The sequence below is a fragment of the Homalodisca vitripennis genome, chromosome 3 (assembly GCF_021130785.1).
Source record: "Homalodisca vitripennis isolate AUS2020 chromosome 3, UT_GWSS_2.1, whole genome shotgun sequence".
Taxonomy (NCBI): domain Eukaryota; kingdom Metazoa; phylum Arthropoda; class Insecta; order Hemiptera; family Cicadellidae; genus Homalodisca; species Homalodisca vitripennis.
Window position 1 is genome coordinate 172,318,165 of NC_060209.1, and position 144,179 is coordinate 172,462,343.

General features: G+C 35.8%; 2 protein-coding genes across 3 annotated transcripts; both read right to left on the reverse strand.

The window, feature by feature from the left end:
• Positions 1–20,196: 20,196 nt before the first annotated feature.
• Positions 20,197–48,729, reverse strand: LOC124358472 (proteasome subunit alpha type-1-like). Its single transcript, XM_046810766.1, is given in 6 exon segments — positions 20,197–20,238; positions 20,241–20,414; positions 24,255–24,464; positions 28,256–28,415; positions 31,376–31,626; positions 48,570–48,729. Coding segments are annotated over 6 exon segments (840 nt in total). The 5' UTR covers positions 48,573–48,729.
• Positions 48,730–59,868: 11,139 nt separating this feature from the next.
• Positions 59,869–98,753, reverse strand: LOC124357788 (rab proteins geranylgeranyltransferase component A 1). 2 transcript variants are annotated; one of them, XM_046809843.1, is made up of 11 exons: positions 98,485–98,753; positions 89,582–89,648; positions 84,625–84,810; positions 79,132–79,348; positions 74,454–74,697; positions 71,956–72,178; positions 70,585–70,803; positions 65,438–65,562; positions 64,306–64,448; positions 62,705–62,899; positions 59,869–61,157 (listed from the first exon to the last, which is right to left on the reverse strand). In XM_046809843.1, exons 1-11 carry the CDS (start codon positions 98,528–98,530, stop codon positions 60,987–60,989), a joined length of 1,836 nt encoding a protein of 611 aa, XP_046665799.1. In that variant the 5' UTR covers positions 98,531–98,753; the 3' UTR covers positions 59,869–60,986. The 2 variants fall into 2 exon arrangements, with proteins under 2 accessions (XP_046665799.1, XP_046665798.1); XM_046809842.1 differs by having other exon boundaries at positions 84,613–84,810.
• Positions 98,754–144,179: the final 45,426 nt, after the last annotated feature.

Here is a 144,179-nt window from a genome sequence, read left to right on the forward strand (position 1 = left end):
TACCATCTAATCCTGTTTACTCTGTTTTCAACCAACGTTTGTAGACTGCCATAATTTAAGTTTATTAAAGCTTAATCCAATTTGCCATTACGTTTTATACTACATCAAATATTACTTTTTACTACAATTCTCTAAACAACAAGTGATTCATTAGAAGAAGCCTTTATTTTAAAATTTTAATTTTTGAAGAGAGATACGCAATACAAACTAAGTTTTACAATAAAAAAATAAAACTCCCACCTCCAAATATTTAATGAGATTACCCTCATAAAATATTGTTGGCTATTCTTTTTGTTAGTAACAATATAACACTAATTTTTGAATATGTGTATTATGAATATCAATCATCTTTACAAAATGTTCTTTTTTAATTCGTAACATCAACAGATCAAAGCGTAAAATTGTCTATTAAAAAGATTATAGGTTAAATTATCTAGTAATATAACTAGTGATATTACCAAATTCTAGTTAAAGACATATCCAAACGTAGACACATTCTATACTGAATATCATATGTTTTTAATCATACGAAGTTGCAAAAAAACTAGAACCATATAATTTTCGCCATTAACAAAGATTATCTCATACTCGTTTACGATAAAGCTCAATTTTAAAAATAAGGAAATTAGATTTTGTCAATGACATATAAATAATTATATTCGCACCTGTATTTGAATTTCCCATATAATGGAAGCCTATATTCTGCTCTTCTTCAACGTAACAATCATGAATAAAACATAATAATCATCCAACTTGTTTATGATGAAATTAAGATGTTAGTCATTATTAATTGCGATATCACTTTATTCTGTCTTTATTTAATATTTAACCAAACTATTTAAACCCAAAAAGTTAATCGCATTAAACAGAAACTTAATTTCATTTTAAACATAATTGTTATAAAAAAACATCAATTATTAAAGTAAAACAGTAATCCAAACCAATATAAACCAAAATCATCTTAAAACATTAATTATTTAAAGCAAAAAAAGTAATATATATATATATATATATATATTTTCATTAAATTGTATAAATGTGCGACCTCGTGTCGTCGCGACCGGAAGGGGGGACCTTCCAGAGGAATAATCCGTGGATCCCCCACTAAATTCCCTCTATCCAAAACCTAACCAGCTTTGATGATTAAATAATAACTAATAATTTGGATATAGTACCGAAAGGTTCCCTAACAATTATACGAGGGCTGTTCAGAAAGTAACCTCCGGTCGATTGAAAAAAATACACCAAGTTAAGTAAAAATATTTTAATATATACATCTTACAACTACATCTTTGCACTATTTTTCGACATAGTCTCCATCACGATTGAGGCACTTATCGTATCTCTTCACAAGCTTTGAAATTCCTTCTGCATAAAAATCACCCGCCTGTGCCTTGAGCCAGCCTGTGACCGCATCTTTGAGCTCTTCGTCGTCATCAAACCGCTGGGACCCGAGCCATTTCTTCATATGCATGAAGAGGTGATAGTCGCTTGGCGCCAGATCTGGGCTGTAAGGTGGATGGTTGAAAACGTCCCACTTGAAGGACTTAAGAAGGGCTGTTGTTCTGCAAGCAGAGTGAGGACGGGCGTTATCGTGCAAAAAAACGATACCGGAAGTCAGCATACCACGGCGTTTGTTCTGTATAGCCCGTCGTAATGTTTTTAGTGTTTCACAGTACACGTCTTGATTAATGGTCGTCCCACGTTCCATGAATTCAACCAACAACACCCCTTTGGCATCCCAAAACACCGTTGCCATCAGTTTTCTGGCAGAAAAATCTTGCCGGGCTTTTTTTGGTTTGGTAGGCGAATCTGAATGTGCCCACATCTTTGATTGTTCTTTTGTCTCAGGGTTTACGTACTTAATCCAGGTTTCGTCACCGGTCACGATTCTGTTTAACAATGGTTCTCCTTCGTCCGCATAACGTGACAGAAAGTCTAATGCAGAGGCCTTTCTTTGAGTTTTGTGGTGGTCGGTAAGAATTTTGGGCACCCATCGTGCACATAACTTACGGTAACCCAATCTTGCTGTCACTATCTCGTACAAAAGAGTCTTAGAAATCTGTGGGAAATCAGTAGACAACTCCGCCATTGTGAAACGTCGATTTTCACGAACTTTTGCATCAACTGTCTGAACGAGTTCGTTAGTCACCAAGGATGGTCTACCACTCCTCTCTTCATCATGAACGTTTTCTCGTCCACTTTTAAATAAACGTACCCATTCACGGACAACTCCTTCACTCATAACTTGTGGTCCGTACACGGCACAAAGCTCACGATGAATAGCTGCTGCAGAGTATCCTTTGGCTGTAAAAAAAACCGTATAACAGCACGCACTTCACATTTGGCGGTATTTTCTATTGCAGCACACATTTCAAACTGCCACAAAAAACTAAACTAGCGCAGGTACGATGTTCACTCGACTACAGCTTGATGCCGACTGACCTGCACTCACTCCTACCGTCCACTCCACCCGATAGCTGCACCACGACTGTCCCACAACCTCCGGTCCCTGCCTGCTAACCTAGCAGGAACCATCCTACCAGAACCTGTCCGGAGGAATTCCGGATGGTAGGAGGCTCCTATTGTTTGAGCTAAGGGCTAGAGGTCGGCGCAGCTGGCAATTGCGTTCGCGGCTACAGAAGGATTACGCGCGCCAAATTCAAAACTGTAGCGGCACTCGCCGCATCCTCCCCTCCTTCTCCGAGGAGTTCGAAGGCTTAGCCATTAAGAGTGGTAGAATGGGTGAGGGGAAAATTATCTGGAAGTGAACCAGTTATAGTTAAATTGAGCCAAATATCTTAAACTAGAACGCAGAGCTTACAAAATTTTCAAAAAAAAACACTACCATGCAGAAAGGCGGTGCAGAAACCGCGCCCGTTCTCGCTGAACAGCTCCAGTCCTCAACCACAGACAAATACAACCCATAAGTGGAAAGCAACAAAGATCTATCCATCACCAATATGTCACATACCTGCTATATACTTCTAACTCTTCCAAGGTTAAGGTTGGGCTTCTATAAAAAGTTTAAATAAATTATATAAGGTAATCCAGGTCAAAGGAATCAGGATTCTGGAAACCGTGTTTGACTGAGAATCACGACCTTCATTCAGCCCCATCATCAGACTCAGATTTCCCTCCAAAAATAGGCCAAGTAGGAAAGGAGAAGTTAAGGATATATTATTCTTGTGTAACTCATAGAATATTTCTTCCATCGTAGCTGGCCATAATCCTAGTCCTGTTCCCCTTTCTTCCCTCCCCCCCTCCCGCAGCGGGAGACAAGCCTGCCACCAACAAGCCAATCTACCGGACGCAGAATGAGAGGGAGTGAAAGGTCCCCATGACCTTTCTGGAAGAACATATACAATTAATTGTTTTGTTCATATTCTTTCAATATTTGAAATACAGGAAAGGTGGTGAAAAGATGAAATGGCCATTGGAGAAATAAATCCAAATCTAAATGATGAGGTCTCCTAGTGACTACAGTCATAAGAGGCAAGGAAAGAGGAGAATTGGTCTGCTAACAAGTTCTTTAAACTTATCTACCCTATTAGTTTTTCAAGATTGTTTGGTGACATATGGCGAGTAGTATTCCCTAAATGGAGTGTTCAGATCGAGAAGGAATGGGCCAACAAACAATAACTCAAGAGAAAAAAAAAAACCTGTTTGCTCAGAGTTAGTAGGCCGGGATATGATTGGTAATAACCATTAATTTGTGGATAGGATAACCACTCTATATAACTAACACATACAAATAAATATACATATAACTGACCATTATAAGGTCGTAACACGCATGCTCGAAAATACAAAGTAATATCTATCACAAAAAACCATACACGAACACTAAATTACACAGAGATAAACATTTATAGCAATAAATAAGGTTTGACTAACTGGCGTGAGTGCTTCGCTATAGCTTTAGCCTAGTTGAATAAAGGAGAATACTTTGTTGAACAGTCGACTATAAGGGAAATGCTAAATAATGTCGGTTCTAAAGCTGTTATCGATACAAATTATTCTCTATCCCTAATTGCCTTAAGTTATAACTTAACAAAAAAAAAAAAAATGAATAGGATAGAGATAGTTAAAGATGTGTTAATGAAGTGTGTTTGGGGTTGCGCATAGGAGGCAATGAGACTGTCGCTGCTCCCATTATTGATTACAGAAAAAATATATAAATAAATGCTAAATCATGGAAGCTGTAAATACTTCAAAATCTAAACGGCAGATCTCATAACCACCCATCCCCGTGTAAGTGTATAGTAGACAGTTTGGACCAAACATCAGAATTGCCAAACCCAACACCAGGTAGCAAGAGGAGAGCACACGCAGGTGAACTCCTTAGCCAAATCCACCTCAGTGCCAGGCAGAGCCACCAATGCAGGGTCCCAAAGAAGAGTAGAAAAAGAAAAGGAAATGTTATTTGTAAGGTGTAAAATGAAAGAAGAATGAAAATAAACTCAAATTAAACCTAATATCACAATGGCTTTTTCGGAATAGAGGAAATATCTAGTGGCAGATCATTGTCGTGGAGTTGGGAGAATGCACTTTTAAATATGGGATACATGTGCTGACCTCACAAATTTCTTGGTTTTTGGGTCACGCAAGGCAACTGTTACAGGGGAAGTAAAGGTCTCAATTTCCAAAGGTTTAGACCACATAGGCTGCAACTTGGCTGAGATGTGTTTGGGTGCATTACTCAGGTTAAATAGTCGATACATAACTGTATCACCCACTCTAAAGGGAACCTGTGCTCGACCTTTATTATACTGTTTGGATACTTTATCCTTAGCACGGATCAGATTGTCTAGAGCTTTACTCCATCTCTGTTCCATGTTTCTTGGTTCAGAATTAGGTTCTAGAAGTTGGTCAAGATTCCATTTATTTTCCAAAGGAGTGCGGATAGTGTATCCCAAAAATATTTCAGAGGGTGATGTGCCAGTGCTCTCGTGCTTAGAAGAATTAAAGGCGGTTTGAAAATAATGTAGGTTTTCATCCCACTGAGTATTGTCTTTGTGGTGGAAAATTCGCAAGGCAACTCCGATATTTTTGTTCACACGTTCAGCGTGCGAACTTTTCGGGTAATAAGGAGAAGTCCTAATGTGTTTAATCCCAAGCTCATCGCACATGTTTTTGAACTGATGAGATTTGAAACAACTGCCAGAATCGGAGACAATAGACTGGGGAAACCCAAAGTAGGAAAATAGGCCTCGTTTAAGGGCATTTACTGTAGTTAAAGCTGTTGAATTCTTAGTTGGGATCATGACAGAAAATTTGCTAAACGCGTCTACAATGGTTAGTAGCCACTGGTGACCACGTTTTGTTCTAGGGAGAGGACCAACATAGTCAATCATGATCTTTTCAAAAGGTCTTTGTGCTAGATCAGACGATAGATAACCATATTTTGTGTTTGGGGCTTGCTTACAGCGCTGGCACTGCAAGCATGATTTAACCATGTTAGTTATTGTTGCAGTAAGATCAGAACTGTAAAATATTCTTTTTAACCGATTTAGTGTTTTGGAGATTCCCAAATGTGCTCCAACTGGGGACGTGTGATACATGGCAAATAGCATGTGGTGTAGTTTTTTGGGAACAACAACACGCGGTCTGCTCTGGGAAGGGGTTTTATAGACTAAGACATTATCAATTATTTCATAGTTTGGAGGGTGTTGTCCAGACTTAATTGACTTAAATATATTTTTTAATTCTGGGTCTAGGGCTTGATGTTCTCTTATGTCTTGGAAGGCTTCTGGTAGAGAGAAAAGAACTAAACATTTTGAGGTAGGATTTTTGAATTTGTTTGTTGAAGGTGTTGAACTTGTGTCATCTTGTTGGGGAGTTGTGGAGTCTTCCTCGTACAAACGAGAGAGGCAGTCTGCAACAACGTTCTCTTTGCCCTTAATGTGACTGACTTGAAATTTAAATGTGTTTATTAAGGCAATCCATCGTGCTATTTTTCCAATTTGCCTGGGGTGGTTCAGCAACCAGGAAAGAGCACTATTATCCACAAAAAGAGAAAATTCTCTATGCTCTAAGTAAGTTCTGAACTTTTCCAAAGCAAACACAACAGCGAGAGCCTCCAGTTCAAAGGTTGAGTAGTTCTTTTCATGGAGGTTCAGGGCACGACTGGCGTAAGCAACAGGTGCTAGGCTGCCATCCAAAGTTTCCTGGGACAAGACCGCACCCACAGCCGTGCCAGAGGCATCGGTCTGCAACGTGAAGGGTTTTTCAAAGTCGGATAGCCTCAAAACAGGTGAAGATACTAAAATTGCTTTAAGGGTTTTGAATGCCTCCTCCTGAGAAGGTCCCCATATGTATGGAACGCCCTTTCTTTTTAAAGAATTTAAAGGGTCCCAAATCTGAGTAAAGCCTTTAATGAATCTCGAGTAATATGAGCACATTCCCAGAAACCTAGAAAGTTGTTTTAAATTCTTAGGTGTTGGGTAGGAGTCGATAGGTTTACTTCTGTCAGGATTTAGACTGATTTTACCATTATGAAATATGTGACCCAGGAATTCTATTCTAGGAGATGCCACAACCATTTTTTCAGGACTAACAGTCAGACCAGCATCTCTAAGCCTGTCTAAAACTATTTTAAGATGCTGTACATGCTCGTTGAAACTGTTACTGAAGACAACTAGGTCATCAAAATAAACAAAAAGGAATTTGAATTTTATATCTCCAAAGACTTTGTCAAGTAGATTTGCCAAAACCATGCCACCGGAAGCTAAGCCGAAGGGCAGATAGTTATACTCGTAACAACCTGTGCTTGTGACAAAAGCCGTATATTTTTTGGAATTCTCATCAAGAGGAATTTGATTATAAGCGCTTACAAGATCCAGGTGGGAAAAATGAGAAGCCTTCCCTAAATACTGGAATGCTGACTCCACCGTTGGCATGGGAGTGTTCTCCAGCTCAACCATCTTATTTATGAGACGGTAGTCTACCACCATGCGACTTTTACCATTCTTTTTCGGGACTAAAAACGCCGGACTTGAATATGGAGAGTCACTAGGACGAATAATACCCTTACTCAACAGGTCTTTAATATGGCTGTTTAGCTCTTTCAGTTTGGGAGGAGCATAATGAAAAGGTTTTGAGCGGACAATCTTATTAGTTGTTATACGGATGGTATAAGATATTAAGTTGGTTTTGCCAAGGCATGGTGTTATGGTATCCGGGTACTGCTGCAATAGGTTTTTTAAAATGTGTTTTTGTTTTGTGTTCAAGTTTTCTCCTAATGTTGGTGCTGTATGAGTTGATTCTATATTGGGTTGAGCTGACTGATCCTGGAATTGATTAATAATTAAGGTTGTGTCAAAGGAAAAAGTTATTTTACGCTGAGCCGCATTGATCACCATTTTACTGTGATCTACAAAGTCCAAACCCAAAACAACTGCCACCGGTAGGCTATCTGATACAAGGAAAGGAAAAGTCCAGGAAAGGTGTAAAATTTTAAAATGCAATTTAATCTGTTTTTGGAAATTCATGTAAGTACCATTCGCTGTCATGGCTTGAGTTCTGGTGTTAAGTGAGTTGACGTAAAACCCTTTACCTTTCTGTAGATCCTTAAAGACTGACCCAGATATTATTGAGTATGTGGAGCCTGTATCAATTAGTGCTTCAAGTTTGATTTCTTTTATGGATAGCCAGATAGTAAGGGGATCTACTTTGGGCAAGGAAGGTGCCATAGAGCGGACAGGGCGATTCACCTTCGGTTTAGGGGAGACAATTTCCCTGTCTAAAAATGTCTCCCTGGGAAGTTTAAATGTTTCGGCCTGGAATTGGACTGACCAGAATAATTAGCTTGCCTATTCTGCTGACCGTTTTGGTAGTTACGCTGCTTTGTGTTGTTTTTTGGTGTACTATATTGGCCTGAATGGTTATTTTCCTGATTCCAAGTGTGAATGACCGCCATTATGACTATTTTGAGGTTTATATCGATTAAAGTTACGTGACCGGTAATTTTGGTAGTGGTGTTGACCGTTAGTATGGTTGGAGTGGCCAATACTTCGGTTGTAAAACAATCTGTTGTTCTGTTGAAAACTTTGATTATATGGTACGGAACTATGAAGGGATGTACGTGGGGGTACGTTGGTTTGTGGAGTGTCATAATATGTAAGACGTAGGTCATCTACCGTGGGGGCCAATTTTAAAAGATCATTAATGCAGTGTGGTGTTATAAGTCCTGATAAGCAGGCTCTAGTGGAGGGATTGAGACCTGCCATAATAGTAGTAAAGACAACAGCATTATCTACTGTAGGGTTTAAAAATGTAAACATGGCACTAATGTTGTGTACATAGTCAGCTAAGGACTCTGAGTTAGTTTGCTGGCGGTACAAAAACTGATTCTGAGCTTCCCTCAGTGTTCTATCAGTTAAGAGTGAAGTACGTATTGTCTGGACCAGTGAGAGCCAACTAAGATTAGATGTGATAGCATTTAACCATATACCACGAAGTCTACCCTCAGTCCGCGGAATAGTATTCGTAATAAATAGTTTGTCACTTACAAGGTTCAAGTTGAATATTTCTGTAGCTTTAATTACAAATTGTACGAGGTCTGGGAGGGACGAACCTGAAGTCATAGGCAGGGCTCTAATCATTTCGCGAACAACAGAAGGAAATGTCGCATCACTATCTCTATTATGGCTTGAGAATAACTCGGCAATCTGTGAAGACACTACTTCTGTAGTGCGTTCAACTGTTGTTTGTGTAAGTTGTTGCATAGCCACTATCAAATTTTGTATATTCGGATCTATTATTGTTTGTGAAGGTGTGTATGTTATGTTGGACTGTACCTCAGATTGTTGTGTGACTGTTGGTGTGTAACATCAGTCGAGGCTGCTGTAGTTTCTAATTTGGACTCATTAATATTTTCGTCTGAGTCGATTTCACCTAATTTATATTTTTCTTTAATATAAGCACGAAGCTGAACTCTCATTCCCTCAAGTGTACCTGCTGGTGTGATGCCCAATAGAGAGCATTGATCCCGGGCCTGAGTTGCTTTTAACTCTTTAATCCACGCTACAGTTTTGGGGATATTGTCTGATTTATACATATTTAAAGAGAGCGAAAATAAGAACACAATAAGCTATACAAGGGAAACTGGTACCAATATGTTTACTTTTATAATTATTAGACTAGAGGAGTCTGAAAACAATAACAGTAAAAAACAATTATTTCAAACAACTTGGGCCGACCTAGCTTTGAGAAAAATACAGCAAACCAACACCTACTGGGAGGAAAGAATCAGGTAGTTACTTTAATAAATTATAAATTAGTTTTATATTGATGTTAAAAAGTTTAAGTAGTTTAATTTTTATAAAATGTACTCTGTAAATTAGCTTGTATATCTCTTTTGAATAAACAAAAAGTTATTATATTCAAATTGCATTGTTAGACTTATAATTATTGTAACAACTGTTTAAGTACCTGAAACAAACGCTCGTATCCAACATTAAACATATTTCCAAGCGAAGTGATATTTAGAACACAAAGGTTAAGATTCTACCGAAAGTAAAATATTGGCTATAACAAAAATAACAAAGTCACCAACTACCTTACCTGTATTCGTAACTCAAGGTTAGTTACAAATGATCGTCGCAAGCTGTAATTTACACAAAACAAAAGCACCAGTTATTATTATGTGTTTAACACTAACTAATATAACCAACATCTAAACGTATATAAGGCTAAGTCGTAAAATAATTTAAAGAAATCATACGGTTTACAATTTATTTAAGTGAAAACGAAAACAAATCTGCATTGACTTACAAAGATAACGTACGTATAACCTTAAAACATTGACCGGAAATAATAAAATATTCGTGCTTAACAGTAGTAGTAAAATCTATATTAATCTCTTCAAATCTACAATGTAGAGTAACATAATTATACTTCGTTATCTACGGAGTGATACAAAAACCGGATCTGAGGAACTCTGCTTACGCAATTACGTGCTTGCACGGCAAACTGACTAAACTTGTGTCGAAAAATATTACTGCAGTTCCAAAAATAAGAAGATCAAAATCAGATAAAAATATGAAGTAAAATAATTATAACAGTTGCGAGCTTAGCACTATAAGTATAATTACAAGGAAATATGAAAAATTTAAATATTGAAACTGTCTTGAAACGAAACGAGAAATTCTTGTTTGAAACAGACAGACAGACGGAAATTACGAACTCCGTGATAATAATTTTTAAAAGACTTAATCCTTATGAAAAACTTGAAAAAGGAGTTGTGGCTGTAATAAATAAATGGACAGTTATGTAAATAAAAGTTAACAAAGAAAAATACTGCATAACACCTATAATTAGTGAAAAAAAGTGTTACAGTCTAATACAAAGTGTACTTCAGGTTACTAGTATCAAAGAAAATTATAGAACTTGGTTAAACAAATCGTTACTCTGCTTAGTTAAAGCTTAAAGGAGACCCTACTGTTTGCAGTTATTAAAAAATACTAAGTTATTTAAGAAATACTTTATAAAAAAAGGGCAAAAAATTTAAAATTATTAAGGTTGAGCTAAAATTGATGAAAAATGTTTAAATTAAGAGAAAAAAAAATGTTTAATTCAAGGTATGTAAGAGAAGTTTATAAATTGAGCTTAAATTAACCCTCCAACTGTTGTTCATCAAAATTTTGATGAACACAACCCAATTATGATTGTTCTTCATCAAAATTTTGATGAACAAACATTCCCTTGCATAATCACTCATTACAGTATATTCCGGCAACGTATCGATTCAATTCATGCACCATTGGATTCGGGAAAAAAAAAGCCTAAGGAATACTATAGTTTTATTCCTCTTTGTATTGTAGTTGCAATGTACCAAGTTCGTAGTTTGGAACGTAAAAGATGTGACAGCCATGTTGTCGATGCCGTCTGAGTTGTTGATGTGACGAGTCGTGTTTATTAGTAAGTTTTAGTAGGTTTATTTGTGTTTTTAGTGTTGTGTTTAGTGTGTGGTGAATTGTTAAATATTGCAGTAGTGCAAATAAATATATTTTAGAATAAATACATTTTTCGAAAATTTTTCGCAAAAGTTTTGAGTAATGACAAAATGAAACTTTTTTCGACTCTTCAAAAAAAAAGTTATGGAACTTATTTTACTACTGCTGTATAGTTTACTTCATTCTGAGTAATAAAATATGCAATATAACATGTATTGAAGTAAAAATGTATTAGTAAAACTTTTATTAGCAAACTCTTACATATACACCCTATTTTCACAATTTATGCGCATCGCTGCTTTTTGTTATATAGTGTTATTATAGTTTCATAAATGTGTAAAATGCTTATGTGTTTCTGAAACTAGAATAAATTTGACATAAAATGGATATCTCACTTTTATAGTTTTCTTACTATAACTTGGTTTGCTAGGTATGGTCCCCCCCAAATTAAAAAAAAAAAATTAAATTTTGAATTTCATGGAAAAAATTTTTAGTCAACATTTTTTTAAGGCCAAATTTAAATACTAATATTATTATATGTTTAATTCTGAACACAAAAATATATACTTCTATATATATTACTTTTAATTTATATTTTTAATAAATTTGTTAAAAAACCCTTGCACGAGGCTCGAAAACATGCTGCCACTACAGGAAAAAATGACTGCCAGTTGGAGGGTTAAATTACTAAAACTAAATTAGTTATCTGATCGGTTGGTGAAGGTCGCTGCTTCCCTCGTGGCGTCGGTCGCTGCCCTGTGGTGACTTACGCCATTGTTTGAAAAATTACCACTGTTATTCGAAAACAAAACAAAAATGGGACAGTAAGCGTGAAATTGAAATTAATGCTGGTTAGGAATGGTGTTGAGAATCCGAGGCGAACGGCTCGCGCTACCAATATTTGCGACCTCGTGTCGTCGCGACCGGAAGGGGGGACCTTCCAGAGGAATAATCCGTGGATCCGCCACTAAATTCCCTCTATCCAAAACCTAACCAGCTTTGATGATTAAATAATAACTAATAATTTGGATATAGTACCGAAAGGTTCCCTAACAATTATATCAAGTCCCAGGCCACGTACACTCACTCCTACCGTCCACTCCACCCGATAGCTGCACCACGACTGTCCCACAACCTCCGGTCCCTGCCTGCTAACCTAGCAGGAACCATCCTACCAGAACCTGTCCGGAGGAATTCCAGATGGTAGGAGGCTCCTATTGTTTGAGCTAAGGGCTAGAGGTCGGCGCAGCTGGCAATTGCGTTCGCGGCTACAGAAGGATTACGCGCGCCAAATTCAAAAACTGTAGCGGCACTCGCCGCAAATGGCAATAGCCTTATTTAATTTCAATAAACATTGAGTCACAAAAAGTACTTGCTCCGCCGGGAGGATGTGCTACCATTACACCACAGAGCGCTTACTTTTTTCCGATTCAATTATTTTGTATTTGGCCGTATCTGTCACATATGCGTTTAAATAAGCAAACTAACACATGATCGGAAAACCAAATACCTGTCAAATGACTTTTATTTACATTAAATTGTATAAATGGCAATAGCCTTATTTAATTTCAATATATATAAAACAGCTTAATTCAAACTAACTATTACAACAAAACATATTTAATTCAATGGTAAAAATTATAAATTTTAAATAAAAACAATGTTACATTTTAACAATTTTAGCTAGGAAGAGAAAATTACAAGTTAATAATAATATAAACTATCATATAAAAAGCTTAATTTACTTAACTCCAAATAATTGTACTGCACATATTAAATCAAAACATATTTTCATTTAACCATATTCAGAAGAAAAAAAAATATTTATAGCCTAATCAATACATAGTCATTTGGAAATGAAAAACATATTTAATCCAACCTAATTAAAAACTTAAATATCTTAATTAAAAATGAATATAAATTATAGCTCAGGGCTTGTGGAATGGGGGGGGAAGCAGGCTAGACACAGGGCTACATCACATTTCTCACAGGCAATACTTGTGCGCTTACATTTTTTCCTTCGTATTACATCTTGCACATCTACGAGAAGAAGTGGGAATTGGAAAATGTTCTCCAACATTAATAAGGTCTAAATTCGTTACCTTTCTACCAGTTACTTTGTTTGCGGTTACTGAGGTATTAGCTTTTGGTGTTCTGCTACGGAAATTCCCCAATGAGTTCTGCTGCCAGCTTTTCATGGAAAAGTAGTTGTGTCATTGGTTTTTTCTATACTCAGTTGAAATATACTTATACAAAATAAATGAGTTGACTATGACAGATTCTAAAAGAAAATAAAAGATTTTTAACCACCATTTTCTTGAATTCTAGGCTATTCCATAACATGATTTGTTTATACTTCAAAATTATCTCTAAATATATCATGTAAACTTTCAAGCAAAGTCATTATTTTTTGTTTATAACTTGCATGCCCAAAGATATTCGTCTTATCTGATAATTTTGTCTTCTAGAGGAGAATATCCATATTAAAAGTGTATAACACCAATTCAAAATATATAGGCCTAAAGATAAATTTTTTATAATTATTATAAAATTACCATAATTTAGGACAAAATTCTTTTAGTGTGATATTTAATTTGTTTCAAGAGTCTATATGGCTAATATAATTTAAAAACAAAGCATAATGTAAAGTCTCATATATCACGACCAATGCTAAATAATTTAAATGTATTAAAAACTCTTTACTCAGCTGCAGTTAAAATCGTAATGGCAAACAGGATTTTCTCTGATGGCACTATTCCTAGACGCACGCTGGTCGCAGAATGAGCCACTTTTTGTTGTTTATCTCGATAGAGTGCAGTACAAATTCCGTTCACGTCTATTTCATGTCCCAACATGTCAGGTGGAATTCCAAGAATGGCTAGTGCTGACAAGGACTATATTCGCCCATCCGTATGAGCCAAACTTACCTTAATTGAAAGTGGTTGAAATATCAACCACCGTGCGTAAACAAAACAATGTATTTTTGGGTGTGCACAAGGAAGTTTTCCAAGTGGTCGATATTTCGACCAGTGAGCGTTAAGGGAATTAAACATAATTAAGGCAACCTATAAAGGGTTAAGTTTTAAAAGAAAAGTATCACACGCAATACTTCTTGCTCTGTGGTGGGGGACAAGAACAACGACTTGATTACAGATTGTAGTGTAGTAGATTGTGTTGACTCGCTTAGGCCAAGAGAAATATTGCTACTGGTGTCATGGTACTGACCTATAGTCGAGAAGTCGTTAAACATATTGGCAACCCTGACAGGATCCCTAACTTCATTACCATCAGAATCAAGCAAAGTGGGGAAAATAGTATTTTTTTCTTCTGGAAGCCTTGCTGTCATTGATGAGAGTCCAAATGGTTTTTGACTTATTTGCTGATTCAGAGATCCTACTCAGGAGTTGATCCGACTTAGACTTCCTTATTGCACTTTTATAGGAACGTCTTAATTTTCTGTAAGCCAATTTGGAGGGATGTAAGGATTCCAAGTCCTTCGTAAAGGAGTACCAAAACCGTAGCTGATCCTTGAGTCTTAGAATTTCAGGACCCTTTGTGAAGATCTTGCTAGAAGAATTAAAAGGGCATATTTTTGTCTTTATCAGAGAAAAAGTTACTTCAAAGTAATAAGAAATTAGATTTGTAAATTCATTAAATCTATCATTGAAGTCCCCTGATTTAAACACACTACTCCATGTTTCATTTTTTAGAAAATGCCTGAATGTTTGAATATTGCAGGAGGTTATCCTTTAAACTTAGGCAAAGGTATGGTCTTAGCTGGGAGGACGATCACAGCTTCCTGGCCATGATGATCCGATAACGCAGTTATCACCACATTGCTATTTATCAAGCTAGGATCAATGTTAGTAAAGATATTGTTGATTGCAGTTTTTGAACCCTTAAACTCCCTGGTGTAAGAGGTTATGGTATGTCTTAGACCAAATGTTTTCATGATATGAATAAAATGTCTACTGGACACCTGATTACTCAATAGATGTATGTTGAAGTGTCCAATAACAAGTCTATACATTCACAGAATAATTCATTCACATTTCATTTGTTAGGTTACATTGGTTTCAATGTCTTCATTGATACTACCAAAGGTTACATTCAATTCACTTGCCTACTGAGTGCAGATTTGAAAATTGTTGGCATGTGAGTGAAACCTAGTAAAAGTTATGTCGTTTGTATATAAAGCGTAAATAATGGTCCAATTACAACAGTTTTCCAATCAGATATGACACACTGCCGTCTACCAACAAAATAAGATCTCACCCAAGAAGTAAAAGAGAGTCAGCCTCCCATAAAAAACAATATTTTTTAATTTTTTTAACGGGTTGGGGGCAGCTCTTTTACTCTACGAATCTTTGTCTCAATGACCCCATTTTTATATTTGCAATATTAGTGTTGGGTCTTTTACACTACTAATCGTTGACTCAACGACCCTTTCTGAAAAAAATAACAAATAACAGAGAGTCTTTTACTCTACGAAGCGTGACAACGACCTGATTTACTAAGAAAACTAAAAGTTCGATCAAAAGGTTCTTTGTCACAACAACGACCCATATACAGAATATAAGGATAGAACTACAAATGGGTTCGTTGACACAACGACCCTTTTTCCATATTTTTTATGATTCATTAAATTAGGCCGTTTACACTACGGATCTTTGTATCAACGGCCCAAATATAAATTAAAAGTTGAAAAGTAGAAAAAGGTTCGTAGAATCAACAGCCTAGTTTCAGAATAAGTTGAAATATATGCATTAAGGGGTCATTGACGCAAAGACCCTATAAAGCATCTAACCTCAAATAAGACATTCTAGGGCGTTTACTCAACTGATCGTTGTCTCAACGCCCCCCTCCGTCCCAAACAAGCGCTTTAAAACGAAACAGGGTCAATCAGTCAACTCCTAGCCCGGTACGCATGAAGGCACTGCGTCTGTGCCGAGTGTAGTCCTAACATCTGATATAAGGGTAAATACTTTGTATAAGTATTATATGTAAATATTTTGTTTATTATACGTGTATATTATTGAACTAGATTTAAAGTCTGGTAACAGTTGTATTTATAAAATATAAGAAATATTTTTAAGACATACCGTACATTTCTTGTTATGATTCCCATTTCTTGTTTATGTATTCAAAATATATTTCACTCATGTACATAAACTGAAATAATGTAACTGTCATTCATATTTCTACTTCTGTCGGAAACAGGTTGAGGTTTCTAATTATTATTAAATGGTTAATCAAACATTACCCAACGTTCAAATTAAAGTTAAAATGAAAAACGTTGCAAACAAATGAAAACACTAATACTAGATTTTGACAACTACAACTCCAAACATGCACTATGAGGAATTCGATTGACAGTGCCGAAGCCACTCATCTGAGAAGGACGAAAAATTTAATTTCTGTATGTCTGTATGACCGCAAAAATATATAAAAAAACTAATTGATTTATATATGGTTATTGATTTATAGTGATCACTTTTAAATTGCTATTGCGGTTAACCATACAGTGACGGGAAAATCGCAGAAGAAAATAAATTTGTAAGCAAACTGTGTACAGTTATATGACATTTTTAGATGTGGCATGGTAACACAAGTACCCTATCCATCTGCAAGATATTTCTAAAAATGTCTTTTTTTATGCTTTAAAATTTTATATGAATCTTCATTTATACATAGACAAGAAGGATCTCCATTTTGGCGCATGTCTACTCATGCTTTTCGGCTGAGCGTCATTGTATCCTGTCATTCAGTAGACTAGCACACTGATTTCTGTATGTCAGGGGGATGTAAAAAATTTCTTTCTGTATGATTATCTGGCTGAGGTATAGACTTGATATATATCATGCAACTTCAGCAAAGCCTGTTACGTGACAAGTGGTGCGCCTACTTCCTGCCTTGAAATAATAATAAGTTGTTCGTTACAATTACTGAAATGATATCTAATCAGGGTACATATAAATTAGGCTATTTTAATCTAAACTTGCATACTAAACACGTAGCTCAATGATTTTAGTTTATACAGTATGTATGTATCTACAGATTACATATTAATTAATTAACTATTAATGAACTTTATGCTTGGCATTATTATGAACATTGCCGGTTTGAATATACATACACATTAAAAATATATTATTAATTTCAATAAAAATTGAATCTCAAAAAGTACTTGCTCACCAGGACTCGAACCCGAATCTCTCACTTTCCGGGTGAATGTGCTACTGTTACACCACAGAGCCCTTACTTTTTACGATTCAATTATTTTTTATTTGGCCATATCTGTCACATATGCGTTCGTTTAAAATAACTAAACTAACATATGATCGGAAGACCAAAACACCTGTCAAGTGACTTTTATTTACATTTTATGAAATGTGTATAAATGACAATAGCCGAATTTAATTTCAATAAACATTGAAATCACAAAAAGTATATATATGCATATATGTATACACACACACACACACACATATATATATATATATATATATATAATATATATATATATATATATATATACTGTACATGGTGTCAATTAAAAACCTTCACCACAGGTATTAAAATACTTTTTGGGATTTTTTTGAATAATAAAAAAAGATTCCCCCCATTTTCAAAGGGGGGAATCTAACAATTTTTAAATTGCAACCCATATCTTGTAACACATTATTTTAATGGTCTATTTAATAGAAACACAATGACAAGAATAAACCATCTCTACGACGTTCCTAGCTAAAGTTATGGGCAAATAACACCTTAAATTTTAGGTTTTCACTTCCTCCTTTATCTTTTCAGTTGAGTTTGATCAGTTGGTCGCTTAATTTGTCTAAAGATATTTTAATCAAGCTTAGTTTATCGTCTTTCCTAAACCAACGCCCAGAATATCAATTGTTAACGACATTTATTCAATACCACTTCGACACACAACACAACATTACAAAATATTGCAATCGCAAGCACTGCCAACGTACGCTCAGTTGTCCATCAATGCTCAGCTGTTTATATTTCACATTTCAACACTATGTTTGGGATTTTATCCTTAAAATAACGAACCCACGTCAACTTAGACTTATTTATTGTAGGTGTTGTTTTATTTCTATCAGCATAGAATTTTCAGAGTTTGATATAGAGGGTGACTGTTTTGATGATGAGATCGTTTGAGTTCATACAGTGATGTTGTAAACCTATTCACTGATGAGTTTCCAGACCACATCAATCCTATTACAAAGTGTGCAGTGGCAAGGATAGTACACCGCTTCAATAAGGCACATGGTGTTAAAAACTGGCCAAGTTCAGATAGGCTCCCCACAATTCATGAAGACAAAATATTAGATGTAATGCAACATTACGTAGAAAATCCCCATTTATCCCCATTTGGGAACAGCTGCTTTGCAGCATAATGTTGTAAAAAAACAAGTCCTCGTCGGGAATAAAAAAAAAAAAACCTTTTAAAGTTCAATTATTACAAGAGCTTGACTTTAAGTTGAGTTTTTGTGCAAATATGATGAGTAAACTAGACACGGAACCGGAACTAACTACTAAACAGAATATGTGATGAGGCCACATTCATAAGCAATCGTACTTGTAAATAGGCATAAGTGTCGGTATTGGTCCGATGTAAATCCACATTGGTATATTGAAGCTCATACATAATATAATATCCGTAAAAATTTAATATTTTGGCAGGAATAATTAACACCACGTTAGTTGAAACGTTCATAATTGATGGAAATTTAAACACTGAAAATATTTAGAAATGCTTGTCAATCAGACAGGAGACCCGGCAACATTTGGTTACAAGATGGTGCACTTCCACATTATGGATGGCCGGAAATGTGCGACAATATTGGACAATACTTTCCCCAAGAAGGTGGATAGGTCGAAGGGGAGCTGTGGAATGGCCAGCAAGATCTCCTGACTTCAATTCTCTAGACTATTTCTTCTGGGGCCACATGAAAAATTTAGACTACCAAACGAAGCCAAATGTATATTCTGTAATGAACAAGTGGTACATAGTAGCTTTATAATTGTTATAAGTATTGACATGCGTACCAAACTATATAAAATTTTGGTGTAATGGTACTGCCATTTAATTATGGTAACTAATTCTAAAAATATGGATCATCTGTCAGGAATTTTTCTCTTAAGTCGATGTATTATTGTCATGTTATTTACAACATTGTTTGCAAATGATAACAGAGTCTATTTTGAAAAGTATAACGGTTATTTGTTAGTATTCAATTAATGTGTACCTCTGCTTAATACATACGCACTTTAATATTAAAAAGTTATAATAAGTTTTCTTCCTCCAATAAGTAAGTCCCTGGCATCATATTAGGTATATTGTAACATATACGTACTTGAATTCTACTTCCCGTGTGTTTTATTTTTATTATATCTGATTGGAGTTCAGTGAGTCTAGGTGAGTTACTGTAGTCGACACTATATACATCGTCTGATATCAAACCTTTCTTACCACTCAGTAGCTAATCCCATCATGTAACTGTAGAATATTTAGCGTATCAACTATAATATGTAATCGATTGGTTAATTACAATATTATGGGAAATTTTACACAAAATATATTTTATATCTGTATATACGGATGTAGAAACTAAGTACTTACTTGGATGATGGTTCTTATGAAATAATAAGAATTCAATCAATAACTCTAATTTAACAGTGCGAAGGGTTCTAAGTGTGAGCTGATACAAGCTTATATAACATTTGTGTATTATTAAAATTTATTAGTGTGAAGACCTATTTGGTATTTTTCCCCACATATACGATTTTTTCTATCATTTTAAATTTATTTATGTGACAGAGGCGTTACGTGGTGTTGCTGGTTCTACGGTGCGTGGCTATGCTAGATATTACAGAGAGGAATCAGACTCATCCAGTACAGGTAGAGGAAATGGGTTCTTCAAGATCGAACCATCATGAATGCTCAAGAACGAATTGTCTTTGGCCAAATATCTGTATTTGGATTTCTAAGTGAAATGAGTCACCACGTTGGTGTGCAACACCCACTAACAACAGTTGGAGGTGCAGAAGATGAACAACTTGTTTCTCTTAATAAGAATAATGTCCCCACCCCCCCCCCCCCCCACCCCCCCCCCCCCCCACCCCCCCCCCCCCCCACCCCCCCCCCCCCCCACCCCCCCCCCCCCCCACCCCCCCCCCCCCCACCAGTGAGATGGCAGGAAGTTTACAATTGCCATCTCTACTCCGTGTCCATGGCCACGGCTACTTGGGGGGTCCTGAGAATCTTCCCCCCCCATCAGGGGATCCTGGTGGAGTTGTGGGAGGCTCGTCACTGGGGGGTGCCCCACCGGCACCTCTACGCTCCTCACCCTCAATCAGAGCTAAGTACCGGCCGGTCTCATCTTCGTCGAATACTCTCAGAGGAGTCTTCTCCCCAACCAGTCCGATAGCTACATTCTGTAACAATCAACACCACTTATATAAAAGTAGCCAAATCTAATAGTTATTTAACAATAAATGCTATGGGAACCATAACCATACAGGTTATTACATTTAGTTAATATTCTAGATATATTTGTTTATACAAAATCAAGCTATTGGAAGTTCTCATGGTAACACTGAACAGAAAGTTTCTGCATATCTTCACCGAACATGTCCCCAGTACTCAAAACCACTCTCTTAGTTCAAATTTTCATATATATATATATAATATATATATATATATATATATATATTTATTTTATATATATATACATTGACAAACTCTCCTGTAACATTTTGGGAATTTGTCCTGTGTGCCAAGAAAAACAAAAACTACAATATAAGCAAGAATCAGAAATGCTTAGTTTACTGTCAATACATATGTGTATTTCAGTATTTTTTATTTCATAAACCAGTTAACTCTTTCTGGATGAAATACTGGCACTGCCCGTTCAGCTGTAGTTCCACTAGCGGACGAAACAAGAGCACTGCATGGCTGGTGTACTACAACATATTTCATTGACGTATGAGATTTTGATACCTACATTATAATAATCGGTCCATAACTAATGTAATTATAAGCTTTTAATAGTTATAATGCACAGTAAAAGATGCTGTAAAAAAATAAATAATGAAAATTTTGCAATTGGGAAACAGATCCTCTTAATCCTAGTAGTGGAAGTCACTTTACTTTTAACCCTTCGACTAGTAATCCTAAAACAAATTCTGGAACGCCCTACATACCATCCGCAGTAATCCCATAGCCATGTGGGAAATGCTATGGTGCTAAACGGTTTTCACAATAATGTTTCGTGATGAATAATCTCTCGCCTGAATACTTATGTGATCTAGCAGAATAAATTAGAAACACTTTCAAGTAGCAGTAGTAGACTATATCGCAGTTGGTCTTTTATTTATTTATTTCAGACCCAATATAATACGATATGACGGTATTTAATGAGATGGTCTAAGTAATCAGCTGATTCTATTTCTGTTTGTGTAATGAACACAGGTTGTAACCTCACTTTTACCTTATGAGGTGACCTGATTGTAAACATTTTGTTGTGTATACCGTGAGTAAATAAACCTGAGGACTTACTGTGACTTAACTCTGAAATCTAGACAACCCAGTTCATCTTGAGCCTCTTGATAAACCTCAAGACATTCCTAGGAGCTAAAAAATCCCACCTAAGCAGGTTTTAGAAATAGAAATGTCCTGTGCAGGTATCTCCCTGCAGAAGCAACAGAAGCAGGAACTCAGAGATACCCATCTTAAACAGGTGATGATTAAATGGGAAATTTTCAGTCATCATACTAAAGAACAATCTGATGTCTAGTCTGCCGAATCCAAGAATAGCTTTGCTGTCTATCGATTTGGAGTCCCTCGCTTCACACCTGGGAGACCCCGCTCCCCACCATTAAAGAGAAGTCTCCTCAGCTATCTAATTTATGATTCAATTTGAAGGTTATTTTTTATGATGGAAGCATTGTGAAGGAAACAGGATTTTTCCGGAAATTTGCCATCGTTCAGTGAAACAAGAAATCAGTAACACTACGTTTCGAGATCTGCAATCTGATCTCTTCTTCAGGTAAAGAACTAACCACCATGTTGTTTGTCAACTTCAGATCTCGAAACATAGTGTTACTGATTTCTTGTTTCACTGAACGATGGCAAATGTCGGGAAAAATCCTGTTTCCTTCACAATTTATGATGATGTTCTTGACATAATACTTAGCCAAACCACAATAGGGCTCCGGGTCTACGAGTTGCGATATAGCTCCAGCTTTCACTAACGTATTCTCCATCTCATTCTTTGAATGCGGACCACTGTTCGTGGTCTCATTGTTTCATGGCTTCTTCCAAGTTTATATTATATCATTAGTTGCTTTGTTCTTCTTTCTTAATATTATCTGTTTCTAGACCTCAGTGGTCACACTACAGCCACAACATGATATGCAAGTATCCACTAAGCCTGGCAAAAGGATGAAAATAACCAGCTAAGGAATGTAATTATATTTTTAAATACTAGGGGAGTTTGCATGAGATTTGGGGAAGTGTTCAGGGTTAGGCTAAGGCTATGACAGGTAGTCAGAATTGGCAACTTGTGATTTCATGTACTGTCACTATGGTGTTATAAAACGCTAAAAAAAAAAAGGCTAAAAACTTTATTTTTTAATTTATAGCCTCTTATACTTCAGTATAACTGGGTTATAAATATCCGCTATTTATATCCTGGGAAATATTTTTATATTTTTTAATCCATAGTTAGATCCTAAAAGGCTAAATTATTTCTACAATATAAACTCTAACTTAACCCTCCCAGAACCAGCCATGCAATATTTTGATGGCAGAATAATATGCAAAAAATACCAGCCAATCAATATGTAGATGGCCATTGTTTCTGTACCAGCTTATAAATATCATCTCTCTTCAAAGGCAGGAAACAGGACAAGGGGGATACACAAGAAAAAAGTAAACTCACTACATGGGGTTGGCTTGTAATGCCTTGATCCTTCAACCTACTTGGATGTCACAAACTGCAAAACTCTATATAATTTAGGAAATACTTGAACAAAACTATCTTCTCAAATAACCTAGAACATAATTTTCAGTTTCTCACTAGTTTTCAGTACCTGTCAAGCAAGTTTTAAGATATCTGTCCGTGAACCGATCTACATTATAATACCACAGTTGGCTATTCTGATTGTTTTTGAATTTATAATACCACAGTTGGCTATTCTGATTGTTTTTGAATTTAGTTAATAAACTGAGTCCACACATTTCAATCGCCATCATTCTCAGAAAAGTCACACTGCTGAATGACTAATTCACACCAATGCATCTTTTTTATATAATTGATCAAACGTCCTGATCATTATTACAAATAATTCCTGCCATATTGAATGAACTACAATCAAAATAGAAATGTAAAAAAGCTCCAAAAACACATTAAAAAAACTATAAATCAACAAGAGTCTGTTTTTAACGTCCAGGTTGACAGTCCAGAGTGTAGTAGCAATTAAAGAGCACAACTGTGTATTTGTAGTAGTTCAAATAAACACTACTTGAGGCCAATCTTACAGCTGTAGTGAAGCAGTTGTTTGGCACGTGATAACATGTTTACCTTTGAGACACTATGATCTAAGTTTTTGAAATGAGTTTCTATTGATATTTTTAAAAACTTAAGGTCCATGTTAAAAGCGGAGCCTCAAATGTATGGCTACAGATATACTTCACTTAATAAGGTAAGAAGGCATTTCATTTAACATTGTGAAACTGCACTATAGATGAGCCACTTTGGAAGCGACCTGCGTGAAGATTTCTTGCACATAGGGGGGAGGGGGGAGCAGGAGCTTGACCACGCCTATTGCCACCCCCTCTTTCAGTACTGGATCTATTTCCTTTACAAGACAAGTGGGAACCGAGCGCGATGGTGTTTTTGGAGCATCATGCTATGTTTTGTTATTCTCGTTGTTATGGAATAACAAATATTATTATTTATGGTAAGAATAGTCTATTTTAATATATGTTAATATAATTAAGAAGTATTTAAGCGAATGTTTATTGTTAACAGCTGTTGTTATTATTACTGGCTTTGTAAAACAGTTGTTATGTAACACATACCCTACGAGTGGTAAATAGTGGCGACTGAAGAGTGATTAGTAAGAAATGTGGAGGGGGAAGTGAGTCCACGCTTCTTCTTCCTCTCCACATATCTCTCTCTCTCTCTCTCACTCCTCCCCCTCGCACTGTTCACTTAACAGGTCACTTTCAAAGCGACTCATCTATAGTAACTGTAGCTGAATCACTCTAACCTTAGAGTTGAGGTCAATCTCGTTGGGCAAGGTGTCTCGTAGAGCGCGCAGCCCATGTTTCAGCAGCTCCTCCACATCACAGCTGGGAAATTTGTCCAGGTTCTTCTCCAAGTAGGTACGGGCACTCTGGGACCGAGATCCTATAGCCATAGCTTTACAGTCGTAGAAATTTGCTGAGGGACATGTCTGGTAGATGTGAGGTCCTTGGTCCTGTCAACACAGCATATTTCTCATCATGTACCATACCCGAAACTGATGCTATTTACATGTGCTAAGAGATTAAAAACTTAACAAATCTACGAGTATTTTACTATTTAACATGGTCACAGAGGGTGGCATTATATGTTCAATAGATGGCTTGTACCGATGACAACAAATGTGTATGAATTGCCTGCTTTCTCTTAAGCTGCAGACCTATTATTATTTAATAATATGTTTAAACCCTTTGACCACCAGAGTAATTTTGCCAATTCGCATCGGAAACCGACGCGCGCATTTTGTAGTGCGTTATTTAAAAAACTGCCACCATTACGTCCGCTAGTTGTCAAAACAGCCAAGGCCAAAATTGACAACTTGCAAAAAGTTTAGTAAAATATCAATTATTCCACTAATAATTGAGATATCTACGAGGTCCAATCAAAAAGTATCCGACCTCGTCGTGTATCGCGGCTTCTGCTGCCAATAATGAGATAAGATTTGTTGCGACAATAGTTCCTACTATGATAAGGAAAGGTACAAAGTCTTATCTTGATCCCCCTACTGGTTCGCCGGAGACGGGTCAGTATGTACTGATAAGTCAAGTGCGCGTATCGGTTTTCTCTAACTGTGAAGATGACGGAAAAAAGTGGAACAACGTTATTGCATTAAATTTTGCGTGAAACTCGGAGAAAAACAAAGTGAGACCATTCGAAAAATTCAGCTAGCATTCGAAAATGAGGCAATGAGTGTTACGCAGATTAAAGAGTGGTATAACCGTTTCAAAAGTGGTCGAACCTCGGCAGAAAGTGATGCGCGTTCGGGCCGACCAAAAACAAGTCGAACTCCGGAAATCATCGAGAAAGCAAAAGTTTTGATCTGTGAAAATCGTCGAATGACTGTGGAGGAAGTAAGTACTGAGTTAGATGTCAGTTTTGGATCAGCTGAAGCAATTTTAACGGATGACTTGGGATTGCGCCGGGTAGCCGCAAAATTTGTGCCAAAATTGCTGACAGACGAGCAGAAGCAACGGCGATTGGATGTTGCCGAGGACATGCTGCAATGTTGTGAGGATGATGCGGACTTTTTGACATCGATAATAACTGGAGACGAAAGTTGGGTCTATGGATATGACCCTGAGACCAAATTTCAATCATCACAATGGCAGTCTCCCCAGGATCCTCGGCCAAAAAAAAGCAAGGCAAGTTCGAAGCAATGTCAAAGTGATGCTTACTCTTTTTTTTCGACCACTGTGGAGTTGTGCACCATGAATATGTCCCTGAGGGTCAAACTGTGAATGCACAGTACTATTTAAGTGTCCAACGTCGTCTCCGAGATGCGATTCGCCGCAAAAGACCTGACTTGTGGGCGTCTCAAAATTGGCGGCTACACCACCACGACAATGCGCCAGCTCATTCAAACTTTTTTGGCGAAACACGGCACTCCGCAAGTTCCTCAGCCTCCGTACTCTCCAGATATGGCTCCATGCGATTTTTGGCTCCCCACCTCAAAAAACCATTGAAAGGCACCAGATTTGAAAGTCGAGAAGCAATTATGAAAAAAACGACGGCTGATCTCATGGCGATGCCGAAAAAGTGATTTTTCAAGACTGCTTCCAGAAGTGGAAACGTCGCTGGAATCGTTGTGTTGCTTCTCAGGGTGCTTATTTTGAAGAAAATTAACGCCAGCTTTTTTCAGGTAACTTCAGTTTTACGTTGCACCAAAAGGTAGGATACTTTTTGATTGGACCTCGTACATAGGTTTTTTTGGTATTGGAAGCAATTAAATTCTGCACTAAATTACTTATTATATATCAAAATTTAAAAAAAATTAAAATCCTAATATATTTGTTAAAATATTTATAACCCTATTAGCTTACACATTTTATTCAAGGGTACCATCTAAACAACCTTTCTAGACAATTTCAGTCTAAAAAAATAAAAATAATTTCAACCTTTCTAGAAAATTTCAGTCTAAAAAAATTAAAAATAATTTGTTTACAACACTTTTATTGAAATTATTAATTTTTTCACAAAATATACTATAAAATAAAATCTGTCCTTTGACACCAGTACATATATTGTAGTCCTAGTTACTCTTTATAACAGTTTAATATATTAAATAGTAAGACAAAATTCAAAATAAAATTAAAAAATTCATTTAAATACCCATAGTAAAAAAAAAATATATATAATAATACGCCGACCACATCGGCTCTCAGCGGGTTTTTACGATCTAACTGCAGAGCCGATCTAATCAGCTCTTGGCGGTGTAAGGGTTAAGTTATTCCATATAAAAGTTTAATTATATTTCTATTATCATAGTGATATTATTTCTTCAACTATATATAATGAAATAATGCTTGAAACAGCTGCAATATGATAGATAACTGGAATCTCATCTTTTGCTCTATGGTAAGTTCTTTTAACATTGTGAGCTGAAATACTTTATTACAGTAATAAACTTGAACTATTCAGCAATATATGGAACTCTGCTCCAGTATACTTATAGGCCTATATGTGAGGCTGGGAACATTCACAAATTGTATCAGGTTTAGGGAGCAACAAAAATTGAAAATTTAAGCTGAAGTACAATTGAATCTCTTTGAACTTGACAAGATTCCTGAGGCCCCCAAATGTCCATTTTTATATGTGTTATTTTAATGTAATTTTCATACTATGAAAGAAAAGGAACAATGTTCTAATCTGACAAATGTGAGCCTGTTCTTTTTAAGCTATCAACACTCATTCTTATAATATAATATAAATTATAATATTTTGTATGCAATTTGATGTTTGAGACATTAAACTATCTTTCTCAATAAAGAATTATAATTACTACAGTATGCTATATGATTTTCAAAACTCTAAATTTACGTTTTCATTACATGTAATGCACTTAAGTTTATCCAGCAAATTTCATGTTAACCCTCTCCCGCTCGCATTGTTTCCAGGCGCTCATGGTGCTTCTAACCTCAATTAATTCGCTCTGCCGGTCGCGCTCGGTAAAAATACGCGGCGCCTCAACTTACACACATTCTGTCATTGTAATTAACTATAATTATATATATTAATTATTTTACTATATATTGGTTCAATGAAGTTGACTGTACGAGACCAGGGAGGGGGCACACGGACAGCTGAGAGCTGGTGGCGCGGGGTTGTTTGTTGCACAGTTACTTGGTGAAGGTCATTGTCTGGCTCGCCGTCACTGCCACTGTGATCACTCCGAACTACATTCTCAATGCCACCAACCATTTCACAAGGCTCTGGTACATCACTACACTCACTTGAATCGTCGCAATCACTACTAATAACGAGATCGATTTCACTGTCAAGAAGTGTACGACTACAACCCGCCATTGTTTCCGCACAACTAATACAAATAGCAAAATAATGGAATAAATTTACTGTAAACGTAAAGTGAATGCTCTCCTGACAGCAAACAACCCGTAGTAGTACAACATATTGCTACTCGAGAGCAGCACTTATCGGCTCTAGTAGATAAAGCAGTGCGTGCCGATCTGTGCCGTTTAAGCTGCAGTGGCTATGTGGTGGCCGTGCCGATTCATGCCTTGCGAGCGAGAGAGGGTTAACAATGTCATATTCAGAATAGAAAGAACCAAAATATTGGACGCCGAGAAAACAAAACTACAGTTTTAATTCTTTTACTGAGATAAGACTTCAGCATCTCAATGACTTTCCACGAGAATATCAAGTGACTAAATTATCGTATTGTAGAAACTATTAAAAAGGATTGTAAATTAAAGGAACAGATAGCTGAGAAGGTTAAAACTTTGAACTCACGTCGAAGCCGGCTACGAGGAGTCCCACTCCGAAAGGGCGTCGGTCATAGCGTTGTGTGCAGACTTGCATCTTGTTACCAACGATCGACAGCAGGCGGGAGACTGGCATCAGGTCATCATGACTGTACTTGTAGTTGAGACACTCTGTACGCATGTAGCGGCTACCAACAGTACAACATTGCTATCAATATTAGACCTTAAAAACAGAAGTCCCTCTCTGTGAGATAGAAACATTGCAGACATCACTATTGGAATTAATAGTCCAATAGAAAATACCAAACTTCAAAAGAGAATTTGTATTACACCAAAAAGTATGAACCATTGTGCTCATCTAATCATAAGAAGGGTTTATTTTACCATTAATGCCCTTTTGAAGTAAAGGCAAGTGACCCTTCCATAAAAATATGTTTACTTGTATCTTAGAAGTTATCATTGTTAGAAATAAAGTCAATACATTTTTTTAGGTGTATTTCTACGAATGCCCTCGAGACATTTTTCAACAATAGCGCTGAAGATCTACAGTATACCATGGGATTGAGCAATGAGGGAGAGTTTGTAGCCATGTAACAGGTTTTGGATACTCCACATTCATGTCCTATACTGTTTTAGATATTTTTACTAATCGATGGGTAGATTCATTCTCAAACGTTTTTGAGCTTTTCTTGCAGTCTTTAAAAATAGTCTTAAAATAAACTATCCTCAATTGAATATTGTATGTTGAATATATACTCTGCAATATCATACCACACAACGATCAACGATAAATTATACCTCGGTATTGTCAGTTGTTTCTTGATCAACAAAGTTTTGTGAAAAGTTTACAGAGTAATGAAGTATGAAATATATTATCTTTAATATATATAAATATTAAATTTTAACTGTAACGAGCCTAATAATGTTCAAAACCCGATTAACAGTGCAGTCTAATTACGACAACCTTTGTAATGAAAACCATAAAACACAATCATAATACTAGGCATAAAACAAAGCAATCAATATCCCAGACATCATCTGAAAGTGGTGGAAAAGACACCATCCTACATGGGAAAAAACTTTTTAATAAATTACCTTTAAGGTTTAAAGAATTAATGTATTCAAGCACATTTTGAGATAACATTAAGGAGTTGTTACTTAAAAAAGCATTATAATGTGAGTTTTTAAATTAAGTTTTTTTTTTAATTTAAGCACTGTATAACTGTTTGTTAATATTGATTTTTATATATTTTTAAGTAAGTATTGTCTACAATTATAATGTGAGTTTTTAAATTAAGTTTTTTTTTTTTAATTTAAGCACTTTATAACTGTTTGTTAATATTGATTTTTATATTTTTTAAGTAAGTATTGTCTACAATTTGACATAATTACTTTCCCATGATAAGTTAATTAATACCCTATTTTATTGTGTGTTTTATTGCTATTTTGTGTGTTTATTTATTATATTGTATGTTTTGTTGTTTGAATTTACTCATCCAAGACACACGAGTAGTGTAGCTTTTGACAATGTCATCTGTTTTATAGCTGTGCTATATTGTGAAATGTTTGTGACAATAAAGATTTATTATTTATGTATTTATTATTACAAAAAAATTTATTTATCTAAATCAACAGTTGTAATGACTCATTTCATACACCCATCTCACATTCATTTCAATATTTAATTTAATTTAGAAATTTATTAGTAATAATAATTAAGGAATAATTTAATTATAAATTGTCTCAAATTTTTAATACAAACAATAATAAATACTAAATTAAATGTATTAAAATTAATCAAAATTCACCTTATTACATATAAAATTCAAAGTTATAAAGTGAATTAAAGTCAGTGATACAGTGTGCAGGAATGATTGTTGAAGAGTGAAGAGAGCAGAGGTTTAAAAATTTAGAGGAGAGATGGATATAGAAGAAGTGAAGCAAGATTAACATTATAAATAAAGAAACTGGTTACATTTATTCAGCAGTATTTGAAAGGTTACTTTATTAAATTCATATTATCACTGAAGTACAGAGAAGCAGAAGACAGACATTGGGTGAGAAAATTCCTTTTAAGTTTAACAGTGATTCATTGGAAGAACATAAAACCCAGGAACATTCGATTTGGCTAATAATTCAAAATTAAAATAATTAAAATTTAACAAAAATTTTTTCAAAATTAGAAAATCTTTATTAAAACCAATACCTAATATTTCTATTTCATTAAGCCTGCACGACCATCCTGCCCTAAAATTTAAGAACTGTATTTAAATAAAAATTTACCATTATTGTATCCTCCATATTTTGTTTCAAAATATTCAAACCTGTATGTCAATATTTATCATCATTAAAGTTCACATTTGTATCATACTGAGTTATTTATTATTTCTAGCTATAATCATCAAAATACAAATTAAGTTTAACCATTTATTAGTGAAGTATCTTTGAAATTGTTCAGTTATTCCGATAGTGTTGTGCAAATTTTTATTTCATATAGTGATAGGTTATTAGGCGCATGACAGAGGATTCTTTAAATCGTGTCTCTGTCTGTCTATATGTCTGTGCGGTAACTCTTGATACGTAGATTGTAGAGATTTTCAACTTTTACATATTAGGTTCCTCTTAGTCAAAAGAAGACCTCCTATTGATTATACGGTTAAAATTCAAAGGTAAAAATAAAACTCTTAACATTTTTACATTAATTACGTTTTGATGGTTTAACTATAAAAGCAATGAGAAAATCGTAGAATAAGCAAATCTGTAAACAAACTAAGTACAATCATAAGAAATGTTATCATCATGTGGTGGAGTATTTGATGGACAGGTTAGAAAGGGTTTTGTTACATTCTATTGAATCCTTTAAAATTCAGTTGCATAGGTTTATTATACATGTTACAGTTTCGCATACTGTCCTCACTACTGATCTCTTATCGATCTGATACGCTCTTGTCAGAGGCCATCATAATGCATGGTATAAGTACATCATATACACTTGTGAGAAGGTTAATAAGTATGAAAACCACATAAAAATTCATATAGTGTTTTTAAACCCCAATCTCTACTGAACCCACATTTTTTTTAATACTTACTTGAGTAAACTTAAACAGAGCTCAATTCAAAAGCAAGATAAGACAAACTTCTATCTTACCTCAAAACTCGGGCATCGGCAGTTAGCCCAGCGATGCTGATGCCTATGTGATTGTCAATAGGGATTATTTTCTTCTGATGTGCTGAGAGTTCAGAGGTGGCTCTCTTCAATGCAATTATTACAGCATGAGTTTTACTCTTCAAACCAACAGTCGCAGAACCCAGCTTAACAGCTTCCATGGCATACTCCACCTGGTGAAGACGTCCTTGTGGACTCCATACGGTGACATCACTGTCATACTGATTCCGGAACTGCAACACATTAAGATCAAACTTAATAAACAGCTCACGTATGTAATCACATGACTTGATGTAAGATACCTGTATTTGAGCTCCAATCAACTACAAAATAAAAATATCTAGAATTCTTGACGCAATCAATCTCAATCAGTATTAAAATTTGGAGGTAAAAACGTAATATATAAATGAAACTAATTGTAGATTTTGGTCTAGCTAGCACTTAAGAAACAAGCTGTAATCGATGGTCACTACCAATATTAGAGGGCACATATGTAAAAGAAATAATATTGCACTTGTCAAAAATTTAAAAAATGTAGAAATTGGTTATAAATTTATGTTTTTTATTGTAGTGCATATAATTATCTAAATGTTTGTATATATTAGTAACATTTAGTGTAAGAATTGTAATTTTCATAAATTTTTAAAATAACTATACCCATAGAATAATAAATTTACCGGTTTGAGTACTATTTGTGGTTTTAACATTTTTTTTTTTTTTTTATTTTTCTTCAAGATAAATTGGCTATCTCAGATTCTAATATTTATTTATCATATTATAACATTTTACCAGGTGCTGTCCACGACTTTAAAAAAAAGTGGAAAGGCAGTTGCGGGAATGACTAACAGAAGTGACTACTTCATACAACAGGCTGAGAATATATATTCGGAAAAAGTAAGTTAGCTAACTATTAGTTATTTTTATATTCTAGAATAATACGAGACACTCAATTCTTTAACATAAAAAGTGTTATATTTTCTATTAATTTATTCATATTTTTGTAATATTTTTTACATTTCATATATTACAATGATCACTGACTTCTACATATAAAAGTAAGTAGTCACTCCGTTAAATATTTATACATTTTCTTTATTATCATTTTGTGTTAGTTTCTCCCATTTGGTCAGTATGATTTTCACTACAATCTTGTATTTCTGAAATAATTACTTCATTTACATTGTCATTATATTATGAAAAAGAAATTAAGGGTTATTATGAATAACTGAAATAAGAAATAAAAATTCTGGAATAAAATCTTGCTAAATACCTTGTATTGAAAAACATAGCATCTATAGTTTTTCCATATTTCGTACTTATGTTTTTATAGTTTGACATTGTTAAATTTAATTTATCTTTTTAAAAATTCAATTAATGGTTTTGACGTTTTATCAGCAAAATTTGTAGGTCTATTAAAATCTTTTTTTACGTAATCTATTTTTTAAGTGAATGTACATGAGGTAAGGCCCAATGTAAATGAGTAAAGGTTATAATTTTAATCAACAGAATTACTAATTTTCTTCCACGATTAAATTATATGACATCTTGTTAGCAATAAAATATCTAATCAATTTATTTTAAATCTTTTTAAAATCTCTTCAGGACAAAACTAGTAGTGAACTGGAATATGAATTAATATTTACCATGCTGATATTCAATTAAAAAACCGATTATCTTTAAATACTACTATTAAATGATGCTGTAAGTTAATCAATTTTATGTTGGATTCATTAATAAATAAATTAGTAGTTGGTAGATTTATTCAAACCAATCCAGAGCCCACCAAAAAAATTGGTCACTTCAATAAGGAGCAACAGTAACCTTTCACCAGCATGCCTGGATAGATACTGAACAGAGAAACACCCCTGTGTGATATCAAAATGCCCGTCCCACCCCTAGCGGCTACAGAGCAAACAAGCGTTATGTGAAATGAAAGTTTCTGTCCATGCAAAAACAAACATCCATAGCCCGCCAAAAGAAATAATCACTTCAATTATGCCTTACACATAGGCTATAGGTTACAGTAAAAATGTATATCTCTATAAAATGTTTAAAGTATGGGTACAAAACACCCAAAAAATGGCCTGCCGTATCAGAAAACAATGACCACCAGTTCCAGGGTTACTTTGGGTAATTTTCTGGGTCAGTGATTTCACAATATATGTTAAATTCCCAAGCATTTATTTCAAAATAATAGAAAAATATATACTTTTTATCATAAACATTAAATTTATGTATTTTACTGACAAAATACACTCTTCCTATATAGGCCTACTACAATATTATTTTCAAAAACACAATGTCAGTTTCACTTTCTAGAGAACCACCCATGTAGGCTTTAGTTTGAAAAGTTTATTCTTGCTTTTAAATTATATTCATGTTACAGAATCAAAACGATTACAAAAGTTTCTTTAATCTAAAAAGCTAACAATTTAATAAAATAGTGCATATAATTTTTATCACGTGTTAACTAAAATTTTTATATATGTGCATGTAATTTTATGATTATACAATAATTTTAGGATGAAATATTCATAATAAGTAATATATATATATATACATATATATATATATATATATATATATATATATATATATATATATATAAGAAAAAAAGAACAAAATATGACAAACTTCATTCTTTGCAAAACAGAGGTAATTTCTTACTATTGGGTTACAATAACACACATTTAAATTCATATCTTGCATAAAGTCAGTGTTCAAAATTAGATTTAATTTTAAATTAAAAACACAGTTTATAACAATGACTTATACATGTGACAGACAGGAAAGTATACTTTAATTAAAATTTTTAAATTACAGCATAATTCTATTTTTGCCATCACAATATAATCAAAAGTACACAGATAAAACAGGGGTAAGTTAGGGTACGATAAGCAGACCGGGTTTTTTTTATATCGAAGAATGTAATCATCAATACCTGATATTCGCATCTCAAATCCTAGACTATCAATCGATATAAAAGTATCTATAGTCCCCAAGAACAAACATATGTTTTAAATTAAAATATGAATTTAATATTAACAGTAATCAAACAAATTATTATAACCAAAATTAGGAAAACCGAAGACGACCATATTTGCTCCTCTCACAGTTACATTTGTTTCTTTCCCACAAATTTCACACATTATGGGTTTTTCAGTACAAGTACATGTTGAAGCCACAGAAAACATGTCTTATCATCTTTCAAAGCAATGTTGTGTAGTTTTCTAAAATTGACTGTCATTTTTATATAATCAAATGTTACTTATGTAAAATTGAAATAGGCTATTAGGTACCTTACGTGTATTATTTGAAAGTATTTACAGCTATTGATATAGATTATTCAAAATGATTAATTAGTATCGATGGTTATGATTAAGTAATATCGGTTGTCAATTTTGATATATAAAAAACCAGGTCCGCTTATCGTACCCTACCCTAAAACAGATCTCAGGTTATACAGTAAATACACTGAAAAATTAATTTTACTCATATTTACAATGTTAATCAGGTGAATTGGCCATACAGCTGGCGCGTAATGGCGCACTTAATATTTTTTGTTGTTCTACTCCACTTACGTGCATTCAATTTGTTAATTTTACACAAATGAACTGTTTAGAATGGAGCAGTGTGAAACTGGCCATAGATTCCATCCATAAAAAGAACTAATTCCGCTGACTTGAAATCCTAACCTGGTTCATGAACTACTCCTGACCTAGTTTCCTGAACTACAACTAACCTAGTTACTGAACCAGTTCAATCACTTCAGGATTAAAATTATATTATTAAAATTAAATTTTATAATTTAAAAAAAGAACAAATACAAAAATATCTATAGATTATACTTAATACATTACTTTGAATACATGGTCTACTGTATTATATTACTACCCTCATTTTAGACCTCTCCTATTTTTGGACAAAATACCAATCTATAGATGGCCATATCTCAAAACATACGAGCCAATTTTGATAAAACTTTCTATACACATTCACTACATGGTCTACTATACTAAAATACAAGCCTCATTCTTAGGCCACGCCTATTTCCGGAGACACACCTATTTTACAGGCCAAGTGCTGACAAAAACCAATCTATGGACAGCCATATCTCAAAAACGTACGAGCCAATTTGATAAAACGTTCTGTACACATTCACTACATGGTCTACTATACTAAAATACAAGCCTCATTCTTAGGCCACGCCTATTTCCGGAGCCACAATAACTTTATAGGCCAAGTGCTGACAAAAACCAATCTATGGACACCATATCTCAAAAACGTACGAGCCAATTTTGATAAAACTTTCTGTACACATTCACTACATGGTCTACTATACTAAAATACAAGCCTCATTCTTAGGCCACGCCTATTTCCGGAGCCACAATAACTTTATAGGCCAAGTGCTGACAAAAACCAATCTATGGACAGCCATATCTCAAAAACGTACGAGCCAATTTTGATAAAACTTTCTGTACACATTCACTACATGGTCTACTATACTAAAATACAAGCCTCATTCTTAGGCCAACGCCTATTTCCGGAGCCACAATAACTTTATAGGCCAAGTGCTGACAAAAACCAATCTATGGACAGCCATATCTCAAAAACGTACGAGCCAATTTTGATTAAACTTTCTGTACACATTCACTACATGGTCTAGTATACTAAAATACAAGCCTCATTCTTAGGCCAACGCCTATTTCCGGAGCCACATCGATTTTACAGGCCAAGTGCTGACACAAATCAATCTATGGACAGCCATATCTCAAAAACGTACGAGCCAATTTTGATAAAACTTTCTGTACACATTCACTACATGGTCTACTATACTAAAATACAAGCCTCATTCTTAGGCCACGCCTATTTCCGGAGCCACATCGATTTTTATAGGCCAAGTGCTGACAAAAACCAATCTATGGACAGCCATATCTCAAAAACGTACGAGCCAATTTTGATTAAACTTTCTGTACACATTCACTAACATGGTCTAGTATATTAAAATATAAGCCTCATCTTAGTGCCACGCCTATTTCCGGAGCCACATCGTTTTTACCAGGCCTAGTGCTGACAAAAAACCAATCTATGGACAGCCATATCTCAAAAACGTATGAGCCAATTTTTATTAAACTTTCTGTACACATTCACTACATGGTCCTAGTATACTAAAATACAAGCCTCATTCTTAGTCCACGCTATTTCCGGAGAGCCACATCGATTTTACAGGTTAAGTGCTGACAAAAACCAATCTATGGACAGCCATATCTCAAAAACGTACGAGCCAAATTTTGATAAAACTTTCTGTACACATTCACTACATGGTCTAGTATATTAATAATAAGCCTCATTCTTAGGCCACGCCTATTTCCGGAGCCACATCGGTTTTAACAGGCCTAGTGCTGACAAAAACCAATCTATGGACAGCCATTATCTCAACAAACGTACGAGCCATATCTCAAAACTTACGAGCCAATTTTGATTAAACTTTCTGTACACATTCACTACATGGTCTAGTATACTAAAATACAAGCCTCATTCTTAGGCCGCGCCTATTTCCGGAGGCCACAATAACTTTATAGGCCAAGTGCTGACAAAAAACCAATCTATTGGACAGCCATATCTCAAAAACGTACGAGACAATTTTGATTAAACTTTCTGTACACATTCACTACATGGTCAAGTATACTAAAATACAAGCCTCATTCTTAGGCCACGCCTATTTCCGGAGCCACAATAACTTTATAGGCCAAGTGCTGACAAAAACCAATCTATGGACAGCCATATCTCAAAAACGTACAAGCCAATTTTGATTAAACTTTCTGTACACATTCACTACATGGTCTACTATACTAAAATACAAGCCTCATTCTTAGGCCACACCTATTTCCGGAGCCACATCGATTTTACAGGCCAAGTGCTGACACAAATCAATCTATGGACAGCCATATCTCAAAAACCGACGAGCCAATTTTGATTAAACTTTCTGTACACATTCACTACATGGTCTAGTATACTAAAATATAAGCCTCATTCTTATGCCACGCCTATTTCCGGAGCCACATCGATTTTACAGGTCAAGTGCTGACAAAAACCAATCTATGGACAGCCATATCTCAAAAACGTACGAGCCAATTTTGATAAAACTTTCTGTACACATTCACTACATGGTTTAGTATACTGAAATACAAGCCTCATTCTTAGGCCGCGCCTATTTCCGGAGCCACAATAACTTTATAGGCCAAGTGCTGACAAAATCCAATCTATGGACAGCCATATCTCAAAAACGTAGGAGCCAATTTTGATAAAACTTTCTGTACACATTCACTACATGGTCTACTATACTAAAATACAAGCCTCATTTTTAGGCCGCGCCTATTTCCGGAGACACATCGATTTTACAGGCCAAGTGCTGACAAAAACCAATCTATCTAGGTTGTGTTAAAAAAATCTAATCTATTAAATCAGCACACCTGGAAAATCGTAGAGCATATTTAGGTTAATCCTCGCATACATATTGTAGCCACTTTATACATTCTTACATTCATACTTTACATTCATTTGAAGTAACTGTAAGATAAACTTACTTGTAGGTAAACACTTTTTAACACTACTTTAACACACTAACTTTTACATTTACTTTAACACACTACTTTTACACTTTTATGTGGAGAGGTTCCTTTTATTACAAAAATATTTTTTAGCTCAAAGAAAATTTCAATAAAACTTTGATTTTTTATAAGCTCCTAAAAAAATTGATTAAAAGTGTGCTGCTGCAGTTACAAAGCAAATGAAAATCCACTTAACAAAATTCAAACTAAAATTTACTGTTACTTTCTTTAATTAACTAGGAATCTATGCAGAGAAGAAAATCTAATTTATCAAAACCCAATAACCACTTCTTTAATGTTTTTGAAAATAACTTCATATTCTCACAACTAATAATTGAAGAAATTATACTAAACATTTTAGGTCCAAAAAAAACAATAACTATTTGAAAAAAATGATAAGTTAGGCTTTGGAACTGGTATTGGTTCTTGCTTTCTTAATTTGTTTTTGTAACTATTTTTTAATTCTGGTAAATTGCCACTTATGACATAAAATATTTTTAAAACTTTATAAACAAACATATATTTAAGGGGAAGAATATTTAAATCAACAAAAAAGAGGAAAAGATTTCTCCATTCTTCGTTTTCGTTAATCAACCTTATGAATTTCTTTTGTTGAGTTAGAAGTGGCTTTAGATGTGTTTCATAGGCTCCACCCCAACAAAATATTCCATAGTCAAGCCTACTATTGACCAAAGAGAAGTACAGCATTCTTAACACTTCTTCAGTGCAAATGTATTGTACAAAATAAAAAAAACCTAAAATATTGTTTAGTTTGCATTTTAAAATTTCAATATGTGTCTTCCAGTTGATTTCTCTATCTAGCATGACTCCTAAATATTTTAAATTTTCGCACTGGGATACTACAGCACAGTTCTGTTGGCACTGAATGTTACTACACAAACAATTGACACATCGATACAAAATTGAATTACTAAAAAATTTGCTGATCTGTTTTTAAAACTTTTAAATAACATGTTATTTTTTGAAAACCACCACTGCAGTGCTTTAAGGTCTGAATTCATCTCTTGCTCTATATCATCCCAATTATTTTTCACATACGATAAAGCTGTATCGTCTGCAAAAGATGTAATATTTCCATTTAAATTTGAATCACAAAGATCATTTATGTGGATTATAAAAAGTACTGGGCCTAAAACTGACCCTTGAGGTACGCCACATTGTATAAACCCGAAGTCACTAAAATTATGTATTACATAACAAATCAAGTTACTCGGCGATACTGAGTAAAAACACTGGATACTTGAAACCAGCATTATTTCCTTACTGTTCACGTTTTAAATACTAGAACTCTAAATCAGTATTTCATATTTGTAACGTTTTAAATACTAGAAGACTTTAAATCAGTATTTTTAACGCTGAAAATACTGAGTATATTCCCTAATAAACACTGTTTATTTAATTAAACACAGTTTATGAGTACTTCAGGACTAGTAAAGTAATCCGTACGAGAAAATATTTGTACCTTGTAACAGAGTACTAGATACAAAGTACCTGTTGTCTGTATTTTTAGTTCTCAGTAACCGTTACAGGTACTGTAGAAAAGTAACCGTTACAAAGTACTGATTACTGAAATACCGTCTCTCCGCTAGTGGACAGTGGTTCGGTAGGTGCGCCTGAATTAGCACCCCCTGGACATAGCACCCCCTCGCTACTGACGTCATTTTGACGTCACGAAAGGGGGTGCTAAATCAGCACAGTGGCCGTGTCCAGGCCCTGAATAAGCACCCCCTTCGAATACGGGGGTCCTAATTCAGCGCCTCGACCGTGTTCATGTGCTGATTTAGCACCCCCTTCGAATAGGGGGGTCCTAATTCAGCGCCTTGACCGTGCTCATGTGCTGATTTAGCACCCCCTTGAATCTGGGGGCTGCTAAATCAGCGCCGTATTGATAAGATGAATAATTACTCCAACAGAATATAGTAATAAACGTTTAACCATATTGCGATTTATTTTTCAATAAAATAAAATAATATATATAATTATTTATATTATATATATATATATATATAAAATTTAAATATATTGCAATGAGTATATTTACTGCATTGCTGTGGTTTACTTAAAATTTCAAAAACAAACAGTTCATTACCAATTATAAAAATACTATGCATCAAATATACTTAAGTAAAAAACTAGGTTCTAGGCATTCAAATACAGGTTTATTTTAAAGTAAAATTAATTTGAAATCGTGGTACGAACAACGCAGAGGAACTGATATTGCGTAAATCCGGCATGTGTAATAAATATACATGGTCAGAGATTATATCAACCTATTAACCACTTTAAAAACCATTATTTATTTATTTTAATTTTTCGAATACCAATCAAAAGCGGGAAAATTTAGAACCGTGAAATTGTAATTTTGCGACGGCTAAGAGCCAATTATTTTTAAGGACGCATCATAAACTGAATTATACTATTTAAACTGAATAGTATAATTCAAACACACTTGACAAACAATTTAAATATTATTTTATATCTACAAGAATAAATATCATTCAGTTATATCCATATCAGTTAGTTCAACTATAATTTTAAAAAAAAGTTGAAAACAATGTTAAAACTCGTAGCAATAAATATACTACCGTATTTTCAAAAGCGTTATTGCTGTCAAAACATACATTTATAGATACTGAGTATTATGGATCTACATTGCTTAATTTCCCCTCTGTCGGTTAGTGTGCGTTTTTGTTGTTGTTAAAAATAGAATATCTTGGAAAAATCTCAACGAGTAGGTCACAATACAAAAATCGAGTAAACGGCAGCTCCAGAATATCTTATGCCAATCGTGCTCACATCTTAGTCCCTTCATTTAAAGTACAGGAAATACATTAATATCTGTTGCCAAGCAACTTTTTTTCTAATAAATTAAAAAATACTAGAGATATTGCAAATGTATCAACAATGAACGCCTTTATGAACAATGAAGGACAAAAACAAATGTCTTAATTAACAATAATAAACTGTTGTATTTATCATAAAGCTTCAATTTATTCACAATATATGTGAAAAAAAACTAAATAAAGTGACAAGGTTATCTGTTATATATTAAGAATAATAAAGAACAAGAAAATTCGTACAGTAATATTCAGACAATAATGCTTTTATAGATGACAAAATCAAAGATAAGCGGTTTTTTAGGAAATACATCTGATTGTCGCTTGACTAAATTTTCGTAAATAAATATGTCCTAAAACAACAGGTACTAAAATAAATTCATTAAACATGAAATATATGATTCTATTCTATCCTTAGATAGGCCTGAAACATGTATTTCAAATGTTTTGCATAATAAATCACAAAAATAAAAGAAATAGGGATAAGATACTCTAAAGCTGATATTAATTTATTTTCACGAACCATGTTTTTTACAGTAAAGATGCTCTTAATGAGTTATTTATTATTAGTTTGAAATAGTATTCGAGTAATTATATTTGTGATACAATCCACAATCAGATTTATTCTTGTATACCTGCTGGATTTTAAGACATTCAAAGTTAATCAGATTTAATGGCCGCCATTTCGAAAGTATTAATGAATATTGTTTATAACTGGCCTTATTACCACAAATATTTGATCCAAATTAGGTAGGATTTGTTTATTCGTTTTAAGATATTAAAGCGAATTTGTATATAAAAAACACATACAGACTGACGGATAGGAAACTAAGCACCAAAGATCTATTTCCATATTCTGAAATGCGTTTGCCATGACCTGAGCAGTTGCGGTATATAGACTTGTCCTAAGAATTACAGGACACTCTGTACATAAAATTATTATAGAGAGTGTTCCACAATCTCTACCAATATTTTCAGACATTATTCATGGACCAAAGGCAAAAACAATCATATTCACCTTTCTAAAACTCAATAATTACTCTAATAGCCACAATTTTGTTTTGTTTTTGTCTTTTTTACTTTACTATTTATATTTGATGGATTGCTTAGGTTAAAATTTTGTATATACCTTTATAACCTTAAGGAAAATCAAAAATTTAAATTTCTTTCGAGCTTTATTTTCAAAATAGTGATTTCTAAAAGATCTTTAAGCGTAAATATCTTAAAAGCGATATATGGTAAAAAAAGATCGAAATTATTACGCAATTTAATAAAAAAATCTAACGATACCAAGTTTTAAAAATTTGTTGTGAAATAAGGGAGATAGTTTGTTTTTTTTAAAACCAATTAAGGTTTTTTAAAGCCAATTACTGTTTTTTAAAACCAATTACCAAACAATATCCGCCTTTATTATATGACTGAATGTGGGCTGCAACAATCAGCTGTTTTGATTTTAGCTGCTCTAATCAAGTGATTTTAACATTACATTGCTGAACTGTGGTCATAATATTCTTAATTATTTCTAAACAAAGTTTCTTTTGATTGAGACGTCAGAAAAAACACTCTAATACATGTTGATTACCTAGACCAAAAATTAAAACTGTCTTTGTAGTTATTATACGTCTATTTAATATTTTGTTTTTAAATGGAAGACCTCAGACCTACTTTTGGCTTGTAAATTTATACGGAGTTTGTAGATATGCTATTGATTACGGTGTTAAACGTAGATGCTTAAATGTACCAGTAAAGATTGCTATTTGTTGGAGTTGTTAAGTTTGTTCTAACCGAGGTTTGAAGATTTTGTTCTACCCGGAAAATAAAACATTAAAAAACATAAAAGTTTACTGTATACAAAATGAAATATTATGTATATTTGTGTAGTATTTTTTTATTATAAATGAAGTAATATTTATGCTTCTATACATCTGTTTACTACCTAGTTTACAAATCAGTTATAAAAATTACAACGAATTGTAAATTAGAGTGTAACAAAATTCTCTACACTTTCCGATATAAATAGCCTTAAAATAAAAGTACAGCTAAGCTGAAGTGTAATTTTAAATTTTACCTTTTTATAGACGCTTTATTAAAGACTTCACTGAGATTTCACTCTTCTTTTTACAATATTGTAAGAATGTTCATCCTTAAGTTTGACACTTCCAGATACATGGGGTTAGAAGTGCACGTCTGACTAATGTAACACACAATAGTTAAATATTCTTTAACTGCATACAAAAAGGCGATGATTTTCAGTTTTTGTCCATACATCATTACCGTGTTCTACTTTATCTTTTCTCTTTACTCGTGTAAAATTATCCGTTACCTAGAGAGTATAATATGCCACACCTTGGGCTTGTACACTCAAACATTGTTTGATTTCTTCTTATATTTTTTAGGAAATTTCATCAAACAAATTCACTATACATAATAAGTTATGTATTAATATAGGAATAACAACTGAGAATAACATCGATATTATTACTCAACCACTCGATACGGCCACATCAGTTTGAAAAGTAGGGTCGGTAGTGCACGGACGGGTTTCGTCAGCTTCGTCAAAATTATGTGTGGACCTACAGTCCTACAATCGATATTTGCAGGTTGATTTCACTCTGTATATTTCATATTTGGTAGACGGCCAATATATAACGAGCAACGATGTTAAGGCAAAAATAACGAGTTTCAAGTTTTTAAATGTTTACTAGCTGATACCCGCCCCTTCGTACGGAATTTTTTTAGAATAACTGGTACCTCATAGACATCTCCTTCATGTCTTTAAAAAAAATGGCATACTACTGATGAAATAAATTATGGTAATTGGAAAATATTCCAATTTTAATTAAAATGCGACATTCCATGATTTTTTTAACTGATGTTCTAAAGTAATTAAAAATCACGATCCCTCCTTTCCTAAAGTACTGTAAGTAATAAAAGATTTATGATCCACATTTGAAAATAGGGTTACTCATAAAAGGAGCAACAAATATGTGGGAATACTTTACATGTAATAGTTGATATCACTTAATATGAAAGTCCCAATATGAATTCTATTATTCATTCTCGTAATATTACACTAATTATCATCGATACCGTTAGAAAAAGTAATATAATCGAGGGTATAACCGTTTACCAGAGGGATATATCTGCTAGAAGTAAGATGGACAGAAGTCGAAAAACATTCTTTACATTAACTAGTTAGGAAGAAACCTTACTACCAATGCCTCATCCATAAGTTTTTTATCACAGTGTTAAGTTCATAAACTAATAATGTATCTTCAAGTTGTAGCCTCATGTGAAATGTATTTGATGTTTCTATATTATATTCCTTTAATCATGAAAAATAGTTAGGCATGATTCTATAGAGGATATTTTACACGTAAGCAATAGTAATACTTATGGGCGTAACCTTGAGATATTTTTGTGAGTACCATTCTACGGATTTTTGTGTAGTGTTAAGTCTATGTAGCTGTTCCATTGTGCAGATGATTCACGGTAAGCCTAATAGTGCATAAGATAAAAAATTATAATCTAGTTTCTTACTGCAGATGGTTACGAGTAATTATTTAAGGGCAGGTACTGAAAAATTATTTCTGTAATAAATGACAAGTCAAAAACTGTAATTTTCATACTTCATCTGTTTCATTCTATAAAACCTAATTTTGAAATGTAATTAAAATTAAATATGAAACAAAAATGCCGCAGAGAAAAATTCTATACTGTGTGACAGTGAACTATTTTGCCTAAAATACGAGCCTAAATTGTTTACAAAATTATTTGTTGTAATTGTTTTTTAAATTTGAGTTAGTTAAACTAAAAAAAGAAGATTCCATTTCCGTGAAGCTATTAAATGAAATAAATACTTTAATTATGGATTCATATACAAATAACATAGTTTTAATTATATGTAGAAACATGTTTCATTGAGTTTTCACGATTGGGTTAAGCTTGAACTGTTAATGCTCAGTGAATACCCTTAACTAGACTATGAGTAGACTAGATCTTTCATTGGTATGGACGCCCAGTACTCAATACCTGTACAATAAAAATGACACAGCAAAGATACTAGACTAATTGTGTATAAAAACCATAATTACATTTTACCTTCCGTAATATTCGAAAAATCGACTCAGAATCGACGAGAATTTTATGTTTTTTTTAAAGATATATTTAGAAGTGCGTTAATTAAATTTACAAACATATTAACTGAAAGAATAAACTGAAATAGAATAAATGAAAGATATGATTTAATTTATTATTTTAATAGGTGATATATAGAACAAATTAAGAAAGCAAAGTCATGAGTGAAAATTATTACACAAATATGACAATGCGTATGAGAGGGAGGAGTGCTAAGGTCTATTAGCCTTGTTAGTCGGAGCATTATTATGTAATATTAAGTCTATGGTAATTTTTAAGAGAAAGTAGCCATATTTGATTATTATATTATTTAATCGTTCACCGGAAATTGCAAAACAATCGTAGATAGTAGCTTATAAGTGGCAGCGTCACAAAAATCCAGATAACAACTATTATATTTATGATTGAATTGAATATGTAAAAGATAAATATCCTTTTTGCTGGTTGAATGCTAGGGGGTGCTAATTCAGTGACTGAGCCTTGTCCATGCGCTGAATAAGCACCCCCTTGGAACAGGGGGGTGTTAATTCAGGGCCTCGACCATGTTCATCATGCGCTGATTTAGCACCCCCTTGTAGTCGGGGGGTGCTAATTCCGTGCCTGGTCCCTGTCCGTGCGCTGAATTAGCACCCCCCTGCCGTGACGTCAGAGCCCGAGGGGGTGCTTATTCCAGGGGGTGCTAAAGCAGCGTCCCCGTTCGGTAGCTCCGGCATTTAGCAGTGAACCGTCCCTGGCGTAGGTTAAATGCAATTTATTCTGCACATTCAATATATTATAATGAAAACTGGCAGAAGAAACCGTATGGAATTGTTGTTATTACTTGTTTAGTGTAGTGTTTAAAAAGTGTAAAAGTAGTGTGTTAAAGTAAAAGTAAAAGTTAGTGTGTTAAAGTAGTGTTAAAAAGTGTTTACCTACAAGTAAGTTTATCTTACAGTTACTTCAAATGAATGTAAAGTATGAATGTAAGAATGTATAAAGTGGCTACAATATGTATGCGAGGATTAACCTAAATATGCTCTACGATTTTCCAGGTGTGCTGATTTAATAGATTAGATTTTTTTAACACAACCTAGATAGATTGGTTTTTGTCAGCACTTGGCCTGTAAAATCGATGTGTCTCCGGAAATAGGCGCGGCCTAAAAATGAGGCTTGTATTTTAGTATAGTAGACCATGTAGTGAATGTGTACAGAAAGTTTTATCAAAATTGGCTCCTACGTTTTTGAGATATGGCTGTCCATAGATTGGATTTTGTCAGCACTTGGCCTATAAAGTTATTGTGGCTCCGGAAATAGGCGCGGCCTAAGAATGAGGCTTGTATTTCAGTATACTAAACCATGTAGTGAATGTGTACAGAAAGTTTTATCAAAATTGGCTCGTACGTTTTTGAGATATGGCTGTCCATAGATTGGTTTTTGTCAGCACTTGGCCTATAAAGTTATTGTGGCTCCGGAAATAGGCGTGGCCTAAGAATGAGGCTTGTATTTTAGTATACTAGACCATGTAGTGAATGTGTACAGAAAGTTTAATCAAAATTGGCTCGTACGTTTTTGAGATATGGCTGTCCATAGATTGGTTTTTGTCAGCACTTGGCCTATAAAGTTATTGTGGCTCCGGAAATAGGCGTGGCCTAAGAATGAGGCTTGTATTTCAGTATACTAAACCATGTAGTGAATGTGTACAGAAAGTTTTATCAAAATTGGCTCGTACGTTTTTGAGATATGGCTGTCCATAGATTGGTTTTTGTCAGCACTTGGCCTATAAAGTTATTGTGGCTCCGGAAATAGGCGTGGCCTAAGAATGAGGCTTGTATTTTAGTATACTAGACCATGTAGTGAATGTGTACAGAAAGTTTAATCAAAATTGGCTCGTACGTTTTTGAGATATGGCTGTCCATAGATTGGTTTTTGTCAGCACTTGGCCTATAAAGTTATTGTGGCTCCGGAAATAGGCGTGGCCTAAAAATGAGGCTTGTATTTTAGTATAGTAGACCATGTAGTGAATGTGTACAGAAAGTTTTATCAAAATTGGCTCGTACGTTTTTGAGATATGGCTGTCCATAGATTGGTTTTTGTCAGCACTAGGCTTGTAAAATCGATGTGGCTCCGGAAATAGGCGTGGCCTATTAATGAGGCTTGTATTTTAGTATACTAGACCATGTAGTGAATGTGTACAGAAAGTTTAATAAAAATTGGCTCCTACGTTTTTGAGATATGGCTGTCCATAGATTGGTTTTTGTCAGCACTTGGCCTATAAAGTTATTGTGGCTCCGGAAATAGGCGCGGCCTAAGAATGAGGCTTGTATTTCGGTATACTAAACCATGTAGTGAATGTGTACAGAAAGTTTTATCAAAATTGGCTCGTACGTTTTTGAGATATGGCTGTCCATAGATTGGTTTTTGTCAGCACTAGGCCTGTAAAACCGATGTGGCTCCGGAAATAGGCGTGGCCTAAGAATGAGGCTTGTATTTTAGTATACTAGACCATGTAGTGAATGTGTACAGAAAGTTTAATCAAAATTGGCTCGTACGTTTTTGAGATATGGCTGTCCATAGATTGGTTTTTGTCAGCACTTGGCCTATAAAGTTATTGTGGCTCCGGAAATAGGCGTGGCCTAAGAATGAGGCTTGTATTTTAGTATACTAGACCATGTAGTGAATGTGTACAGAAAGTTTAATCAAAATTGGCTCGTACGTTTTTGAGATATGGCTGTCCATAGATTGGTTTTTGTCAGCACTAGGCCTGTAAAATCGATGTGGCTCCGGAAATAGGCGTGGCCTAAGAATGAGGCTTGTATTTTAGTATACTAGACCATGTAGTGAATGTGTACAGAAAGTTTAATCAAAATTGGCTCGTACGTTTTTAAGGTATGGGCCCTTTTATAGGGTTTCTCAAAACTTGCCTTTTAATTGAGTATAGTCTTGAAAATTGCTGCTATAAAAGGGGATTATTATCATAAATGTACTGTTTGTTCATTTAAAATCTTTATTTGTAGTATTTATCATCACGTTATTAATTAAATATATATTTTGTATGGTTTGAGTTGATGAACTAGGTTAGGATTCATTTAGGAACTAGTTCCCGGTACTCGTTCTTTTTATGGATGGAATCTATGGCCAGTTTCACGTCGGTTAGAATGGTAAACATACAAAAAGCCAGTCTAAATGGCTTGTGATGCTTCTTGGTCTGAGTCCCTGAGAAAAGCTCATCCCATCGCAAGGCAGATTAGGTTGGCCTATGGCAGTGTTCGTAATAAACTATAAAGCTGATTAAATCAGTTCATAGCAGTAAAAATGTTCACAGCAATGATGTAGTAAGATCAAAATTGTATAGTATGCAATTATCATGGTTCATACAGTGGCATCAATATTAGGTCAAAATATACTCACTAAATTACCTATTGATTCATCATTTTAAGCTGCTATCCATTAATGCATGTAAATACAGAAAACATGGGATTAGGGACCTCAACTTTATGTAAAATATTCAAAGTAGAAAAAATTAACTTAAAAAGTATTGATTTATATAAAACTTAAAGAATCTTTCACTTCTAAAATATAAATACAGCTTACCATGATTGATTAAGAGGAAATACACGTATTTTTCGTAACACTGTTCACAAATCTCTATTGATAGGTTAGGTAGGTATGGAACTAATTCAGCCGACTCACTCACCATAAATCGCCATAAGGCATATAAAACTTTAAACTCACAAGTCACATAGAACGCAACTTTATAGTCTATAAAAAGGGAGAGGGAAAAGAGAGGAGAAATTATTGGGTATAACGTATCGATAAAAAAGCATAGAAGAATAAAATATAAGATTTATTTTTTATATGATTTTCAAAATTATTATTTTTAAATTTATTCTATGAACAATTATAAGATACACATGTTCTGTGTGATTTTTTAGGAGAATCGTGTTTTTAAAATTTTTTTCGTTTGACTATAGGAAGAGGGTTTTAGAAATTTTAGTCACAAATATCTCCTAAAATTAATATGGCATCTCTTGCCGTATTCGGTATTCCCGTAAGCCTGTATTGCCTTAGTATTAAACGTCGAATACAGGTGGTAATTTGATTTCAATGAGTATACTGTAATTTAAACACGCAAGTGGTTTCCAAGTACGTGAATTATTTATTGTTGACAAAAATAGCCAATGGTTAAGATATTGAAATGAGCCAGTAGGGATAACTTCTGGTTGGTTTATACCTTCAAGCTGAACATACCACAGGGCACTGCAAAAATAGATGTGTCACTTAAATCTGGACAGCCTTATGGATGTCCAGGAGCAACACATCACTAACCGCATGTCGAGATTCTAGGGTTCAGGGGTAATTCGATAGGTCTAGTCTATTGCGGGAGATGATTGTTGGAGTTGGTAAGGTTTGTTCACTAAGTATCAGAGGTTCTTGCTAGCCTCAACAAGGTTGTGCCAACCCCTACCTGGTTTGACTAGATAGGCTTGTTCAGAGCTGGCCTCCACTTGTTCCATGTGGACATAACTTTGAGATTAGTGCCCTAATTTTTCCTCGTGGATCTCGATAGGAAGCTGCCCCTACTCCCTAACCGTACCCATCCTAAAAACATGTTACTTCGGAAGCAGCGATAAGGTTCTTTTAAGACTAAGTGCAAGGTATAAGCTTCTTGTCCTAAGAGAACAAAAAATATGGAAAATTTTAATTTAAATATTATAATCATTCAATAGTTGTTCTTCCCGTATTCGGACAATAAATCCTCGCATATTAAAACAACAATAACGGTGAAAAATACGAATAGGTACTGAATATAAGCAATACGCCGTTGAGAATAAAGTTCATAAACATTAGTGGTTTTCACTACAAGATACAAATGGGGCAAAATTAATGTACAAATATAACATTCAGGGTTCAGTACTACTCTTCAATGCTAGTAATGTGCTATGCGTGTGTCATGTACATCTTAATGGTTTCGTAAACAAGCAGACAACATCTTTTTCTTATGTATGAAAGTCCTGACAGTGTTGAAGAGGGGCCACAGCATAAAAGCTGTTACAAATGGTTGAATTTGGTGCACAATATCAGGAAGAGGCATAATTGTTCCATACTTTGTTGAACACAAATATACAATAATGGAAATCTCTGACTGTTAACCAGGACAGATATAGGATTTTTCTTGGTTGTTAAGACCTCAGGATAGTCGTGCCTGAAACCTGCCTTTTCGTTCGCAATGGTTCCATTATGATTATGTATGTAATCAGTTACACTGCTTTAGACAACGTTGCTTTCCACCCAAAAAACATTTGACCCTCTCATCTACCGGAGAAAAAACTTTCTTTAGTCAGGAAAGGCCGTTTCCAACAATCCCTGAATTGGGTAGCGCCGCCAGAAAACGTATGGCATGGTTTCGTAGACGAGAGTACTCCCAAGACGAAGCCAGGGAGAAATGATGAGGGTTAGTCAGCGTTGCTTGCACTGGCAGTCGATTGTGCCACAGCATACAAACTTGAGGAATGGATCAGCTACAAGTTTGGGAAAATTCAGACTGAGATAAAACACCAGGGGAACACTGAGGGCTCCAAAAAGGTGGGGGATACCTCAGGAAAATCTGAGACCGACTCCAAAGAAAAGAAAGAATACCATTGAAGAGTTGGAAGAGGAAAAGACCTAAAAAAACGATAAGAGGAGTCTGCAAATACCTTCACAGAGATATCTACTCCTAAATACAATGTGGTGCAAAAAGAAAAACCAACTTCCTCCCTTTTCCGTGAAGAAGAGGCCCACTCTAAAAGGACCATCGGTTTCGGCCAGGGAGAGAAAAGGGACACCATCCTCAAATACTCCAGAAGATGGACAGGGATGAACTCCCAGGGGGAGGTGGTAATAAGGTGCAAGTATGTGCCTTATTCAGATAAACATACACCACGCCAAGGGCGCAACCGACATCTTGAGTAGGAGGTTTATCACAACAGACCTGGATATCGCTCTAATCAAGGAACCTTGGATCAACAGAGGTTACATCAGAGGACTAATGCCTTAGACAGGTAATCTTGTATATGATCGATCAATTGAAAACCCAAGAGCGTGTGTTACTTTTAAATCGTATAACTGCTTTTCCTATTACAGATCTAACTAACAAAGACCTGGTGGCAGTGACAGTGAACGAAACCTCACACAATGGGATAAAGAGGCAATTATTACCTCAGCATACTTCCCAAACCCTTCAATACACTGCCCACCAGTGGAAATACAAAGGCTACTGCAGCATTGCGGAGAAAGAGGTGTAGTGCTTATCCTCGGCTGTGACTGCAATGCGCACCACACCTACTGGGGTAGCATCAATATTAACCCAAGAGGTGAGAAGCTTCTGCAATTTTTTATTTGGTAACGATCTTGTTCTAGATCTTGTTGGTGGTCTAGTCTCACTTTTATAACTAGAGTACGACAAGACGTTCTGGTTAACCTTGTCTAAACTACTCAAAAACATTAACATAGTAAGATGGCACATTTTACAGGAGGCCTCACTTTCGGATCACTGCACCATTAGACTCCACATCGAAGCGAGAGTTGAAGTGAATGTGATCCACAGAGTTCCAAAATCTACCAACTAGAGGGGATACTGAGTGTCCCTAGCAGAAGAGCTGGAGGAAATAGAACCCAATCAGAAAAATGAATTTTAACTAGAAAGGTCGACTTAATTGGTATAGCAAGCCATAATAAAGGCCTATGAGAAATACTGCCCCCTCAGATAAAACTGGTTAAAGAAATACGTGCCTTCATGGATTAGGAGGTTAGAAACACTCAGAATCAAAACCCGAATACTACTAATATGAGCAAAAAGGACAGATGACTGGATCCCACACCAATATGGCCTAAATGGATATAAGAAAAAAATTAGGAAAAATAAAAGAAGGGCCCAGAGAAATTTTTTTAAAAACATAAACAGCCTACCAGAGGCTTCCAGGCTTCATAAAACTCTTCAGATTGAGCACTCTAACCCATTAGGGTCCTTAGTAAAAGCCAATGGAGGCCTTGCGGGGAACTAGAAGGATACTACAACTGTTGTTGGAGACACACTTTTCAGGTGGTCTTTTGTCTCGAAATGATTTTTATTCTCTAGCAGAGAATCTGGACCAGAATCTCTAGGGAGAGATCTGGTCAGGAGGTTGCTAAATCCACGTAACAGTCAACAAGAATCTTTACATCTGAAAGGACTAAATTAGCAATAAGATCCTTTAAATCTCCTGGAGTGGATGGAATTTTCTTGGCTCTTCTCCGAGAAAGGTTGGATATCCTAATAAATATTCTGACTATTCTGTTTAGAAGCAATTATGCCTCAGGATTTATTCCAAAGAACTGAAGGAAGGCACTTCTTGTGTTTGTGAGAAAAAAAGACATGGATCCGTCTTAGATCCTTTAACTGAGTAGGGCCTCAGGATGAAGACGGAAATGTCAACAGTTTCACGATACCAGAAACACATACCAAAATATTTAATTTACGATCTTTATCTGTCTAACTAGTTAATGAGTATGAATGGCATATGGCATGCATTACAATGACTGCACCTGAATACATATTTGGCTGTATCAGACCAGTCAGGAGTAAAGGTTACTCTTACAAGAAAATTTTTACAAAATTTAGATTACATTATGGATTAGGAATATATATATATATATATATATATATATATATATATATATATATATATATATATATATATATATATATATATATATATATATATATCAAATCTATTGTTAACATATCCCAGAGCTTTTGATAAGTTAATAATAATGTGGTATAACCCACAATGGTAATGGTTTCTGTACATCTTCAGTTGTTCCACTCACTTCTTTTTACCCTCTCTTCCTTTTTCTGTTTTTTTCATATTTTTATAGGGTGTTTTACTTCTACTTGTCCTGTTTTTCCTAGATTTAACTGTATTGTAAAATAATACAACATTATTTTATTTGACATTGTGAAACAGGGGTAACCATTAATATAATTGGAGTTTTATGATTACAAATGTTGCCAAAGCAATGGTTTTCATGGAGTTTAACAAATTTAATTCTAAAACAAATCTACCAAATCATAAAAAATAGCATTGATTTTTTAGTTGTGTCTGAAATGTGAGAAAGTAATAGATTTTAAATTAAATAACCTACTTTTTCAGACCTTTTCATTACATTTTGGGGAGTAACAATAAGATAATCAAATTCTTTCCAAAACTAATGTATCAGATTTCATTCTTTGAATGGCTGGAATTAAAAAGTTCTTTATCAAAGCTTACTCACATTACACTAAAACAAAAATCGTGAATTACTTTTTTACCTCCTTATTTGTATTGTCTAATTTAAAGTTTAATGAAATTGTCTTATTAATTTTTATGGTTTTTATTGCTAGATTCCTCTTTGGAAAAAAGAGTGAGTTATCACAGAATTTTCAATGTCAAAACAAGATGATTTTTGATTATCCATTATCAAAGGTATGTAACTTAACTTCTTATTTCAAAAATTTCAATTTGTTATTGTTTTTATTCTATGTTTGGTTTTCTTATATTGGGTATTATGTACACAAATTGTACAAGCATTGTAGGAAAATGTATTGAAAGTGATAATGTGGTTATATTAGATACAGCAAATAAACTAAAATTATGATTATATATGATTGGCAGTCATATATATATATATATATATATATATATATATATATATATATATATATATCACTTGACATCAACTAACTACAATTAAATATTTCTCAGCTTATTACATTACTTAATTCAATGACTACCTACCGCAAGTAACATGCATCATGTATTATGAGTATGATAAGAATACTATTAAACACAGTTTCATTGAAGCTAAATTTATTAATTGTTTGTTAAGCCTTGATTTGTTAAACGAATAGTGAGTAGTCGCTTAAAAATGCTTCCTTAATATCAGTAGCGTAGCCAGAAATTTCGTTCGGGGGGGGTCCGAAACCGGGGGATCCGGGGGACAGTAGCGTAGCCAGAAATTTCGTTCGGGGGGGTCCGAAACCGGGGGATCCGGGGACGTTTTGTGTGTTATTTGCCCAATGAATTCACTGGTAAAAGGTAAATACCAAAAATATGGAGCTTTAGTAACTACGCCTTATAGAAAGTGGAAAGAAGTAATAGACAAAATTAAACTCTCACAGCAACTCTAGTACCACAACTTTTCTTGTATAGCTACAGAAACTTTACGAAGTTCGATTCTGGCCGAGTAGAGAAGGCACCAAAGTAATGTTGGATTCACTGGATAAGAAATAAAAAGATCAAAACAGAGCTTCACTCAAGCGTATAATTGACTCAATATATTCTGTGGAGAAATGAAATACTCCTTCGGGGACATTGGGCCACTGATGACGGCCGAAAACCCTTTAGAAAAGAAGGGCGATTTTCGAGCGTTGCTCGGGTACAGATCAAACTAACGGTCGGAAAATGCACCGGAAAAACTCTACTGATTAGAAGTTCGGCCACTTTGGATTTCACTGATTGGGGTATTTATGAATGAGTTATAATGACGATTTTTTGTATCATTACACTGTAGACTAGTATATAATTATCGGAAAAAAATCACTTTCGGTCGGAAATATAAAATACATCTGAAGAACTTCAACTACTTCGGACTTCGGTTATTGAGGTAAACGTGGTATTTTTTTATTGAGTTAGGACGACGATTTTTTGTTATGATTAAACTGTATTCGACTACCTATATAATTATCGAGAAAAAAATCACTTCCGGTCGGTAAATACCAAAGAAAAGCTCTCTACTGATTCGTTTTGACGATTTTGGATTTCACTGGTTGACGGTAAAAGTAGTACTTATAATTATGTTAGGACATTGAATTTAGAGATTAATTCAATGCCGACTAATAAATATATAATTATCGAGAAAAAAAAAACAAAAATAATCACTTCGATCGGAATATACTAAGGAAAATGAAATAATACCTCAGTCAGTGAAATCCAAAGTAGTCGGAACTTCTTATCAGTAGAGTTTTTCCGGTGTATTATCTGACCGGAAGCGATTTTTTCAATTTTTATTTGATAATTATATAGATATTAGTCGGCGTTCAATTGATACCTAAAATCAATGTTCTAACATAATTCTAAGTACCACTTTTATCTCAACGACTCAACCAGTGAAACCCAAAATCGTCAAAATCTGAATTTAGTAGAGATTTTCCTCGGTATATTCCGACCGGAGGTAAGTAATAATACTTTTTATTGTGTCAACAATAATAAAATTGCATACAATCGTCAAATTTAAATTATTTAGAAATATGTATATCTATTTTTTAAATTGCCCCCATTCATACCCGTTCATACACAGTCCACACTCATTCCTAAGACTGATACATACTTACAGCCATACGTTTTAAAAATCTTCTAAATTTTTACCACCAGAAATAGAGGGATGATCGAATTACTTTAAATTTCATCCCAGCGGCCCATCTTAAACTCTACCACTGAATAAAACACCCTCGACACCAAAAAGTGTCTCAATCAAGCTTTAAATTTTTGTTGGTTCATTCAAATTTTTGATTTCACCAGGGAGCTTGTTGATCAGCTTAACATCAACCTCGGATGGCAAACGTTTGAATGCGGCTGTTCTGTGTGGATGTAACCGAAGGTTGTCCCTGCCTCTTGTCCCGTATTGATGGACGTCCCTGCACCGGACCCAACTCGCACTTAAATCGGCAGTACAGGGCGACATCGAGGATGTAGAGACAGGACAAAGTTAGCAATCCAAGCTCCCTAAAGGCATCTCTGCATGAATTTCGGGATTTCAATTTTGAAATGATGCGGACAGCTTTCTTTTGACTTCTAAATACTCGCTCAAATTTGTATTTAGAACAGCTGCCCCATAGCCTCAACTCGTACATTAGATGGGGGGTGTACAAGGCCGAAGTAGGCCATTTTTAGTACATCCCGGGAGCAAAATTTTGAAAGGTTCCGTAGAGCATAAAATAATGCCTGAAGAAAACCGTTGAGCAGGTACTTTCAATGTGATTGTCTCAAGTCAGACTTCGATTAAGGTACATTCCGAGGAACTTGGTGGAATCAGTTTCCTCTATGAGGACATCGTCCGCCATCACAGCAGCGCGATCCTCAATCTCTCTTTGCCGCAAAACAGAAATTTAGTGCATTTGATTTGGAGTTGTTGGTCCTCAGATTTAATTTAGAAAAAAAACTGAATACATGAATTCAGTTCTAAAAAGGAATGATTTCTAATTTCATGTTTTGTTGGAGCTTTAATGCAGAGCGTTGTATCGTCAACATACTGGACCATTTTCCCTCTCAGGAGCGATGGAGTTCCGCCTGCTGATGTACACAAGGAACAAGACTGGTCCAAGTATAGATCCCTGTGGGGACTCCATAGGAAGAAAGTCGCTAATTTAAAACGATTTTTAACTGTTTTTTTTTCTCGATTATAATTATATATGTATTAGTCGGCGTTGAATTCATACCTAAAATCACCGTCCTAACATAATCCTAAGTACCACTTTTACCTCAACCACTCAACCAATGAAATCCAAAATGGGCAAAACTTGAATCTGTAGAGAGCTTTTCTTCGGTATTTACCGACCGGAAGTGATTTTTTTTCTCGATAATTATATAGGTATGGTGTACAGTTTAATGATAACATAAATCGTCGCCTAACTCAATCGAAAAAACCCCACGTTTACCTCAATCATTGAAGTCCAAATTAGTTGAAAGTTCTAATCAGTAGAGTTTTTCAAGTGTATTTTCCGACCGAAAGTGATTTTTTTCGATAATTATATACACGTTTACAGTTTAATGACACCTAAAATCAACGTCTTAGCTTAATTCTATGTAGTCACTTTACGTCCCCACGACGAATTTGAACGAAGTGGTCGCTAATTTAAACTGTTCGCCGTGTTACGGTTCAGGTTACTTTGCGACGTCACGTGACCGCGCCCTATAGAAATACCGTGATTACACTACACTATCCGAAAGACCGAGACCAAAAAGTATCGTTTGATACTTTATTTAAACGAAAGGACAATTATATTTTTAACAACGGTCACTTCAATCAGTGAAATCAATCAATTTAATGTTTGTAGACAAGAGTAATGATAACTGTCCTTTTTTCCTCCTGCTCCATGCTTTATTTTTTAATATGTTTTAAAATTTCGGGGGGGGTCCGGACCCCCCCCCCCCCCTTCGCTACGCCACTGCTTAATATTAAGCTACTAGAAATAAATAATTTTGAAAATGTTCTTTTGAAAATAAGTTATTATGTTCTTGGTTGGTTATATAACACATTGCTAGTATAAATAATATTCATTACGTTGGGATAAAAAACGCATTGTGTTTATATTTGAAATGTTCGCTTATACCTAAGGTCTCAAACACACACATCAGCCCTTGATGATTATTAAAAACAATCAAACATGGTAATAATCCCTGAAAATACATAATCTATTCATCCCTGAAGTACTCCCTAATCATTTTAAATGAAAATCTCCTATTTAAAAAAAGTATATTAGACAAGTGAAGCACTTTCTTACACATACCCAATATTTGTACCTGTATTTTGTTATCTCATACCCGGGATCACTCGCACCGTTAGATAAAATCTAACATTCTTGTGTTTTTTGTAATAAAAACTACGTTTTTATATCTATAATTCTGAGACTTCGTCATTGCCTCGCCGAGACATCTCTAAGAATGAGGGTAGGACTTGAAAGGTAGTAGAACAATCAGATGGTACAGTTGAGCTACCACAACAACTGGTTCCAGAACGTGTGTATCAAGGAGAAGGCAGTGGCGCCGGCACTAGCAGGGGACCGACACTCGTGGGAAAGGATGATGTTACCAACTGGTATGTACACAACCCTTCATCGTCACGTCCCACCCGAACTCCAAGAGAAAATGTAGTAACAAGATTACCAGGTGTAAAAAATGTGGCAAGAGGCAAAAATACAATTATAGATTGTTGGGGTTTTTATTTTCCGGACAATACTATTGAGGATATTGTGCACTGTACAAACAAAAAATTGATGTTGATGAGCCAATCATATTCACGTGGTATAAAGAATGTACCCCAAACAGATGTGATAGAAATTAAAGCTTTTATTGGCACACTGTATATGGCTGGTATAAAAAAGGCACATCATTTGAATATTGACGAGTTATGGAGCAACGATGGCACATGTCCAGAATTCTTTTCAGCTGTCATGGCAAAAAAACGTTTTCAAACTCTGGTTCAAGGTATAAGGTTTGATGATAAAAATACAAGAGCTGCTAGAAAAAGTATTGACAATTTATCTCCAATCAGAGAGCTTTTTGAATAGTTTGTCACAAAATGTGACGAAGCATATTCTATAAGCGAATACGCTACAGTTGATGAAATGCTGGAAGCATTTCGTGGTCGCTGCAAGTTTCGGGTATACATTCCAAACAAGCTGGCCAAATATGGTCTCATAGTTTATGCCCTCGTAGATGCTAGAAAATTTTACACGAGTAAAATGGAAGTGTATCCTGCACAACAGCCCCCAGGACCGTATTTGCTACCAAATGATGCTAGTAGTGTTGTGAAATGCCTTATTCAACCCATTGAGAATACAGGACGTAATGTTATAATTGATAACTACTTCACCAGTGTCCTTCTTGCAAATTAATTATATGCAAACCATAGACTAACTATTGTAGGGACTATCCGCAAGAACAAGCCCCAAATCCCACCTGAACTTTGCAACATAAAAGATCGTTCAGTGAAAAGCAGTATGTTTGTATTTGGAAAACCTCCAAACAAATGCACATTGACCCCATACGTTCCATAAAGAGGAAAAAATGTTTTACTTTTGTCAACTATGCATAAGGATGATAGAATTGATGAAGATTCGGGAGACCTGCTCAAACCTGAAATCATAACATTCTACAACCTAACGAAGGGGGGTGTGGATGTTGTTGACTGTCTGAAAAGTGAGTATGATGTTTCCAGATAGCAAGATGGCCCCTAACATTGTTCTTCTGTATGCTAAACGTAGGAGCAATAAATTCTCAGATTGTGTTCCGAGCAAATACTCAAGAAACCATGTCTAGACGGAGCTATCTAATGCAGCTGGCAAAAGCCCTGACCCAGCCACACCTTGAAAGAAGAGCAGCGATCCCTCACCTGCCAGGCGAACTGAAACAAAAAATAAGGAGGGTGGCTAAACTCCCTCCACCACCACCGCCGCAACCACGTTGAGTCGACGGGAAGCCTCGCTGCGCCTATTGTCCCGTGCGCAAAATACAGATTCACACAGCAAACCTGTAGCAACTGTTCATCTCCTATCTGTAAAGAGCACACTGCACAGACTGGTCTAACGTGTTCACAGCGTCATGACAATGATGAAAATCAATAAAATAAATCAAGAAAACTCGGATAATCATTTTTACACAACTAATTTTTTAAAAATTTACTAACTACCAATAATGTACTTTAGGATAGTAAATATTAGTTTATTATTATCAAATTCATTGTAAAGTCATGTCAGTTAATCACTTTTAAAGATGAATTTTGGTTTTCAATATAAATATAAACATTCTTATACAACTACATTTTTTTTAATTTACTGACTACCAATAATGAACATTATTCTTAATTTTAGGATAGTAAATATTAGTTTATTATTATCAAATTCATTGTAAAGTCATGTCAGTTAATCACTTTTAAAGATTTTGGTTTTCAACATAAATAAATATTGTTTGGACATACGATGGTGTTTTATTTGGTTAGACACAAATGTTAGAAGAAACCTAACATGCGAGTAACCGCGTGACTATCTTACTTGCGAGTGCTCCTGAGTTAAACATTATAGAGACAAGCAGGGATAATAAAAACAACAAAATAATTAAATTTATGTTAAATTATACTTTATTGGAGCAGTTGACAAACAAAAGTGTCTACCTAAGCAAAGCGGTGTAGGCTACTCGTTTCACCAAGCCCCCAGCCAACTAAGCTAGCCAGTTGCCAGGACATAAATGTATAAAACAAGTGAATGTCAAACATTTAAATCTCCATCTCATCACAGTATTTGGTTTACAAAAATGCTTTATTAAAATACAAAATAATAGGAACAACACAAAAAAATTAAAGCTGAAAAATCTCTAGAAACGAGATCAAGGGGTAGCAGTCTTCCATACATGTAGACTTAGAATACAATACAATATATTTATCCACTGTAAATGCAGTGATCTTTGCTCAAATATTTACTAAAAATACATCACATATATTTTTGTTTTCACAACAACACACTTTTTACAAATACGTAAGAAACAAAACTATATAAAGTTCCAATACATTAACTCTAGTCACGCACTTTTAACTGAAGTAATGTAATAAAAATAATGTAAGATTTTTTAAACCTTAACAACCATTTATATTTTAGAGTTAGTTTTCAACTATTGAAAAAAGTGAATAAAATTGTTCACTTGGGAGATTATAACAATAATCTTAAATAATTAATAATAATAAATAATTTTGTATGTATACAGAAAAAGAAACCTTTGGATGTTACAAAATGTATTTTGTAAATAGTTTAGTGGAATAATTCTGTATACAATGTAAACATCAATTGTTTGAACAAATATTTTGTTCTTGAAGTAAAGTAACTAAACTCTTCTTATAACAATAAAAGTATCATTTAAACAAGCAAAAGCAGCATTGACATATCTCAAGTAATTGTAGTTTCAAGCTGTGTTCCCATTTAACGCCTGCCTCACACAATAGTTCTGAGTACAATTATTATTTCTGATATATTGAGTTACAATAATATAAACTAATAAGTACCAAAAGATATTTTAACATGCAGCACAATAAAATATTTTACTGGAATAACAAAATTTTCACATCTTTAACTACAAAAAATAAATAATAAAATCTTAACACGTGATATAAAGACTAAATAGATAAATTGATGTTAACAACTATATCTGGAAAGAGGGATGGGGAAGGGGATGGGTGAGATGACTACTCTGTGTCACCAGAGGGAATGTCTTGCTTGTCATGGTCACTCTCGGTCTTGTTGTCAATGAAGGCTGGACCTGGCTCCGAGTCGTCGTCTAGCACAATCTCCTCTGGGTCTGGAGCTCGGGGCAGAAACTCACAATCTGGGTACATCTTCTTGAATATTTCCTTAGCCTTAAACAGATTTTTAAAGAAATTATTATTTAACTCATAGTTGTTTACTATTAAAATGATAAATCTGTAATAATTAACCCTTTTGGGACTCATTAAAAAGTGCTAATTTCTTTATCTCCTTGTATTTAAATATTCAGTTAAAGTACAGTGTTGTATTTTTGAACTAAACATTTTTATTTTGAAAAGTAGTGTAATGCATGATTTCTTTTATTATTAGGCTTTAAATGTAGAGTAAAACAAGCTATAAAACGATGGGTTTTGTTACACCAATATATTTTTACTTTATAATTCAACAGTTAAAACAAATATTTTGTTGTTGTTTTTAAACCAAAATTCCAAGTTTAATTTATATTTTTAAGCTGTAGCTGCATCATATCATATTTGTTTTATTGAATATGTGTATCTTAACTTATTTCTTTTATTTTGTAATATTATTTCTACTCTAATAAACTGTAAAAAGTAAAATTTATACAAATTGCTATTGTTAGGGATATCTAGGCCTAGATCACGTGGAGGAGGCAAATCGGTTCTTTCACCACTGGATGTTAAATCGTCATCTAGTATATCACTAATGTAATTAATTTGTAATCCACTCGTACTTGCAGCCATCATAAAAATAAATAGTACTAAATGAATAATTCATATATTGTTTCAACACTATAACCTAGCAATCTGAAATAATAAAAATTATGTATTTTCATGTTAAAATGAGGCCTAAACTGATTACATTATTTAATTGCACTTTACCTTCATATTTACAATAGATTAACAACTAAAACTAACTTTTATTACAATGTACACATACAATAAAAGTACAAAGAACCCGATACATAGTGGCTCGATCAATTTGTTTACAACGGCAGACAATTCACTCAGCTACAACTTTTATTGCTCGTCTACAAACCAGTAAACGTACTAGAAAAACAGCTGCAATCTTGTTTTAAATAGTTAAAACTATTCCCAAGAGGTAGCAGCACAATGAAGAGCCAGTAAAACCCATCGAACTAATCTCACATGTCAGTGAAATGAGACCTAGTATGCCAAGTGCAGTGCCTGTGATTCGTCCGCTAGTGGAACTACAGCACACCAGACAGTACCAATGTTTCGTCCGGAGAGGGTTAAAGATCTTAATTCTCAAATATTAATTAATTCAAAATAATAAATTTTGATAAATAAATCAAATAACTTTTGACCCCATTTTCTTTTTATTTTCCTATTGTAATTTAATCTTTTCCATTTGCAATATTTGTAAAGTTAATATGATACATGAATTCCTTTATTTAATTGCAAAATTAAGTTTTCACTGAACAAGTAGTTCTTTATAAGTTTGAGTGTTGCATTTATGTGTGTGGCTGGCCTCGTTGAGGACTGTGCTAAGAGATGAAAACTATTTCTAAAATTATTATTAAAATATTAATTTATATGTATCAAAAAGGAAATTTAAAGCTATAACTTTAACTATATTTAGAAAAAGCTCCAAAAAGTGATCAGAATGCAAGCAAGTCTTTCTTTTTATATGGATTTTGCTGAAAAATGAGGTAACTGACCTGTTTGACAGCAAACTCAAAGTCCAGGTCGAGGTCTGGGCCAGAGCACAAGTGCACATTGCTGGGCACATCAGCTGACAAGTCACAACTTGAGGTCTCCGGACAGTTGAAGTAGAGGGACCAGAGCAGTTGTGGCTTCACTGCCTGGCTCTCCGACTGACTTATCTCTGCTCCTTCCACGTCCGTGCCATCCTCCTTCAACAAACAGAGAAAGTAAGTTATGATGACAAGCTGGCACACCATACTTTTCTAAAGGCTACTACTATACTACTATATCCTAAGCAATTGAGATACGGTACAGTATTCTTGTTCTCTCCAATAAATGTTACACGTATTAATGTTAAGAGCTCTGCAATGCAAAATAATGTATGACAAGCTAAATTCTAAATGAGCATTAAGAAAATGTTTCCTTTTGAAAGTATAATTTAACTGTTATTGTTGGTTATTGGAACTATATGGTATTTACAAATTAAATATAACAGCCTAGTAATACCTTGATACAACAAGATGAACTGCCCGGTTGGCTATACATGGCTGATCACTGATTGATTAAAATTCAGGTAGAACTGTATTGTAGCCACATAAAACTGACAATAACTGAATATAAGGTTACAAATTAAGTAATGTATCAAATATCAATAATTTCAGATTGCTTATTGCCACTCACCATGAGTTAGTTAGAATATCTTAATTTTAGGCTCATGCGATCATGCAGTCATAACTAACATCAAAATCTTCCAGTTCACACTGGGTTGAAACTTTGCTCACACAACTAACTTCTTGTAATATTTTGGCTTCACTGTGTACAGCCATCTTCACTAAAAAGATATTAAACCGAAATTGCCAAAAATAAACAGTTGTCTGTATAGGTAGGCGAGTTAAAGGGGCGGAACTTTCTCGTGATCAAAGACAACATGAAGAACGTCCAAAACTAGCCTATCTTCCTTACGTTCAAGGAACAACCATTAAAATAGGAAGGGTATTAAGGAGACACAAAAGTGAAGGACAAGATTCCACTGTGTACACAGGCAGTCTACAAATGTCAAAACTGCCTCCAAGCTCAGAAGTTTATTTCACTTCGGTAAAAGCTGAACTAATCTTGGAACAGTAAAAATGATACTAATCTGGAGTGGAAATATTAATCCTTAGCACCTCTCAACACAATGCACCAGTTTTATGAGCCACCATAAATGAATAGTGTTCAAGTTGGAGATGCCAACATCTGACCTTTCCCTACAGCTCATAAGGTCCATACTACCAAATGCAGCTATCTCACAGTTTAAGATCGAAAGGGCCCAGATTCAGATCTACTGTAACATAGTTTTACTTATTTTTTTTATGGTTTAATCCAACCAACTCTTCGATGTCACTCCTTATCACATATTACAATATATAGTAACTCAAGACAATATATGACCTGACCTACTTTACTAATTGATATTTATAGCACTATACTTCTGATTTTTATATAGCACTATATAGCTTGTTTTTATTTGCTCAATTCCATACTAAGGTTCAGATTTTTGCTATACTTATAACTGCTCCAAAAGGTCTTGTTTGATATTTACATATGACCCTAATGCAGTAATATCAAAGCTTACCAGCTTGTGGGTGAGTGTGGCCTGAGAGAGAGTGTCAGAGCGGTAAGTACCCTCACACGGCTCTGTGTGCAGTAGAGTCGACACCGCCACAGCCAGGTCTTCTCTGGCACTCTTCACCTGGCGGCAAGTCATGTGCACCACATCTGAAACATAACAAACAAGATGTGTTTAAAAAGTATCCAACCTAAATCTAGGAAAAGGTTATTTGTTTTAAACATGAGATTTTCTTCAAAATAGTCTACCTGAAACACAGAACATTTACTTCAGTGCTGCTGCCAATTTTGGAATTAAGTTTGGAAGGCTTCTTTTAGAACGGATTACAGTCGAGTCACTGCGATTTGCATTACTTCATTCTTGGTCTCAAATCGAAACGTTTTAAGATCTCCAAGTAAGAAAACAACCAGAAATCATAAGGTGCTACATCAGGGTAATTAGAGAGACTGACGTAACACAGAGATGCTATGAATTTCCCAAAAGTTTAAAAGAAGGTGGAAAGTATTGTCCTGATATAGCTTACAGAACTTTGTGGTTTACAACTCAGAATAATTACATTGCACTGGTCACGTACGCGATGTTGAACTTCTAAGTAGTACTACTCTTCAGTAATAGTCTTGACTCTCACGTGCATACTCTTGATGAACTACTCAACTGCACGTCAGAAAAATCAGTCAAGAAGAACTGGATTTTGTTTTAAACTAGACATACTCCTTTTAGACAGAGCTATGTTGCATGTGTCTACTAGGAAGACTGCATTTTTGTTTCTAGGCCATATACATAAGGGAAAAATTTGTTATATGATTTGACTATTTTGAGGAAATTAGGATTATTCTATTTGCATTATAACATGTTTTGAGCAATTCCCAGACGTAACTGTTATTTGTCCTTGGAAATGAAATTTTACAGCAGGTCTGCAGATGGCCAAATCTTCTGTTAAAATTTAAATAACCTGAACCAATATTAATTCTCCATAACTAAAACGCTAACTTGAATGAAAGCTTCATTCAATAAATAAAACCAGAGATCTAATCTGCAAAGTTAAGACCTAGTTACATTTTGTTTGCTTAGGGAAACCAATATAGAACCAATAAGAATTCCATGACAAAACCAAATGTGACTTTGGATTCACACTTACAAAGGCCCTGTGGACAAGCGTTGGTTGAAGGTCCCACCTCAATGACGGTGACCAACTCTCCATTAGCGTCCTGAGGAGGGAACTGGAGTAGAGTCAGCATTTCCTTGTTGCCAGCTAACATTGATCTGGAACAGGTCCACAAAGGATGTTATAGTTGCTACATACTACTGGGTGTATGATCTTGTTTTGGGTCAGGTAGTTGGCAACGATGAAGGCTGTGTGGCTGGGGGCATTGTTGCGGTGGAACTTGGACAGTTTTTATTTTAGCCTGACTCGTGCGACCTGGCGTTTCAGTCTCTTGAGCAAATTCAGGTAAAAGGCTGCGTTCACAGTTTTTCCTTGCGGTAGAAACTCAAAATGAATGATTCCTCGGATGTTACAGAAGACAATCAGTTTTGTTCTGACACATCAGATTTGCTCAAATCTCACAAGACTTGCTAATGCACGCTTTTTTGGGTATGGGAGAAGATTGTGTGTGCCACTCGGAGCCCTGCCTTTCAGATACTGGATTGGACTTGTACATCGAAGATTTGTTTCCAGTTAGAATAGAGTTTAAAAAGCCTGGATCATTTCTAATCAATTCCAACAATTCTTCACTGCGGAAACTCATCTTCTTTTTGTGCCTCTATCAACACCTTCAGGAGCTTCACACAGACCTTTCGCATTTGCAAATCCTCCATCACTATCCCATGTACTGCTAATGTTAATAAGTTCAGGGTGTCAGTGATTACCTAGATGCTTAACCGACGGTCTGAACTCAAAACTTTACCCACATGCTGGATGTTTTCATCGGTGGTTCAAGCTGTTGTTGAGCATCCAGAGTAGGGCATCCAGAAGTGACCTCCTCCTGCCCCTCCTTGAAAGCCTTCTGCCACCTTGCGTACTAAGATCTCAAAATAAATTCCTCCTCAAAGGCCTCTTGAAGCATTTGATAAGTTTCCTTTGCATTCTTTCCAAGCCATACACAAAACTTGACCACATACTACTGTTCCGCTCCATCGCGCCATGACACAATTCAAAAACAGACTTTGTGCAAAGACACATCCTACAATTCCTACTGCTTGGTAGGAAAATGAGACCAGAAGGGCAAAGCGTCCAGAACATTATCCTACCACACTGCGTTAAATAGTCATGTCACAATAAAATCATGTGCATTACTTTCATAATGCACCCTGGTATAACTAATAAAAAATTGAAGAAAAATTTTACTAAGTTTAATTCTTTGCCTTTGATTACTTAAAATAAATGATGGGTTTGAGGAATATACTACAGAAATAATCTGTGACCCATCCGATGCTCAAGCCTATGAACAGTGATTTTCTAAAGCCATATTGAACAGAGCAAAATAAACTGTGGAACTCAAGGTATTGCTGAAGTCTTATATCAACTGCCATTCCATAAATTTTAGAAAATGCTTTATGTCATAAAAACTAAAATAGGACAGTAACTATTGAGTATTTTAGCCTTTCACGAGAATTTTAGTAGCAGACATATTAAATTTAGACAATGTAGGTTAAATAATATTGACACTTAACTTGAGTATTTCATTCCATTCAACAGATTTAGTGTTTTTTCAACATAGAAATGTCTCTTTGACCTCTGCTATAGTCACAGGAGAAAATTGAACTTAAAATAATTGGTGTTTTATTGTTCATAATGTTATTAGTATGTATCTTAACTTTAGGAATGTCCAGACTACATACAACATTTTAAAAGTAGTTACTGAAGTTTACAACAATCAGTTCATTCTTAATCATTGAAATATTTTGCTTTCTAATTTTTAACAGTTACGTGCTTAGTAATGCTTAGATTGAAGTTTTCAACAATTAATTCACAATCACTTGCGATTTACCAACCATTAATTCTAAATGATATGGGGTGGTATTCTAGGGGAATTCAGTGAATTCGAAAATTACTTTTATACTGCAAATAAGTATCATAAGAATTATGTTTAAGCATAAATTGACAGTCTTGCAAACCGTTATTCAGAAACAATAAAATTTTAACATCCCACCTTTTGGATTCCCAAAGAGTCAGGAGAACCTAGTACCGGCAATACAATATCTTATACCCCTGCAGTACTATCCCCGAGGCCCAACACCTACCACTCCTTTTGTGCACAAGTGCCAGCTGTTGATATAAGATCATATGTAAAAGTGGAGATTGAACGAAGAAGCTTGGTGGCTTTGAGTAACTTGAGTTTTACAGACTCCATGGTAAATGAAGACACAAGTGATTTCTGGAAAGTATAGACGTACAAGGACTACTCAGGAATATGGCGTAGGACTGGCGGATGTGACTACTATTACGGCTATGAAGAGTTGCATACATGCTCATGCTCTTGGTAACTGATGATATTGCTTCTGCCTTAACAGGTGAAGTTTTTACTTTACATCCTTAGATCCTAACACAAGCCTTAGCACCTCCCACTGAATGGGAAATTTTGACAAGGCGTGCCCAGCTTGCATTAATAATTCATAAGAATCGGTACCTGAGTTTGAGTAAATCTGCCATACAGGAGCTGTTAATCTCCAAATTTAGCAATAAAATCTTACAAGATAATTATGGTAAGATACTTCTGAAAAACCAAGAACTTGTCACAGAGATATACAAATTAACACATAACACAACAGATCCCCTTAAAAATCAAGTACAACAACATAAGTCACAAAAAACTCACTCAGAAAATAAGTGGACCTTAGCAGTTTCTAGAAGAAACAAAAATAATAATGATACTAACCTAAAAAAGCTACCTCAGCTACAGAAAACAGCAATATCAACTTCAAATAATTATCAAATCTTATGTAATCATGATTTACAACAAACTATAGAAAAGAAAACATTCAACTTACAAGAAACAAAAACCAAACCAAATTTAAAAATAACAAAATAATTCAATCAAGACCAAAAATAACTTTTGGGAAAAAAATTAAATTGGCAGTTTATTTAGACAGCCAGGGGCGTGAAGTGGCTCAAGGTATTGAAAGGGCAAATCAAAACGAAATCAAAGCCGTGGGATGTGTAATGCCGAATGCTCGTCTTCTCCAAGTGACAGAAGTAGCATTGTCATCAACAGATGATGCCATAGTTCTTTTGGGGGGAACTAATGATGTTCTACAAAGTGATGTCTCCTCAATATATAAATCACTGGAAAGTGATCTAATTACTTTAAGCAAGAACAAGCCTGTAATAATAACCACAGTTCCAAGAAGATATGACCAAAACATATTCAGCCCAGTACACAACACTATTGACCTTCTTAATTACATTAGAGAACTGGTGTTTCGTATCAAATCTACTTATCTTATTGACTTAAACAGACTAAAACGATTTCATTTTACCAGACATGGCCTTCACCTTAGTCGCAGAGGGAGGACTAAACTAGGCGATTTAATTATGGACATTCTGAAAAATGTATTCCAAGAAAAGGAACAGCAGAGTTTGGAAGTGCACATTGGTGATTTAAAAGGTGTTATGGCAAACACGCATTCTACTGGTAACTCACACAATCAAGTTGAATCCAGTAACAAGTCAGTTTGTGAACTCATCAATGTAATTGAGGCTGACATGAATGACTTAATGAATGAGTTTAGTCATGACCAAACAGTTGGCTTTGCCCACTGTATCTCCGCTGACCTCTGTGATGATAAACAGATGAGTGCAGGGGTTGCGCTGGTATTCAGAGACCGTTTCGGGAAACCCACCCAGTCACATTGTCTCAACGATTTTTTGACTTATCAGACAACCAGGTTTGGAGCATCTGTTTACGGTCTGGTGACAAAAAAAATATATCATCAAAAGCCAGAAAAGTGTGATTATGATACCGCTTTCACTAAACTAACGGAAGATTTTAAAAGAAGAAAACTAAGAACACTGATCTCCTCTCCAATGGGATGTGTACGGGACCACATTACCATAGAACATTTTGTGGCTAATCTTATTCTCTTCCAGAAAGCTTCAAATGCCTGTGTCAAGATAGTTACAACTGACGAAGCATCTACTGGTAAACTTAGAAATGGACTGATGCACTCTGATTTTGTTGCAAAATTGAAGTGTGAAATTTCTTTACACTTGACCCAAACCACTACTAAAGACTCTAATGCTCTACATGCTTCTATATCAAATGATGTGCTAGAAATCAATGTGGCTGATACTACACTGCAAGACACGTTTCGGAACATTTCTTCTGTAGATACTAGTTTAATACATTTAAGTAATCACGTCTTTTCACCTAATCCAACTATTAATAAGTTACCAATTTAGCCCAATGTAAAACAAGAACTAGCTCAATCACTGAACTCCGCACTCTTCCTGGCAATCCATCTAACCAGCACTTCATAGAGTTTAAAAAATAAAATTGATGTATTAGCAAGTTTTTTGATTAGTATGCCTAATGTGCATGTAATCTGCCTGTCAGAACATTGGCTTGGAAATGATGAAATTAAATTATCATTTCCGGATAATTATTACTGTGCAGCTGCATATTGCAGACAGAACCACATTAGAGGGGGGACATCCATATTTGTAAATGGTAAATTTCAATCTAGGGAGTGGGACATTAGTGGATTTTGTGATGAATTAAACTTTGAAGCATCTGCTATTTTTATTGATGATCTTAAAATATTGATAGTATCTTTGTATCATTCTCCAAATGGTGACCCCAATATATTTTTATGCACTCTTGACACATGCCTGTCATATATTACGCAAAAGACTAATTGTGATATTATATTAGGAGGCGATGTTAATATTTGCTTTGATGTTACAAAAAACACTGCAACAGTTAGTAAACTGCTTAATATCTTAAGACAGTATGATTTTTACTATTTAAATAATACACCAACTAGAGGAAAAAATTGTCTAGATAATGTCTTTATAAGAAAACATTCTCTCAAGACAGCCTAAGTCAGTACGTTCAAATTCCCATTCTCTGATCATGATGGCATCACTGTCAACATTAGGATGAAAAATAGAACATTTACTGAAAACGATTACAATAATTCTAGAACTGACTATCCCATTAAATTGTTTATCCCTCAATGTGATTTTGAAAATCTGTCTTGAAAGCTAGCTACTTATGACTGGAAAAATTTAATATAAGTCATAAGTCAAATAAATAATGTCTAATGACATTAACATGAAAGTACCTATCAGTGAGGAAAATACCACGGGAGAGGCCGCCAGTAGGAGCAGACTGAAGGAATGTCTTGGGGGCATCAGACACGGCCATTACCAGGTGCTCAGTTGACAGACGCTGGGAGCCCGACACTATACCAGCACAGTGAGGCTCTCCTCCTTGTTGGCTGATGATGACAGAGTTCGCTGCTCGCTTCAGGTGATACACTCCACCAAACACTGCACACAACCTAAACAACATGTGGGCATCAGACAAGGTGCTCAGTTGACAGACGCTGGGATCCAGACACTATACCAGCACAATGGTGAGGCTCTCCTCCTTGTTGGCTGATGATGACAGAGTTCGCTGCTCGCTTCAGGTGATACACTCCACCAAACACTGCACACAACCTAAACAACATGTGGGCATCAGACAAGGTGCTCAGTTGACAGACGCTGGGATCCAGACACTATCCCAGCACAATGGTGAGGCTCTCCTCCTTGTTGGCTGATGATGACAGAGTTCGCTGCTCGCTTCAGGTGATACACTCCACCAAACACTGCACACAGCCTAAACAACATGTGGGCATCAGACAAGGTGCTCAGTTGACAGACGCTGGGATCCAGACACTATCCCAGCACAATGGTGAGGCTCTCCTCCTTGTTGGCTGATGATGACAGAGTTCGCTGCTCGCTTCAGGTGATACACTCCACCAAACACTGCACACAACCTAAACAACATGTGGGCATCAGACAAGGTGCTCAGTTGACAGACGCTGGGATCCAGACACTATCCCAGCACAATGGTGAGGCTCTCCTCCTTGTTGGCTGATGATGACAGAGTTCGCTGCTCGCTTCAGGTGATACACTCCACCAAACACTGCACACAACCTAAACAACATGTGGGCATCAGACAAGGTGCTCAGTGGACAGACGCTGGGATCCAGACACTATCCCAGCACAATGGTGAGGCTCTCCTGCTTGTTGGTTGACAATATCTACCTGTTTATAGATATTTACAGGACTGTAAACTACTAAATATTTTTCACTCTACTTATTAATACAAAATTTGTTCTGTGTGTTCACACATGTAGTCAATCTCATTTAGCACCTCTGATTCCGTCACATTTACAGAAATTTTAAAATGTACCTTATTCTAGGTTTTTCAGTGTCAATCTGGCTTTTCCAATCCATCCAGGAGGTATACTTTAAATTTTTAAAAAAGGTAGTGGGTGAATTTTTCAAATTCTTTTAGCTTGATATATTAGACTAGAACTGTTTTTAACAAAAGTCCACTTTTCCTGCACCATGAAATGTGTTTTGAAAACTTTTTATAAAGGTCGTAAATTGTCATATTTGCCTCTAAGAAAGTATTAAGTAAGAGAAGACCTATTAATACGTACCGACAGAAGCACTGAGGTAGTTCTCCACTGCCATACATTGGCCAAAGGAAGGGAGTGTTCCCGTAACGGCCGAGACTGGTGAGGAAACGCTGTGTGCGCTCCACCCCCTCCATACATGGAGTCTTGTGGGTTGACATGGCAATAGCATATAGTACGTAGTGAAGCAGATTTGGTGTCAGCTTTTTCGAGTCGAGATATTCTACAAATGTCTTGTCTTCAAAACCTGTCCAAGAAAATTATTCTTTGTTACTTATAAATTCATTTATACAGTACAAAATTAATAAGATCTGGTGTTATCTGCTAATAATTATTCTAATTATATCGACTATATTCACACCAACTAAACCACTCCATTACATAAACTGAAACAAACATAAATATTTGCATCCATTTTAATATAACTATCTTTCTTAACATTTCTGATTATTAGTGTATTCAACAACTAGAAAAACATTTGGTAATGACAACATTAACTAATCATTCTTGTTAATGTTAAATTACAATTAATGGCAACCTAAATTGATATAACACTCTTTCCCATACTATCAATTGAAAGAGTTCAGAAATTTAATATATTTTAATTCTGAATTGTTTCAATTACCATTACCAACTATACTTGAATATAGTAAAGATGGATAAATTCTTTATAAACAAAAAAGGCTGGAGAGAATAAAAAAAGCAAAGCTAGGAAACATTGTTTCTATCCTTATAAATCCAATTTCAGCCCCCCTAACCATTGTAATGCTGTACGAAGATGGGCTAGCTCCCTTGAAAATGCATGCGAAGAACAATCTTCAACTATACAAAATTTTGTTTGGATTTCAGCTCCGCAATCTCAAGATTCAATGGGACCTTGACGCCATGTAAACCTCCAACTATCTAACACTCATACTTATATCCATATGAAATCTATTCAACAAAGTCCATTCCCTCCCAGGGAGTCACACACCACCCACTAATGTGTTGGATTAGGAATCAGGAAGTTATATCTGCCATCAAACACATCCCAATTCTTTATCCAGACATATTTGGGTGAAAATTCATACCTTCTCATTAGATTGATTGTTGCACGTTGAATGTTACTGTAATTCATCATAAACACATAACAATAAAATTTAATATCAGAATTGTTTGAAAACAAATTACAAAAGTTATGTGCTAGAGTATGACACAGTTAGTCCAGAAAATTGAAAACTGTTCATCCAAGGAACGATAGAAAAGTACGGTAGGATAAGGTGATGAAATAATCTTTTGGTTGGGTTATTTAAAGTTACAAGGTTTAAAGATAACTTCTCTAAAGACAAGAAAACAGAACAAATTGTAAAGTACGGTAGGATAAGGTGATGAAATAATCTTTTGGTTGGGTTATTTAAAGTTACAGGGTTTAAAGATAACTTCTCTAAAGACAAGAAAACAGAACAAATTGTATCATTTCACAGGAAATTATAAGCATTTAAAATATATTTAAAATAAGCTATATATATATAGCATTATATATATATATATATATATATATATATATTGTGTGTGTGTGTGTGTGTGTGTGTGTGTGTGTGTGTGTGTGTCTTGAAACTTTTGAATTTCCAAGTCATCTTTTGTTTCCCTACTTGGACAAAATTTAGAATATCTAAAACTAAAATTAGTTCCCACAAGCCTAATAATTAAAAAATCCCACTTTCTTGTGCGCTTAGTATCAACTTTCACTGCTTTACCATCTTCTTCTGACAAGTCTTGCACTATAGTGACAATATTCTAAACTATTCATTTTGTTCCACTATAAGGAGATCACTGTTGTATTATTGTTCTTTGTAGTAACACTAGATTTTTTATTTTACTTACTTTTACTTTTTAGTTACTACTTACTTTTTTAGTTACTTCAGTGGAAAACAGGCTAGCTATAATAACTTCTAATATATGTTTAATTTTAATAAACATTGAATCACAAATATTATCTACTCTCTCTTACCGGGTAATTGCTCTTTTTTTGCAATTTAATTATTTTGTATTTGGCCGTTTCTGTCACACGTGTTTAAAATAGCCAAACTTACAAATGATAGGAAGATCACATATGTCAAACGACTTTTATTTACGTTCATTAAATTTTTACAAGAAACAATAGCTTAATTTAATTTCAATAAGTTATACACACTAATTATATATATAAATAATCAATTTTCCACCTGTCGCTAAAAATAGTCATTAACTAAATTCTTCAGTGCTGCATCTGTTTTAGTCAACCTGTGAATGTGATTTTTGCAGGATGGTCAGAAATTGGGTCTATTGCTCTCATTAATTTTGTCTAATCAAATTTTTTTATTTAAAATGTTTACATATATTGTCATTTAAAATTTTGTATATGCCTCAAATCTATCACTTTTGGAAAGAAAGAATTATTTTAAAAGTCTTCTAGAAGCAACTCAGTAAAGGAAAGACTCACATATATATTTTTAAATGTCTCCTACTTAGACTACTTACAGTGAATATAAAACCAAACCAACCTTGAAATTCTTTGTTGTCAGGATCTTTGGCATATTCGTGACATAAAGTAAGAAGTTTCATTAACATTCGTTTTTCTACAACTGAGATTTCTTTGGTAGAGAAGACATCTGCTCGTGAACACGGAACAGTTTCAAGTTTGTCGTTGATATAAGTTAAGACTCGAGAAACACTCCTGAACTCTGCGTAACGAGCAATGTTGGAGGAGATGAGCAGCTCCACCAGAGATCCTCTTGAGTACAGGAGCTAGAACAGAAAACGTTTGGTAGAAAAGAAAGGATTGTTTGGTAGAAAAGAAGTCTGCTTTTGAACATGTAACATTTTCCAGTTTGCTATTGATATAAGCTAAGACCCAAAACCAGACTTCTGAACTCTGCGGAAAGGTTAAAGAATAAAGAAGGTTTTGTTGTCTTTGTACACAATTTCTGTAATCAATCAACAACATCTTATGCATACAATTACCATTCAAGTTGTATATTTTTCAAAACTATGCTTATTGCTTATTGAAACGTTTGAAGTGCTATAACCTATAACTAACAAGGAATAAACATGCAAACAAAAACTTTCAAAAGTTCAATACAATAATCAGTTACACACAACTAAACTTAACATTTTGCATACTGGATAACAACTTTCTGGGAAACTTCAACAAATTCAGCTCCTTGCAGTTTACTCATAGAGCCTCCACCACAGTCATAGTTTTTAGATGTCAATATTAAACTTGGAAATGGCCTATTACAGACTGAAGATCATTTCAAACCAACAAACCAACTACAATACCTACCTTTACTTCAATAGTTAGCAAGCTAACAACACCAAAAGATCCATCCTATTTGGCCAAGCAGCTAACAATTACTAAAGCTTTTGAACAGCAAGGATACCCAACGAACTTAGTTCGGAACCAAATCCAAATTGTGGTTTTTAATCTAACATACTGAAAACCAAATCTGATAGGTTCGTTTCTCAAAACATTTTACAAATCAATTCCATTTTAAAAAGTGGCCAAATTTTACAAGCCTCCTCATAAAAAAGATTTCCTAACTCTGCTCTCACCGCCATTTTCAAAAATCTGTAAAATCTACTTGTCAATCATAAAATCCCTGATCCCAACACACATGATGGTAAAAACAATCTCAACATTGTTCTTTCCTATGCAATAATAAAAAAAAATACAAAACATGTCCAGAAACAAACTTTTGGATACCTTCACAAGCTCATTAACAAAGGATGTGTTAACCCTTCCCACGCGGCAAACGGATATATCCGTTACGCCTAATTTTGACCGAAACGCGGTAAACGGATATATCCTTCAAAGTATATTTTGTGTTATTTAATAAATTTTAGTTGCCGTGGAATCCGCTAGAGTTCAAGGGAGTGTTGAATACTTGTTCTGAAAAGCAGATGTTACAGTTTGAACCTCATTGGCGCATCGCAGTGGTGGGAGGGCGTGGCTTTGTCCCTCGTGGTGTGATTTGTCCTCAGTCTGCGGCGAACCATTACGCGGTAAACGGATATATCCCGGCACGGCATATTTTAGTGTTTAACACTGTTTTGCGATATTTCCTTATTTACTGTTTGTATTCCTGTTGTATTTAGCATTATATTATCTTTTTATTTTGTTATTACTTTATTTGTTGTGTCATTATAGGCCTATACTGTTCTATGCAATGGCAAATATTTTGTAACGATTTTTTTTTTAATTTGAAAATTTGTTAAAAAATATAGGGGTCTGATTATTTTGTGATACTGTATTATTTTTTATTCCTAATAGCCACCACTAACTAAAAATAAAATTAGAGTTGGTAAAATGTAAAAAAAATTTAAAGTTAATTACGCGTTATGAGTCAAAATTGAAAGATAAATTCCGCGTGGGAAGGGTTAAGTATGTTTTAAGATTCACTATAATCAAAGAATGCTGAAATGACAAGCCTACAACAGGGCCATCTTGTTTGGACAAAATTCTGACTAACTCTGGAATATACAAACCTCAGTTAAGTGGTTTCAACCATTTTATTGGATCATGATGAACTAATACTAACAGCTGAGCTACCTTCTATTATGAACAGAATCTAGTCTAAGAACAAGAATGATAGTCACAGAGAAGATGTCAAAGTAGGCTACAAGAGATAAACCACTCCCCAATATGCTGCAAGCCACATCATCAAACACTTCAATAACGGTTTTAAATCTACAATGGTAATATCATTACCAAAAGACTACAATCCCTCACAGTTAAGAACCTACCTTACTGTGTGTGTATTGTTTAACAACCCAAGCAATTGAGTTTACATAGCATTTTAATACTTGCAAAAAATTGAAGACAATTTTAAGTGGCAAAATCAAAATAGTTAAATGCGAAATATTATTGACAAAAGCATAATTTGTTAATTTAGTAATTTAACTACACTTTTTCATACAACAATAGACATGTTATAGCGATTGGTAACTCGCATACTTCATCTGCGAATATTCGCAGCACAATTGTAACAATGCATGTATATAAATGCAGAACTGAAAACAAAATATGGTTTACTGTACTAGGATAACAGAACTTGTTAATTAGGTTATCAAACTATGGTTTTTCTGACACAAAGTATAACAAAATTACGTTTTCAAGATCGGTACTTAGTGTAATGCCGATCAGCTGTCATCCGGAAGTATATGCAGCAGACTCACAACGATTTACGAACGTTAATATAGAAAGTACTAACTGCAATTGAAATATTGTTTTTAAAATGTCAAGACAATTTGATATGATAATCTATTTTACGAGTTTTTTATCTACAATGTTGAGCGTTCGGAAAGTTGTGCAATACTGATCGGGTGATAACACGGTGAGTCTCCAAAGATTCTATTGTTCAATTACGTTATTCGATTTTTGAAACTTATTCTGCATTCAAGATTCACGATTCACCTTCGGCTTCGACACATTATTAGTTATTATAATAATGCCATAAAAACTTATACAGGGTGGCCCATAAGTCAGTTGTCACTTGCAATGTTTTTAGACGATGTTTTGACTAGCGCAATTGCAGTCTGTTGTGAACTTGACTAGAGTTGTTAACCTTGCAGCAGTTACGCTTTGAAGTTACTTTGCAATATCAGTTTGAGTTTATGTTGTTGTATGTTATTTAGTCAACGATGAATAGGAAGTTAAGTACAGAACAGTGTGTATTTGTGTTAAAATCATGGTGGAAATATGATCGTAATTACATTGTTGTGTATGATTCGTTTGTGGAACGTTAGACCTCCATCTTGGCAAGGTATTCGGAAATTTCGGAAATTAAATGCAAGGGAGAAACTGGGTCAGTGGCTTTTTTTAGCTTTCTCGTTCAGATAGGCCAGATATCGTTCAGATATCTGTAACTACGGTGCGGCTAAATATCACCTCCGATATAAATGGCCCTGGGAATAAGTAAGTAGAGTAAGTATCTGTAACTACAGAAGAGAATCTTAATGTTGTTGCGCAATGTTTTGTGCAATCGCCTACTAAATCTTAAAGGAAAGTGTCCAAGGAATATGGATTACCAAGAACAAGTCTACAAAGGATGCAGAAAACTTTGAAATTGAAAGCATATAGGCCTACTTTACTTCAAGGTCTAAATGAAGATGATCCCGACAGGCGTTTGGAATTCAGCGAATGGTACACAATCCGAGCTGAAGCTGATCCAATGTTTTCAAAATGCATTCTTTGGAGCGATGAAGCGACTTTTAAAGTGAATGTCAGAGTGAATCGACATAACTGTGTTTATTGGGATTCTACTAATCCACATTTGGTGATGGAGACAGAACTGAACGCTCCTGGCGTGAGTGTATGGGCAGTGATATTCAGCGGTGGGCTAATCGGGCCGTATTTTTTTAATGGGACTGTCAATGCTGAAAAGTACAGAGAAATGCTTTATGAAGTGCTTATTGAACTAGAAAACATTCCACTATTTGAAAATGTCCAGCCGGTTAAGGAAAGGTTGATATGGCAACAAGATGGCACTCCCCCTCATTATGGACTTATTGTGAGAGACTTTCTCAATGAAAACTTCAATGAATGGATTGGCAGACGGGGCATATTGAATGGCCTCCAAGATCCCCAGATATTACGCTCATGGATTTTTCAGTCCAAGTTATTCTCAAAAATGAGGTTTATTCCGTCAAGATTCATGAGGTTGATCATTTGAAGGTGATTTGATAGGTTTGATCATGAACGTATAGAATCAGAATTTGAAAACCTACAGTCCTTGAACATTTGCGGACGGATTTGTAATTCAGTGTTGAAAAGATGCAATGTTTGTATAGAACAATGTGGAAGCCACTTTGAGCACCTATTGTAGGTTAGATACTCTTTAAAATAATAATTAAAAATAAATAATAATAATTACATTAATAATACTGTACTTTGTACAAATGAAGTATTTTTGTACTTTTCTGGTAACTTTGTATTTTCATTTCTGACAACTGACTTATGGGCCACCCTGTATTTTAAACATAAAATTTGTATTCCCAGTTTTCCTGATTTTCCCAATTGCTAAACGCTCTGGAATCTTTCCGATAGTTAAGGATGCTGTCAGGAAAACACTTACTATTATTATAAAAATGGATTTATACATTCCAGTCCAATATACACAGTATGTGTTTTGTGCATGTTTTTTTTAGTTTAATATTATTTTAACCAAAATTGTTCTTTACCTTTGGTGCCAGATCAAGGTTAAATTTTCTGTACAAAGTTTTTAGCTTGTTTTGGCTCCAGCACTTGGATTGAGTAGAATCCTTTTCCTTCTCACTTTCAGCCGACTCCTTTTCACCTTTCTCTAAGTCTCCTTCTTGATCTCCTTTAGCTTGACCTTCTTCTTCCGTTTGAGTATCTTTAGATGGTTGAGGACCACTGTCTTTCTCCAGCAATTCCCTAAAATACATTAAAGAAATTTTTACTTGTAGTAAGATAACAATCGTGGATATGAATCCACTTAATTATGAATATAACATTTAATGAAATTTATATTTCAAATATTTACATTTGTGTTGTGGAACCTGATTATTTATATTTTACTAACAGTTAACCATGGCTTCACATACAATCCTCACAATTATTGAAGAGTGTTGCATTCTTAGTGAAACCATTTATGATGTAATAGTGTGGAGTCCTATGATATTTTTCTAACAGAAGTAGGCATATCAGGTAAATATTATTACACAGTATCCATGGTTGGGAGATTCAAAAGTTAAATAAAATGTTGACTAGTCTGAAAAAAATATATACTATAAGACTCAAAATCTAATTCGGTCATAAAGTGTCAACTTCCATCTGTTTAGATTCACTTCCTGATAATGCCAGTTTCATAGTTCAGTTTACCCATGTGGCATGATAAAAAAAGAACCAACGAAAACCAACTTCAATCCAAAAGTGTCTACTCTAAGCTCTGAATTTACTGAAACTGAAGAACAGGATCAGTTCTATTTAGTTAGCCGGTGAGTGCAGACCTATTGTAACCCCTAGTCTGTAGTTCAGTTTTAACAAGTAGTTTTTAATTTTTCTAAGTTCATGTTCTAGAGTTAGTGTGCATAGAATAGACACACAACATGGCAGTTGTTATTCCTGACTTAGCGTGTCACAACACTCTGGTATATTTTGTTTACTTTAACCTAGGTTGTAGTCATGCATTAGTTTAGTCATTTACCTGAAGAAGAGATCAGATTGCAGATCTCGAAATGTAGTGTTAATGATTGTATTGTATCACTGAACGTTGGTAAATGTCCAGAAAATCCTATTTCAAGTATCGTAGTTATAGTTAGCTTTTTGTCCTGATGAAAAAGTATATAAATTAAGTATGACTGAAATATTACTGTGGTCAAAAAGAGCCAATTCCGGCCGTTTAAGTTTACTTCCTGCCTACATTATTTATGATCTCACAGTTGATGTTGCCCTGATGAAGAAAATATATACATGTGTTGGTTTTCAAAAGACCTACCTGGGTCAAAAAGTGTCAACTACCAGGACTTGTAATCTCCCTCCGGTCCAAGATATTTCAAGTGCCATAGTTAGTTTGCCTTTTTGTTCCAAAGAAGAAAATTTACTGTACGAGGTCAGTAAATCAAGAAAATTTACTTGAACGTTAATGAGGTCAAAAAGCCCGTTAAAATTTAATACCGATCTGATTTATTTATCTTTCTACAATTGAGTTTGCCTTGTTGCCCTGATCAAGAAAATAATGTACCAAGTTGAATGTATTGAATAAAGTTGTCAATAACAAAGAGTAAATAAATGCTTGTATTTATGCAGATGATAGCCACTTGGAACACCTATTTAAAATCCATTTAATGTGTGCAAAATGAGTTTATTAACATTTTTTTGTGTTGTGGTGGTCAACTGTGACTTTGAAAATGAGAAAATGAAATTAAAAACGTATTAAATTATTTTTCTTTGAAAATTTGGAGTCTGGGGAATACGCAGGTGGCTTGGTAAAATTGGTATGACAATAGGTGATAATCAGATAGGGTATAATTAATTGCTTTATTATTGATTTATAAATTAATTAAAACAATCAAAGCTGGCTTGAGCACACAAGGTCTAATCATGAGACCTCTGGGGATTGTGCACTAGGTCTAGTAATTATGAACAGTCTCAAAGCTGAGTACTAACAAGTTTGGAAAATGTTTAATACAAAAAATAACAAAAGGAAACAAGGCCCCGCAACTGGTGGTATAATTACAATATCTATCTTTCCTGAAGGACTACAACGCCTTGCCATCCACCTTGAAAAATGTTTACTTATTTTACATAGTTAGCCCACATAAATATCATACTACATAAGACACTATATACAGTACAACCCCGATAAGTCGGCCCCCGTTAATCCGGAAGTCCGGCTAACCCGGACCGATTTTTAATTAAAAAATGAAAAATCAGACAAACATTTCAATAATAAAAACGTAATATTTTTGAGTGGTATAGTATCCGTGAATCGATGTTGCATCAGTATTTGATGGGACTGTACGACAGTGAGTGTGTGACTCATGGCACACGGCGGCCGAGTGGCGGTCATTGTCCCGGATTCTCGAAAACAATAACAGACGCGTATTTCCCCAAATCCTCTCTGAAGTAGATGAAAATGACATTAATCTGTGGTTAGGGGCAGACAATAACGGAGACTATGAGCCACTTACTGACGAGGAAGTGATCGCGTCGTTTTTACCTGGTGCTAATGAATCAGACGCTGAGGAGGCAGACGGGGACATTGAAGATCCAGTGATGAGTCATGGAGATGCAGTGACCAAACTAAACGAACTAATGGTTTATTTCGAGCGGCAGCGGCAGGCAGAAACATCGCCGGCTGAATTGCTCATGTTGAAGAGACTGCGGGATCGACAGCACGCAAGCGGCAGACGACATTGGCACAACCAAAGCTGACTGACTTTTTTACCAGGAAATGAACAGTTATAAATGTACTGTAAGGATTAATAATAATTAAATGTGCATATGTTTGATGTTTTTACAATTATAATGGAGTTTATCTGTAAGTATACCGTATTTTATTAATTTTTACCTAATTCTTCGGCTAACCCGGATTTTCGTTAACCCGGATCGGCCGCGGTCCCGATTAATCCGACTTATCGAGGTTCTACTGTAATATAATTATCATAATACACTGTATCACTTATAACAAATGCGATTTTTTTTTAATTGTTGAAGGATAGTCTTAAAATTATGTTTTCTATTCAAAATCGTCATAAAATATAGGATGCTCTATCACTAAAATGAAGTGGACCGCCTTATTATAAAACGGCAGCCATTTACAAAATTTGTTAAACATATCCAAAAACAAAAAAAGGTTCCCAATTTAAAGCTCTCGGATCTATGTTGTAAACTATAAATTCTAATAGTGGCATAATTTTCAAATATACTTAACCGGGAGACTCTGTTTCTCATATACTGTTAGGATTTCTTCCTTATCCAATTCTATCTTATATTTATTCTTGGAATATTTCTTATCGGATCCTAAACTATCATAAAATAAAATATGTTCCATAAGGTAAAATAAAGTTAAATATTGGCTTACAGAATGATGTAAAGTTTAACGTCATCAATATCTGCAATGTCCTTTTTATAACTTAAAAATACAACTTGCTTTCAAAGAAATATAATTTTAACATGGAAACTGATTATAATATTTTGTAAAACTTTAAAGGGAAAACAAACAGCGCTTTGTTTATACATGTTTCTAAAAATTTGACGGCACTAGAAACATTTATGAATTCATCACTGAAATTAATTGGTCTGAAGAATTTTTCTGGAGCATTTTAAAATGAAAGCTTTCAGATACCACAATATTTGAAAATGGATCACTGAAATTAAACCAATTATTCAAATTTGAGATAAGTGATGATGTTTTACAATTCAAATTGAAAGTGTATTTAGAACAATATTGGTTGTATCATCTGCATACAGTATTAATCAAGGTAAATAAGCTGGGTTTTTCTTGCATACAGAGTGTTCTTTAAAGCACAATGTTGAATAATTAAACATGTTGATTGCAGCACATACCGCCTGTGTCCGGCTTAAAATAAGTCAGTATCACTCAATATAGACCAGTAGTGAATTAATAAAGAGAGATCCTTCTTGAATCAGGTGTTACATCATTGTGATTGCATTACTGGCAAATATCATGGTTTAACCCTTAGGACGCTGAATATAAATATTTCTGTGCTTCCTCCTAGCGTGCTAATACAATAAAGATATTTTTCTTAATCTGTTTTAAGTTCTATTTGAATTCGGATTCTTAAGTTACTGTGGGACAAAAAAATATGAAACATGTTTTCAAAGATTTTATATTTTTATTTCATAATTGAATTGTTCAAAGTTTTCATCATCTGGGTTAGCCATTTTTATAATTAGTTTAATATAAAACTAAAAAGAATTTACAACAAACAAACCTACAATCACTATTTGAACCAAATAAAAAAAAAGACACATCTTCAATAATTCCCGTACAAATTTATTGTTTTAAAATATAAAACCTAACAAAACTTTCACTTGTTATGTAAAAAAATTATCACCAAGAACTGATTTTCCTAATACAGTAGTGAAATAAATTTTAACCCATTGCGGATCGTATTGTTTTGGCCCGCAATTAATTCACCAGCGGGCGCGAATTAATTCACGGTCAGCGGCCGCACGAACAGCAATGGTGCACCACATTGTATCTCTCGCTATTGTATACTAGAAAATTCAGCTGCAAAGGTATTCGTTCAGATGGAACATGGGCATGCTGGGTTATCGGTGATGTAGGAACGATAACACGCGAGCAAGGTTACGGCGTGGCAGGGATGATGTCTGAATCATAGTCTAAATAAAGCGGCTCGGGCGAATCGATTGCAACATTCCGGCCATTGTCTAGACTAAACCCACCAACATGTACGTCTGCGTCATTTAGTTGTGTCATTAACCTCAAAAGTATTATAATAACAACTGAGGAAAACACCCGATCAGAAGCGCTAAAAAGCAGAGAGTAAACTCATATGAATGATTTTTCAACTTCGACATACAACTGCGATCTGTAGGATATTTATAAAACTTTTTAAAATTCTAAACGTAGACCGTTGTTAAACACTCTTAGTAGACAAGTGAAGACGATCACCCGATCTATCAGACATTAACAGAACTATTCGGAGGGAAATTTAAAAGCAAACCGCTTATGCGACCTGAGCTCGTCACCGTGCCGTCAGGCCCGGCCGCTGCGTGACGAGCCCAGCTCGTCAGTGATCTGCAATGGGTTAAACAGTATTTTATTAACAGTATGTGACATATAATTAGCAATGTTGAAATTTACTTCGCTTTTCTATGTAAATTTTTCTTACCTGAGGCTGTAGGGACAATCCAACCCTGCATTGATATGTTATAGTTCTATGCTCTATGGACAAGCAACTATTCTCATTGATACACTATTATCATGTCAGCATGTTGTTATTTGAAAGTAATAATACTATAATACTAGTTTCAAGTTAAGTTTATATTCTTATTGTACAAGTATAGAAACCAACCACTGCAACACCAGTAGTTAATATGAAAATTGTGTACTTAAATACAATATGAACTCTACTATTAATTATTTTTGTATTTCCAACTAAAATCTAGTGAAAAAAACTCTTTAAACTAAAATAAGAAATACTCACTGTGGAATGTACCATTTCTCTTCGATGTTAAAGACGGTGGCAAACTGACTCCCAGCTTTAATCAGACTCTCCCCCTCTTTCAGTAAATTGTCCGTAGTTTCATGTTCTAATTCATTGGCTTTATTCTGGCACTCTCCCAACCATTTCTGGAGACCATCAAAGTTGAATGCAGCCCACATCCCTCCATAGTACTCATTGCTGAAATTATTTTTATTCAATAACAAGTTGAATCAAGTTATACATCTAAAAAATTGTACTATCCTTAATAAAGTAAATGGTTTCACTCATTTGGCATGAACATGCTCCTAATATTTATATTATTATATTTATTTTTATTACTTCTTTGTAATGTTATGGAGTTGCCTGGAATAATATCTGACAACTCTTATAATGATACGCGTATTTGCTTATATGTACATGATGCTAATTTTATAATAAAGAGAAAATTTTGTCCAGAAATACATACACACACACACTTCTAAATTTAAATAAAATTAATAATTTTTTCTGGTTACAGTCTTTGAATAAATTTATTAAAATTAGATTTATCCGATTCATCACAAAATATAATACTGCAAAGAAATTAATGAATATGAATTTGGAAAGAATTTAATTACAACACATGAATAAAAAAATTTGGAATTTAATTATGAATAATAATGTGTCGCTAAGAAGTTTAGGGACACCCCTCCATAACAGCATGTTTGCGTCTGGCCCTAAACAAATGGTGTTTTATTCCTATTAATAAATGGCTGTTCAACGCCATTAAATCCAAGGTTATAAGTGGAAATTTCAAATGTTCTATCTTAACATTTATTCAAGTTGCATGCCTTTACATGTTTCAAGAACCTCCCTCCCCCAAAAAAAACTATGTTTAAAAGGCTTGTCCTAAAGTAATAAAATTTTCACAGTATGTTTACTGTAATATAAGTATAATTTAAAATGATACATCATGTTACAATGAAATGTTGTATTCAAATGGTCACATTGCAAACATAAATTATTTTTGAGAATTAACATATCTCTATCTGCAGCGTTCTCGTGGTTTTGTTTAAGTGAAACAAGTCGGCACGCACATAGATCACTGACCTTGAGACAGTTGTACAGCTACGTATGGGTCGCTCATCTGTGTCAGAAGTGAAGTGGCAAGTTATTGGTATGTACAAGGCCGGTAATGCATACAGACCAATTGCATTTAAGTTAAATGTATCTAAAACGTGTGTAGAAAATACAGTGAAACTTGTTAATCAAGCTGTTAAAATGACTCACAGTGAAGTGGTAGGTCACGCAAAACCATACTCGAAAGGATCGTAAATTTCTTATGTTGTGCAAAAAGGAATGAAATGCTAGTGATCCTGATTTATTAGGCAATATCAAACAAGAAGACAACCATTACAAAGTGAAAGTAGCAACTGTGAGTTCCAGCCTTTGAGATGCAGGCGTGAAATCTTTTTATGCCATCCGTAAACTCTTCTTAAATGACAAGACCAAAAGACAACCTAAGTTTGGTACAAGGCTCGATTGAGGTAGAAAAAAAGAAGCATGGTGGTATGCTTTATTTTCTGACTAAAGCCGTTTTGAACTTTTTCAAACTAAAGCCGTAGAGTCAGGGTACGACGTACCAATACTGAAAATTTTCTACCAGCTTGTATAGCTCAAGCAATTCACACTGGTGGCGAAGGAGTGATGATATGGGGTTGCATATCAAGTGAGGGTCCTGGGGAGCTTCAGTTTTGTTGAACAGTGTTAATTATTGCCAATCTTTGTAGAAATTTATGTTACCATCAGCTAACCAACTGCTTGGTGAACATTTTATTTTCCAGCAAGACAATGCCTGTACCACAAGTCAAAGGACACACAAAAATAGTTTGATGACATAATGTTGAGGTTTTGAAGTAGCCACCTCAAGTCCTGACCTATCTCCTATTGAAAATCTATGGAACACCATGGCCAGTTGTTTAGCAAAGAAGAAACCCAAGATAAAGCCGAACTCAAGTTCATGTTAGTGCAGATTTGGCAGACCTTCACTAAGGTCTGCTTTCATTGACTCGATGCCAAAATAGATGAAAGCCTGCTATAAAGCCGCAGGAGGACCTATTGATTACTAATTTAAATGTACTATACAGCAAAAATGTACAATCAACTTATTTTGTATCATTAACATTAATTTTTCAAGTAAAAATAACATCTCAAATATTTGGGTTTTTTAGACCTGTCTGTAAACTTTCTAGAGACACTAAACAACCCTTTGAGTGCCACAGCATTTTTCCCAAGTCATACGCATAAATTGCCGGAGCATTTCCTTCTGTTTTGCAAGCGTGTGGGGAAAAAACTATATTAAAAAAAACTATTCAACCGATTTGAATAATTTTTTTTTTGGTTTTGTGTGTTTATAAAACAAGGTATTTTTTCCATATAATATTATAATTTTATTTTTATTTACACAAAAAGAATATAGGTTATAACAAAAAACTAAAAAATGAAAAAAAATAAATTTCAAGTTTGAACTAAAATTTTATTTATACAATATTTTTTTTTAAATTTTTTTTAGCTATACCATATGAAAGAGCATGAAAAACTGAACAAAAATCATGCATAATATGGTGTGTTACAGTAATATTTAACCAGATACTGCAATATATACAAAATACAACAAAAAGCAATTTTTGTTCAAGTTTGTAAAAAGTTTAGAAACAATATTATAACTACCCTATTTCGCTCAATGAAGTAAGACGACTGTAAAATACTAATTATATAAAAAGTATATAAAAATATACACAGGCCTACAATATAACCTTACTTCACCTAAAATCAATAGTTTGATTGGAACTTGTGTTTTACTTCATCACCAATCCAACAATAAAATATACGTCACTAAACACGGAAAAAGAAGTTTATAAATGCATTGTAAGTTTTACTGAACACAATTGCAGAATAGTAATAACAACAGTTTTCAGCATAAACACACGAAACTAGCACAATGTTAACACACAACGAACGAAACTGTGTAGTTAATGGCAACAAGTAGCAGCTGACCAAACTATTGCGTCATCTGTTTTTTTCTGATGACAAATAACTACAAGGGGGCGGTGAACAATAAAAATCAATCACAATTGATAGTTCGAAACTTGTAGATTGCCGTGAAATAAGTTATTTGTCAAAACAAAAATGAATTATATGTGATATTAATTAAATAAAAATCGTCTACTGGGTAGATGCCGGCAATTTATGCACATTTCACAACATCTACTATGTAGACGCTGCGGCACTCAAAGGGTTAAGTTGGGATCACTATGTCAAAAGTGTAGAAAAAATGTTTCTTCTAGTCTTTATGCCTTATACAAATTACATAGAGGTAGCAATTTAGAAACCTTAAAAATGGTTTATTTTGCACACATCTAGTCCCATATATCTTTTGGAATTAGTATATATGGAGCTACCTCTAAAAAATATGGATAAATTATTGATTTTACGAAAAAAAGCCATATGAACTATGCTAAAGTTAAATTGGCAACAGTCTGTGAAAGAATGTTTTAAACAGCTCAATAGAATGGCAATATACTGTCTTTATATTAATCAGTGCATTCTTATAACTAAGCAGAGTTGCAGTTCTACCTTCTCCTTGGAAGTCAATCATTCATATGTAAACTTTACTTTCCTGCGCACAAATTAAAATTCTTTGAAAAAAATAAAACAACACATATAGGAAGTAAATTTACAAATTCACTTCCAAATCTTGTAAACAATGAAGTAAATTTTTAAAAATCAAAAAGATTTTCTTTATAATTATATGGTTTTAGTACTTTTTACCTCTATTGAAGAATTTTGTCATAAGTGTAGCTTTTATATGTAGGACTAACAGTTTTAAAGTTATAATTAAAACTAAACTTTGAAGAACGTTTGATGTAAAATTGATACCTTTCATTTTTAATGCTGTGTACAATATTGAATGGATAAAGATTTATGAAACTTGAAATATTGTTAATATATACCAATATATAAAAAAATTAAATTAAATAAAGATTGCAACAAATTAAAGAAGTACAAATAAACAGAGATTGGGAGAGTAGCAAATATATTCCTACATGAAGTAAAACAGCTTGGATTGCACCTTACTGAACTTAGAAGTCTTTATTAGTATGTATTTCATTCTGTGGGTAACTGTCTAGCTGAAAGGAGCTATGATTTTTTTAATAATGAGATCTGAAATGAGAAAAAATGGCTTGTGAAAAGCTGAACAGTTTTATGTTGCTACAGAATAAAATAATAATTACAATAATAATTTATTATAATGACATAAATTAGTAAGAAAATAAAATGACTAAATAAGTTTTTATATAAGTTTTATTATACTTTGCACAACATGTGTTTCAGTATTACACCATCTTTTAAGTGTACAAATAACCTCTTTAACAAAATCAAACAAATAAATAAATACATTTTAATGTATGTATATGTGTATAATTCTTTTCCGTTTATCAAATTAATTTTTAACAAACATTGGGTGTATTTTTTAAACATTTATATCCAAAATTAATATTCTTTAATTTGAGACCGAGTTATGGCTGTTTTAGCTCTCTCTTCCACTCAACTTCAAAATAATATTTAAATATATAAACAATACTAACAACATCACACAATTATAGAACACACTTACAAAAAGAGGACTAAGTAAAATAAATCTCTCCTGGACTGCAAATCAATGTCGTAAAAATTATAATGAGGGGAGGGGCAATCTTTACTGGAGGACAGTGCTCCCATCCAAGTTCCTATAACATTGCTGATGTTAAGATCTCCTGGTTATGATTATGTAATCTAATGCCATGCTATAAAATTGTTACAGTTTTATATCTAGGAGTTATAATAAAACAAATTCAATGTGAATCACGGACAAAGTTTGTGCACAAGGTCCAGTTCTGCATTTGGCTGAAATGGATTTAATGTTCTACAACAGAAAGATCGATTTTACCTGTCAAGATGAAGCACTCTTTTACCGATCCTACTAGCAGCTGCCGCCAAGATGGACTCAGTCATTCCTGAAAATTTTGATAAATATGTTAATAACAAAATATAATAACTTAACATATCTTACTATTTCAGTATTATTTGACAACATTGGCAATATTTATGAATGCATAGTTCACAAATAATACATAGTAAATGTTAGTGTCTTTAAATACCTAGACAATTCTAGCAACAAAACTCTAAGGAGACAAAAATAAAAAAATTCAAAAATATTTAGTCATTACTATTAATGAATATTTCAAACAGTATAAACATATTTTTTTGAAAAATGAAATAATTTTTTCCAAATTTATATAACACATTTATATATAAATTTTCCAAATTTATTTAGCACATTTTAAATAACAGTTGGTGAACATGTAAATTGGACTTCACTGTCTACTTTAACTAGTGGTACAGTCGTGACTGTTCAGTTATTCCCAAGAGTGCTTCCTTTCTATTTTCTCCTGCTCTCTTCCTCCTCCTTCTTTTAGAGTGTTCAACAGTTCAACTCCCGAATAGCATTTTGTTTAAATTTTTTTAAGAAATACACACAATGGCTTAGAACGCTTTCAGAAGACTACTGGAAAATGAGTTGTGTTGTTTTTCATAATCCATAGTAAAATTATTCAAAATCTATTAGTAGATTAAGTAAAAAAAACTATTTTTTAGGATTCAAATTTTATAAAGAATAAGCCAATACAACAGTCTAATGGCTTTCGCATCACTTTCAGCAACACAGAAAGCGATTTCAGGAATTGGACCTTATTATTTGAAAGTTGAAGTACAAATTCATTGGCATATTTCTGATTTATGACCCCTGTATGGCAAGTTACGCCCATATGGTCAGTTATTCCCACTTTGGTTGCAAAATACAGCTATAACGGAATAGACAAGTTAACAAACCTAATAACACACATAACCCTACAAAAAAAAAGCAGCAGATATAATTGAGCACCAGGATCCTCCTATAAGGCAAGTTTCATTTCATTTCAGGAGAAAACCCACAATTTTATCTAAAATATTTTTATGGATATGAAACAGTTCAATAATCCTGGAACTGAAAATTGTTGCAGTTTTTAATTCAACTGATAAGACCACTGACAAGATAGAATATTATTATAAAAACAAGCACTGTACGAATTTATTTAATTTCGTCATATCATATCATCCCTTTTAAGTCAGTCAATTTACAATAGTAATAAACCTAATTAAACTGTTATGAATACTTTAAATTATGCACTTTTTCGAAAACCTGGGGCCAAAGTGATATCTGATCCTGGGACAGTGTTTTTTAACATGCTATCACGAAGTTCAGTTCTTTTAAGGTAAAGGATAAGGTAGTTCAGGGGACTACTTTTATATAAACTACTAGCTGTTACCCGCGGCTTCGCACGCAATTTTTAGAACCGAAGTCCTTATAAAAAGCAATTATGATGTAATATGATGGGAGTCCTACAAACATTTAAAACATAAGTAGGCATACATCAGGTAGATAAGTTCGTGGTAAATAGTATCAGAGTTTAACTTAATTATTATATCATGTTTGGCACGTGTAGGAGCATTTCTGGTTCTAATTAATTATATACATAACGTCACAGCTGAATCTGCCTTGTAATCCCGATCAAGAAAACACAAATCTCGGAAACTTACTTTGGTCAAAAAGCGTATATTTCCAGTCCTTGTCATATATTTCAGGTCTAAGATATTTCCAGTACCATAGTAGAGTTTGCCTCGTTGTTCTGACGAAGAAAAAATATATATACTTGTAAACATAGGACCGAGATGCCTAATTCGGTTAAAAAGTCCCTACTTAAGACCGTTTAAATTCACTTACCTACTATGTCACTGGTTAGCTTGCCTTATTGCCTCGATTAAAACACTATATAGTTCTCGGAAATCTATTTTGGTCAAAATCATGTTGGCATAGTTGAGTTTGCTAGGACTGAAAAGCCTATTACGACCTAGGGAGAAGTCCTACCTACTTCTTATGTACTTCCGGAATAAGGGGGAAATCCTTATTAAGGTTATGCAACATTCCAAAATAATCGTTATTAAAGTTTTGCGTTACACTTGTTTTTTGGACTGTAGCCAGGGAAAGAATGAATCGTTAAGGTATGTTAGTATTCATTTCTCTGTTTTTCAGTAAGCCATTGTTAAAATGTAATATCATAATGTCAAGGAAGCCCACAAGTTTAAAGTAACTTATGTGAAAACATTCGGAACTTTGTTCATTAAGGTTAGTTTTATAACAGAATTTAATGCATTAGATGATTTTAATTCGTCACTGGCGCAATCTGGAGTAAAATTTATATATTAATGTTTTATTTACTATCTGCATTACACTACCGATCAAGCACTGTTGACTTATTATTGATAAAATTTAAATGTAAACAGATGTTTCAGAAAGTTTTTCGAATTATAGCTGTCAACAGCTGTTTAGTGCCAGTTTAATTTGAATTATGAAACGTTATTACGTTTCGTTCTTATCATAACATTCGAATGTAAACAAACTAATTTTTCAATTTGAATTCGACTTTATTTGGTGAAATGAATGTGTTATGGGTGGTAGAAAGCACTCTAAGTGTTAATTCAGACCAAAAGCTATTCCTGTTCCAAATTTCAGCACAATCTGTATAGCAGTTTCAGCGTGATTCGAGGACAAACCTCCAAACATCTAAACATACAAAACATCCAAATATCCAAACATTCAAACTTTCGCATTTATAATATTAGTAGGATAGTTAATAGGTGTTTCTTTATCGCATTTAATTATCTGAAACTCAGGACAGTAAGAAGCCTTCAACACTTCAGCTATGGTTATATCAAACTGTTTGGCTATTTCTTTAAGGTTGAAAATAATATTGTCTTGAATGTTTAGTTGTAAAATACATTGTTTGGAAGATATTCCCAAATACAGAATGAAGTTCCTTCCGCACCAAAGAGGTAAGCGTGGACCATGATATTGAATCAGTGAAAGCGTACCACAATTAATTGTCTCTGCGAGGTTTTAAACACAAGACAGACATTTGCTCTCGGTAATTCTCCAAATATTCCAATGTTGGTTTTAAACTTCCTCAGTGCTCTTCTTCTATCTCGTAAAGTTTTAGTACATTCTTCTGTCCACCAAGGAACGTAGTTTAGTCTTAGAGATCCAGAAGACTTTAGAATTGTGGTTGAGCTGAATGTATGATAGAATTGTTATTATGATAACTTACTGCTATATTAATATATAACAAAATGTTTATTTATTTTGCCATTTATGTAATTAATCAGGTCTAGCAATGCAGATGGCATGCATGAAGATGGAGGAGAGGGTGAAAAACAAGAACCAGATTGAGAATAATACAGAAATCCCAGCAGGGATTACAATTCAGGTAAATGATTTTGAAGATTTAGAAAATATGCCCTTACATGTCAGAGAAAAGGCAAAATTTTTGATCTCAATAAATGGTGATCTTGTTTACATAAGTAAGGACAGTAAAACACTTTGAAATTTGCAACCAAAGACCCCAAACAGAACAAAACAAAAGAACATTTTGCATTTGGGTGTAGCACATTGATAGAAGGACAAGGGAATACAATACTATAGTAGGTATATGGAATCTTTTTTACAGATACAGCAATCAAAGAAATTGTAAAAAATACAAATATTTGGACTGAAAGTAACAAGCAACAATGTTTGAGAGAAAGGAATTAATAGATAACAACACCATCTGAGCTACAAGCAGTTTTTGGACTTCTGTACATGGCACATGTAATAAAGTCCTAAAAAAAGCTTAAAGATGTATTTGTAACTGATAGCACAGGGGTCGAATCTTTTACATTTGTTATGTCTTGCTCCAAGATTAGATGTTCAATGACATGACAATAAGGAAGAATAGAAAGTACTGAATAACTTGGCTACAATCCAGGAGTTATTTGAACAATTGCTGAGGTAACCTTTATGAGCACTCATGTAATCTGAGCTTGAAAGTGATTCTTACTGGGGACTTTATTAGAAAGAAAAGACTTGCTATTCTCTAGAGTGATGTTTTTCTTTTTACACCAGAAGTGCGGGATAGTGTCGAACGTGCCATTGAAGCCCGCACTGATGGCCAGGGCTATTTCCGATCAATACTTTTCCCACCTCACATCACGTCCAAAATCGTTCAACATGATCTGATGTTAGAAAAGTTCAAAGGTTATGTTAAATGCCATTTAATGGATAAATATGGCATAGAAACGGACATGACAAAAAAAACTCTAAATAAATTGCTCACCATTGCACAATAAACCTACAGGAACTCAAATAGAGTCTCTGGCCAATAGAAGGGTTAAAAAAAGATAAATTAATTACCTAATACTTAAACTGCTTAAGTGATCCACAATAAAACAGATATGTGATATTAGAGTAATTCTAAGCAATATATGGGTCCGGAAGCGCTGCACAGCGGGCAGGCATCGTGCGTGATCCTTTTTTTTATTAAAAATTACTGATAAATTGTTATTACATATTACAATATAATGTAGGTAATGTATGTAAAACAATTTTAAACACATAATTGCATACCGGAAAGCAAAGTAAAACCAACAACTAACCTTAACCCTTTTACTGCCGGACACCTTTTTTTTAGTTTGTTGAAAAATGCCGGGCTGAAATTGACTAAAATGTAATGATTTTTTAAAAAAATCATGGATTCATTATTTTTTATCATAAATTGATAAACTTTATCTTGTTTTTTTCCTTATAAGTTGTAATTTGCTACAAAAAATAATTTAAACATTTTCTGTCCTTAAAAAATATATATATTATGTCATGAAACAAAAATTTTAAATAAATAAAAATTATTTTTTGAGTTTGCACTTTAACAACTATATTTAAATATTAAACCACCACCATAATTATAATTTTTTATTGTATAGTAATTATATATAAACATTCCCAAAAAGTTTTAGGAACATACCTTGAAAAATACTGAAGCTGTGATGAATTTTTGAAATTGGTGCAATATCCTCGAATTTCAAGATAACACGTTTATTGATACATAACTTTACACTATATCGCTTTATAATACATAAATCACTTTATAATACATAAATCACTGTCCATTGATATGAAAATATAATACATAATAGAAAATTAAAGTTAAAAGGCACTTTGATCAATATTTACAAAAATATATATACATTTTTAGGTTCATAGGCCTGCTGATTAGCACTTGTGTTCCCCAATACTTGTGGGATGAACACCTTTTTTTCAGTTTTTGCAGACAGTCCTGGTTCTCTTCCTCTTCCCTCCAGTACTCATTTTATTAATCATAAAAATATGTAGATTTACAAATATAAATGTCAAATAAAATGTAAAACACGAAACAACACAAGTGGAACTCACAACTAATGAGATCGACCATAACCTCATCAAACCAAACTCGAGCTATAACCAAAGAAGTTCAGTAACAAAAATGGCTTCCATAGATTATAAAACCTGTTTTCTGTGTGTTGTCCATATAGTAATGAATAACACAGCTGAATTTCGATGCATTTGGACAACATTGAAAACCAGTATAAAACAAATACGAGACGGCTTTTATAGCGCACGTTGGCGATTTTCGCACAAACGGTAGCGTGCGCAATCGCGCACGTCGGCAGTAAAAGGGTTAATAGTCATCAACGTCAGAGTTGGAGTCTGGCTCAATGGGTTGTTGTTCACAGTGGTCACCGTACGCTGTGACACCGTTGTAGACATGTGAAATTGCCCGAAAGATGTTGTGTACTCTAGTTTTATAATCTGAATATTTTCTTTTAAACATAAACTCAGCTAAATGTCCAACAAGATGATGTTTTCTGTTGCCGTACCTTGGGATATTGCCTCTAACTTCCCGCCACAAACGTTCTATGGGTTTGGGTGTGTGCGCCGGTATCGGGATCAATGAAATTGTAACTGTGGTTAACAGTAAGATGTTGGTAATTGTTATATTGTAAACAATTATAGCTTTTCCAACAATCACTGATTACTGTTGTTCCCGGCAACACGTACTTTTGTATTATAGGTAACAACGTTTCTTCACTGCGTGTTGGTACAGGAACGAAAAAACAACGTTTTGTTTCACGCTCAATACCAGCGAAAACCCAATTCCCTTCAATAATACGGCCGCGATTATATTTACGTTTACCGATTTTTGCCTCGTCAATCTCTACTGTTTTGCCCACCCCTCCAATAGGTTCTGATTTTTCAACTAGCATAATCACAAAAACTTCTCTGAGATAGCTACTCCAATCTACTTACAGCAACATAAGACAGGTCGAGTTCATGTCTTAGCAGGTCATGTCGTGGTGGTTTTAATAACACCCAATAAGCCACAAATCGGCACACTGCTTGCGTTGTGAGATTATGGTTTTCGAAAAAAGTTAATTTATACTGAGACACATACATTTGCACTGGACTTTCACTTTCTTCCGGTTACGTCTTTTCTATCCTGTTCCAAAATCGAAACAAGTGATCCGTTTCATTTAAGGTCATTTGATCCCCGCAACTCGGACATGTTTTATTACGTGGTAAAACTCTGTGGTCGTACAAAAAATTTCTTAAAGTTACACTATCCTCAGAACAAACTATGAATGACGCTAACGTAAACTCGCACGAATTACAAAAAAAAGGATTAACATCTGAACGGCTGCACATCACAATAGCAACTGATTAGGACCCGGCCGCGCGGACTGAAATTAATTCAGTATATACCCAGATCACGCACAATGCCTGCCCGCTTCGCGCTACTTGCTCTTTTAGAAAAAAAATTAACTCGAGTAGTTCAAAATTTGAAGCCCAGATCACGTCAGTGCCCCTGATCACTAATAGGTAATTCTAAGCAATATATGACCGTCTGGCGGTTGCCTGCTCCCTATAACTGCTTTCCGGCAAGAAATTCTAGTCATTTCCTTTTCTAATTGACTATTAGAACATTATATTGTAATATGAGAAAAATCGAGGTTGACCCATTAATTGCTTAGAATTACCGATATTAGAATTGATGTGTCATGGTAGTTAAGTAATGGACATTTGGCTACTAAATAGGATAGTTAGTTGTTAGTACTGATCATAGAACACACAGATACGCTATCGTGCGCAGATAACGCTGAAAAACTAGAAGCGCAGTACACCAATATAACCACAAAATGACATTTCCACTTTCATTGTTATAAATCGTATTATCTATGAGGTTAAAGGCCGACCCAGCAAAACACAAATTTGACGTTATTAATGTATTCTGCTCATCCTCCTGAACAAGCAGCACCTTTGTAACCCCCGTTCATAGCCGGAGGCACTTAACTCAACAAAATAACAAATTAATTTGTAGCTCTAAATTAAGAAAAACATTGTTCATTTGGGTAGAATTTCTGCTCATTTTAGTATTATTTTTCATTTACGTTTCCAAAGATGGCGGACCATCCGATGACGTCATCAGGAGGTTGAATTACGGTCACAAAAGTTCATGTGACGTGGATGTACAACATGGAAATATTGCACCATGCGTGAAAAGTAGTTCCATTTTTTTATGTTCTACAACTTTGTTATTTCTTATTTTCACTTCGTGAAACCTTATATTGTTTTGTTCAGTTGGAAGATAGTAATATGTTAATAACGCGAAACTCAAATTTTGCCTCTCCGGCTGTTATGTTCACAATTACCTAAATCATATTTATTTGCGATTTCCACTCCCTTAAACTAGATATAGTTATGTTCAAAAGGACAAACGCAATATATTAATAACACTGAAATTATGATTGGCAACTCAACTTGGTATTTATTTACAATACCGTGACCATGAAAAATGGACTTTTTTTCATGGGTTGGGCATTTATAGCCAAGTATTATTATCACAGGTGCATATAAACTGGGGGGAAAGTATATCATTGTATTATATTGATGCCTTTCGGGCATTATTGCATTAAGGATGGAAAATAACCGACAAAATTTTGTCGAACAACACTTGGAGGGTTAAGGATCAGGGGCATCACGTGATCTGGGATTCGACTTTTGCAAGCTCGAGTTAATTTTTTTTCTAAAAGATCAAGCAGTGCGCAGCACTGCGCAGCGGGCAGGCATCGTTGATAGGATTAACGTCATCATTTCAGTAAAATTGCCAGAGGTACTGTCAAAAACAGAGTTTTCAGAGGATTTCAAAAAATCGTAACTCCTTTGATTTTTGTTGCCGACGAATTTTTTCTTCACTATTGTTTTCAGGAAAAATTGTAGTTTTCAGGGGAAAAAAATGAACATACCTTTCCATGGTCACGTTATTGTAAATTGATACCCTCAACTTAACTGATACTGTAAAAATTTGTCTGCAATTTTTGGATGGCTGTCATGGACACATGCTTGCTTCGACAACTAGTATGTCCCCTGAAAGAAAAATTGAATAGGAAGGGATTAAGGGATATAAAAAGTGTACATAGACATACAATAATATAGCATGTGATCAAAATATTACAAAACAGCTAAGAGCTGCCAGCTATGATCAGAGACTCTACATATCACATCACTTTTGCAGAAAATTTGCTGGCTAGCCTAGGCTAGATATCTTTTATTAGGCCTACACTCCATAACATACTTTATCATAAGACATGTTTAAAAAAAAATATGAATATACATTTTAGTACTTTTCAGCCGTGAATTTATATTTGATTTTAATGGCAGTCCTATTTATCTATCTTGGAAGAGCTCTTAACAATAGAAATAAACCAGACGTAATTTAAAATTAATAGCCTCTTTATCAGCTCCACACTTATGAGATCATTAACCTTACTACAAAATTAGACAATCACTCTATAAAAAGTTAAAATCTAGATTACAATATGGTTGAGATATTGTAATTTTCTATAGCCTACCTGTGCCGATGACGATCACGTCATATTCACTTGGAAGATCATCCATTTTGAGAGTAGTTTAATAAAGGAATTACTAATGAGACTTGATTCTAAATAACAAAACAGTCAAACTTTCACTTCATTACATAAAATGTTCACAACGAATAGAAACAAATTAAAGATTCGTCACAGCTCAAAAGAGGCGACACTTTTTAGGGATTGGGCAATCTTTTCAGAAGTGCACCGACACAGCAGTTCGATTCGTCTGTAAGTCTGTTCGCTTTTAGGTGTTCTTCTTATTTAATCTGTCAAACTGACAGTAGAAAAACTATCACAATATGGCCAGAAACAATATAAACAGCACATAAGAACTATATAAAAGTTGAATTAAGACCACAAATGTTCAGTATAAATACCATTAGTATGAGATATTGTTTTCTAAAAAATACCGGATGGAGCTAACATAAAAATCTAACATAATAATCTTCTGTCCATATCCATTTCTTACTAATTTATAGTACAGGTACGTATGTATCTATTATATACAGAAAAAGTTCAATTTAACATTCACGAGTGCAAACGCATCTTAGCTTGAATTTAACTGGTATCTCGAGGAATGTTTTTCTTTTCCTCCCAGTAGTGTAAAGAAATGTTGAAACCACCTTTGATTAAATCGCGGACATCATTGCAGTACATTTGGTTCTTAACACGTTTTCTCAATATTACCACGATCAACATTTTCCTCCTCACTTCCAGACATTATTCATTCACACAATTCAGCGGCACTTTCGAGTGGAACATCCATATACTCTTAAATTTGTATATTAAGAATTTCACCTCAAGAAATAGTAAATATTTTAATTAATTAATCAGGGTTGCTGAAATAATGAGTCACAGGTGAAACGCTGGTAAAACTTTTCCACATATTGTAATATTTTTATGTCATCTTCATGTTCTTATAAATTGGTTGTAATTACTAATGGGATAAAATGTAATGTTAGTATAATGTAAATTGTAATGTTAGTATAGAACCGTGATTTCTTTAGGAATTGCTACAGTTTTCTTGGCTAATTATTAGTCTATTAGCTGAGAAAAAAATAATCATTATTAATACTATAACACACCTTTACATACAACCTTATCGTTGGTTCGAGGAAGTGTGAAACAAAAATATTCCCATTAAAAACTGCCGCTGTCAAAATAGCCAAATGTTAAGTATAGTATGTATCGTTGGTGTTCGTTCAATACCGCAAAGGTCTAAGATATATTTTTTTACGATATTGAGTTTTGAATACCGTTGGATTCGACTGGTTAAGACAAAAACCTCCATAGAAGAAAAAATCAAAGAAACTTCCATAATGTACTTTTTGCATTAAAAGCATTAACAGTATACCGCATATCTGAAGCGTGAACATGGTTCATCCCTTAAAGAAGGTTATGAGAAGTAGATACTATCCTTATTTTATTTGTTTATTCATATGTTTTAAATGAGTAGTGTTATTTTTATTGATAACTCCATTGTATATTTAAGGGGGGTCCGTACCAAAAATTTCATTTTTTTGAGTTTTTTGGGTTTTTTTAGTTTTATATTCTTCAGAACCTCACCTTTTCAAAGATGTGCTTATTTTCTTTCTATCTTTATTAGAAGTTATTGAAAAGAAAGTTTTTCGAAAGCATTGCAACCAATTTATGGTGAAAGAGGCAGCCCCGCTGGTGGCCCACCGCTTTAAGGGGGGTCTGTTCGCCTATCTCCGTAATGTTAATTATATGTAATTTTTATAGAGTTGTGTTGAACCTACACTGAAATGTTTTATTTTATTTTATTAATCATGTAATACTCTAGTCACTGACACAAGGATTTTTGTTTATTTTGTATTTTAATTTTTCTACAAATTTTTTAAAAACTTGTGTTAAATTTCAAGTTTTTAATTCAGAAATTTAATTTTTATAAGCCCAAAAATTAAAATTTTACAAAATCCTTGTGTTAGTGACTAGTAAATACTAAAACAAACACACAGTGAAAATTTCATAAAGATATCTTTAACAGGTCCTGAGAAAACTTACATCAAAGTTAGAAAATACAAATTTTGGGAAAACGCGATTGAAAAAATCGTTGTACTAACCTACAGTGAACTTGGTAACATCAGTAGCTGCCAGTGCTGTAGGCTGGTTTGTCTGCTTCATCCTGCTCAAATTGGTCCTCTAACTTTCTTTTCTTCAATGCCTTAGCCTTCCTGATTTTCTTCTCAAGCTCATTTGCAGCTAATTCGGCTTTCTTGAGTCGCTTATTCTCAAGGCTTTTCATTGCAGCAACCAAATTTTTACCAGGAGAAAGTTTAAGCTCATTCATTATTTGTACTCTACTTATCAGGCCATTATTAAATGTGCTTATAGCTAAATAAGTCCCATATTTTAGCACTGGTAGGCTAACAAAAACCCTTTTTGGTATTACAGACCAAATCACATTGTTCAATGATTCGTTTGGGTTTTGTGTTTTGCCCTTCACACATTTTTGCAAAAGCTCAGGATCAGCCAAATCCCTAAATATTGGCTTGATAGCAAGCATAACAGCTTTTGGCAAATGAAAGTGTTTGTTATGATCATACTCAGTATTATCAAGTAAGCTCTGGTTGAACTTACACCACGTTCCGTCTCCTTTTGGGCAAAGCTCGTCTTGGGGTTGTTCGTTAGTCGATAAGACGTGGAAAAATTCAGCCCAAACTGCTTGCTTCATTTCCCTTACACTTGATGTGTTCCGACGTATAGCCAGTCCATAATAACTTTGCAGTTGATGAACAGCAGCAGTAGTAAGTCGACCTTTTCCGGACATAGATTTGTTATCTTCAAGGAGGGTTTTACCCGACGTACTTTTTATTTTGAGTAAACGTGTTCCCATTCTCTTTTGCACGTGGCCTATGCATTCAAGTTTGTTTATTTTTATTTCTTCTCCATAAACTTGAGCTTCATTCACTGATGCATAGGCCTTTGAGTCTCCATCTCCCAAGTAGTTGAGGTAGCAAACATTATATTCCGGCTCTGACCTCCGAAAAACCTCTAAAGCGCCAGCGACCTCCATTCCTCCGCTGCTACCCTGATAGTTTGCTTTACAGCTGACTACATGAACATTTTCACACTTATTTGGGCATTTACAAAACTTTGAAAGGATAGATACATCTAGTACTTTCCCTGTATCTACTGATGTTAGAGAAAGAATGCCATTTTGAGAGACATGGCCTCTCTTTTGCCATGAACCGTCTAGTGCAACGCATAAGTTATGTCGGTCCCCATCATTACTGCTCACTGCTTCTTCTACGGCGTTTCTCATACTTTTTTTACACATATTTTCTGCTACTGTGCCTAAAACTTGTTCATGTTTTCTATAATGAACTGGAGGAGGAGGAAGATTTAGAGTGCCACACAAGATTTGGGCTGCTGTGTGGCCTTTGCCAATGCTGCGCATACCGTGCACAAGACGTAGGTTCAAGTCGTAAAGAGTTACAGATTTTCCATTGATATTTTCAGTGATTTTATTACAATTGTCAATAGACCTTTTTTGTCTGTACAGTTTGGACAATACACTGAGAAATTTACTGCAAGTCCTTCAACAGACCGCCTTTCAAAAATCAATTTGTGCTTGCAACGACTGCATCCTGCGATTTCATTTATGGCTTCGGCAAGCGAATTCAAATCAAATATGTCATATGCTAAAACCTCATTCTTCTGATTATAGTATTCAAAATTACCTTGAACTTTCATTTTTCTAACAGAAGAACTAGGGGTGGTAGGATTATCAGAAGTGTCAGTGCTGGTGGTAGGCCTGGGCAAAGTTTCAGTATTGAGGTTATACATAGCCTCAGAAGATCTATCAAGGCTAGATTTAGTCTTTCCAACATGCTTTCTCTTGGAATAACACTTGAAACGATTCCCGATTTTCTGTTTATTTCCCATGTTAACTTGAAACAACAACTAATATTCACAAAACTCGAATAAGTAAACTGTCACTTTGTAAACAACACAAATTGAGAAACACTCTCACTGACATCACATAAACAAAGATCACATGACAAATAGTACACCTGACAGAGACAAAAATATACATCAAAAGCAGGGTAGCCAACATAACATAACAATAAGGAAACAAGAATAGTAGTAGTATGTATGAATATGATTAAATTGGTTTTGAGTTTTACAGTTTTTTGGTTTTATATTTTTAGTAGTTTACAGATTTAGTTTTCCTGTTGACCTAACAGAATAAATATTTTCACGTTTACTATCACATAGGCAGTATTGTATTACCATTTCCAACTTAACTTCAGGTGAAATTGTTTGTCTTTATTCTTACGCAAATTGCAATCCATAATATAATTAAATTGAGATCCGTGTACGGTACCTTATTTGTACAGTATTTGAGTCTCACTCATATAACCCTTCAGCATGTAGTTGAGATTAAATTTTAGCATGATTACAGTTACCGATAACGACAATTAAGTCTTTAAAAAAATATAAGTTTTACATTTTATAAACGACTTAATTAAATTAAAAAATTGAAAGTGACAGAATGAATAATTATTGTTTATCAATATTTCACTTTTCTTATTACAGGTGTAATAGTTTTAAACGTATAACGTTACAGCTGTTACACTTCTAACTGTTACACACTTGGTTTTTCTGCAGACAATCTGGCACTTCTTTCTTGCACAGTTGAACCAGATAGCTCCACCATCATTGCCCACTTTATTCGAGGGATATAAGGGAAAATAGTATTGTGAACACATCTAATGACACTTCTGTTGCTGTGTAAGACCACAATTACTCTCGAAACCCAGAAACACAGAATGTCGATGATAGTCTTTGCAATAGTGACTTAGGTTTATCTATCTGTAGTTCTTCTTTATTTGATGTTTTCTTTGTATGTAATATGTTAATGCATAGATTTTATGATAATGGTCCTACCTGCAGCTGTGTCGTATTCCGTTGTAAAGGGAACATTATGAATTCCAAAATTAATTACACAAGAAACATTAAGTAGGTATTCAGAGCGTGTAAAGTTATTGCATGATTTAAAATCATGCAATCCTGAATTATAATCATCCTTAAATCCATCTTTTCTCTTCTTATTGAAATCTAAAACTTTTTTTACTAAATTTGGTGTTGGTTTTCTATTATTACGAGGATTTTTACTAGATTTCACAGTTGTTTTAGGTGTGTCTACACTATATGTATAATCAACCTTGATATGATTAGATTTTAAACAAGCCTGATGTTTTGTGTCCAATTTTACCTCATGATCTACAGTTAGAATTCAAAGCTGTGCTGTGTCCATATTTCCTATACTTACACAAGATACATCTCATTCATAGAATACTAGGATGTGATATGATGAATTGCCTTCTACGGATATCGTTATAGGTTTTGGAATCCTTAATTTCTACACGTATAGATCAGTCGTTAAATTCAGTCTTGATTCACAAATTGCAGTAGAAAATGTTCTTTCAAGACCACTTGTATAGCCGCAGAATGTATTGAGGTCAGTGACTAAGTTCTCGTCTACCTTGGCAATATATGAAGGATGACACTGTCTTGACAGTTGTATAAACTGACTACAATCTTCACTGCACTCTTTGTAGTCTCTACTATTCATAGAAGTCTTGAAGCGTGAGTGAAATCTCCTCTTCTCGATGGCACATTTACGAAGCTCTACAGAGAACCAGATGGGGAAGGGATTACGCTGAACCCTTCTATAGGGACAGTTCGCAAGAACGACTTCCCTGAGGTCAACGCAGAACCTGGAGAATATATCTTCAGCTTCGGCAGGGGAACTACATGATGGATATGACTGACTCGTATAACTCAGCGGCGTGCACCTGTTGAGATTAGGCACCAGAATAGAACTGCTTTTGGTAGTTGATTGCCCATCCAAGAGAACAAATTAAAAAGCAGGATGAGCCAGTTCCTTCTTAATCAGAGGATAAAGCGACGGGTAAACTGGATTTGTAGAAAGTATCAAGTCCAATAAAACATACTTGCTGTTTGGAATACAGTTAAGTCGAAAGACTGGAGAAAGTTCGCCATATCTATTAAAATTTTGGCTCCAGTAGTCTACCGTTGGTTATTTGAATTTCCCAGTCAATAGCATTGAATAGTTTGAACCAGCCAATGTATTAACGTCTTCGACCGCATCACAGAAATGACAGTAAAAATCATTGGATAAATTAGAAGGTATGTAGGCGGCTCCAATTACTATATCTTGCTTAAAGAATCTAGCCAACAAAAAAGACCTACTCAACATCAACAATTGATGAATAAATATGGGAACAAGCAGTGTCAGAGTTAAGTGCTATCATGACTCCTCTTTTAGACTTATTACGCTAGTAAGGGGTGACCTATCATTCCTTAAAATAGTATAATCACATAAACCTAAATCCTGGTTGGAGAATTCAGGTGACAGATTCCTCTCAGTGAAAATTACTATTTTATACAATCATTCATTTATAGATTCAATCAGTTCGTTCAGCTTTGTCTTCAACCCATTAACACTCTGATCATAAACATAAAGAGGTGTATTGCCATGTACATGGTTTTTGACTGAGTGCTTATTATTTCAGGTGTGCCGTTGTGGTATTTTATGATTATGTTTTTCTCGCCCTTTTTATACGGGTATCCAGTTCAGATGAGAGATTAGTGAAATGCTGTCTTTCCTCGAAGTTCTGTCCTTTGATATCCCAATGTTATCACCCACACGTTATGAGCAGCGGTGACCGATTCTTTTGAAAAAGTTCCATAAATCTAAAGTTTCTTTCACAGTGGCCCCCCTTTTTACGCATAGACGAGTCTGATGGGTTTGACGAGATTTTGTATGTCATTATGAAGCATTTTACCCTTTAAGCCATATAAAAATATTCCAATCTTATAATAACTCAAAACACAAACAAAGGAATAGAAATAAATAAGTTGCATAAGTACAAAAGAAAAAAATTAGGATGACTATTTTCACGAATAAATAATTTGTTCACAGATAAATTACCAACAAACATCAAATGTTTATTCCGTCCATAGACAATTATTTTGAACAATAGATGTAAAGTTTTTTAACCTGTGTAGCAACTACGAACAAGTGCACGCAGTTGTAGTATGTATATTAATTCCGCAGCTTGCGTATTATTTGGCAAAAAGACACAACTACCTTACTATTTATTATTCGGGGAACCCAGATAATAAAACATACAGTGGCAAATACAGTGTATATTTATTATTAGGATCGTAATATAAAGCCTGCATATATAAAAATGTTACTAATGTTATATTCAACTCGAACAAAGAAGTATATTCAGGGCGTTTTCAGCGTATACTGCATCATATATTAAACTCGGAAATATAGATAGCGGTTGTACAGTATTTTGGTCTGGTGTAGAAATTGAACTACATCATCTATCATCTTAAACCCATCTATCTTAAACTCATATTGAAAAGTTCTTAATTACTTAATTAGTGCACCTCGGGATTTCATGTAGTCATCAAAGCCCTGAAGCAAGTAAACCGGAAGGAAAACATAAAATGTACTAATGTTGGCAGACTGTGGAATACCGTTACGAGCTCCTCCCGTTTGTCTTCAATGGGGTGATCGTGACAGGCGGAGAGAAAAAGTGGGGATGGAGGGGCCCCTCCTGCCAACTAGAGATAGCCCGCGTATTAGAATAGTGGAATAAGCAGTCCGCGCGTTCTCGCTCTGTACTCCTCTGAATTTAATAGAGCCTGGTGGTGTAATATGTATATGTATGTATATGTATAAATGTAATATATATATATTACATTTTCAAAAGCTGGATGCTGCAGGATGCAGCGCAATTAAATTTATTTCATTGAACCGTGATTTTACAACGTAATTAATGGCAGACAATTACTCTTGTCTACATACAAATAAACTAATACAACGGAGTATCGAAATACCAAAAAAAGACGTAAGGAAGTCTAATGTAACAAAGTAACTTCGTTACATTCAGTGGCGTAGCTATAAAACATTCGAGGGTGGATTAAACAATCCAGGAGGATTAAAAAGAGCCCTACTTAGCATAGTAGTTAAAGAATTTATCTTCATTCAGGGTCTCCAAACACAAAATCAACAATTATGTTGAGTTTTTTTTTAATTGCATCTTTCGTATTAAAAATGTAAACCAATAAAATTGTTTCGTAACATTATATTTGGTTCATTGCATTTTCCAACTGCCTTAATCAAATAAATATAATTTTGTAGGTTACATTACTATTAGTTAGAAATTATTCGATAATTTCCATGTACTATAGATCAGATCAGCATTATAAATCGCGTACGCCAGACGACACAAAATGACACTTATCAGGCTTGGTCGAAGTTGCATGCACAATTTCAAGTCTATAGCTTTATTTCTCGATAACTGGATATGGTTATAATTTATATTTATGGCATTTTTATGTATACTGAATTAGCTTTAGACTTTGAAAATTATATAATGTGTTTTTTTATTCAAATTTGTTTTATTAAAGCTTAGTTTAAATGGGTAGATTTATCGTATTTGAATTTATTTTGTTAATTTCATTTGCTTGAGTGTTGTTTTCTTTGTTTTTCTAAGAAAGTTGGAGCCTCTACACAGGCAGTTCCTTGCCTTTGAGGTCTATTTTGTTTTCTTGAATTTTGTTTATTGATGTACCCTAGCTGTATTAAATAAAAAAAAGACATGTTCATATTTCTTTAAATAAAAGTAACATTGTTTTATTTTTTATTCTCATGTCAATTGTTGTCTACAACTAAGGAGCAATGTTTGTGTTTGTGCTTAAGGTATAAATGATGTTTATATAATTTTATATTGTAACATATTTTCAAGAAAATAAATATAATTTTTCTATTCTATTCTAGATTATGACATTTTATTCGTTGTGCACCATCTCACATTTTGTAAAGTATCTTTAGAGTTATAAAGAAAGTTCAATATTAATATAATTAATTCGATATAATTTCTATGTTTTGCAGATATGTTCGGATATAAAACGACTCATTAATTCGGATATTAAAACGACTCATTAATTGTAAGATAAACAGAAATCAGAACCGTTCCGAACTGAGGTCGCTTATCAGCCGCATGTACAGGGTTTGTCAGAAATGTTCGGGATTTATCGGTACTGCTCGGCTCTGCCCCCACTCTTTCTCTCCGCCTGTCACGATCACCCCAATTGAAGACAAACGGGAGGAGCTCGTGAATACCGTTTTCCCTCTCAAGTGAAGTGGATGACTCTCGTTTGCTCGTTTGCAATATGACTCGTGCAATTATATTGTTACTACTTGTTTGGATTAGAATTTTTGTGTCATTTACTGAGTTTTAGTATTCATTTCATCAAACTGGTTGGTTCTTAATCACCAATGATCAACAAAAGAAATTCACTGAAATCCTAAAGGGTTTCATAATCGATACCAGTGGTATTGGTAACATTCTGGAATCTCGACGTATTCTGTATTCTGTTAAATGGTTGTAAGTATAGTTTTTTTTTTATTTAGCCATTATATTAGTATTAGGCCATGTTAGTATTATTAAGTCATTTTGAATTTTAGCTCTAACCCTGGAACTGGCAATGATGAAACTACTGGCTACATAAAACATGTTATAAAATAATAGCCTAGATGTCATACAGTGGCCTAATGGTGAAAGATTACCTCTTCATAAACCCCAGTAAATTACAAAAAAATCATAGCATTACATCACTCCAAATCTGTTGAATAAGAATTTTAGCCTGAATTATATCTTTTAAATTAAAAGTTGATCAAGATTTCAATGATAATTTATTCTGCTCTTCCTCATGAGAAATTGTGATTTTAAGGGGTGGAAATCGATAGTAACTTATGATATAATAAGTAAACTGGAAATTTGTATATTATATACTGTATTATATTTGTGTACTGTATTTTTTCATCTAATATTTTAAGTGATGTAGGCTGCAATATAATAAGTGGCCACCAACACAATCGGATTATAATTTGAATCATCCTCGTTCATGACTCTCCAAATGACTGAGAACAAACTGTCAAAGACTAAAAACAAAATGTTGGACCAAATAACGTAATAGATATTTTGGATATTATACGATGAAAGGCAGATGCAGCAAATCACGAATTTGATGTTATCAACGTATTCTGCTCACCCTCCTGAACAAAAAATATATATAGTATTAGAGGGGTGCAAATGACAAATAACATGATTTTGGGGGATATATTCATAAGTAGTTAGATAATGTTTTAATATTCAGTTTGTGTGCTTTGTCTGGATAATCTGTTTACTTGAATATTATCTGCGGCTGGGACTGATAGTATCCTGATAGCGTATCTGTTATCTGAGTTCTCCGGGGCATGAGTCAGTCCTTCACAAGATATCGTGTTCAGTAGGTTGGATTGAGTGATTGCGTTACAGTTACGAATCAACCATCCACTAGTTCGACCAACCCTAGTGAATTGTGTGTGTCGGAGTGTTTAGTAGGGCACGTAAAGAGTTTACGTTTTAACCGAAACGAAATTATTTCCTTTTTAATTGAACATGGAATTTTTAATAATGAGTGTATTCGTTGGTCGTGCGGTCGCATGTTGTTTTTAAACTGGGAGACTTTGTTGTTTCGTTGTGATAGGAAAATTAGCAAAAGTAGTAAAAAAAAGTTTTAAATGTTGCAATTTAAAAAAATCCACTTTTTTGTTGCTGCTGCTCAGCTATATCCGCCAACACACTAATGGTAAGTGTTCTCTGTTAATATCCATCTATATATATTAGAGTTTTTCATGATTTATTAAGTTTTTTCACTTTACATAATTGCCTATTACATTTCAATTTATATTTTTGATCAGCCCCTCTAGAATTTGATATTTTACTAATAGGTACTATCTCGAGGGATGTTTTTCTTTCATTAACATCAGTGCGGGGCAGTACCAAAGGTGCTGCCGAAGCCCACGCTGATGGCCCGGAGGCACTCGACTCATCTCGATAACAAGTAATTAATTTGTAGCTCTAAATTAAAGAAAACATTGTTCATTTCGGTCAAAATTCTGCTCATTTCAGTATTATTTTTCATTTACGTTTGCAAAGATGGCGACGCATCCGATGACGTGATCACGAGGTTGAATCATGGGTCACAAAAGATCACGTGACGCTCGACGTGGATGTACAACATGGAAATATTACTCAGCACGTGTACAGTTGTTCCATATTTTATGTTGTAGAACTTTGTTATTTCTCATTTCCACCCCATCAAACCTTATATTTTTTTTGTTCTATAGGACGATTCTAATAAGTTAATAACGCAAAACTCGTATTTTTCCGCTCCGATGTGCTTTCAAAGCACATTTTGGTTTTGCTTTTTTTCAATCTTATAAATTAAAGTATAAATAATTATATAATTTACAACGTAATTCGTGTCAACATTTTTGTTTCTATAGTTTAGATAATCATAAATATGATTCTATTGTGGTGGTGGCCTCTTATTATACTGTAGCCAAAATTAATATTTAATTAATATAATTACAAAAACAAATGACATTTAATTACATTATGTATTTTCAAGGATAAACGTGAATGCTTATGAAACAAAGAAGACACGTACGTCACTGTTCTTGGCGCCATTAGTCAGTAATGAAACACGTTTTAAATGTATTTCTAAACACAATTTTACTTTGAATTAATTTTGAGCGAGCTGAATTAAGTTTTATGCTTTTAAAATCGTATTATGGTGAAACTCTATACTTTTATATGTTAAATAAATGTATTTTTTTCAGATTGCATAATATAACTAAACTATATTTAAACAACGTTTGAGCAGCGTAGTACTTTGCAATTACTTTAGCCAATCTGAAATGGCATGAAGGAAACAGGATTTTTCCGGACATTTACCATCGTTCAGTGAATCAAGAAACCAGTAACACTACGTTTCGAGATCTGCAATCTGATCTCTTCTTCAGGTAAAGAACTAACCTAATACATAATTACAAACTATGTTAAAATAAACAAATCTTACCAAAGCGTTGTGGCACTAAGTCAGGAATCACAACCACCATGTTTTTTTATCAACTTCACTAACTATATAAACATGCACTTAATAAAAAACTATACACAACACTAATCATTAAAACTGAACTACGGAATACAGGTCACAATACGTCTTCATTCGTCTACTAACCACCGACAGGCATTTCTGCAGGTACTGATGCCATCAAAAGTACATTCATTAATAATATCAAAAGTCATAATTTGTTTGATTTCAACTAAAAGTCTTTAGGTTACCGGTAAGAAAAACTAACAAAAATAGTGGCCTCTGAATAATACGAAAATATCATAATCGTCCTGAACAAACCAATATAAAGTTGTAGGGAGTGATACTGACAAGTAATGTATTTTAGAATATTAAAATTGTAACTACTTTTCTTAAAAGAGGAAGTTATGGTTAGGTGAATTCACAATATTTGTTTGCTTCTCAAGTTTTTGTCATAACTTGAAGTAATGGGTGATTTATTAGTGATACTATTTATAGAGGTACTATCTGGTAGGATGTTTTCGTTTTTTTACCTTCCTTGCTGCCTGCACTGATTCGGACTTAAGTAACAAAAACATTGTTAATTTGGGTCCCCTGATTTCTGCATTGTTGTTATTTTATACATCTAAAGATATTGCAATGGCTGACGTTAGCGATATCCAATATGAAGTTGTCTAAAGGTCTCAATAAGACTACAAGATGTCCAGCAAAGATGTAGAACAAAGAAATATTCCTCTGCACAACTAGTTTCACTTTTAATGTTCTATAACTTTGTTAACCCTTTTAGCCCCGGCGTCCGATATATCGGACAGAGGTGGTCTAGCTAAAATGCCCAACGTCCGGTATACCGGACGTCTCGAGAATTTAATGTAGCTGGCTAATAATATGTCCAATTGCCATCAGTTTCGGTATAGTAGTCGGTGAAGAAACGGGCTACATGCAAAAACAATAAACCTTCCAATTGGCATCGTATTTCGTCGTCATTGAGCGTAGTTTATTTGTCGATGTCAGTTGTCAGACGACTTCAGTTGCATTGTTGTTGTATGCTGACTTATAACCTCAATTAGTTTGCGTGATTGAATGCGGTTGTTTTTCGTGTGATTTACTGTATTATTAGTAAAAAAACATGAGTAAACGTCGTAGAGAAAAGTTACCAGTGAGTGAAAACACTTTGATAAACACTGGTACTTTGGGATTATACCGACCACACCCATACATGAATCGTCATTTGACATTTTGCTTCTACTGATTACTAGATTAGCGTAGAACAATATTTCGTCAATATAAAACAGGAATTGTCTTATCGCAAACCCCTCCCCATCCTCAGACAGAGGTCAAAGTCGAGCGGTCTAGTAGATAAGTGATTGCAGAGTCCCGCCGCGCGGCCTGCCGTAATCGGGATTCTCGAGAAAGATAAGATAACAACGACAAAAATACCGATCACAATACCTGGAAATGCTTGTTGATTAATGGAATGTTAGTTCTGTTACTCAACTACATCGTTTTATAACGTTCTAAGTTCATTGAAAAAGGTTTAAGCGTTGGGGGCATATAACGGAATCTGACCCCATTCCCAAAGTACCATAAAATGTATATATTGTAAATATTATTTCTTTTACTTTTTTGAAAAATTAAACAAGTTTTAGTCTTACAAACCATTACAATTAGTTTGTGTTATTTTACAATTGTTATTATTTCAAAAGTGCAAAAACAAGTAAACATATCTGTATACTTCTACTGACGTGTATGTAGAAATATATGAAGAAGTGCTTATGCAGCAATACAATTAATTGGATATATCTCCTGCATTTATCAAGGAAAGTTCTTAAAATTTTGTGTGTGTAGTAAGAAATATGTGTACAACAAAATTGCTTCATTTTTCAGGGGCTACAATTTTTTTTCTACCGTTTATGTATGTCCAAACTATAAAAAATAAAAAAATAAAAAAATTGTATGTATAAATATGCTAAAAAAAAATCATTCTGTAAAAGTACTTTTTAACTATTACATCTAAGAGTACACTTATTTGTGAACAATTTAAAACAAAAACCTAAAAATTATCTTCAAAAATAAGAAAACTAGATGAATTTTCCCTCAATTCTGCACTACGGTCCCTTATCGCCATGGGCTTTCTGGCAAGTCCATGGAAAAATGGCTGGGGTTAAAAGGGTTAATTGTCATTGCCACCCCTTATAACCTTTTATTGTTTTGTTCAGGAGGATAATAGCAATAGTTTAATGTGAACCCGTGATTTACTCCTCTGGCAAAATTTATTTGTCAAGTTGTTTTAAATTATAACTAGCCTACCTATATTATTGATAGTGTAACATTGTAAGTATTAAACCTTTAATTGAAATATTAAAATAATTGTATGGCATTTTATAATTTTTTTTTAATGGCGGTGAATCTGCTTCATTTTTATCAAAATTTATTTCTTTTATTTGATAAAAATAATGTAAGACGTTTACTCTATGGGCGGATCAAGAGGGGGGGGGACCTTTCCCTCCATAATCCCGTAACATTGATTTAAAAAAAATTGACTTAGTAGTATCTACTGTTTGTATTATTATATCATAATTAAAAACCTATATACAAACCTATGGACATCATACTGAAATAACATTTTTTAGATTCCCTGGCAGACAAAAAAAATTTGTAAGCCTATTAAGTAATAGGCTTTAATGACACTCAGCCAAATTCAAGGGTTAGACATGTACCATAATAGAACTTATTCTTGTCCATGTAGAAATGAAGTTTCATGCAAGTGGAAGTTTTGCCATATAATACATTCACATTAAGTTAGGTTTCATAGCAGTATTTAAATTTTTAAAATTATGGTGAGGTATGGAGGGTACTTCATCACAAGAGTGTGTTGAAATGAGATCTTGTCACCAACTTTTATCATTGACTTTCACTCTTATTATCTTTTCTCTTTACTGTATAAATAATCTACAGTGTCAGTATGTTGCATGATCTTATGAAGTAAAATTGTAGATCGTTTCACTCTACTGGCTCTTAATTAAAATGATTCGACAGTTATTCATTTTTTCTACAAACAGTTCTATGTTAAACTCTCTGGTATCTTCAAGAAGAGTGGCGTGTCCTCGAAAGTTTTACAACCAAGTGGCAACCTGTGTGTACTATCAAATGCTCTCAACCTACTAGGTCACTCATGTCTGTAATTCTCTATAATACAGAACAGTTTAAAAGTTTTTACTACTGTCATGTATTTTACAAAGTGAACATTTTTAATAACATTTCAGTTGATTAAATGTGTCGGAGAACCTAAAGGGAACTATTTCAAAAGTATCAATTGGAGCTAAGTGATCCTACTTACAATTTGTTATTACATGATATGGTTAGGTACGTATGTATCATATGTAGAAGAAAGTTACATTTAACATCTCTGAGTGTTTACTTGATCTGACCTTGAATTCAGGTACTACCTCAAGGATGTTTTTGTTTCCGTGCCAGTTCGGCACTACTGAAGTCCGCACTGCTAATCAAGAGCATTTCTGATCGGTATTGTCACATGCCAGATCGTCGAACAATTACGATACTGTCAGACAATTAGAATTCTATAATGCATGTGGTCTTGACCTTTTTTTTAAACAATGACCGGCATAGGTTATTTTCTTGCTGTAGGTTAACAAATTATTTATTTAATATAAGGATAGAAGAAATATAGGAATATAGTAGGGTGGTTTTTCTACTATTACAAAATTTCAGTTGGTACATTTTAGTTATTTTGTTACATATTCTTGGAAAATGCTGGCTCTTGTGGTGAAGATGAGTCATTAGGTGACCTTCTCCTAATTAGACCAACAACCTGAGAAGACACCAATCTTCCTATGGAGAGAAAAGCAGATTCCACCATCTCTCACGTTTAGTGTGAACCCCTTTCGAGTCGAGACAGTCCTAAATTATTCACACCTAGAAGTACCACAGAATGGTTGGTGATTTCAATGTCCAATATCACTCCAAATCAGAGGTGAAATGTGCTCATTGGTTTGTGGAACGAGTTGCAAGTAGTTGTTATAAATATCAAATCTGCACAAGGACAGATTAATTGGTTGGCTATTAATCTGTAGTCTGATTTTAGCAACCAAAATCCACAGGTTGGCACTTCCTGACCCATCAGGGAGTGATGACACACCCATTGCCGTAGCCCTAGATTCCTTTTCTTTTCTAATAAATAGATCTCCCCAATAAAAAAAAGTAAGAAAGGAGATTGGAACGATTTCTAAAACAATCTTGAGAATTTTAACAAATATTTAGAACGGTGTTCGATATTTATTGAGGAGAGAATGTTTACTAAACAAGGATATTGTGCCTTGCTCTCCACCTCCCTAGGTAACTGTAATCTGTTACCTTGTGTAGCAGAGTTGCTGGAATCTGCAACTCCTCAGCTACTTATCAGAAAATCAAGTTTAAATTTATGTACATTTGAGGTTTAAGTTCAGTCTCATTAAATTTTGAAAAAGGGCACTCCAGAAAGAAGGAGTATGTAAAAGCGAGTCGAACGCTCGTACCGCCCAGTGAATTGTGATTATCATCAATGACATGACATCACTTTCTTTTCACTATAATGTTGTCTTGTAGTGGTCTTCGGACCTATCTACGACTGAAGAGACTAAACAAAGTCGAAACAACAGAAGCACACCTCCATCCTGAAAGACGGAATGGTTGTAATTTATTGACGCAGGCTCAATCAATTTAGAACATGCAAGCCACGCCGTAACGTAGATTCGGACACACACGAAACGTAACGTGCGCCGACATCAATGCTCGGAGAGGTTGATGTTTTGGTTTTGAATTCTAAATGTAATTAAAACAATTGGCAAAGGGTTTATCCCTTTCAACCTTATAAAATGATAACCTGTAATGGCGTCAATAATTCCCCATCACTATTACGCGCAACCGGGTTAAAGACGTGGGGCACGCTGATTTTAATCGCAGCTATCAACCAGTAAAAGCCATCTTGGCTATGGGAACCCACACGATCGCCGGATAAGCAGATGCTGACACGAATTGTGAAATAGAGCCTAAACGTGCAACTGTTTGATGGTACAAACGATCTTGAACGTCTGATTGAGAAGACGACCTCACATCACTGAGGATTTAAGAACTACACACCCTACCGCAACACCTTATACCAATACAAATTTTGAGTGTTACACTAGTTAGGTGCAAGTATTCAACACTTCACTTCTATATTTAAAATTCTAAATTTTGAAGGTTTGTGGAAAGAAGCAAAGTGCTATGAATTTGGGGTTTACATCAGGTAAGAACGCCCTAGTGGCGGATCGTTTCATCCAATGTAAATGTGTGTTGCCTTGAGCAACACCAAGAAGTACCATCTGTTTCGGTCTCAGAGCTAAAAAGCTCGTACCTCATCAGGTGTACACGAATCTACGTTACGGCGTGGCTTGCATGTTCTAAATTGATTGAGCCTGCGTCAATAAAATTACAACCATTCCGTCTTTCAGGATGGAGGTGTGCTTCTGTTGTTTCGACTTTGTTTAGTCTCTTCAGTCGTAGATAGGTCCGAAGACCACTACAAGACAACATTATAGTGAAAAGAAAGTGATGTCATGTCATTGATGATAATCACAATTCACTGGGCGGTACGAGCGTTCGACTCGCTTTTACATACTCCTTCTTTCTGGAGTGCCCTTTTTCAAAATTTAATGAGACTGAACTTAAACCTCAAATGTATATAAATTTAAACTTGATTTTCTGATAAGTAGCTGAGGAGTTGCAGATTCCAGCAACTCTGCTACACAAGGTAACAGATTACAGTTACCTAGGGAGGTGGAGAGCAAGGCACAATATCCTTGTTTAGTTTAACAAATAACTATATAAGAATACAGGAACCACCATACTTAAAATATGCAAGACTAATGTAACACTTATCATTTAGACAAAACAACAATGTAATAATAACAATAAAAGTTTGAAATGTGTAGGGGTGATGGATTTACTAAAGGTATTTCTTTAGAAAGGAATGGTCCTCCACTGTAAATAACCACATACGAGGTGTGTTCAAAAAGTATCGCGAATTTTGGTTCGTGAATATCTATTTTGTCCCCTTCAAAGTAATCCCCCTGGGATATTATACACTTGTGCTAACGTTTTTTCCAATCTTCGAAGCACTTCAAAAAATCATTTTTTGTATCTTGTTCAGCTCCTCCTTCGATGCCGTCTCTATCTCATGGGCCTCTTCAGTTTCGGGAACAAGAAAAAGTCACAGGGGGCAGATCTGGGGAATACGGTGGCTGCGGTATCATTATATCATTAGTGTGTTGTTTTTGGCCAAGAAGTCACGTACAAGCAGCGATGTGTGAGCAAGGGCATTATCGTGGTGCAAAAGCCAATTTCCACAAATTCGGGCGTTTCTGGCGGATTGCTTCGTGCAAATTGCGCATAACTTGCAGGTAATATTCCTTATTCACCGTTCTACCTTGTGGCAAGAACTCATGATGCACCACGCCCCTGCAATCGAAGAAAACTGTAAGCAAAACTTTCACATTCGACCGAACTTGGCGTGCTTTTTTTCGGTTTTGGTTCGTGCGGCAGCTTCCATTGAGATGATTGAGCTTTGGTTTCCACGTTATAACCATAAACCCACGATTCGTCACTAGTTATGACCCTCTGGAGCAAATTCAAGTCGTCACGGACAGATTCCAACATCTCATTAGCAATGTTCATGCGATGCTGTTTTTGATCGAAATTGAGCAATTTTGGTACGAATTATGCTGCAACCCGTCTCATGCCCAAATTATCGATTAAAATCGAATGGCACAAGCCAATCGATATGCCTAGGTCCTCGGCAATTTCTCTAACGCTGATTCAACGATTGGCTAATACCATTTTCTTCACTTCATCAATTTTTTCGTCTGTTGTTGAAGTGCTCGGGCGTCCGGCACGCTCTTTGTCGTTCACATCTTCTCGGCCTTCTGAAAACATTTTGTACCACCGATAAACGTTTCATTTGTCCAAAGTAGCGTCTCCGTATGCCACAGTCAACATCGGAATGCATCCGCGCACTTAATTTCGTTTTTCACATAAAATTTGATACAGGTTCTTTGTTCCATTTTTTTTTTTTAATAGGTAAAAATCGAAGACTAACCAAAACACGTACAAGCAAAGCAGCTGTCAACAATTAACTGAACATTCAAAATGGCCGAAATTGTCAACATAAGTGAGAGACACATGTACCAACATAATGCCACGAAAAAATCGAAATTTGAATATAAGTAACCCGCGAAAATTCAAAATTCACGATACTTTTTGAACACACCTCGTATTATGTGGTAGTTGATTAAAATATTTAGCCCCTATATATTGATAAGCTAGTTTCAATAGTGCTTTGTTTACTTAGTAATCTGAACATCTTATGTTCAAGATTTCTTGTTTTATAATAAATGTCACTTGTTCCTGTGTTTCCACTTCGAATTTAGAATAGTTGTAAGGTTTTAAAAACATAAATTTTGTACGGAAAGAATTTTAACGCACAGAGCAAAGGAAAGGAGCATATTCTTTTCCTACAACCAAGCATTAAATAAAATGATTTTTGGTTGTTCTTAACTTTACAATGTTAGCTTTATATGCTCCTCCCCAACATTGAAGGGTTTATTGCAGTCTTGAGTCAATAATTTCGTAATAAAGCATTCTTAACAGACCTGAGTCACAGACGTTTCTTGGAAAATAAAATGATTGGATTGCAGATTTTATTTTTTTTACGAACTGCAATAGTATTATTTTTCCATCTCATATTATCGTCTTAAGATAACCCCGAAATGTGTAAAAGAGTCAACTTTTTGAATAGTTTCACAAACGCAATCAACCACCTAGCAGTCCGGAACATAATATATAGATTTTCTCAAATCAAAAACTGTTCATTAAACTAAAATTTATTTACTTAGTTTTATTAATGTTTTTTTTTTTTTGTATTCCACCAGGTAAGCCTCCAGAGGCATCTGTAAACTCAATATTCCTTCATAGAACATGTTCTACAATTCGGGGCCCAAGATGGAATCCTGAGCAGCCCCTTGCGACCTCCTTCCTGCATTCATCATCTGATGTCATAAGACAAGCTGCCAATCTGTCAAGTAGTTAGTTTTGCACCATCCTGAGTAGATACTCCGGGATCCTGCAGTATTTCTTCGAGGCCACCAGCATATCAATCCATCTTGCAGAATTAAAGTATTCTTGATGCCCAGAGTGGCCAACAGTACTATCTCCATGGAGTAGTGACTCCTCTGCTGTGCTGCCTGAAATGTACTTAACACTTGTTTGATGTCAACAATGATTCACTTCTACCTGAAGCCATACTGCCGTATTGAGAGGTCGTCAGCCTTCTGAATTGCCTTTGTCATGTGACCGGAGGATTTGCTCCAACAGCTTCTGTAACATCGAGGGGAGGAGTAACGGGCGACCAACGACATGAAGATCCTGAGGTTTAATTCGTCTTTCAATTACACACTCGCTTACACAGTGTCTTGCATGATCAAAGAATGCCAGGTGTTCTCCCTAGTTTGGGATGCTTTACTTCCCAAACCGCAGTTCACCTGGGGTACACATGCAGCTAAGAGACGTGTTGAATCCGGCGGCCTGCAGACTACATTAACCTGTCACCAGCTACGACTCCACCCCCCCTAAGTCCCTGTTCCACCCATGTGGAGATCAATATGGGCATCCCTCAGAGAAGATAATAACACAAAGGAGTTGGGGATATAATAAAGAAGTGGAGAGTTTGATAGTTGGGTGATAGTGGCCGGCGCCCATAAGAAATACCATTGGCTACAGATAAAGACCCAGAGAAGAGAAGGGTCTGAGCTTCCTTTTAGGCAAGCCTCTTTCGCCAAGCAGGGAATTCTCCAGACATATTTCTCTATTCTCTCCGCACCTGGTGGGGGGCCCCAGGGGCTTATAATCTTTATGTATAGGTGAAAGGTGACCACTGGTTTACATGATCTGTCCTATACAGCAGATCCCGAGCAACCTTTACCCTATACAGTTCCTCCTAGCTGTTACTAGTGTTTAAGCATTGTATTGTGTTCATGTTAATCCTTAATATTATTTTCTTTATTATGATAAAGAAATCTCACAGTATTTTCGATTACCTTGATAGATCTCAAACATTATACAATGTAATACGTTGACACTACCATTCTAGGAGTGTCATTTAAGACTAACTCTCACAGTGCGATTGTCGTATACAGCAGGTCCTGAGCAACCTTTACCCTATACAGTTCCTCCTAGTTGTTACTAGTGTTTAAGCATTGTATTGTGGTCATGTTAGTCCTTAATATTATTTTCTATTTATGATTAAGTAATCTCACAGTATTATCAATTACATTGGTAGCTCTCAAGTATTTAACAATCTAGTACATTGACACTACCATTCTATGAGTAAGTGTCATTTAAGACTCACTCTTACAGTGCGATTGTCGTATACAGCAGATCCTGAGCAACCTTTACCCTATACAGTTCCTCCTAGTTGTTTACTAGTGTTTAAGCGGTATATTGTAATCATGTTAATCCTTAATATTATTTTCTTCTTTACGATTAAGCAATCTCACAGTATTATCGATTATCTTGGTAACTCTCAAACATTAAACGATGTAATACATTGACACTACCATTCTAGGAGCAAGTGTCATTCAAGGCTCACTCTCACAGTGTGATTGTCGTATACAGCAGGTCCCGAGCAACCTTTACCCTATACAGTTCCTCCTAGTTGTTACTAGTGTTTAAGCATTGTATTGTAATCATGTTAATCCTTAATATTATTTTCTTTATTATGATAAAGAAATCTCACAGTATTTTCGATTACCTTGATAGATCTCAAACATTATACAATGTAAGACATTGACACTACCATTTTATGAGTAAGTGTCATTTAAGACTCACTCTCACAGTGTGATTGTCGTATACAGCAGGTCCTGAGCAACCTTTACTCTATACAGTCCCTCCTAGTTGTTTACTAGTGTTAAAGCATTGTTTTGTGATCATATTAATCCTTAATATTATTTTCTTCATTATGATTAAGCAATCTTACAGTATTATCGATTACCTTGCTAGCTTTCAAACATTTAACAATGTAATACATTGACACTACCATTCTAGGAGTAAGTGTCAGCTAACTTTCACAGTGTGATTGTTGTATACAGCAGGTCCTGAGTAACCTTTACCCTATACAGTTTTTACTAGTGTTTACGCACTGTATTGTAATCATGTTAATCTTTAATATTATCTTCCCCATGGGCTTATAATTTTAATGAGTACGTGGATGGTGACCACGGGGTTACCTGAGCTGAGTATGCAATTACTTCTACTTACTTGTAGCATGATCCTTGCTTGGGATTCTATTGTATTTACTTTTCAAATAGGATCCCTTACAATTTTTTCTGCTTACTAGCCTCCCTAGGCCACTTCTTTGTTACTTCCGACACTGGAACTTTCCAGGAGTCTTTTCACCTCCTCTCTTCGTTCGATCGTTCCAGTGCATTACTCACTAGGAGTGCTTAAGCAGGTGGTGGAGTCCTATTTGGCGCGGGTGAGAGCTGATGTAAGCTTGCTCTGCCAAAGCGTAAGTCATGCACTGGTTCAGAAGCCAGCCACTTCGATGTCCTTGGTCAGGAAGTGTGTACTGAGCAGGAGTGTCGGAGCTTCTGCTGCAATGTGCGAGCCCAGGCCGTGCGAGTATACCCAGCCTGGTTAAACGAGTCAACACCGGGCCCCGGGGATCTGGGGAGATTAACCTGGGCTCCCACGGGACTCAGTTTTATCGAGGGCGTGCCCGTTCCTGGTGTATATCGGCCTGCACCCTTACACACGATGCGCTGGTTAAAATATTTATGGAAACTGAAACCACCCCAAAACTAGGGCAAAGCGTAGTAACAAGAGATCAAAGTGATCTGGAGAAGAAACGGCAGTTGTCTGACTCAGAATGTGAGCTCGATCAAAACAAACAAAGAGAAATGGAAAAAGAACAAACCGACTATGAGATAAATATTCCTACACCTTTATTTCTTGTGCTAAGTCATAAGGAAGATGGAAAAACCTTGACTAAGGTGAGCCCGTTCCTTATCCACAAAGCATTAGTAGCCTGTGGAGGGCAACCAAAATCTATAAGGAAGCTGAGGAATGGAACTATCCTGGTTCGAGGCTGCAAATTGCAGTCAATCCGAAAAGTTCCTGAAAATGACGGGCTTTTTCGACCAGGTAGCAATTACTGTCCAGCCTCATGCCTCTCTGAACTCTTCCAAGGGAATCTTCTTCTGTCAAGACCTTATGGACTGCAGTGAAGAGGAAATAAAGGATGAGCTGCAGTGCGAGTTGGTGACAGGATAGTTCGGACCGAAAACGGGGTAAAGGTTCCTACCCCGGATCTCATTATAACCTTTTCAAAACTCCATCCGCCAGAAACCATCACAGCCGTTTATTTGTCTCTGTCTGTGCGGACGTACTTCTAAAACCCCCAGCGGTGTTTCCGCTGTCAAAGGTTCGGGCACTCCAGTAAAGTGTGTTCGAGCCCGTAGGGGGACGTCTTATTCTGACGTTTAAAGGTTGGCGACCTTTCGTACCCCGAGCTAGTGCCAGACACATCTCCAATCCTGGCACTTTCCCCCGTCTCATCCATAAATCCTACCTATTCCTAATTCCTCCCTTTCCTGACTGGGTCGTGCTATTGTTGGGGGGAGTGCTTGAACTGCTACACTCTGAGAAGGTGTAGCAGAAGAGAGCTGATGTGAGCTTGATCCGCCGAAGCAAACGGTAGTATGAATCCTGGTGCCAGCCACTTCGGTCCCTGGTCAGGAAGTGATTATTGGACAGAAATGTCGGAGATTTCTGTTGCCACGTGCGAGCCCGAGTCGTGCGAGAATCCCCAACTCGGTTAAACGAGATAACATCGGGCCCCGGGGAACTGGGGTAGGGTGCCCTGCCAAGCTTTGGCTGACAGGTTCCCGAGTATATAACCGTTCCCGATGTCTCGGCCTGCACCGTTAATCACGATGCGCTGGTTCAAATATTGAATGGCTACCTTAAACCCTTCTCAAGTACACACAAATGATAGAGTTGTAGAAAGAGATTCTACTATGGATCTAGAAAAGAAGCGTGCCCTCTCTTCAGAATCTGAAGAGGAAACAAACAGAGAAAAACTGCAGACAAGAAAATGAATATTCCAAATCTTCCCACCCCACTTTTTCTAGTATTTAAGCACAAAGACGAAACTCAGAACTTGGCAAAGGTGAGCCCCTTTCTTCTTAACAAGGCTCTAGTCGGAGTGGGCGGCTCGCCGTCTTCTGTTAGGAGGCTTCGTAATAGAACCATCTTGGTAGAGGCTGCGAACGCTCCACAGGCTCAAAAATTTTTCTCCATTACGACAAAGTAGAAGTCGTTGTTCATCCTCACGAGACATTAAACTTCTGCAAAGAAATTGTATTATATCGCGATATGCTATCTTGCTCAGTTGAAGAATTGAAAAAAAGAACTGAAAGATTGTCTTGTGACTGATGTGGTACGAATAATGAAGGTTGAACACGGTGTACCGACACCTACACCAGGTCACATTTTGACTTTTACCCTTCCTCACCCACCAGCCACAATTAGAGCAGGATATCTTTCTCTACAAGTTCGTCCATACTTTAGAAATCCTCAGAGGTGTTATAGATGTCAACGTTTTGGACATTCAAGCAAAACTTGCAATAACCCTGAAACATGTAGTCTTTGTGGCAAAAGTGCTCACAGTGACAAGGACTGTAAGTCGGTGGCGAAGAGCAGTGTGTCGACTGCAAGGGCAAGCATCCTTCAAGCTCTCGCAGCTGTAAAGTATACTAAGAAGAAAAGGAAGTGCTGAAGTTACTAGCGAGAAATTGTCTTTCGGCGATGCTCGTAAAGAATATAGGAAACGACTTGGGCAAACCCCGAAGAAGGACGTATCCTATTTTCAGGCTGCCTCTGTCCCTGTGCAACCGAAACCGCGTTCTTCCTGCTCAGCCCTGGAAGGCATGGTTAGAGAACTAACCCAACAGGATGCTGCCTTGGTACAACAACTTAGTGCCAAGACCTTCCCACGTAGTGGAGGCACTGATATATCAGACCTTGCAACTTCTGTGCCTGTAAGACCGGCTACACCTACTCAACCCAAAGGACGGAACACTTTTAACAAGCAACAGTCTACTGAAGGGCAGGTTGCCGCTCAATTTTTAGAAGCTCCTAATGCTGGAGGTTCCACCGTGACGGAAAGAAAAATTTATCTCCGGAAGTACGTCAAAAACTTGTGTCAGGGCTGAATTAAAAAATTGCCTCTAAAGTGGTCGAACGGTCAAAGGGTGCTAACAGAACCCCTCCCTCATACCAGTCCTCTAAATCCAGCCTAATGGAGGAGGATTTGTTTGATGACGACCTTAGGCCACATTCAGAATTTGAAAAAACTACTGTAAATTTCAAACAAAATCAAGGAAAAACAAAAAACAAAATTACTTTCAAAACCTAATTTTATATGAATACTATACAATGGAATATTAACGGACTGCGAAGCCATCTGGAAGACCTGAACCTACTAGCATCAGAAATAAAACCAAATGTCATATGTATTCAGAAGACCAAGGTTCGCCGTGCATGCCAATTTTCAAATCAGGGGCTTATATCTTCCGCCATGACAACCATAATGACGTACATGCATGTGGAGGAGTTATGGTTCTCGCAAATCTTTTTCTGAATACAGTGGAGATACCTTTAAACACACCTCTACAAGTAATATGCATAACGCTAGATACCTGTATACCGTTTAAATTGCACGTCTGTTGTGTTTATACTCGTATCACCCGCCACCAGAATGTCTTCCAAGAGAAGATCTATTGGACCTTGTTAATCAATTGCCTGATCCTTTCGTACTTGTGGGCGATTTCAACCCCCATCATAGTTTTTGGGGCACTACCACATGGGGCTCTTTATCAATGTCGCAGTCCTTGCATATGACCAGGAAGCCGTGTTTGTCTTTCCACGCCAGAGCACACATTTGTTTAAACTTTTCAAAGTCTATGTCGTCGAATATCATTACTGAATTCTGTTTAGCCTCACTCGGATGTATGACAGATGCATTGTCATCATACGCGTGGTATCCGATCTCTTTCGGCATAATCTTGGATAGTAGCTGGTACTTTGGTTGGTAGAGTGATTTTGAAAACACGTAAACATTTTCAAATCTCAAACCGTTAGGATCTACCAATAGGTTAAACAGTACGTTCGTTTTACCGCAATTGGACGGTCCAACAATTAATCCGCGAATCGTGTCAGGTAGCAGAGGACCGTTTTTATTTGTACGATTCATACCACCACCTACAAACTCGTCAAAGTTTCTCACTGGTAATTTCACAGATTGACTAATCAGTCTCATTGTCGAAGATAAACTAAGTTGCACATTATTATGACATAGTATATAAAGTAACAGAGCTGAACTGGTAGCCCTCCTGGACGTTGGAGCGCACAGCTGCATCCGGTCCCACGACTGCAGTTGCAGTCACACACTCAGTGTGTGGTGATGTCATGCTTGCTCACCCATGTGTCACTGTTTTTATCGAACCCTTGCCATCTAACAAGTACTTTGTCTGCTTTCCGCCTCAACACTCTCAACTAGATATACATTACCAGTTTTGGACCTGAGCAGTTTTTGTTCATAAAACCCACCTTTCAATACTTAGAGTCTTGTAAAATGTACGTTACGGGTTTTGTAGGTTTTATTGCATATACTGTAAATACTTCATTTGTCCAGTTGGGCAGATAACCTTTTTTAAAAACTCCTTTGTCGTTGCTAATCCTTACCTTATCGTTTAACTTGAATTTAGTGACTTTAATTTTTAAATTTGCACTATTCGCAAACGCTCTTCTTTTGTAAGTCTGTTCATGGTTACTATACAATAATACGCACTAGACAATACAAATATCAAAATGACTTAAGATAATAAACAAAGATCAGCTGTTTTATTCAAATTTAATTGTTGTGTTTAATAGTGGTGCCAACTTAAAACCCACACCAATAAAAAAATCACCCTTTATTTACTAATCCTTACCTTATCGTTTAACTTGAATTTAGTAATTTTAATTTTTTGTTTTCTTTTTGTGGGTTTGTTTAAACGGACAAGGATTTGTTTTACGTGTTTCTGTTTAACGTCTTTTGGTTTCATACCGATTGTTCTGTGGACATTATTATTGTACTCCTTGACTATATCAGATAGAATACTGAACCATTCGTAACTTCCACGTGTCGTGAATGTTCTATACATTTTCTCTTTTAATGTTCTGTTTAGACGCTCTACAATAGAGCTTTTCAGATGTGAGTAGGTCGAGTAAAGGTTTATTTTATATTTGTCCATTAGCTTTTTGACGTGAGTGTTGTACTACTCCTTACCCTGATCAGTCTTAAGGTTTTTCATTTTGCGTTTTGCTAAAATGGAGTCTAGAGCATGAGCGACTTCTGCACTTGTCTTGTTTTTTTTAAAGGAATGGCAAACGCAAGTTTACTAAAGCAGTTTATCATAGTCAATATATACTTGTAACCTTTGTTCACCCTTGAATACGGGATCATCTCTACTAGATCAGCCTGGTATAGATCATTGAGTCCCTTCAGCGTAACCTTACGTCTCAGATAGTTTTTCCTAGTTGGTCTGTGCAGTTCTTTCGCTATCGCGCCCATCTTTCAAAATGAAGAAAAAGATCTGTATACTGGTATTTATAACTGACCGCGTTAAGTGTCTTTTTATAGTATGATGTAATGGAGTCTCGGTGAGGGAGGGCGTCCGGTGACCTTCATCCGCTACTCACCAACGCGAGTGTCTCAGTTCAGTCCACATCTAGCCACTCGCGTACGCTCTGCTATTGATCCTTCTGTTTGAGTTTGCGTTTAGATGTCTTTTAAAACGCTTGAAAAACTGTGCATCCAGAAGATTTGTGACAGTGTCGATACCTGTAGTTCTCTTGTTCACCTATGTGAAGAGCATTTCCCGCAATCAATTGTGAACAAAATTCTAGATTATCACTTCATAAACTGTGTAACCGTCTATTTCCGTCTATGTAGCGATAGGTTATCACGGGAAATCTGGGTACTGTTACGAGTGTTTCGAGGAGTATTCTCCATGTAGAACTGTATGGAGAATTGTCGAAAAGGACTACAAAAGAATCGTACAAAGGTCCTTCTGGGAAAAGCACATAAGATATAGGTACTTTTGTGACTACTGTTACGGCGAGGTGGCAGCTCCTTACTTCGAGGAATGTGACTTTAAATACTGAGGTAAGTGTTTAGAAAATGATAGTACACCTATATTTATAGCCGTCTAAGTGGTGTGGTTTGGAACGCCCTCATCGAACACTCGCATGCTCGATGCCCAGGTTAAACAGTATTTGATTTTGAGGGCCAGTCCAGAAGTAACTGGTTGTCGCCCGGTGATCAAATACTGTCCCATCCCTTGTTGCTTAGACAATGGAAAGTTCGCACCCTGGCTGCCCCGTCTCTTTGTACTTAGACGGCCTAACGAAGGCACTTACAATAACCCCTGATAATCTCAGACCTCCTGTAGAACTGTGTCGGGAGATCTAAGATGAGGTTATGGCACACTGGACAGCGGAAGCAACCACAAAAGCCCCTCCACCCAGTACCGGCAAGGGTCCTATCGCAGTCTATACAGCGAAATGTCCTTTCTACATATAGGAAATCCTCTCTTGATAATTCATGGTAAACAACACGTTCCTCACAGTACCAAATGTCAGGTTCTATTCCAGGCTCTCTTTTCAAAAACAAGATGGTACAGTGGGGGGTTTCATATGTAATGTATATTTCAACCTCGGGCTCTATATCCATATCTCTTCTCAAACACGGGATGCCACAGTAGAGGTTTTGCGGACCGAGTGGTACGTAGAGTGTACACATCACTTGATAACAGTCGGTTTTAATGTGCTCTTCGATGAGAGCGTCCCTGACCGTTAGCGGTACTTCTAAACTCATAAGGGCACTCCCATTGTTAGAAAACTGTTTGACCACATTTTTTTTTAGCAAGGTCAAACAGGGAGTGTGGCTGGAATGCTCTAAACCCGGCCATAGTTTGAGTTAGAATGAAGTGCTCTCCCACCACCACCACTGCCTCCACGGTTACTCTCCCACCACCGACTCCCCCACTGAGACCTCACACTTTGCACAAAGATAAATGTTTACAACAATATTACAATTTTACAGTAATATCAACACTATATACAAGTTTATACATTTGTAATCTGGCATGGCTGAACCGGTCCATTACTATCTCCCACACATTCACACTCGATCCCAAGGAATTATGGAGTTTAGTCCACCTGAAGGATCACATTCACACCCCCAAGACCCCGAACCTCTTTCATACACACATTCACGGCACCTTCATTCACGGCAAGAGTACATCTATGGGTCTCTTTAGCCTGCCTCGTTGCCACACACATTCACACACGATCCCGAGGAATTATGGAGTTTAGTCCACCTGAAGGATCGCAACCACTCTGTCCGGGACCTCAGAGCCCTTACACACACACACACACATTCAGGCTTTTGGGCCTGCAGGGATCCCGGAGGACCGGTAGCAAGCACAGTGACAGGACAGTGATTTTGGTCTTGGACGCTGTGTGGTAGTGTGGGTACACGGTTGCTAGGAGAGCTCTCAGTCTCGGTCAGTGATGGAGGAGAAGCAGCATCTACTCGAGCAATCGCGGGAAAAGTTAAAGAGGATGAGGGGGAAAAGTATTGACTTACGAAGGTTATTGTTTTTTGGTGTCGGTGTTTAGAAGAGTGAAGGAGGCTATATTTACACCCACTTTGAGTATACTATAATATACTAATGTTTAGAAACTTTACTATAGCCATACGGTAGTGTCTCATACTCTCCTTCCCGCTTACGCTTAGGACCGGTAATTTTAAATAGTTTAGTCTCTTCTACGGAAACTATGTTTTTGTCTTTTGTCCGTCTAATACGGTTTTCTGTTATTTCTAGAGTTGGATCCGTTTCACTAAGCACCATTTCTTTTAATTTGTCAAAATTTAGACGTTTACTAGAAATTTAGAGTGAGACCTTTTATTTTACAGACTTCAACTAACGAATTTTTATTTGTGGACCACACTAAGTAGGCATAGGTTTTAGGACCACCAGAAACGAATTCTACAATGTATAACCCGGGACCGTAGTGGACCAACTCATCGGTCATCTCCCCGAGGTAGTCACCGGTAGGAACTTTATACATGCCGTTTTTATGTATGTACAGTACACTGTCTGTGTCATAGTAAAGGACTTGAGATTGTAGCTGTTCCAAGTGTTCATACAGTTTTAATCTCGCGTGAGATGTGGTAAAAGCGGCCAAGACGACGTTGACGGTTCTGAGGGACTCGCTAACCTCTTCTATGTTTTGCCAATTTATGAGGAGAACCTCAATATTTGTACACTTTAGAACTAAATTATTTGCCAGCCCATTACGCTTTTCTATATCGTCTTTTATCAAAACGTCAGATCCACACTCCTTACAAGCTACAAAGTTAGAAAACACTGAACACAAAATGTTGTATGAAATTAATAAGTTTCTATCTGAAGCATCAAAGCTATCATAAGTATCTAATTTGCCTACAATTTTCTTTTCAGCAGAACTGATGACTGAAGGCCTAGGCCTAACCTCAGTCTCTGCTTCCTGCCTTGGATTAGCATTTGTAAACCTGTTACCGTGAAACTTACGTTTTTTTATTTGCACTCTCGGCATATTTACAACTAAACTCTAAAATATTTCACTATTATAAATAATAAACACAAACAACAACACTTTGTTTACCTTTCTCACTGACAAACCAGAAAACAACAGTAAGCAATACTAGGTTAGTCTAAGCAGACAAGAAAAACAGCAATAGACAACAAATAATATGCAGTAAGTGTTGCCAACATTGATTTTTCTTCAATCTTTACTCTTCACTTTGAGTACTATGCAAAGTGCAAACAAATACAGAAATAATTATCGTCAATAGAAGTTGGTGAAAGCTGAACTGGTCGCAAATTGGCTATGCAGACTATTTTATAAAATTAAATAAAAAATACTTAGAACAACTTTTATAAGCCATGTTTGGTATCAAAATGTACAGAAAGATACAGATACAGAGAACAAATTTAGCTAAAAAAAATGTTTTTGTTATTTTTTGACCCTTCGACCTTCAACTCCCCTTAATACATTGCTAGACTAGCGACGGCTAGTGGCTAAATATACTACAACACCCACCGTGTCCCGCCACCGGTTGATGTTGACGGTTGGTTCTGAAAGATAAATACACATTAGCAGATAAGTCTATAGTTAATACTGCACGAATGGAAAATAGGATAAGGGTATTCACCTCTTCAATGCTGGCGCTTATAACATGCAGTCGGCCGCGTCGAGTGGTCACCCACTGCCCAGACCTAAACATCCTCTGGATCTGGACCTCGTACTCGTTCTGAAATAGAGTTCGATTATAGAGACTCCAGCAATGCATAATTAGTACAATGCAACGGTAACAACGGTGTACTGACCCTGGTCACCTCACGCTGAAGGACAGGGAGTGTAGCCCGACCATCGCCATTATTCTGAAAAGAGAACAATAAAGTTAGAAAAGCTGCCACACACCTAAGGAGTAAAAATTAGAGCATTGAAATGTGAGCTAACCATATTCAGGTGGACTATAGGCCCGCTCTCTGTAGTAAAGTATCGATCCTGGATAGCCCCGGGCACAGGGATCGATTGACTCCTACGCAAACTGTTTGAAGTGGATGGTTGTTCCTAACACTTTACAAGTTAGAAACAGTGTTGAGGACAACTCGAGAGAACAATAAATAATCAAAACAATAATTACCTCGAGATCTTTGCCAGCCACCACCAACAGCAACATGGCGAAAACGGTAAAACTAGTTGCCACAGACATAGCAAAGCTATCACAAGAACAGCAAGTGCAGCTGCAGTCGATGCACCGCGCTTTTATGCGCGGACGCCCCTCCCCCACCGAGACTCGCACTTGCACTGCAGTAACTGCAATTTGTGACCCACGTTTCCACACCACGGTTAGGCCAACCTAGAAACAATCATCTCCTTATCCCACACACACATTCACACCAACTCCTTCCATACAGAATCCGCTCTAGAGTTTTTTGTATCTAACCTACAGTCAAAAGTCACTTTACTCGGTGAAGCCTTTCAATGTGACTCGTCGGCGAGTCCTTTCAAGCCAACACGTCGGGATTCTCAACTAAATACCGAACCCCTCCGCCCCTTTATTAATCACTCGCCGATACTAATAAGGATTATTACTTGGTATTGTGCAGCTGTTTGTTAAGGATCTCGAAACGGCACTTTGCTGCAATCATTGCACATTTCACATTGGGATCCTCGGTTGACGTATGTTGTGGCAAGCAAAACCTGTGTGTTGTTTTACAGCTACACGGATTGCCGGCCTCCTCGCACACTATATCGTCCAGTTCACGGACATCGCCGTGAAACTTTCTCAAGAACTCTGCCTTCTCCAACCCGCGCGTGTAGATCACGGCAAAGGGTTTGCATAGAGTGCGAATCACATTAGCTCTGTAGGGATAATCACCCTCCTCCCATGAAATTTTATGGTAGTTATCTTCAAGCCAGCGAGCTGTTGTACGATTTTTGGCGCTCAACTGTTCTCTAGGAAAAGGCGGTTTAAATATAATTTGACATTGAAAAGAGTTTCCCACGATCGCGAGCTCTTTAAGAATAAAGGGCCTTTTATTGCCTTGAAAGGCGTGAAATTCAACTACTGCCACATCCATTGGGCCAACGTTTGTACAAGGCCACTTCAAGAGCTAACTTATGAGCTGTGGAGCAGAGGAGTCCCTGACTTATCTGCTTTTGCAAATACGTCCTCCTCTACCAACCCTGATACTAGTGCGTGAATGGTAAACCGTACAGACTCTTCGATAAGAAAATTGTCTCTGAGAGCAATGTACATCAGAGGAAGGCTGTTTGTAAACTGAGTCCATTCGGCCTCGTTAAGTGTTAAAGTATGCTCCCCGTCAAAGAGAAACACGTGTATACGACCGAAAACATCCCGGATTGTCTACGTCACGGAAGGATTCAAGTGCAGTCCGTAAATTCGATAGAAACTCATTTACCTCAGGAAGCATTGTAATTGAGCCTCTCATGTAAGAATCCATATACACGCACAGACAGGTATCAGGACCGTCCTGGGTATGACGTTAAACTGCCTCTTCCCACCTAACCATTCCCTAATTCCTACCAAATCCCCCTCCAGGGTCTATAAGTACCCGTCCTCTGACCGTTCCAGTGCATGGCTCGCTGGGAGTGCTTAAGCCGGCACTAGATGCCCTATCTGGTGTCGGTGAGAGCTGATGTGAGCTTGTCTCTGCCGAGGCGTAGGTCATGTACTGGTTCAGAAGCCAGCCACTTCGGTCCTTGGTCAGGAAGTGTTCAGTAGGCAGGGGTGTCGGAGCCCCTGTTGCCACGTGCGAGTCCAAGTTGTGCGCGTATTCCCGACTTGGTAATCGATGGAAACCGGGCCTCGGGGAACTGAGGTAGGGTTGTCCCCCAAGCTACGGTTTGTGGGACACCCGAGGGCATGCCCGCTCCCGGTGAATCGGCCCGCACTACTAAACACGATGCGCTGGTGACCTTATCTATGGAAACTCAAACCACCCCACCCTTAGGGCAAGAATTCGGAGTAAGAGATCCTAATGATCCAGAGAAAAAGCGACAGTTGTCGGATTCTGAAAATGAATCATACATAAAACAAAGGAAAGTGGAAGAAAAAGTAAACGCAGAAAATATGAACGTTCCAACTCCACTATACCTAATCGTTAGCCATAAGGATGAGGGCAAAACTCTAACGAAGGTTAGTCCTTTCTTAATAAACAAAGCTTTAGTTTCCTCAGGCGGTCAGCCTAAATCTGTAAGCAAACTGAGAAATGGAACTATCTTGGTGGAGGCTGCAAACTACATCCAAGCCAGGAAGTTCCTTCAGATGACAAGCTTTTTTGATCAGGTGGAAGTCGTCGTTCAACCGCACTCCTCACTGAACACCTCCAAGGGGATCGTCTTCTGCCGTGACCTGATGGAGTGTAGTGAGGAAGAACTCAAGGACGAGCTGCAGTGTGAAATGGTAACCGATGTGGTCAGGATGCTTCGGACGGAGAATGGGAAAAAGGTTCCTACTCCTGGTCTAATTCTGACCTTTGCTTTTCCCCAACCTCCAAAAACTATTAAGGCTGGGTACTTGTCCCTGACTGTACGGCCATACTTTAAAAATCCGCAGCGGTGTTTCCGTTGTCAGAGATTCGGGCACTCTACTAAGACGTGCTCGGGCCCTGAGACTTGTTCCCGTTGCGGCGATGAAGGCCACCAAGAGGAAGGTTGCAAGAACGACGTCAGATGCGTGAACTGTAAGGGCAAACACGCGGCCACTTCGAAGGAGTGTAGAGTTTACTTAGAGGAAAAGGAAGTATTGAAGATCGTTACTCTTAACAAACTCTCCTTTAACGAAGCCCGCAAAGAGTACAGGAGAAGAATCGCTCCAACCCCTAAAAAGGGAGTCTCATACTCCGAAGCTGCTTCAGCCCCAGTCCAATCCGCACAGTGCCCGTCATGTACCGCCTTGGAGGGTATGGTGCTCAATTTAACAGAGCAGGTTGCTGCTTTGGTTAAGCAGCTTGCAGCCGGTACCGGACAACATCCGTTGGCATCCACCAGTAATCCTTCCCAAGCAGTCCACACGCCCCATACAAAGTCCAGCACACAGATTCAAGCTCGCTCAACAGTTACCCCTACTTTCAGAGATAAGGTGCAACAAAATACGAAACCCGCATTATCTTTGGAAGAGAGGAAAAAACTCGCCGACAAACTAAAAAAGAACATACAAGCAAAATCAGAACATAGATCTAAATTCTTAGTGAAAAAGACTAATCCATCCTCGTCCAGATCCTCCCAATTATCACTTGATGATGATATGGTTGAGGACCCTTTGGATATACAGACAGAGTTCCAAACTGTTCAAGGTAACTTCCGTCCTGTATCTAAACAAAGAAAAAAAATTACGATGAACTAGCACAAAATAAAATATATAATATAATATAAAATGTTGTTACAATGGAATATTAATGGTTTGAGAAGCCACTTTGAAGACTTCAAATTACTTCTAAAGACAAAAAAACCTAAAGTTATTTGCCTACAAGAGACAAAATTGTCTCCTCATACTCGTTTCAAACAAAATGGTTATGACATCTTTCGCCTAGATCATCACCAACAAATTGCCTGTGGAGGTGTGGCTATTCTAGCATATTCTTCTGTTAATGCTAGAGCCTTGAACATTGTCACAAACCTCCAGGCAGTAGCAGTATCAATCGATGTTCCGTTTAAATTAACCATCTGCTCCATATATATTCCACCTTCCCCTTTTGATTTATCTCTTGATGATCTACGTGATCTGTACAGCCAACTCCCTTCTCCTTTCTTGATGGTTGGTGATTTCAATGCACACCATCGCTCTTGGGGTTCCAGCCATTCTGATCGGAGGGGTAACATGGTTGCGGGATTGTGGGATGAAGTGGCAGCGGTCATTCTCAATGACGAGTCGGCCACTTACATGTGCCCTAGGACTGGCATATGGTCGGCAATCGACCTGTCAGTCTGCAGTCCGGTCGTGGCAACTCGAGTGCATTGGTCCGTACTTCCCGACCTGTCGGGGAGTGACCATGCGCCCATTGCCGTGGCTTTTCAATCCTTTCCGTCTTTGACAGGCAAGTGTCCCAGGTGGAAAATTAAGAGGGCTGACTGGAACGAGTACAAAAAGAACATAGTTTCTCAAACTACTAATATCGAATTAAACGACATAAATACAGCCACTGAATTATTTACATCTAATATTATAACATCCGCAGAGCGAAGCATTCCAAAATCCTCGGGTTCACCAAACAAACGCCAGGTTTCTTGGTGGTCTGAAGAATGTTCGGCGGCTCTAAAGGAACGTCGAAAATGTTTAAGACAATTCAACAGATCACCGAATGAAGAAAATTTAAGTAGGTACAGAAGAGCACGGGCAAAAGCAAGACAGGTTTTTAGACAAAGACGGCGGCAGTCCTGGCTGGACTACACAGATCAAATAAAACGTACTACTCCTGCATCTGATGTTTGGAGGAAGCTTCGATCTGTTTGCTGTAAGACCTCCCCACCTGCTCTTATTGCTCTGAAAAATGGTACCGATGTGGTAACTGATCCCTTGACAGTTTCTAATTTACTCGGCTCATATTTTGCGGAAATTTCAAAAACGTCATCTTACAATAGGAAGTTTCAAAATTTCAAAACAAATACAGAAAGACATGCTCTAAATTTAAATATTAATAACAACTCTCCTTTAAACCTTCCCTTTACCATTGATGAACTCGATTCATCACTAAAGGCGACATCAAATTCTGCTCCAGGTCCCGATAACATACATTATGCCATGTTGCGGAACCTGACGGAGGATGGAAAACAAGATCTTCTAGAATTATATAATAGAATATATTTAGAACACACATTCCCTAATTCTTGGCGTCGCTCACACATTATCGCTCTCCAAAAACCGGGCCAAGATAGAACTTCTCCAGGAAGCTATAGACCAATTTCGCTTACTAGCAGTCTCTGCAAAGTACTGGAAAGGATGGTCAACAGACGTCTTGTTTGGTTTCTGGAGAAAAATAATCTTCTTTCACCTTCCCAGTGCGGATTCCGACAAGGCCGGTCTACAAGTGACCATCTACTTGCCTTGGAATCGGCAATCCTGAATTCCTTTATTGAAAGAAAACAGTTGATCGCGGTATTCTTCGACATTTCCAAGGCTTATGACAAAGCTTGGAGAAGGGGGATATTAAATGCTTTAATATCTTGGGGTGTAGGGGGCCACATGGTTTCTTTCATACAGGGCTTCTTGTCGGAAAGAACCATACAGGTCAAACTTGGGACAACCATTTCCGATTCATTCACGCTGGAAAATGGTATTCCACAAGGTAGCGTTCTAAGCTGTACTCTGTTTGCCATTGCAATCAATAACATATCGTCTTGCGTTACCCCTCCTGTGCGCTGTTCTTTGTTTGTAGATGATTTCTCTATTTACATCTCTACAAAGAAGCTAGCGGTGGGGGAGAGAGCTTTACAGCTTACCATCAACAGGCTTGAGCAGTGGTGCGGGGTTACGGGTTTTTCTTTTTCGCCACCTAAAACAAAAGCCATCGTTTTCTCCAGAATGCGTACCGTTGAGCAGCCAACGCTCTCTTTGCTGGGTCAGACAATCACTACCTGTGACAATATCAGATTCCTGGGTCTCACATTTGATACCCGGCTAACTTGGGTGCCTCACCTGAAAGATCTAAAAAATCGATGCGTGAAGCGCTTGAACATACTGAGAGCTTTAAGCGGAACAAAATGGGGGGCTGACAGGACATGCATGCTCAGGTTCTACAAAGCCACCATCCGTTCCTGTCTAGATTATGGATGTCAAGCATATGGGTCCGCAAGACCCAGTGCTCTCAAAATGCTTGACCCAGTCCATAATTCTGCTTTAAGACTGGCCACTGGAGCTTTTCGATCTTCTCCTATTAACAGTCTTCTCGCAGAAACGGGAGAACCCCCTCTTTCGCATAGACGACAACAACTGTCCCTAAACTATGTTCACGCTCTTTCAGGGAAGCCAGAAAACCCTGCGTTTGAACCGGTCCTGCGAAATCCACTCTATAATTCTTTCCTAGCGAGACCAAATCTTCCTTCACCCTTAGGCGTTAGGGCCAAATCCTACGCTTATGAAATAGGCCTAAACGATTACCAGTTTAAAGTCGTTCATCAATGTGATATCCCACCCTGGAGCGTCTCAATGCCAAAAATTATTTTAAATCTCTGTAGGTTTAAAAAAGTCTCCACTCCAGAAACAGTCTACCAACAAGAATTCCGTCAAATACTAGGCAGCCTCGCACCTTGCGATGTTGTCTACACTGACGGGTCAAAAGAACGTTGTAGAACTGGATGTGCTTTCGTCACTGGGGTAAGACGATACGGATTTCGTCTCCCCAACGACTCTTCTATTTTCACGGCCGAATTAACAGCCATCCAAAAGGCCCTAAATATAACGTTTCCTATGACTAAAAAATTGGTTATCTGCAGCGACTCCCTTAGTGGTATACAAGCCATCAGCGACATGTTTTCAAAACACATCATCATCCGCGAAATATGGCACTCTTTGTCTTCCCTTCAGTCCGAAGGTGTTGCTGTCTTCCTTGTCTGGGTACCTGGACACATTGGAGTATCCGGAAACGAGCTGGCAGATAGAGGAGCTAAGGAAGCATTACAACTCCAGCCTTACACCGCACGGATGATTTCTTCCGACATTACCCCGGTAGTGAAGGCCAAACTGAAAGCCAAATGGAATACCGAGTGGCGGGCAGTCGTCAACAACAAGTTACGGCTTATTAACCCTCCATCTGATGACTATTTCACTCTAAAATGATAGGGCGTTTTCAAGCCATTTACATGGTTTGCTAAAAAAATTATAAAAAAATATAAAACAGTGAGAAAATACCAAGTGTTATACATCAAATTGTTTGAAATAATATGTTCTACAAGCTAGTAACAAAAACAAAAACTTACCTTATTTTTCAAAAAAGATTTTTTCTTTTCAGCTGGGCAGATTGATTAAAAAAAAAAAACTTTCAACATTGAGGTGATATATATGTACACTAACTTGTTGCAATCTAAATTCCAAAATATACAAAATGTTCCTAATTTAATTCTGAGTTGAAAACACATCACATAACTTCTATAAAAGTAAAAACACTAACACTGAGAACTTGAAAATTGAAAAAATAGTACATGGGGAAATTTGGACTATTATTGTAATACTTCAAATTTTCATTGTTTTTTCTCAATAAACCACTCATAACTGTTATTATTTTGGTTGAAATAGAAGCATAAAAATATCTAATGTATAACAAAATTAAACCATGAGAAAAAAATATAACTCTTTATATACATATCTACATTACTCAAAATACATTTAGTCCGACTCAGATCCTGACTCCTCTGCTCTTCTCATCCTCTTCCTTCCACTTCTTGTAGGTCTTACACGGTGTTCTAAGCCGCTATAACATGTTGGGTGCACTCCACATTGACATCCTGGACACCAGTATCTACTTCTGGATGATTTTTGAGGAGTTGAACAGACAATACATTTCCTGAGTTTTACCCCAGTAAGTCTCACCAGATTGTGCCCTACATCACCAGCTGGACCAGGCAGTATATCAATTGGAAGAGGATTATTTTGTTGTTGTGGCAATTCCTCATCTACAAGTGATTCTATTATGTTCACCGTGAAGTTGTGTCGAGTCAAAGGTCTGTCAGTATTGTTCTTGTAAAGTATGTAAGCGTTCAAAAGTGCCATGTCAAGAAAATTATCAAACAACTTTTTCCAGTATTTTTTTGTAGTTCTTGAGCTAGATAAATGGTAGATAGACTTGTCCTTTGCATCAACTCCCCCCATATTCAAATTATATTCTCCTATGAGTTTAGGTTTGATTGCTTCAATAGCACTTTTTTTGCTTTTGATCAATACATTCTCTGCGACAAGTGCAGTTGACAGCAAGTATACAGGCTTTCTTGTCTTTTTTTGTTTGTATCCAACTAGTAGTGTTTTGTCCCGTCTGTAATAAATTGTTTCTGTAGGTGCTAATTTAGTTTGAATAAGGTTTTTGGATATGTCTTTGGATCTTTTATTTATGGTGCCAGTTATGTAAGTTTGTCTTTCCAAAAGTTTTTCAGCCAAAGGTATTTTAGTATAGTAGCTGTCGGTGTATAGGTGGTAGTATTTATCCAGTAGGTTACATTTGTTCATAATATGTAGTACTACTTTCTCAGAAAAGGCAGAATTAGAATCATCTTGCAAAAACTCTTTACCACTGTATAGCTCAGAGTGCAAGACATAGTTTGTACGGCTATCACAGAGTTCAAATTTCTTGATTCCAAATCTAGCGTGGCGTTTATTGGGAAGATATTGTATATATGAACAACGGTTCTTATACCGACCATTGACTCATCCAAACATATGTTTTGAGAAGGTATAAAGTATCTTTTGAAGCTGTCATTCATCGCATTGTACAATGGCCTAATTTTATACCACGGATCGTGGCCTGGCTGTCCTTTAGGTATGGAAATTATAGAACTGACATGAAAACATGATCGGATGGATTCAAATCTATTGATAGGCATTACTTCTGAAAAAAAGGACATTTTTTGGGATTTTGAGGTTGACCAGTAATGTGCATAGTTATTTCTGAAAGACAGACCCATGTTTATAAGCAACGCGATGTATCGCTTCATTTCAATTTTTGTTACATCAATCCATTTTCTAAATCTACTTTGTGGGGTTAGGGTACCAGAATTTCTTTTGTTAGTCAACTGTAACTGAGCATAATTGTTTGTTTCCTTTACAAGTAAATTCCAAATGGTATCTGTGAAAAATAAAAAAAAATAAGTGAGAGGTAAGCTATTTCTTTGTGGTAAATTTCTCGGTCCAGTATGTCTTTGTTGAAAATTAGATTCAATGTCCATTGGGGGTTCAGGTGGATAGATATGCAACCAATTTCTAGATTGCTGTGGTGGCTGTAATTGATCATTATTAGGTTCATCATCAGAATCATCAGACTGAGGATGAGTAGGCCTGGGCCTATGTTGAGCTGGAGATGAAACATTAGAACATGAAGGTCTTACCAGAATAGTGGTGTTGTCATCTGAATCTGTATAAACATTAGTGTCCAAATTAGGATTGTATTCCTCTCCACTTCCAGAAGAATAGTCATGAACAGAATTATCACTGGGACAGTCATCTAAGTCTGTTCCAATGTCACCTGATGCGTTACTTACATCACCATCACTCGCGTCACTAATCTCTTCATCTAAACAGTGCCTAATCGCACTAGAACGGCTAAGTTCACTCATAATAAAACACACACTAATATAACAAACGATAATAACAGCCAAGACAATAAACAAACATGTACCGACAACAATAACAACAAACCAAAACGACTACAGCTGAACGGCACAGTAACTGTGGCGGGCGGCGGCGCGGCGTAGTGCAGTAGCGGTGCGGCGCGGCGCAGTCCAGTAGCGGTGCGGCGCGGCGCAGTCCAGTAGCGGTGCGGCGCGGCGCAGTCCAGATCAGCTGATTGTTACATCCCCTCTACATTCCAAAGACTTCCAAACATCGATTCCAGATATGCTGGTAGGAAGGAAATTTCTTCCTCTTTCGTACTATATAAAGTACGACACTATCACATATCTCGTTATAGTTGTATTTTGACGATAACTAACGATCGCACAGTGCGACTCTATCAGTACAGGCGGGTCTAATTGAGTCGCACTATGCGATCTTATCAGATGGAGGGTTAAAGACTGCGTTGGACTCTGGGAAACAGCGAACCGCCTGAGTCGTCGTGAGGAGGTTGTGTTGTGTCGCCTGCGGCTAGGCCACACGCTTCTCACACATGGCTTCCTCATGAGTAGAGATGATCCTCCGGTCTGCGACACATGTGACACTGTCATTACTGTCAAACATGTGCTTGTTGACTGCCCTCGCTATTCGGTACATAGGCGCAACTCGAATCTGCCGGCTTCGTTGAACGATATTCTTTGTGACGACGAGACGGTAACTCAAAGATTGCTGTGTTTTCTGAATGCAACGTCGCTGATTAATAAAATATAATTTAAATTTTAAATTTATTTATTCAGATTATCTATTGTTGTTAATATTTATAAATTTTATTATTTATTTTATATATCATTATCTTGACAGCTGCCAAATTAGCCCCTTTACAGCTAACTTGGTGGCAGTAAATTGCGTTAAGTTTTTACAGTTTATTTAATTAATGTTATGTACCTTGTCCTTATTTATGTTCTATTTATCTTTTAGTCCTTATATAGGTTAAGACCTCTCTACAGTCTTTCCCTTGTTATATTTTTTATTGTTATCTAGTTTTAAGTATAAATTATTTACTCACCTACTTGTCGTAATTCCTATTTTTGTTATATACAATGTAATCTGTATGCACCTAATTGACACTACCAGATACGAGTAGGTGTCAATTCTTTCTTGAGGGCAATGATAACCTCAGCGTTTTTTGCCCCTTATAAAAAAAAAAAAAAAAAAAAAAAAAAAAAAAAAAAAAAAAAAAAAAAAAAAAAAAAAAAAAAAAAAAAAAAAAAAAAAAAAAAAAAAAAAAAAACAGGTATCAGGACCTGGTATTCTAGTCGTAGGTTTGAAGGTTTCAGAGAGGCTTCGCATACGGTTGATGTTGTACATTAATTCATTTCCGAATCTTAAAAACTGTCACGGCTAAGCCGGGATGGTCTAGAGCAGAAACTAAGTGTTCCATAATTCCTGAACAATAAATGAGAAAAACACTTTACCCCCGTTATTTATAGGACCATACCCCCACCACCATTCCTACACCATCCGCTTAACGTTACCCGTGAGCAGAGTGTATGCCAGGTGTGAGTCATATAGTACTAAGCAGTAAGCCGCAGTGTTTGCAGCAATAGCGTTTTTAGTCTCAAACTCCAGACGCACGTCTACAGGGCCAGTTTTTATTGAATCATTCTACTTGGAGCAGTCAATAACATAGAGAGGTACGTTACTTTTAAACGTGTTGAAATCGATTGTAGGGGCACCCTGTATCTGGTAGTATGAGCTCTGGAATCTGGTAAACATGTCGTAGAAAATGCATAGGTCACCATGGATGTTATCGTACGGGAAGTACTGTGAATTCAGAAACAGTTTGATATTGAGTAGATCGCAGCGATCAAAGCTGGAAGCGTCTTTTTTCAAATTGTTCTTCCTTCCAGTCTGGAAACCCAAAATCACGTAACGAGGTTTTTCAATTTGGGTACTTGTTTTTAATGTCCAACTATGACGTGTTGTCAGCGGTAAACTGGGGTACTCGTGAATTTCCCATGATCGAAACGGAAGGTGAATCAGTGTATCTTTCTCGGCCATACGCTACAGCTTTAATCTGTGGCTGTGTGATATTGTAATGTAAGGAACCCTCCAGTACAAGTCAGTTATATCAAGATCAACGGTAGCAGCGTCAGCTGAAATTACAGCATTGTTATCAGAGGCGGATCTCAGAAGAACCAACTCTTGTTTACTGTTAACCACTACCTTTTTGTAATCTTCGAAAAATACCATCAACGTCCTAACGGGAACGGCGTAATTGAACTCTGTAACAGCGTCTGTGGATTTATTCGCCCCGAGCCACCCTCCGTAGGCTAGACTCATTTTTTCATTTTCGTTAAAAGATACCAGTCCTTTGATCATCGTAGTTATGTCGACACTGCGTGTTTGATCGATTACTTGACCGTTGAACTCGTAACGAATCTCATCAAATAAATGTGCCATTGAGTTGTTCACTAGATTTACATTGCAAGCACTGCCGTCAGCTTTTTTAGGGCGCTCCTACACTGGAGCCGGTCCGCTCAGTCAGGTACGACCAACCCGGTTTCCGATCAGACAGATCAGATTTGACCCTCCTACACTGCAGCCGGTATTTCAACCCGACAGAGGCAGAGAGATGAGAAAACTCAGTACTCTGTCAGCTCTCAAGAAGTGCGGATCGTGGCTTTAACACTTTGAAGTTTGTTTAAGTTTTGTTGTTGATTATTGTTTGAATTTTACAATGGACGAGGATTTAGCGGATTTTTTGTTGTTAGACAGGAATTTATTATTAAATTCAAACACGAGACAGTTTTGGGTACATGAGTTTAATGAAGATCACACCCAAAGTGAGTTTTATGTGACCTGTTTACCCTTACGTGATCATGCTGACAAATTCAAGAAATACTATCGAATGACTGTTGAAACATATGACTACATACTGTCCCACATCAAGGGAGATTTACAGAAATGGTCCAACTTTAGAACTTGTATAGAACCTGCCGAAAAGCTATCGATTCTCTTGAGGTAAGTAAAATAAACATAGTATTCAGGATTGAAAACATTTTTATTTTATCAAAATATAATTGTAAAATAATGTAAAATAAATATAACCCATGGAATCTAATGACTCTTAATGTTATTTGTATAACTAAGATTATAATGTATAATCTTAATGTTAATCTATTACAATACAATTTGAGCGCATGTATCAAAATATTGTCTAACGTGGAAGAGAATTATAATAATTAAATCTAATTGTAAAAATGTATGTAATAAATGAGAATAAAAGTTGTTACACTATCAACAGGGTATATAAGTAAATACTAGCTAACAAACGGTCAAACATTTTTAAGCAAAAGCTTAAACAATACTTATGTAAAAAAAGAGAACTAATCATTAATGTTTCATCTGTTAATGTTTGTACTTAGAGATTCTCGAAGGTATTGGTGTAGGGAGGCGTCTGTATTTGGTCATTAGGGGTAGGCCAGGTTTCAGTATGTGGTTGTAGTAGGCCTTGAAGTTGATGCATAGGGATTATTTAAGTTGTATCCTCCAAAATTCCCTGATTGTGGACTAGAAAGAGGAGTATTTACGGATTGGTATGGCCTGTTGCATCTTTCTTCTGCTTCGAGCTCAGCGATGACGCTATTGAAGATTGAAGCTTTCAATTTCATTTTTCGAAGGTATGGTAGCTTCTTCAGTGCAGGCAGCAAACTTTTAAAAAACGATAAGTCTTCATCCTCTTCCTCCATTGAGCTGGATTTTTGGACAGCAAACCGAGCTTCCAGTAGCTGGACTTTCCTTTTTTTTCCAAATTAAGAGCCTCGTTTTGTATTGTCGATCCTCGCTTTCTCTTTTGCCGAGGACGCTGAAACTCGTTGTTCACTGGAGTAGGACTAGGTGTGGACGTGTTATCGGATCGTTGAGCTCGTTCTACATTTGGTGACTCATCAGGTTCGTCGATATTTAGAGTAGACGTCTCATCATGTTCTGTTAAATCGGCATAATCCCTCAGATTCTAGAAGAGTGTTGACAGGCGTATCAGAGACAGGGAGATTTCCAGTTGTCACTCGTGGCTTCATTACAGGCAATAAGAAAGTTAAAGATTCAAAGTAGGTCCATGTTGGTTTTGCTCCGGAACCAGATTTGTTTTCTTTTACTTTCTTCCTGAACGTATCTCTCAAGTGCTCCCACGTCTTCCGTGCTTCGTCTCCTGAAAATAATAATTTCCAGTTTGAAAACTATAACTTAGACCAGCAATGCAATAAAAAAATACAATCTATCTGGCACAGTTAGTAGCGTATTCCTTGTAAAGTTATATTTTAATACAATCACAACTTATATAAAAAAATTTAGCAGATAGTAGGTCTTTAGTTTTGAAAAATAGGTTTTAAAACAAGTGAAGTTAATATTTATTCCTAATTTTAATCGATTTTTTGAGGTTGTATTATTGTTTCAGGTATCTATCAACAGGCATGTCCCTTTGAAGCATTGAGCGAAACATTTCGCATGAGCAACTACACCGTCGGAAAAATAGTCGAGGAAGTTTGTGATTGCATGTGGGAACAGCTTGCCCCAGTCCACTTACCAGTGCCTAATAAACAAAGATTTCTTGAAATTGCAGCAGAATTTAAGGAGAAATGGAACTTTCCCA

Coding starts and splice junctions, on each gene's coding strand:
- LOC124357788 (XM_046809842.1), bottom strand. CDS start 98,530: ATGGATGATCTTCCAAGTGAATATGACGTGATCGTCATCGGCACAG. Junction 89,649..98,484: donor CGTGATCGTCATCGGCACAG/GTAGGCTATAGA, acceptor CAAAATTTTCAG/GAATGACTGAGTCCATCTTG. Junction 70,804..71,955: donor CTACCTCAGTGCTTCTGTCG/GTACGTATTAAT, acceptor CATGTTGTTTAG/GTTGTGTGCAGTGTTTGGTG.